Source organism: Chionomys nivalis, chromosome X (genome assembly GCF_950005125.1).
Source record: "Chionomys nivalis chromosome X, mChiNiv1.1, whole genome shotgun sequence".
Lineage (NCBI taxonomy): Eukaryota > Metazoa > Chordata > Mammalia > Rodentia > Cricetidae > Chionomys > Chionomys nivalis.
Genome location: NC_080112.1, coordinates 123,112,202 through 123,256,380, shown reverse-complemented (window position 1 = coordinate 123,256,380; position 144,179 = coordinate 123,112,202). Strand labels below are relative to the sequence as shown.

General features: G+C 39.9%; 1 protein-coding gene and 1 pseudogene across 1 annotated transcript; one reads left to right on the top strand and one right to left on the bottom strand.

The window, feature by feature from the left end:
* Positions 1 to 54,039: 54,039 nt before the first annotated feature.
* On the bottom strand, positions 54,040 to 54,525 carry LOC130868629 (peptidyl-prolyl cis-trans isomerase A-like). The gene is made up of 2 exons (XM_057760781.1): positions 54,455 to 54,525; positions 54,040 to 54,361 (listed from the first exon to the last, which is right to left on the bottom strand). The coding sequence occupies exons 1-2, from the start codon at positions 54,523 to 54,525 to the stop codon at positions 54,040 to 54,042; spliced, it is 393 nt and encodes a 130-aa protein (XP_057616764.1).
* On the top strand, positions 54,524 to 128,994 carry LOC130868628 (peptidyl-prolyl cis-trans isomerase D-like; annotated as a pseudogene).
* Positions 128,995 to 144,179: the final 15,185 nt, after the last annotated feature.

Below are 144,179 nucleotides of genomic sequence, written 5' to 3'. Positions count from 1 at the left end.
AATGATATACAAAATTTTTGAATAATTAAATAAAAATATTTGAAGAAAAAGAAATATGTTAAGATGCTATCTTGAAAATACTGCAAAAAAAATCACAATGATTAATAACTAAGATGTGACTGGATGTCTTGAAGCCTTCTCCAAAAGAGTAGTATTGCTTGTCCCACTTTCCATGACTGGCCCACTCCTGGTTCTTAGAGCAGATTATGAGGTTCACCCCAAACCAAGGCTTGATCTCAATGGATTTCAGCATGTTCCATGGTACCTGCTTTAGCGCTATTTGTGTAACTAGGAAGACAATAATGCCTCCTCGGTTCCTTCCTATTGGTCATTATTATTTAATGATTAATGCAGTCTGGGGCCACTGAGATGGTTTAGTGGGTGACTCATCTTGTCACCAAGACTGATGACCTGAGTTCAATCCCCAGGGTATACATGGTAGAAGAAGACAGCTGTTCTCTGACCTCCATACCCTCACAGTAGTATGCATGCATGCATGCACACGATAAATAGATAGATAGATAGATAGATAGATAGATAGATAGATAGATAGATAGATAGATGCAACAATGCAACAACTTAAAAAAATTGAGAACCTTTACAGTTTGAGTCCCCAGGCTGGAATTTCTGTTCTGCCAATGAACTATATAACCAAAGCCAAGTATAATTAACTTTGCCTAAGTTCTTACATCTGCACTATAGAGATACCAAGACTATCTGCCTCATAAAGTTAGATGGAGATTAAATGAGATAATTGATATGAAACATTGAAAGTAAGGTTTGAGCGGATATGTTGTCCACAGTCCAGGGGATGTAACTACAATCGTGAATGTACTGACGGCACCAGTTGGATTCAGTGTCTAAAAATAGAATACTTTAAGTTGGAAGGTAGATATAATTGGGGGGTTGACTTGATCCAAACACTTATACACATCTATGAAATTCTCAAAAAATGTTTTAATAGTTGGGACCTTCCAGGGTTATCATAAGCACTAGCTAGCATCACTATGATTTTTGTTAGAGACTTTTGTGGGGATGTATCTAGTTATATATTAACTAGTCTACATCTTGTTTTAGAAAGTTAAATTTAAAAAAAGCACTGCAATTTTTAATGGCAATGATTTTTTTTTTAAACAATGAAGTAGTAACTTCCCTCCTAAAGACGTGTTCATGATAAGATGATGTTTGTGGTAGATCTTCAACTGTCTGGACTACCATCCCTGCCTCTCCATCCCATATACATGTCATGAACACTGTGTTAGTTAGTTTTCCTGTTTCTATGGCCAAGAACCTGCCCCAAAGCAACTTTGGGAGGAAGGGTTCACTTTAGTTTAGTGTTTGAGTGGATACAGTCCATCATCGAGAGAAAACATAGTAGGTGCTTTTCATTGCCAGTAGTTTGTAGCTAGGACCCTTCACCTCCTCATGTCTTAGTTCACTGGGGGTGCTGAGAGCAAACTGAAAGTGAGGCTTACCTATAACCCCTCAAATCCTGACTTTAATGACTAATTTTCTCAAGCAAGTCTAAACCTCCTAAATGTGGCACACTTATGAGAAGCATTATGACCAGTTGGGAACCAAACACTCAAACACATCAGCCTGTGGATTGGATTTTGGGTTGGCTTTTAGTTTTCTATTTTATCATATACAGCCTCATGTTTTGGGTCTATTATTTATTACCTTAATTTAGCAGCCTACCACCTTTTAATTGTGTTGTTATTTTGCATTCTACCCGCAGTTTCCCCTCCCATATCTCCTCCCAGTCCCTCCCTCACTCTTTCTCTGTTTCTATTTAGAAAAGGGCAACCTCCCATGGATAACAATCAAGCATGACACCCCAAGTTGCAGTAAGACTTTGCACCTCCCCTGGTATTAAGGCAGGAAAAGGCAACCAAGTATGAGGAATGGGTCCCAAAATCTGGTAAAAGACTCATAGACAGCCCCTGCTCCCACTGTTAGGGGGGAGTCTCATAAGAGGACCAAGTTCCTCAACTGTAACATATATGCAGAGTGCCTAGGTCAGGCCCACATAGGCTCCCTGGTTGTCAGTTCAGTCTCTGTGAGCTCTTAGGAGCCCAGGTTAGTTGATTCTCTGAGCCATTTTCTTCAGTGTCCTTGACCCCTCTGGCTCCTACAATCCTTCCTCCCCGTCTTCCACAGGATTCCCCGAGTTCCACCTAATGTTTGGCTGTGGGTCTTTGTATCTGCTTCCATTAGTTGCTGGGGGAAGCCTCCCTGATGACAATTGGGCTAGACAACAGTCTATGAGTATATCAGAATATCATTAGAGATCATTTCATTGATTTTTTGCCACTTGTATTTGATTCTGTCATAGATCTTTGGGTTACCTAGCCTCTGGGTCCTGGCCCTCCAGACAGTGTCAGGGGTGGGAATGGGTCTCAAGCTGGATCGGTCATTTGTTGGCCATTCTCACAAGTTCTACTCCACCTTTACCCCAGCCCATCTTGTAGGTAGGACAAATTATAGGTTGAAGGCTTTGAGGCTGGGCTGTTTTCCCAATCCTTCCGCTTGCCTGGTTACAGAAGATGGCCGGTTCAGGCTGCATATCCCCTATTGCTTGGTCTTCTGTAGGGTCACCCTCGTAGATTCCTGGGAGTTTCCATTGCACTAGTAACCTGTCATTTTATGTAGTCTATAAACTTGTGTGAGAGTCTGAGGTGATTAACAACTAATACTTCTTACCTAAGGTTAGAGCCAGTCAAAAGAAAGACCCAAAGATCAGGTCAAATAGAAATCTGATTAATCTTCTTTAGTATTCAAAGCCATCAGCACAACTAGGTCCTGGCTTGAGAGGCAAACAACTGGTACCTCACCCTGCTATCTACATCGCCAAAACTTCAAGTGTCCTCTATTGGAAGACATTCTATCCCATCACATTCAAGGACATGTGTAGTGAGAAGACATCTGCCACCTAAGCAATCATAACCCAAAGAGATGGGAGCAAGTGGCCAAGGCCAAGATGCTATGATTATTCATCCACCATCAATTAAGTCATTTACCCAGTAGACACTTTTATGGCTTGATGGGAAATAGTCCTCCAGATATTCATTTGTTTGAACACTTAGTTCTCAGCTTGTAGCACTGTTTTGAGAGATGGTTGAGTCTCTGGAAAGTCGAAACTGGAAAAAGTTCCCTCCTGGGGGATGGAGACAGGAGTGGATATTCGTGTTTTTTTGTTTTTTGTTTTTTTTTTTCCTAGCTCAGTCTCATTTCCTGTTTACTTCCTGATCCAGCCAGGTGTAAGTAAGTGTCTATTGCCTTGCTTCTCCACCATGATGGACTCTATCCTGTCAGGCCATGGACCAAAATTTATTCTTTCCTTGATTAAGCTGCTATTTTCAGGTGTTGTTTCAAAATAACAAGAAAATTAACTAGTGAAGGAATCAGTGAGTACAAGGTGGAGAAACAGGCCAGGGCTGATTAAAAAATTGATTAGCATGGAGTTCTGAAGGGGAGGGAATTATGTACCATAACTTTTCTTGAATGTTTTTTTCCTCTTATCCACTGAGAATATGGCTGACCAGGGATACGGCTCAGAAATGATGACCTACAGAGGTTCATTTGTTCATGAAACTACTTTGCCAATATTGCTTCTTGTTGAAGATGATCTCTTGATATAATTAGTGGGCAATGTAAGTTTTATTTCCATACATTTTTATGAACTATACATTAATATTATGCAGCCCTAACTTGGATTGCATGGCTACAGAAAAATCTACAATTTTGAGGGAGTATCTTACTATGTATTGATGCAGCGAAGCATAAAAGGATCCTTACTGCTGCCTGCTGCCTCTCCAGTACCTTCCCCCAAAACACGCATTCTGCCATCCCAAACAATAGCTTCTCATCTGGGCTCTACAGCAAAGACCAATGAACCCATCCTTTTCATGGACACTCTCACTTCTTTGTCTTGACGACCATTTCACTGAGAGAATAGGAGCTGCCAGAGAGCTTTTTATTTTCCCCAGAAGCTCATAATATGGGCTCATCTGAGAGCCCATTATATTAAGCCTGCTTTTCTGTTACTATGGATACACTGTCCTGACCCTTCTTAGCAGATGTCCTCTGTTTGTACACGGCAGCCAGTGCCCTCTCCCTTGTTCAGGGATATCAGCTTAAACGTTTCTTTGATCTTTCCCTTATATTAGCAATTCTCTTTACTTTGCCTGAGTTCTCTTGCACTCAAGTTACTTGAAAACCATGACCCAGCAAAATGCCTTTCTTTTTGTGCCGTCTCCTTCTATGCATCACCCCAGCCTTTCTGTTTACAGCAGGACTCCTTGGAAGTGATGTATTCCCTGCCCTACGCTCCACTCTTCCAGTTCTCTCATGAACAATTGTCGATCATTCTTTGAGTCTGTCCCCCAGCCAACACCACAGTTATCAAAGTCATCGATGACCTCCCAGTGCATGCAATTCATTCTTCGTAATCTTAGTTACCCTATCAGCAGCCCTCGACAAAACGTACTGCTTTGTCCTCTTTAAACTTGTCTTGCAGGGACACCCTGTTCCACCTCTCTAACTGTTCTTCTGCAAATGCCTATGCCAATCTCTTCTTTACCCCCCTGGCTTCTGCATATTAGAATTTCACAGAGTTCAACCTTGGAGGCTCTTCTTTTTTGCAAGTACTATCACTCACACTGATAGCTCCAAATAATGTTATTTGTGCGCAGCACAGACCTCTCCAAAGAACCCACATTTTTACATAACCACACATCACCATTCGGCTATGTAGTCAGCAGTAAACCTCACATGTCCAAAGCTGATTGTCCTAGGTGTTTTTTCTATCTATGTCAGGAATAATAATTATGCACTTTCAGTTGCTCTTGGACCTTATACCCAGTTACTCTAGGTCATATCTTTCCTAGAATAGTAACAGAGGTGATTCAGGATTCACGGGGCTGGAAAATGGCTCCATATTTAAGAGCACTGGCTGCTCTTCCAAAGGACCCAAATTTGATACCCATCACCAACATGGTGGCTCACAAGCACCTATAAGCAAATCCAGGTCCCAGAATCCAACACCCTTTGGCCTCTGAGGGCACCAGGCACACACATGATACAAAGACATACATGCAGCCAAGCACGAATACATATAGCATAATAAAAAAATTGAAAGTGGACTCACCAGTAAGCCCCATTGCTTGTTCATTCCAACGATGTTCACGATCCAATCACTTCTTACCAGCTTTCCTATGACTAAGCCTCCTAACAGGTTGGCATAGTTCACCCTTTGCCCTTTCCAGACTACCAATTCATTTTCTCAGTAGTACTCAAAGTTATCTCTGGAAAGCTTTAGCATTATCATGTCACTCCTCTGTTTAAGACTTTCAACAATGTCCTGGGTCTGCCTGAATAAAAACACAAAGCCCCCTGTCCATTTCATGGGTGGCATATTCTAGTCCCATTATCTGCCCTCGGTACCAGCTGACCCTCCCTTTCTGTACTGTCTTGAGACACAGAGCCACTTTTCTGTTTGTAGCTGTCTAGGCTTCAGCTTTGCCCCTTTCACATACATGGTCTCTCTGCCTGGGCTGCTCTTCCCCACACAATACATGCTTGGTTCACCGTTCCATTTTCTTCATATCTTTGCTCAAGCGTCATCTACTAGATGAGACCTTCCTTGGCCACCCAGTCTAAAATCACAACTTCTCTGCATTGTTACATTACCTGGACTTAGAGCCTGCTATGATTGAGCTTGTGTGTTTTGTCACTTGTTCATTTGTTCACTCTTTTTGCCTACTACTCATTCGGAGGTAGAGGCTGCTTGAAACACGAGAAAACATATTTTTGACAAGTTCCTTCATGCTTGTCTTAGTTTGGGTTTCTATTCTGGAAATAAATCATCATGAACCAAAGCAACTTGAGGAGGGAAGAGTTCATTTCAGCTTACAGTTTCACAGCATAGCCCATGACTGAGAGAATTCAAATCAACACAGCAGAAACCTGGAGGCAGGAGCTGATGAAGAGACTATGGAGGGGTGCTGCTTACTGGCTTTACCAGCCTACTTTCTTATAGCACTGACGACCACCAGCCAGCCAGAGGTGTTATTGCCATAGTGAGCTGGCCCTCCCACACCAATTATCAATTAAGAAAATATACCACTTGCTAGTCCACAGGCCAGTCTGGTGGGGGCATTTTCTCAACTGGTGTTCCCACTTCCAAAATGACTCGAGCTTATGCCATGTTGACCTAAAACTAGCCAGAATAATGTTTTATCTTGATTTGTGGCATATGGCTAATATATGAGTAGACCTGAGGCTTAAATTCAAAGTGAGTTACAGATTCAGTACACTCCCCATCTAAAGCCCAATGACCTCCTTGACTGAAATAAATAAATAAAAAACAAGTTCATGTGGAAGCACAAAGGATCCCAAATAACCAAGAAATTCCAAGGTTGGGAACCCAAAACCAAAAACAAACAACACAAAACAGCATCAAAAGCAACCGTGGGGGCAAAACACTTGGGGATTAAAATCTTAAAATAGGTCCTATTTTCCCAGAAAGAAAATATCTACAAGTACTATTAAGCAATGCTGCTTTTCAATGTTTTTGCAATAAAATTAAACATAAAAATGAAGATTCACATAGAGAAGCTCTGAACTTGAGTGGAAATCTTTTATTTTTTTTTTAAGATGTCTGTCTTTTAATTGATTCTTTGTGGATCCTGATGGCATTCCTCTCCCATCCCCATGTATTTGCCCTCTGCCCTTGTAATCTCTTCTCCCAAATAAAATTTTTAAAAAATCATATAGAAAAATACAACAAAAAGTCTTGGCATAGAAGCTATAGTGTGGCCCAGTGAGACACACAGTCTAAGTGCCCCTTGGTCCATACACCTTGTCCATACACCTTTACTTATAAGTGTTCATTGCAATGAGTCATTGCTGTGCTCTGAGGCCTCTGCTTCTGCTATACCCGAAATACTGGGCCCTCCCTGGGACTCCTCTTGGATATCCTGTTATTGTCCTGTGTCATGGAGAACTTGCAGTTTTTGGATCTGCAGGTCTGGCCTCTTTGTGTGCTCCAGCAGTTCATAGATGAGGTGGATGCCGGGGTGGGCTAACATATAGCCCTGGTCCTGGGACTGAGTAGTAGCTGGATTGGTCAGCCTGCCATTTTTCCTTCAACACCACCAGAATGAGCTCTCCAGCACTGCCCTGGTTGGTTCGCCCACTGCAGCAAGCAGCAAGGAGCAGAACCAGTTCTCCTGCTCCCATGCCCTCAGGGCTGGCTCACGGGGTACATACCACCAGGGCCAGCTCTACTGTTTTCCCCTGGTTAGGGGCAGGGCCTGCTCTCCTGAGTACTGCAGTTAGTCAGATGCAGGGCCAGCTATCCTGCTCTCATTCTCCAAAGTCCAGCTCTCCCGCCTGCTACAGGTACAAGGGGTGGGAGTGGAGGACAGTTCTTCACCCAGGCCACCACATGACAGACAAAGGGGTGGGGTGTAGCAGGGACAGCTTTTCTGCTCTCATGCACTCAGGATTGGCTTACCCTCTCCCCTCCCCACCCATCTTTATCTCCCCCACCCCATCCCTGCCAAGAGGGTCAGCTCCACTGTACTGCTCAGGTGAAAAACAGAGTCCATGTAACAAGATGAAGGCATAAGTCACAAACGATTCCACACCAGTTTGGAATTATGATTAATAGAACGGTTATTTATTTAAAGGGGAAAAACTTACAGATCACCATCCCAGACAACAGCCCTCTGCGCGATCAGGAAAGGAATCTAGGAGCCGGAAGCAGAGCCAGAAGCAAGAGAGCAAGCAGAGGGCAGTCACTGCTTTTTTAAAGAGTATCTCAGTGACTATTGGCTAAAGGAGCAGAAGGAGCTCCCGCAACTGGTCCACACACCCGTATGCTGCAGTCAATGAGGTGAGAGGAAGTGGAAATCTTTTTGATTTTATATTTCTATGAAAATATAAAGTCTAAAAAGTACAAGGAAGAAGTCTCTAAGTAATGGGTATTAGAATTCCTCACAGCTGTTTGTCAAAGTCCAAAAACGTTAGACTTATGTGATTTATGAAATTCAACTCAACTGGGAATTTTACTGCTGGTCAAGATAGAGCCATGGGTTTTCAATCCATCCTCCTGGTAGAAACGATAAGACCCAACAAGAATCTATGAACCGTTGGTTTCTACAATACTGGAAAGCAAACAACAAAGTTCAAGGCTCACTAGCTAGTGTCATGTAAGTGAGAATGACTGTAAAATTTGCCTGACTGTGTAACTTGAGAGAGCTTCTCAATGGTGCCAGGAGAGAGAATGTGGCCAGAGCCCAGCATACTCCCTGAGTTGAAGACACAGAAGCTAGGATTCCAGAAGAACAATGTAACAGGGAAGTGAAGACAAGAGCAGAGAGAACCTTGAAGGTGTGCGGAGGGGGCTCCTTAAGCATCTAGTAAAATGCTAACTAGCGTATGGGGATAATAACCAAGGCAAGGGAAAGGAGGACCCAAAAAGACGAGAAGTGGCAGTGCTTAGTGCTCACACAGGGAAAGAATGGTGCTTGTTTCTTTCTCATCAGCTAGACTGGATGGCTTTCTAAATCCTACAGCACTGGGTAAAATGCTTAGAAGGGTCCTGCTTCAATAGGGAGGTAGAATTAGCCCTAGACTAAACACTTCTGGATCTGCCCAACAAATCACAAAAGCAAGACCCAAAAAAATGAAACTGTTTCCAAACAACTTAACAGTGTCCCAGAAAGAGTTCAAGAATATTTATAGGAATATAAGAATCTCCAGTATCCAACAAGGTAGTGTTCATAGCGTTTGGCGCCCAATCAAAAATTTCCAGGTGTGCAAAGAAGCAAGGAAATGCAACCCATAATGAGGGAAAAAGAAAGCCCCTCAATCAACGAACTGACACTACAAGACATGTTTCAGGATTTCCTTCAGGCAGAAGGGAAAAGGATACCAGATGAACGTGTGAATGAAGAGCACCAGAAAAAAGTGACTAAATGAGGAAATATGTAATAGGCCCTTTTGCTTCCTTATTATTATAACTCTAAAATAGTTTTGGACATTTAAGTGCAATAATGCTATACAACAAGGTAGAATGTTCAGGTACAGAAACAGAGATCCGACAGGTTGATAATTAAAATTAATTGAAAAAAAACTTTCTTTTTCTAAATTGTATTTATTTAGCTATATATTTTTCTCTGCTCCCCTCTCTTCCTCCCCACTTCTACCTTCTCCCATGATCCCTGTGCTCCCAATTTACTTAGGAAATCTTGTCTTTTTCTACTTCCCATTCTGTAGACTGTTGTTTTGTCTTGTTGACCATGTCCTTTGCTTTACAGAAGCTTTTCAGTTTCAGGAGGTCCCATTTATTACTTGATTCTCTCAGTGTCTGTGCTACTGAAGTTATATTTAGGAAGTGGTCTCCTGTGCCAATGCATTCAGTGTACTTCCCACTTTCTCTTCTATGAGGTTCCATGTGGTTGGTTTTATGATAAGGTCTTTGATCCATTTGGACCTGAGTTCATACATGGCGATAGATATGGATCTGTTTTTATTCTTCTACATGTTGATATCCATTTATGCCAGCACCATTTTTTGAATATGCTTTCTTTTTCTCATTTTATATTTTTTGCTTCTTTGTCAAAAATTAGGTGTTGTAGGTGCTTGGATTAGTATCCGGGTCTTTGATTTGATTCCACTGGACAACCTCTCTGTTTTTATGCCAATACCAGACTGTTTTCAATACTATAGCTCTATAATAGAGCTTGATGTCAGGGATGGTGATGCTTCTAGAAGTTCTTTTATTATACAGGATTGTTTTGGCTATCCTGTTTTTTTTTGTTTTTTTTTTTTTTTGTTTTGTTTTTCTTTTTGTTTTGCAAAAGAAGCCTTTCTTACAGCTCTCGTAGTTGAGAGTTAACAATTCCAAGGTATCACCGTCTCCATGCTCTTCTGTGGTATGGTGCTTCAGTGCCTCCTTCCACAACTCTTCTGGAAAGGTCACCCAAGTTTCTACCAATTGAGTCTTCTGAAGTTTTCCTTTCTTTGTGTTCTTCTGGACTGAGTCTGATGTATTTTCTTCCCATTTTTCACTCTCTTTGCTTACAGAGGCATTTTGAAAATCAACACCCTCCAAAATTCTGTAATGTAGGGTCTTCTCTAAAGAAAGACTGTTCATATTTGGTTCTCCCCAAAGTGACCATGTGCAGACAGCTCTTGTCTATCACCATCCACCTAAACCGCATGAACCCACTCATTAGGGTGTTTTCCTATGAATGCTGTATTTAACCCAGAATCTCTCGAGAGATCCCTGGCTGGGTGATATAGAATGTGACTCTTTCGTCCTGGAATTCAGGCTGATTGTACTAGTTTTCTCAACTCAGTCCGAAGTTTCTGAAATCACTTTCTGTATTGGTGTATCTGTCTATATGTTACTTTCATTGGTTAATAAAGAAACTGCCTTGGCCTTTTGATAGGCCAGCCCTTAGGTGGGTGGAGTAGACAGAACAGAATTCTGGGAGGAAGAAAGCAGAGTCAGGCAGACGCCATGATTCTCTGACCAAAGCCGGATGTAGGTTAGGATCTTTCCTGGTAAGCCACCACCTTGTGGTGCTACAGACATTAAGAGAAATGGGTTAACCAAGATGTGATAATTAGTCAGTAAGAGGCTAGAGCTAATGGGCCAGGCAGTGTTTAAATGAATACAGTTTCTGTGTAATTATTTCAGGGATTAGCCAGGTGGCATGGAACTGGGTGGGAAGTGGCCCGCTGCTCCTTCTACACTGTATTTCCCTTCAACAGTGGTTACCATTTTTTTTTTATTATTTTCAATTTGGGTGGTGACCTACAGCACCAGAAATACACGCTGCAGCTATGACGTGGGCTGTAAAGAATAGCTTCTGTTGCTGTCAGCTGAGGAGTGGAGTTTGCACACCCGCTCTGACCTCAGAACTACAGATACTAATTTGATTCAAGGACATACTTTGGCACTTAGCAGCTAGAAGATAAGAGGGCATGGGATTTTGCTTTTGTTTAAAACAGACTTGTACAGGCTTATAAAAGGGAGTTGTTTTCAGTGTAACAACACGGCTTACAAGGTCAGGGCATAATTTAAAGGATCCTATGAGATTCTGCTGGGGCATCTGCATAGCATTCCCAGAAAGGTTTGTGCCATGTGGCATGTGTCTCCATTAGAACCAATTCACTTTCCCAACTAAAGGAGTTACCAAGTCATTGAAGAATAAAAGTCTGCTGTACCTTAGCTATGGATTCATGTAGACCAGCTTGAATATGTCTTTTCTGTAAAAAAAAAAAAACAAACCTCATTTTCCCACATATATTTATTTTATATTATATATAATTATATATGTATCATGTGATATATAATTATATTCATTATATAAACAAACAAATTTTATCACGTCTTGGCCTTTCTTTTAGAGGTAATTTTGTTTCCATCTATACTTTTTTATGTGGTGTCTATTCTGATTTTAAAGAGCATGCTAGCTGGGCGGTGGTGGCGCACGCCTTTAATCCCAGCACTAGGGAGGCAGAGGCAGGCGGATCCCTGTGAGTTCGAGACCAGCCTGGTCTACAGAGCTAGTTCCAGGACAGGCTCCAAAGCCACAGAGAAACCCTGTCTCGAAAAACCAAAAAAAAAAAAAAGAGCATGCTAATTCCTTTTTTCTTTTCCTGAATGAAATTATTACAAACACGATATTCCAGAGCCAGAGCTTTCTTTTCTTTGGGTTTAAATTTATTTAAATTTCTGTTTGAATTTTCAGAAAGTAACTTTGACTTTTCTGAATGTATACTATAGAGTTCCATGAGTTTTTAACCCAGGTAGAGATTCATGGAGCCATTGCACTATGAGGCTGCAGATCATTTCCATCATTATAAAGAATTCCCTGGGCTACACTTTTATAATTACATTCTGTCTTCACCTTTAGCCACTTGATGGTATTGGTCTGTTCTCTATCCCTACAGTTTTGCCTTTTTAGAATGTTACGGAAATGGAAACACGGTAGACATAATCTTTTAAGATTGCCTTATTTCACTCAGTGTAATACTTTTGAGACTCACTCAAACTTGTTTGTGTGTGTGTGTATGTATGTGTGTTAATTGCTTGCTTCTTTCTTTTTTTTTCAAGACAGAATTTTTCTGTTGCTTTAGAGCCTGTCCTGAAACTCACTCTGTAGACTAGGCTGGCCTCAAACTCACAGAGATCCACCTGCATCTGCCTCCTGAGTACTGGGGTTAAAGGCATGCGCCACCACCGCCTAGCACTTGTTTCTTTCTTAAAAATTCTTCTTTCATACATTGCATCCTCAGTACAGTTTTCCCCAATTCACTCAACCACCCCTCCCCTCTCCCACAGATCCACTGCTCCTCTGTTTCCCTTCAGAAAATAGCAGGCCTGCCACGGATATCAACGAAACACAGCATAGCAAGTTACGACAAGACTAGGCACAAAACTTCATATCAGGACTGGGCTAGGCAACTGTGGTGGTTTGAAAGAAGACTACCCCCAAAGGAAGTGGCACCCTTAGAAGATGTGGCCATGTTGGAGTAGGTATCGTCTTGTTGGAAAGAGTGTGTCACTGCAGAGACAAGCTTTGTGGTCTCTTATATGCTTAAGATACTACCAGTGTCTCAGACCACTTCCTATAGCCTGCAAGATGTAGGACTCTCAGCTACTACTACAGCACCATGTCTACCTGCACCCTGCCATGTCCTACCATGGTGATAACAGACTGAATCTATGAAATGTAAATGAGCCACTGCAATTGAATGCTTTCTTTTTATAAGGGTTATCATGCAGCTGACCTGAGCTTGTGGGAGACCACAGACACTAGATTGACAGCTAGGGAGTGAGCATGGGACTGACCTAGGCCCTCTGTATCTGGCTGACAGTTGTGCAGCTTGATCTTTTGTGGGGCCTCTAGCAGTGGGACCAGGACCTGTCCCTAATGCGTGAGCTGGCTATTTGGAACCTGTTGTAGGAGAGGGGTCCCTTGTTCTGTCTGGGTTGCCGGGCTAGTTAACACCTGAAATACACCCGAAATAATCACAAAGAAACTATATTCATTTAAACACTGCCTGACCCATTAGTTCTAGCCTCTTATTGGCTAACTCTCACATTTTGATTAATCCCATTTATAATAATCTGTATGTCACCAAGAGGTCATGGCTTGCCGGGAAAGATTCAGCATGTCTGACCTGGCGGCTCCATGGCGGCTCTCAGTCTGCCCTTCTTCCCAGCATTCAGTTCTGTCTACTCCACCTACCTAAGTGCTGCCCTATCAAAAGGCCAAGGTAGTTTCTTTATTCAACCAATGAAAGCAACACATAGACAGAAGGACCTCCTTCACCAGGAACCCATTCCCTATGGTGGAATGCTTTGTGTAGCCTTGAGGCAGGGGGCAGGAGCTTGATATGCCATGCTTTGTTGATTCCCATTGGAGGCTTACCCCATCTGAATGGAGACTGGGGAGGAGAGGATGAGAGGGTATTAGGGAGGTGTGTGCCGGGGAACCAGAGAAGAGAAGGGAGGAGAAACTATGGTTGGTATGTAAAATAAAAAAATGAATTGTAATGTTCATGATGTCTCTTCATAGCAACAGAAATCCTAAGACAGAAATTGGTGCCAGAGACTGGGGTATTCTCGTGATGGGCCTGACCATGTTTTTGATCAGAGGAATTTGGAATTTAGTACTTTGGGTTATGAAAGCAGTAAAATACTTAAAGTGTTACTTAGTATTAGCAGGAGCATGGAAGACAATGGTGCTGATAATGATTTGAATTGTAGGGGCCTGGCTGAAGAAGTTTCAGAGGAAAATATTAATATATTCCCTAGAGATCATTCTTGTGATATTTTGGTGAAGACTGTGATATTTTTACCCTTGTCCAAAGAGTCTGTCTGAGGCTAAAGTGAAGAATTATGGATTAATTCCATTGGCAGAGGAAATTTCAAAACAACCTAGTATGGACTCTGTTATATGTTTATTAGTGCTAACTGTAATAAAGATTAATAATGAAAAAGAGCAAGCTGAGCAAGAAAAATAAAAAAAAAATGTAAAGTTTTAGGAGAAAAAGATCACTAGGAAATAGAATGAAACTAAGTCCCGTGTTTGGGGAGAAAAACTGATTAAGAAATGAAATAAAGTGACTGGTGACCGTAGGGCAAGAGCCCATACAGCTAGGTTTCCAACTTGTGAAAAGGAATTAAAGAAAATCTTTCAGCAAGGTGAGGTGACGCACTCCTTTAATCCCAGTACTTGGAAGGTAGAGGCTGGCAGATCTCTGAGTTTAAGGGCAGCCTGGTCTAAAATGCAAGTTCCAGAACAGCCAAGCTTAGGCAGTGAAGGAAACCATGGAAAACAGAAAGAAGGTAAAGATGTGATTGAACAAGGCGGCCATGTTCCAGCCCCAGAAAGAAACAGAATTTGGCAGCTTTGGGCACGTGATTTTGGCTTTAGAGTCAAGGATAAAAGAAGAGGCTTATGTGATTTCCCTCTGCACCTAAGGAAAGCCACTGAGGCCAGGGATGTTTCAGGAGTGTCCCTGAGTGGAAGCCTAGAAAGGTCGCTGTGTAAAGCTGTGAAGTTGAAGTCTGAATTGCCTTGGAGACTCCAAGATGTTGGAGATGCCAGAGCCATGGAACACCTGCAGAGGAGAGTTGCTAACAGGCAGTGGAACTAACCCAAGAGAAAGACTATGTTGGAGTCAACAGAGTTGAAGGAGTTGGAGATCTGAAAGCATTTTGAAATCAGATGTGGAGATGCAGAGTTTGGTGATTGTCCAGTGGGGTTTTGGTCTTGCTTTGGTCCAGTATATCATCACTATGCTCCCTTCCCTGTATTTTAGAATGGTAATGTGTATCCTGTGCCACTATATGTTGGAAATATGTTATCTTCTTTTTTATTTAGATTTTTATAAAGAATTACAGCTAAGAGATTGCATGAATCTCAGAAGAGACTTTGAACATTAGACTTTTTAAATATATTTAAGTCTGTTATAGACTATGGGTACTTTTGAAATTGGAATGAATTCATTTTTGCAATATGACATGGCTACAAGCCTATGGGGGCCAGTGAGAGGAATGCAGTAGTTTGTAAGAAAATGGCCCCTAAAAGGAGCAACACTATTAGAAGGTGTGGCCTTGTTGGAGTAGGTGTGGTTTTATTGGAGGAAGTGTGTCACTACAGAGGCAAGCATTGAGGTCTCATATAAGCTCAAGAAACACTCAGTGTTGGAGTCATTTCCTTTTGCCTGTCTGCAAGATATAAAAATCTCAGCTCCTTCTTCAGCACCATGTCTGTCTATACCCTGCCATATACAACCATGATGATAATGGACTGAAACTCTGAACTATAAGCAAGTCAGACCATTAAATGTTTTTCTTTATAAGAGTTGTCATGGTTATGATTTCTCTTCACAACAATAGAAATCCTAATTAAGACAGTAACTCATGGCATAAGAACAGACAGGAGGACCAATAGAACTGAATAGAAGACCTGGATATCAATCGACACATCTTTGAACACCTGATCGTTGATAAGGAAGCAAAAAAAATATGAAATGGAAAAAAGAAAGCATATTTAACAAGTGGTGATGGCATAACTAAAGATCAACATGTAGAAGAATGAAAATAGAGCTAAATATATCACCGTGCACAAAATTCAAGTCCAAATGGAGCAAAGATCTCAACATAAAGCCAGCCACACTGAACCTTATAGAGGAGAAAGTGGGAAGTACACTCGAACACATTGGCACAGGGAACCATTTCCTAAATAGAACCCTAGCAGCACAGACACTGAGAGAAACAATTAATAAATGGGACCTCCTGAAACTGAAAAGCTTCTGTAAAGCAAAGGACACAGTCAACAAGAAAAAACGACAGCCTACAGAATGGGAAAAGATCTTCACTAACCCCACATCAGACAAAGGTCTGATCTCCAAAGTATACAAAGAACTCAATAAATTGGACACCAGAAGAACACATAATCCAATAAAAAAATGGAGTACAGACATAAACAGAGAACTCTCAACAGAGGAATCTAAAATGGCTGAAAGACACTTAAGGAAATGTTCAACATCCTTAGTCATCAGAGAAATGCAACTCAAAACAACTCTGAGATTCCATCTTACACCTGTAAGAATGGCCAAGATCAAAAACACTGATGACGACTTATGCTGGAAAGGTTGTTGGGTAAAGGGAACACTCCTGCATTGCTGGTGGGAATGCAAGCTGGTACAGCCCCTTTCGATGTTAGTGTGGCGATTTCTCAGAAAATTAGAAAACAACCTTCCTCAAGACCCTATAATACCACTTTTGTGTATATATCCAAAGGATGCTTGTTGTAGGGAGCTGCGGACTGTGTTCCTGCCACCCCAGCTCCTGGTCGCCTGGCTAGCTCAGTCGGTAGAGCATGGGACTCTTAATCTCAGGGTCGTGGGTTTGAGCCCCACGTTGGGCGCCAGATGAAGGTGAAGGCGTAAGTCACAAACACCAGTTTGGAATTATGATTAATAAAATGGTTATTTATTTAAAAGGGAAAAAACTTACAGATCACCATCACAGACAACAGCCCTCTGTGCAATCAGGAAGGGAGTCTAGTTGCCGAAAGCAGAGCAGGAAGTAAGAGAGCGCGAGGAGGGAAGTGGCCACTTTTTTAAAGGGAGAGACCACGCCCCAATGGGCTGGTATCTCAGCGGCTATTGGCTGGAGGAGCGGAAGGACCTCCCACAACAGATGCTCAATTGTTTCACATGGACATGTGCTCAACTATGTTCATAGCAGCATTGTTTGTCATAGCCAGAACCTGGAAACAACGTAAATGCCCCTTGACTGAACAATGGATAAGGAAAATGTGGTACATTTACACAATGGAACGTGTGGTACATTTACACAATGGAGTACTACACAGCAGGAAAAAATAATGACATCTTGAATTTTTCGGGAAAATGGATGGAACTAGAAAACATTATTTTGAGTGAGGTAACCCAGACACAGAAAGACAATTATCACATGTACTCACTCATAAGTGGTTTTTAAACATAAAGCAAAGAAAGCCATCCTACAAACCACAATCCCACATTGCCACGAAGATAATGGACTAAATCTATGAAACTGTAAGTCAGCCCTAATAAAATGTTTTCCTTTATAAGACTTGCCATGGTTATGGTATTTCTTCACAGCAATAGAAATCCTAACTAAACACCCTAACATCTAGTGTAATTGTGTTTGGAGAGAGAGTTTTTAGGGAAGCAACTGAGATTAAATTTGTGGTCCTACTGTGGTAGAATTTTGAGAAAGAGGGCACATTTCAGAGCTCTAGGTATTCCTCTATGTACCAAGAAAAAAAAAACACAAGGAGATCTTGCCTTTTTTTTCTACTTCCCATGTAAATTAGATCCATGTAGGTCTCTCTTAGGGTCCTCATTGTTGTCTAGGTTCTCTGGATACAGCAAGTAATTGGTAACCTTCAAGACAAGAATTGAGGCCTTGCCAGAAACCAAAGCCACCACCACCTTGTTCTTGGACTTCCATCCTCCTGAATTTTGAGAAAGGAAGTGTCTACAATTTAAGCCTCCAAGTATGTTATTTTAGCAGACTGTTATAGGCAGCAATGGCCAAAATAAACAATATTCTGGGCTTTTTAAAAATAGAAATGAAACATTTAAAGGCAAAGCATTTAGGCATATTCCATTTCTTTTGCTATTGTAAAGAGAGAAGCAACAAACATGGATGTGCAAATTATCTGTGTGATAGGCTATCGTGTCCTTTGGGTGCATGCCCAGAAATGATAGAGCTTGGTCAAATGGTAATTCTATTTTTAGTTTTCTGAGAAACCTCCACAATGATTTTCACAGTGGATACATTAGTTTCAGTCACACCAAGAGACCATGAGGGCTCACCATTCTCCATATCCTCACCAGTGTTTCTCATTGTTTGTGTTCCTGATGATAGTCATTTTAACTAAGGTGAAATGGAATTCCAAAGAAGATTTTATTTGTATTATGTGATGGCCAAGGATGTTATCACTTGAAAACATTTATTGGCTATTTGACACTGTTCAGTTGCTTAGCCCATTTTTTATTCAGTTGTATGTTTTCTTATGTTTATTTATTTAGTGAGATAGGGCTTTACTATACAACACTGGATGGCCTGGAACTGTCTATGTAGATCAGGTTGATTTCAAACTCACAAGAAGCCTCCTGCCTCTGCCACCCTCACACCTTCTTTATCTCTCTCTCTTTCTCTCTCCCCCCCTCTCTCTTTCTCTCTCCTATGTTTACAGTTCAAGATGCGAGCTTACAGCATCCTGCTTCAGCTGCCATGCCTGTCTGATGCCTCTGCCCTAGTGTTGTAGACCCTACCCTTCTAAAACTGTGATTCTCCAACGGTCTGAGCTCTTAAGGTCCAAATGAGGAGCAGAAGGAGGGAGAAGATGAGCAAGGAAATCAGGACCACGAGGGATGCACCCACCCACTGTGACAGTGGAACTGATCTATTGGGAGCCCACCAAGGCCAGCTGGTCTGGGACTGAATAAGCATGGGTTGATTCTGGACTCTCTGAGCATGGCGGACAATGAAGGCAAATGAGAAGCCAAGGACAATGGCACTAGGCTTCGATCCTAATACATGAACTGGCTTTGTGGGAGCTTAGCCTGTTTAGACGCTCACCTTCCTGGACGTAGATAGAAGACCTTCGTCTTCCCGCAGGGCAGAGAATTTGGACTGCTCTTCAGTATCGAGAGGGAGGGGGAATGGTGTGGGGGGAGGAGAAGAGGAGTGGGGATAGGGGGAGGGGAGTGGGGGGAGGGGGCAATATTTGGGAGGAGGGGAGGGAGATGGGAAACGGGGAGCAGGTGGAAATTTTAATTAAAAAAGAATAAAAAATAAATAAAAAGGAAAAAAAAATAAATAAAACTGTGCTTCTCAACCATCCTAATGTTGTGACCCTTTAATATAGTTTTTCATGGAGTGCTGACCTCCAAACAAAATGGTTTTGTTGATACTTCATAATTGCAATTTTGGTACTGTTATGAATCATAGTGTAAATATCTGATATTCTGGATATCTGATATGTGAATCACATGAGAGGATCGGTTGAGCCCCTGAGGGTTCACATTCTAGAGTTTAAGAACCACTGCTCTAGAACCGTAAGCCAAAATAAACTCTTGTTTTCTATAAATTGTCTTAGTATCATTGTTGTTTATGGGTCTGTCATACCTAGCCTTTATCACATTGAGATATAATTACCTCTATTTCTAATATTTGGAGTACTTTTTATCATGAAGGAATGTTGGATTTTGACGAAGGAGTGTTTCTGCATGTACTAAGATAATAATGTAATTTCTGTCCTTGAGTCCATTTAAAAGATATGTTTCTGCTGTTTTTCTGTCAGCACAGGGGCTGTGTTTTAATCTGCTGCTCTTTTAGCCAGCAAATGTGGTTCCACAATTACTGGCTTGCTTTTCTGGCAGTGGCCTAGCCACTCAGGCCATGGTCTGGCATGAATTCTGTTCTGGCAGGCACTGACTATGTCACTGCCACTGAATATAGCTTTTAATTAAATCTCTATTGTTCTATTTATCAATAAGACTCTAGAGTCAAAGGCTGGGGTGAGCTGGGTAGCAACTAGCTGACCTCTTTTTGATGGAGTCTCCAAACATGAGTATCTTTCCACTTCACCAAAAGAAAAACCCCACACTGTGCTAAGTCCTTCCCTATTACTTCCTGTGTATTTCTCTATCATTTTACAGACACCTTATAACCCCCTATTATTACTTTCTGTCAACTAGTTGCTAATTCAGCCTCCTAAACCAAGGTTTATTTTATTTAATTAATGCAAATGCAAACTCATGGTTCACAGTGTGATTGAATATCCCACAACATATTACATTTAATGATTGCATATAATGAACTATTTATGTGTTATTCAAATGAAGTTAATTTGATTATGATGACTGATCGTCTTTTTTGTTTTGTTTTTTAGTTAACATTTATTTGTTGCTGAAATAACGATAGAACATTTAATATTTTTCTTTCTGTTCACAACAATAAGCAAACTGTAATATTAAGCCCTGTTATACTTTGACAATTTTCAAGAACAACTACAATGAAAACAGCAAACACGAAAATGTTTACTGATCCAGGTCATAACAGGGAGTGGTCACAGGACTTTGCAACAATACTCAGCAGAAGCCACTTTGTAATTGCTGGCACTAAATAGAGAAGTGGAATTCTCAGCTAGGTATTTAAGGAAGTAGTGCAGATATCTAGACACTCGCATAACACTGTGCCTACTGAGGAAACGGGACAATACTCTCCCAATTTGAACAAATAATTGTAGGAGGTGTGGAGCCCCATAAACCTGAGACATTGGAATATGAGAATAAGCCAGGTGGATTTAAGCATACTGGGGTTTTTCAAACTGGCAGAGCAGCTGGGTGCCCAGCATCCTGTGGAAGTACTTTCTTATTCCATATTCAAGCTCATTAACAGAATATTGCCTAATATCAGCCTTTCCCTGTGATTTCACAAAAGTGACATACTCCGTGAGAATAGTGTCTACATTCTTCTTAGCAGGGATTTGGAATAACTGCTTATGCTTGTTTATCAGTTCCCAGTCCTCAACAAGACATGACTTAAGTTCTTGAGGCAACTTCAATTCAAATATCAATCTCATCTTCCGTGCCTGCAGAGACTGACCAGTGGTGACAATCCCAGGCACATTCTGGTGAGGAATCTGTGATACTGTGCTGGTGGTACCACTGTTAACTCTGTTTTCTGGTGTATTCTGTATGCTCTTTGGCACTGGCATGTTAGGCCCAGATCCTGAAGAGTAGTGATGACGTTTCGCCACAGGATACTGGTTCTCTGATCTGTTACTTTTCTCAACAGTGTAGCTGCTTTGGGAAGACTGACCTCTCTCCTCAGAATAAACTTTCTCAAAACAGCCGCCTTTGTTTTCAGTCTGACCTTTCTCAGCAGAGAGCTGTCTCTTTGCAGGGTATCTTTTCTTAACAAAGTGTCCCCTCTCCCCAGAGTGCACTTTCTCTGCAAAACAGAATCTCCTGGAAGATAGACTTTTCTCTGCAGGACGGCTTTTTTTGGGAGGGCAGCTTTCCTCGTCAGATAGATGTTTCTCTGCATGTCGGCTTTTCTTTGGAGGCCTATGTCTTCCTGTTGGGTCATCTGTCCATGTAGAGGGTCCTCTCTCCACATAATTACCCCTTTCCACTGAGAGACCCTCCTGTGCAGGACAGCTTTTCTTCTGAGGCTAACCTCTCCCTGTAGGATGATGTTCACCTGAAGAATGTCCTATCTCCTCAGATTTACCCCTCTCAAATGTGTAACTCTCCTCTCCATGGTATCTTTTTCTGAGGCAAAGCCTCCCTGTGTGGTGATCTTCCCCAGGAAAGGGTCCTCTCTTTGCAGAATTACCATTCCTAGATGAATGACCCTACTCTGAAGGGGGAATTTTGATGAGATGACCTCTCCCTGCAGGGTGATCTTCACCTGCAGAGGGTCCTCTCTCCTCAGAGTTACCGCACTGGAATGAGTAACCCTCCTCTGCAGGGTGACTTTTTCTGATGCGATGCTTCTCTGTGCGCAATATTTCCCGGGAGAAGGTCCGTTGTTTGCTGAGTTACCCTTCTCAGATGAATTAATCTGCTCTGCAGGGGGAATTTTGATGGGATGACCTCTCCCTGCAAGGCCATCTTCACCTGCAGAGGTTCCTCTCGCTGTCAAGTTACCCATTTCCACTGAGTGACTTTTGATGGATTGACCGCCCCATGCAGGATGATCTTTACTTGCAGAGAGTCCTCTCTCCTCAGAGTTAACCCTGTTGAATGAGTAACCCTCTTTTTCAGGGTACCTTTTTCTGAGGTGACAGCTCCTTGTGCAGTGCTCTTTTCCAAGAGAGAGTCCTCTCTTTGCAGAGTTACCTTTCTTAAACGAATGACCCTCCTCTGCAGGGTAGCTTTTTCTGAGACGCCATCTTCCTGTGTGGTCATCTTTCACAGGAGAGCGCCCTCTCTTTGCAGAGTTACCTTTGTCAGATAAGTGACCCTCTTCTGCAGGGCGGCTTTTGATGGATTGACCTCTCCCTGCAGGGAGATCTTCGCCTGCAAAGGGTCCTCTCTCCTCAGAGTTACCCCACTGGAATGAGTAACCCTCCTTTTCAGGGTACCTTTTTCTGAGGTGACGCCTCCCTGTGCGGCGATCTTTGTCCAGAGAAGGTCCGCTGTTTGTTGAGTTACCATTCTCAGATGAATGACCTTTCTCTGCGGAGGGGATTTTGATGAGATGATCTTTCCCTTCAGGACGATCTTCACCTACAGAGGGTCCTCTTGCTGTCAAGTTACCTCTTTCCACGGAGTGACTCTCAACAGGGTGGCTTTTGATGGACTGACCTCTCCCTGCAGGGAGATCTTCACCTGCAGAGGTTCTTTTCCCAGCCGAGTTGCCCAACTCAAATGAGTAATCCTCCTCTTCATGGTACCTTCTTCTGAGGTGACGCCTCCCTGTGCGGCGATCTTTCCTAGGAGAGGGTTCTCTCCTTGCAGAGTTGCCATTCTTAGATAAATGACCCTCCTCTATGGGGTAGCTTTTGATGAGGCGACCTCCCACTGCAGAGCTAGTCTTCTCTGGTGAACGACCCTTCCCTGCCAGGTGAGTTCTTTTCAGCTGACCAAACTGTCCCTACGGGGTGATTTTTCTCTGTAGAGAGTCCTCCCTTCACAGAGGGGCCCCTCTCTACCTGGTGATCTCTTTGTGCAGAAATAAATTTCTTGACTGGGAGGTCTTTCTCTTCAGGGTGATGGTTCTCAGTAGAAGGACCTCTCCCACCCAAGTAACTTTTCTCAATAGGTAGACTCTTCTTAGTAGAAAGTCCTTTCTTTGCAGGTTGACCTCTCATGATAGGGTGGCCTCTCTCACCGTAGGGGCCTCTCTCAGCCAAACCATGTTCCTCTATAGAGTGATGTTTTTCTATGAGACGACTTTTCTTGATAAGGCGACCTCTCTCTGTAGGAAGATCTTGCTTAACAGAGAGACTCTTCTCAGATGAATGATTTGTCTCAGAAAAGTAACACCCTTTCCCAGAGAGGTGCCTATCAGAGGGGTACTTTCCGGCAGAGGAAAATTTCCCTATAGTATGGCCTTTTTCAAGAGAATGGTGTTTCTTGGCAGAGGAACTCTTCTCTGTAGCACGATGTTTTTCAGCTAACAAAAGCTTCTCAGCCAAGGCACTCTTAACTGTAGAGCAGTGCTTCTCAGCTGTGGGTCTTTTATCTGTAACATGATACTTCTCAGGGGAAGGATTTTTCTCTCTTCTACAGGTTTTATCATAGGAACGACCTCTTTCCACCGAGCGACTTTTTGTGGCAGGACAATTCTGTGATCTTCCTGGAAGAGCTGGTTGAAGATTCCTTAGCTCATCTGATTTTTTGTTCTGAGGACTGATTTCTCACCTTTCTGACCTGCCTGAAGCTTGGTGTCTGCTTCACAAAGTCATCTCCTTCCCCAAAATGTTGGTCACGAACATGAGGTCCTTTCTTTCTGGAACTCATTTAAGTAATACTAATGAATTCCCAGATTTTCTAGTATTATATGGGAAAATGAACTGGGAGCACATCCCAGAAGTCTGTTGTCTGAATTAGTTCTACAACCAGGATCAAATCTCCTGATTGCTTACCAAATTTAGCTCTTTTTTTTTTTTTTTAGGATGATAGAGGAGCAGCACTCTCCTTGTCCAACCACCGACACAAAGTGAGGTTTCTCTGGAAACTATCTGTACACAAACGTCATCTTGGGGGCAGACTTACGCCCTTCAGCCAATCCGTAGTCCTATGTAAATTATACTGTGTTCCGTAGCCAAATGATTGGACCACCACCACTCTGATGTCATAATGAGGGCATGTGGGGAGGTGGGAGGGGCATGGAGGGAGTTTTCAATTACTATTTTTTCTCTTTTCTTCTTCTTCTTCTTCTTCTTCTTCTTCTTCTTCTTCTTCTTCTTCTTCTTCTTCTTCTTCTTCTTCTTCTTCTTCTTCTTTTCTTCTTCTTTCTTCTTCTTCTTCCAAATTTACCACCTCCCCTCCTCCCATTTCCCTCCCCATCGCCCATTCCCTCCCCCTCCCTCTCCAGTCCTAAGAGCAGTCAGGGTTCCCTGCCCTATGGGAAGTCCAAGGTCCTCCTCCCTCCATCCAGGTCTAGGAAGGTGAGGATCCAAACAGACTAGGCTCCCACAAAGCCAGTACATGGAGTAGAATCAAAACCCAGTGTCTTTGTCTTTGTCTTCTCAGTCAGCCCTCCATGTTGGTTCAGAGAGTCCGGTTTGATCACATGCACCATCAGTCCCAGTCCAGCTGGCTTGGTGAGTTCCCATTAGATCGGCTCCACCATCAAAGTGGATGGGCGCACCCCTCCCGGCCCTGACTTCCTTGCTCATGTTCTCTCTCCTTATGCTCCTCATTTGGACCTTGGGAGCTCAGTCCAGTGCTCCAGTGTGGGTCTCTGTCTCTATCTCCATCCATCGCCAGATGAAGGTTCTATGGTGATATGCAAGATATTCATCAGAGTGGCTATAGTATAGGGCCAGTTCAGGCGCCCTCTCCTCAGCTGCTCAAGGAACAAGCTAGGGACATCTCCTTGGACACCTGGGAACCCCTCTAGAGTCCAGTCTCTTGCCAACCCTCAAATGGCTCCCTTAATTAAGATATATACTTCCCTGCTCCCATATCCACTCCTCCTCCATCCCAACTGTCCCATTCCCCCAAGCTCTCCCCATCCTCCCCTTCTCGCTGTTGGCTTGCTGTATATTGTTTTATTATATTTAGGTATGATCCTTGTATCCCTAACCTCTCCAAAACCTTTATCATAAAGGGGTGTGGAATTTTGTCAAATGCTTTTTCAACATCTAATGAAATGATCATATGATTTTTTTTCTTTCAGTTTATTTATATGATGGATAACATTGATAGATTTTTGTATGGTGAACCAGCCCTGCATCTCAGGGATGAAGCCTACTTGATCATAATGGATAATTTTTTTAATGTGTTCTTGGAGTCTGTTTGCCAGAGTTTTATTGAGAATTTCTGCATCGATGTTCATGAGTGAGATTGGTCTGTAATTCTCATTCTTGGTTGGGTCTTTGTGTGGTTTTAGAATCAGGGTGACTGTAGCTTCATAAAAAGAGTTTGGCAATGACTCTTCTATTTCTATTCTGTGAAACAATTAAGGAGTATAGGTATCAGCTCTTCTTGGAAGTTCTGATAAAATTCTGCATTAAAACCATCAGGTCCTGGGCTTTTTTTTTGGGGGGGGGAGGTTTTTATGACAGCTTCTATTTCCTCATGACTTATAGGTCTATTTAAACTGTTCACCTGGTCTTGAATTAATTTTGGTAAATGGTACTTATCTAAAAAAATGTCCTTTACTTTTACATTTTCCAACTTTGTAGCATATAAGCTTTTGTAGTAAGACCTAATGATTCTCTGAATTTCCTCAGTGTCTGTTATGTCCCCCTTTTCATTTATGATCATGTTAATTTGCATGTTCTCTTTCTGCCTTTTACTTAGTTTAGATAAAGGTTTGTCAATCTTGTTGACTTTCTCAAAGAATCAGCACTTTGTTTCAATGATTCTTTGGATTGTTTTCTGTGTTTCTCTTTTGTTGATTTCAGCCCTCAGTTTGATTATTTCCAATCTTCTACTCCTCTTGAGTGAGTCTGCTTCTTTTTTTTCTAGAACTTTCAGGTGTGCTGTTAAGTCTCTATTAATGTGAGCTTTCTCCATTTTTTAAAATGCGGTTATTTAGAGCTATGAATTTTCCCTTTAGCACTGCTTTCATAGTGTCCCATACGTTTGGTTATGTTGTGTATTTTCACTGAATTCAAGGAAGACTTTAATTTCTTTCTTTATTTCTTCCCTGACCCAGGGGTGGTTCAGTAGTTAACTGTTCAGCTTCCAAGAGTTTGTAGGTTTTCTGGGGGTAGAATTATTGTTAAATTCTGAATTTATTCCATGGTGATCCAATAAGACACAGGTGGTTACTAATATTTTTTTGTATCTGTGGAAGTTTGCTTTGTTACTGAGTATGTGGTCAATTTTCGAGAAGGTTCCATGAGCTGCAGAGAAGAAGGTATATTCCTTCCTATTTGGGTAGAATGTTCTACAGATATCTGTTAAATCCATTTGATTCATTGCCTCCATTAATTCTCTTATTTCTCTGTTAGGTTTCTGTCTGATTGACCTGTCCATTGGTGAGGGAGGAATATTGAAGTCTCCTACTATTAATGTGTGTGGTTTGATGGCTGCCTTGAGTTCTAGTAATGTTTCTTTTACATAAGTGGGTGCTTTTATATTAGGGGCATAGATATTCAGAATTGAGACTTCATCTTGATGAATTGGTCCTGTTATGAGTATAAAATGTCTCTATCTCTTCTGATTGATTTTAGTTTGAAGTCAACTTTATTAGAAAATAGTATGGCCATACCCGCTTGTTTCTTAGGTCCATTTGCTTGATAAACCTTTTCCCAACCCTTTACTCTGAGTAGATGTCTGTCTTTGTGGTTGAGGTGTGTTTCTTGTAAACAGCAGAATGCTGGATCCTGTTTTCATATCTAATCTCTTAGCCTATGCCTTTTTATATGTGAATTGAGTCCATTGATATTAAGTGATATCAATGACCAGTGGTTGTTAATTACGGTTAATTTTTTTAGTAGTATAGTTTGTGTGTTTCCCTTCTTTGAGTTGTGCTGCTGAAGGGTCGCTAGATGTCTGAGTTATTGTGGGCATTGTTGGACTTCATGGTTTGTGATTTTCCTTCTATTACTTTCTGTAAGACTGGATTTTTGGCTACATATTTAAATTTGTTTTTATCCTGGAAAATGTTGTTTTCTCCATTGATAGTGAATGAAAGCTTGGCTGGGTATAGTAGTCTGGGTTTGTATCCATGGTCTCTTAGTTTCTGCAGTACATCTATCCAGGACCTTCTGGCTTTCATGATTTCCATAGAGAAGTCAGGTATAAGTCTGATAGGTTTACCTTTATAAGTTACTTGACCTTTTTCCTTTGCAGCTCTTAGTATTCTTTTTTTATTCTGTGTGTTTTGTGTTTTGATTATTATATGGCAAGGGGATTTTTTTTTTGATCCAGTCTATTTGGTGTTCTGTGTGCTTCTTGAACCTTCATAGGAATATTTTTCTTTAGGTTGGGAATATATTTTCTGGGCCTTTGAGCTGTAATTCTTCTCCTTCATCTACCCCTATTATTTTTAGGTTTGGTCTTTTTTTTTTTTTTTTTATTATATATTTTTTTTATTCTTTTTTAATTAAAATTTCCAACTGCTCCCCGTTTCCCATTTCCCTCCCCTCCTCCCACACATTGCCCCCTCCCCCCTCTCCCCTCCCCTATCCCCACTCCTCTTCTCCTCCCCCCAGTCCATTCCCCCTCCCTCTCGCTACTGAAGAGCAGTCCAAATTCCCTGCCCTACAGGAAGACCAAGGTCCTCCCACTTCCATCCAGGCCCAGGAAGGTGAGCATCAAAACAGGCTAAGCTCCCACAAAGCCAGTTCATGTATTAGGATCGAAACCTAGTGCCATTGTCCTTGGCTTCTCATCAGCCTTCATTGTCCGCCATGTTCAGAGAGTCCAGTTTCAACCCATGCTTATTCAGTCCCAGTCCAGCTGGCCTTGGAGAGCTCCCAATAGATCAGTTCCACTGTCACTGTGGGTGGGTGCACGCCTCGTGGTCCTGATTTCCTTGCTCATGTTCTCCCTCCTTCTGCTCTTCATTTGGACCTTAAGAGCTCAGACGGTTGATCCAAATTGGGTCTCTGTCTCTCTCTCGATCCATCGCCAGATGAAAGTTCCTGTGCCATTCTCCTTGGCCTCTCGTCAGCTCTCATTGTCCGCCACATTCCGAGAGTCCGGTTTTATCCCATGTTTTTTTCAGTAGCAGTCCAGCTGACCTTGGTGAGCTCCCAATAGATCGGCCCCACTGTCTCAGTGGTTGGGTGCACCCCTCATGGTCCTGACTTCCTTGTTCATGTTCTCTCTCCTTCTGCTCCTCATTATAACCTTGGGAGCTCAGGTCAAGTAGACAGAAACCTAACAGAGAAATAAGAGAATTAATGGAGGTAATGGATCAAATGGACTTAACAGACATCTATAGAATATTCCACCCAAATAGGAAAGAATATACCTTCTTCTCTGCAGCTCATGGAACCTTCTCAAAAATCGACCACATACTCGGTAACAAAGCAAACATCCACAGTTACAAAAAAATATTAATAACCACCTGTATCTTATCAGATCACCATGGATTAAAGCTAGAATTCTGCAACAATGCTACCCCCAGAAAGCCTACAAACTCATGGAAACTGAATAGTCAACTACTGAACCATTCCTGGATTAAGGAAGAAATAAAGAAAGAAATTAAACTCTTCCTTGAAGACAATGAAAATAAAGAAACAACATACTCAAACCTATGGGACACTATGAAAGCAGTTCTGAGAGGAAAGTTCATAGCACTAACTGCCCACTTAAAGAAAACAGAGAAAGCACACATTGGAGACTTAACAGCCCACCTGAAAGCTCTAGAAAAAAAAGAAGCAGACTCACCTAGAAGGGGTAGAAGACTGGAAATAATCAAACTGAGGGCTGAAATCAACAAAATAGAGACACAGAAAACAATTGAAAGAATCAATGAATCAAAAAGCTGGTTCCTGGAGAAAATCAACAAGATTGATAAACCCCTATCCAAACTAATCAAACGGCAGAGAGAGAATTTGCAAATTAATAAGATAGGTTTGGTCTTTTTATTGTGTCCCAGATTTCCTGAATGTTTTGTGATGAGAATTTGTTGAATTTGCTGTTTTCTTTGATCAGTGCGTTTATTTTCTCTATGGTATCTTTAGAATCTGAGATTCTTTCTTCTATCTCTTGTATTCTGCTGGTTATGCTTGTTTCTGTCGTCTCTGTTCGTTTACCTAGATTTTCCATATCCAGCCGTCCCTCGGTTTGTGTTTTCTTCCTTTCCTCCATTTCAGTTTTCAGTCTTGAACTGTTTCCATTATCTGTTTGAATTTATTTCCTTGGTTTCCTAGGATATCATTTACGGATTCACTCATTTCCTCAAACTTTTTGTTATTCTTCTCATCCATTTATTTAAGAGAGTTTTTCATCTCCTGTTTAAGAGACTCTATCACTTTCATAAAGTCAATTTTTTCTACTTCTTCTTGATTAGGGTGTTTAAGTCCTCCTGTTGTAAGTTCGCTGGGTTCTGGTGTTTTCATGTTGTTTTTCAGATTGTTGGAGGAATTCTTGCATTGGCACCTGCCCATCTCTTCCTCTGAATGCTCCCCTATGGGTCTTCTGGAACAGGATCAGATCCTCTTGCTGGCTAGGGACCTCATAGACAAAAGGCCTACCTTGCTGCAGGCAGGGTATTGAAACAAAGGAACTTTCACCAGCCCAGTTGTGCTCACCAACCCATCCCAGCACCCAAACAGGCTGAGCTGGGGGATTTTATGGCCCCTAAGAGGGGAGGAAGAAGGGAGGGGTTTCCTGGGTGCAGGCTGGGGTGGTATAGTAAAAGAGAGGCAGTAGCTGGGGAGAAGATCCCCTGCAGGAAGACCAGGAAGTATAGGGGGTTGAGGAATGTCTGTGCTCCATCTCCCGGGCTGCTGCCATGGGTCAGGAACTCACTCATCCCTCTGATGGCTCTTCTGGTACAGAATCAGGTCCCCTTGCTGGCCAGGGACCTCACAGACAAAAGGCCTACCTTGCTACAGGCAGGCTATTGAAACAAAGGAACTCCCGCCCACCTGGTTGCACTCACCACCTGGTCTCAGCTGACTGATTGACTTGATATGTTGTTAAGGTCAGATTTTAGAGTATTTTATTGGGAAATTTTATGTTTATGTTTTTGTGAAGGAGATTGGGTCTGGAATTCTAAGTTTTGGTGTATTTTATATGGTTTGATACAAATCAGACACTGGATCCATAAACAGAGTTGAGAAATATTCTTTTCTTTTTATATTTTATGGACTAGTTTGGGAGTTATTAGTTTTAGAACTCTTTAAAGGTTTGATAGTTTAGGCAGAGAAGTCATCTGGGCCTGGACATTTTGTTGGGAGATTTTTTTTTTTGCCATTTTAATCACATGCTGGTTATGGATCTTTTTATGGTATGGGGTTGTGGTGCTTGAGAGATGACTCCAGTTCAGACTACTTACCACTCTTACAGAGGACCCAGGTTTGGTTTCCAGTACCTATGTCAGGTGGCTCACAACGGCCTGTAACTTAGGCTACAGGGAATTTCCTCTTATGACTTTTGTGTACACACACACATTAACATTATACAAGAGTTAAAGAAAAACAAATAGCATATTTGTCTCTTTTGCATAAAAGAATTGGATGATTTCCAGCATATTCATTTGGAAATTCATTCAATTCTTTTAGACTTTCCCTATTAGTGGTATATAAGGTTTTGTTTTTTGATTTGTTATTGAGACATGGTTTCATTGTATGTTCCTGACTAGCCTGGAACTCACTATATGAACCAGGAAGGCCTTGAACTCAGAAAACCATTTATCCCTGATTCCCCAGTCCTGGTATCAAAAGGGTATTCCTAAGTGCCTAAGCTTTTACAGTATGTCTTTATAATTTTCTGAATTGCATTGTTATCTTCTTTCATCTTGTTTGGGTCTTTTGTCTTTCTCTTTTGATTGTTTAATTTGGCTAATGGTGCCAGATATGGTGGTACATGCCTTTTGCCCCAGCGCTCAAGAAGCAGAGACATGTGGATTTCTATGAGTTTGAGGCCAGCTTGGTCTATATAGTGAATTCCTGGCAAGCCAAGACTACTGAACAAGTCCTTATCTGAAAACAATCAAACAAACAAATTGTAAATTTATTTTATTTTTTCAGAAAATCAACTTTTCATTTCATTCATTCTTTGTATTTTTATTAGTATTTCCACTTATCTTCTTAATTGGAGTTGTTTTAATTTATATTGTGACAATTTCATATGATAAACAAGGTATCTTAAATATTTCTAGCCCCAAAGCCTATACAACTCTCCCTAAGCACTCACAGGACATTCTCCTTCCCTGCTCCATGTCCTTTTCATTTGTTGTATAACCCACAAGATCCAATTAGTGCTGCCTGCTGCCTGATCTTGTTGGCCTTGTCCTGGTCACAATAGTAGCAATGAGTTCTAAAGTGCAAATAGTTATGTCCAGAACACAGCTCATTACCACCTTCTTCCCCATTTTTTTGCTCTTACATTGTTTTGGTCCCCTCTTCAGTGATGCCATGTTCCTTGAGTGTTTCTGATGTAGATGTCTTATTTATCTCTCCTTACTTTAATTATTTCTTAGTTATTTCTTCCCAAATACTACTTTTGAGTTTGGCTTATTCTTGTTTTTACAAGACTCTAAGGTACATCATTACTTTATTTAATATCACTCTGATTATTTAATGTAGAGGATAACTCTTAACTTCCTGTTAAGACTGCTTTCATTGTATCCTGTAGGTTAAGGTATGTTGTGCCTCCATTTTCTTTCAACTCCATGAATATTTATTTCATTCTTGATTTCTTCAATGACTCATTCATCATTCAAAATTATGTTCTTTAGTCTTCACGACTATGTGTACTTTCTGTAGTTTTTAATCTGCTGTCAATTTCTAACTTTGTTACTTTGTGGTTACACAATATACAAGAAGTTATGATGAAGGAAGGTCATTGGTTAAAAAATAAAGAAACTGCTTGGCCCTCATAGGTTAGAACATAGGTGGGTGGAGTAAACAGAACAGAATGCTGGGAGGAAGAGGAAGTAAGCTCAGATGCAGGGCAGCTCCTCTCAGCCAGACGCGATGAAGCAAGCTGCCAGGTCAGACATGCTGAATCTTTCCTGGTAAGACTGGTACTACACAGATTATTAGAGATGGGTTGATCGGGATATGAGAATTAGCCAGTAAGGACCAGAGCTAATGGGCCAAGCAGTGTTTAAAAGAATACAGTTTGTGTGTTGTTATTTTGGGGCATAAGCTAGCCAGGCAACCAGGAGCTGGGGCGGCAGGAACACAGCCCGCAGCCCCTACTACAAAGTTATTTCAATGTTCAAATATTTCTTAAAACTTTGTCTTTTAAACACAATCTATTTTTTGCACAAAGTTCCATCCATGGGTTGTTGAAATGTATATATATTTCTGTATATATATACAGTATATATATATATATATATTGCAGTATTTGAGTGGAACATGATGTCATTTAACTCTGTTATTTGTTTATTTTTATCATGATGATCTGTCTATTAGTAAGACTGGGATATTTAAATCACATAATATTAATGTGTTAGGGTTACTCTATAACTTTTTATCCAAAAGTTTATGAAATTGAATGACACAAAATTTGGTATGCATACATTTAGAATCCATAGTGTCTTCTTTTTGTTTTTGTTTGAATATGTGTGTGTGTATGTATGTGTGTGTGTGTGTGTGTGTGTGTGAGAGAGAGAGAGAGAGAGAGAGAGAGAGAGAGAGAGAGGGAGAGAGAGAGCATGTGGTGAATCATGAGTGTGGGTAGGTATGATTGCCATGCATGTGAGTGCAGAAGCCAGCTTTTGACATCAGGATGTTTTTCTTACACACGTTATCACCTTATTTTTTGGAGACAAAGCACTCCTCACTGAACGTGGAGCTTGCGGGTTCAGGTAGGCCAAATCTGTGTCTGCTTCCCAGTGCTGGGTTACAAATGCACATTGAAGTGCCTGGCTTTTAGGTGGATTCTGGGGATCCAAACTCACGTCTTCCTGTTTTCATACCAAGCAATTTAGCAACTGAAGCATCTGCCCAACGCCACTGCAAGGTACTCTTAATAGACAATTCTGTGAATCGGTTTGAAATGTGCTTCATTCTCTCTCCTGATTTGGTTGGCCTTGAGGTCTGTTTTATCAGAAAGGACTAACTGACAACTGCTTGTCTCTTAATTACATTTACTGGAATACCATTTACCATTCTTTCCACAAATATTGTATCTCTCATTGTGAATTACATTCTTGGAGGCAACAAATACATGGATACTTTCCAAAATCAAATCTGCTGGCCTGTGTTTTATTAAGAGGAACTTGAGTTTATTTAAAATACAGAGTTATTACTTAAAGGTATATATTCTGTCATTTTGTTGATTTTGTGATGTTTGGTGGTTTCCTAAACCATATTGTTCTAATACAATATCACCCCATACCTCTTGAATGTGCTTATCATTTTGTTCAGCCCAACGAACTCCTTCTGGTACCCCTTGTAGAACTGGCTTTGTGGTCATAAATTCCTCAATCCTTTATAATTAAAAGGTTTCCCCCTCATAAATTATAGTAGATAATTTTGCTGGGTATAGAAGTCTAGTACAACTGTCGTCATCCTGAACTTGAAATACGTCATTCCCAGTCTTTCTTGTTTTTAAAGCTTTTGTAAAGAAACCAACTGTTATAACTATAGACCTGTCTTTATATTGTGACTTTGTGTTTTTCTCAGATCTCAATGCATTTTCTTTGTTCTATATAGTTATTGTTTGAATTATAATATCATACAGAAATTTTTTTTATGATCCACCCTATTTATGCTTGATGTGCCTCTTGCACATTAAAGGGCCTATCTTTCCCTAGATTTGGTTAATTTTCTGCTATTTGTATTAAAAATCTCTTTTATTCTTTTGGCATGAAATTCTTCAAAGCTCATAATTGATACATTTATTAATTTGTAATACTCCCTGAGGTCAGGAAATTACTAAGGGGCCGTGAAGTGGGACATCCAAAGGAGTAGCGATATCATGTACTGGTTGATATAAAGGGACGAAAGAAAATAACAGAACAGGAAGGGTTAAACTAGGCAGGGGAAGTGGAGGATAAGATAGACGATGGAGTTTGAGGAGGGATAAATAACACTAAGACATTTTGGAAAATACATATGGCAACCTGCTACTATAGAAGCTTCACACATATATATATTCACATATGTATTCACACACATATATGTATATATTTATGTATATGTGTGTGTATATATATATATCACAAAAAGTTAAAATTGAATTACCCTATAACAGAGAACGTTTCTACTAAACACCAAAGATTAACGAATCAAAAGCCCAGTGTTGGTAATGGAATATAGCTTATGGAATTGTTGGCCAATGAGGTTCCACTAATCCCCAAACATTAAAAACTATTCCTATTGCTTTGCTTACCTTCCAAAACTTAACAGTAACAACATATTGCTAAAGCTATCACATGCCTGACTCATAGTAGAAGATGCCATAATCAAGCTAGTACAAACCTAGAAGCTTCGTCCCTACTGGCTATATTTTATCATGCTGGAAAATGTTATGCCAGCCTCTAAAGGACAGTAGTACTCACTAATCATATTAAGCTATAAGTTCTCTGAGCTATGACAATGACTGACCTGGAAAAATTTCAATAGTCTCATGAACATCATGGGATCAAACAATCACTTTCTGATTAGATTTAAGTCCCACTCCACAGGATGAAACTTATCCATTATTGGATCAAGAAACTATGACTAGATAGATCATAGACCATAGGGGGGAATCTTCTGCTATTATGCTGTAAAGAGGACATAGTATTGAACTGAATCATAAATACTTATCATTATAACTGTAGATCTAGTCATCTTTCATCCCTGACCTTGGTAACTTCTATTTTTAATAGATGATGATTAACACAGTGATGCATAACTGGCCAAAAGTCCAGAGAATAAGGGACTGTGGAATGCTCAGTCCAAAAAGGCACCAATACCTGGTATGAATTCTACTTTTTACATCCTATATTGACTTTCATAGTTTGTTCAACTATTCCTATGCTCTTGAAGTTAATCCAGTTAATTTATATTCTCTTTGAACATATTTACAAACTTGTAAGAGTTTTCAATTCCTTATATGGACTTCGACTGAAGCCCCTCTCACTGAGAGTCATTGCTCTGGGATTGACAGTGTTCAGAAGAATTACGTTGTCTTGATTTTTCATGCAACTTGTGTTTCTGTGTTGGAATTTGCATATCAGGAATTAGATCATTGCTGAAATTTTACTTAGGTCACCTTTATTCCCTGAGTTGAAGTGTTTGCAATGTCTGGGAAGGACTAGGTTGTAGAAGAATTGTGGGGTGCTCTCCTCTCTTAGACTGCTCCTCAAAACACCAGGTTCTGTCTCTGATCCTATCCTGAAAACAGAACATCTTGTCCAACAACAATCACCATCCAAAGTTAAACTCTCAATGAAAACAGCAAGAGTTTGCTACAATAAAATTACTCCATTTTTATTTTTACTGGCTATAAAATTGGGAATTGGCAATTCTTTTTACCCCAAATGCTTAAAAACTGTTGTGCTCTTTCTTTCTAGCTTCCATGTTTTTTCTCTCTTATTATTTATTTACTTATTGAATGAGTGTACAGAATAGTTGGTAAGGGAACATGTTGACAGAGATGGGGGATGGTGTGCAGAAAAAGACAGAGGCAGAGGTCCTCCTTCTCTGGCTTTTTCTCATGATTCAAGAACAGGAAGGAGACCTAACAAAGAATCTCAGAAAAAAAGTAACTCTCTAAAGTCAAAACTCCAGGACTAAAGTCAAGAAAGCCAAAGCAAAAACCGAACCTTGATTTTATTGTATGCAGAAAAAGATGGAAAGAATTAATTGTTGAATGAATTTCCACATAGCTTTGAGATAATGCTTCAAAAATGTGAGAAGACTGTGGGTCCACCTTGGGCTTTAGATGCATACACATTACTGCTGAAGAAGTCAGGAGGTTATAGGTTAACATTCTTTCAGATATAAGTAATAGAAAAGAAAACAGAAATGGACTTATGGAGGAAAACATTCCATATGTTGGCTTAAAATTAGAAAATCTTGAGGGTGCTCTGTTTCCAGCGAATGCAGAATTTTGGTACAGCAATGGAATGATGGAGTGTTTTTTTTTTTTTTCTGCCCTTCGTTCACTTTGTTGACTAGACTCTCAGACTCTCACTTAAAGTTCAACAATTTAATTCTACCAGTCCATGTTGAAATTTCTGTGGGAGACAGATCATTTGGGGGTAACATCCTTAAAATATTATAGAAAAAGCATACCCTGAAGGACTGCTTGGGCCACAGCTTCACCTTTGAGGACATGAAGAAACGGCGTACTGGAAGCATATGGACCGCACCTGAGTGTTCTGATCACTTGTTGTAGTAAACTGCTGTGTGATTATCAGTGGAACGAAGGCTATGAGGGGAGAAATAGCCAAAAATGGTGGGACATGGAGATAGTACTTTCCTTTCCTCGTGCCTTTGAGAACTTTGAGAAGAACATTTCAATGTGACTTGAAATTTAAATGATGCAGAGCAGAGTCACCTGGCACTCAAGCATATGAAACACAAGATCATTAGAACTTGATTAATTAATCTTTTATGTGTTAAAAATAGAGCAATAGGAAAACCACTACCTGCTCACCTCTGAGATTTGAGATTGTACCTCAAAGCACACACTGTGGTGGCATTAAAAGGAAGAAGATCAGCAATAGAGACTTTTCAGTTAAAAGAAAGGGACAGCCAGGGCTGGACTGTGAAAAATTATCACCAACCTTCACACTTCTTATCATCCTTAAGGCTACAAGGGAGCCTTTGTCTCCTGTCTCCCTAGAAAAGTGATGCCAAGACGCTGACTGTTTCTTAGAACAGACTATGACCAAAAATATCTTGGAGTGTTTACATACATAACCCAGATTTTCAAGGCAACCCTAGCCTTGGGGTGAGACTAATGTTGTGCCAAGGCCACAGAGAACCTTCGGCAGCACTCTTGTAATCAGTCTAAAGAAATGCAGTATTATTTAAATTTCTGGAGTGCCATGTTTTCAGAGATCCCTTGGGGATGTCTCCGTTAAGCTCTGAGAATTCGATAACCTGGGCGTTACATTGGTATAGCACAGCATTTTCTTTCTTTCTTTCTTTCTTTCTTTCTTTCTTTCTTTCTTTCTTTCTTTCTTTCTTTCTTCCTTCCTTCCTTCCTTCCTTCCTTCCTTCCTTCCCTCCCTCCCTCCCTCCCTCCCTCCCTCCCTCCCTCCCTCCCTCCCTCCCTCCTTCCTTCCTTCCTTCCTTCCTTTCCTTCTTTCTTTTTCTTTCTTTCATTTTTTTCGAGGCAGGGTTTATCAGTAGCTATGGAGCCAGTTCTGGAATTTGCTCTGTAGATCAGGATGACCTAGAACTCACAGAATTCTGCCTGCCTCTACCTCCTGAGTGCTGGGATTAAAGGCACGTGCCACTATCACCACCCAGCTACATAGCATTTTAATATCAATGACATTGAGTCTATAAATTGTTTGGAGGCAAAATGACAGTTTAACAACTGAATGGACTTGGAAGATCTCATCTTTTTTTGTCTTCTGAAACTTCTTTCATCAGCGTTCACATCCTTCAGCAACCTTACTCCTCTGTATGCTCATTTCATACCTATTGGGAATGGGGTTGCTCTCAACAAATTCTTGCTCAGGTATTTCACTGTTAATCTCTAAAATCGATGCAGAATTTGTACACTGATATTTTATTCATTCATTCATTTATTATTTGAGCCATGATGTCATTCTGTAGCCCAGGTTAGACATAAACTCACAATTTTGGCCTCAAATTCATAGTAATGTTCTTACTTCCATTTCCTGAGTCATGATACTACAGAAATGAGCCACCACACCAGACTCAAGCACTGATATATTTGTACTTGTGTTTTGAAATAGGGTCTCACTGTATTGACCAGGTTGGCCTCAAACTCACAAAAATCTACCTCCCGAGTACTGAAATCAAAGGTGTGCCTCATGACTACGCCAAAGTGATAACTGACTTTAAATCTTTCATCCCGTACTGAATTTATCAGTTCTGACACTGGACACAATCTTTAGGGTTTTAAAATCATGTATATAAAATCATGGCATATTTCTTATATGGATGCCTTTTATAGCTTACTCTTGCCTTCTTGCTCTGGCTAAGACTTCCAATGGTATATTTATTAGGGATGGTGAAAGTAAGCATCCTTGTCTTCTCCCCGAATGTGGGGCCAGGGCAGTGAATCAGTTTTTCTCTGATAAGTACTATGCAGGATCTAAGCTTCTATATAATCCTCATCATGTGGTAGACATTCCTCTATGTCTAATTTTTGTAAAATTTTATAAAGATGAATTTTATTGTAAGTTTTCCTTCATTGAGGTGAAATGAATTCATGATATTTATTTTTCCTGCCACTGACCCAGCTTATTCTTCATCTGTTAAACAAAAATGCCATTCATGAGACAAATTCAGCTTGGTCAACACATATATTTTCCGCTATTGGATTTGATTTGTTGGTGTTTGAGGATTTGTCATCTGTACTCACCACAAATACTGATCTGTAGTTTCCAGGTGTTTTATTTTTATTTTGTTTTGTGTGTCTGTGTTCTTTTCTTTCTAAATCAGAATAATCCTAACATCATAGAATGAGTTTATAAAGTTTCCCTCTTTTTTAATCCTAGGCAACAATGTCTGAGTATGTGTTAGATATTGAGGGGCTTAGTAAAATCCAGTTCTGAAATCATAAAGCCTTAGGCTGTTCTTTAAATATACAAACATACACATAATCAAAAATGATTTTATTTATTTACTTATTTATTTATTTCTTAAAGATTTCTGCCTCTTCCCCACCACCGCCTCCCATTTCCCTCCCCCTCCCCCAATCAAGTCTTCCTCCCTCATCAGCCCAAAGAGCAATCAGGGTTCCCTGCCCTGTGGGTGGTCCAAGGACCACCCACCTCCATCCAGGTCTAGTAAGGTGAGCATCCAAACTACCTAGGCTCCCACAAAGCCAGAACGTGCAATAGGATCAAATACCATTGCCATTGTTCTTGAGTTCTCAGTAGTCCTCATTGTCCATTTTGTTCAGTGAGTCCGGTTTTGTCCCATGCTTTTTCAGACCCGGGCCAGCTGGCCTTGGTGAGTTCCCGATAGAACATCCCCATTGTCTCAGTGTGTGGGTGCACCCCTCGCGGTCCTGAGTTTCTTGCTCGTGCTCTCTCTCCTTCTGCTCCTGATTTGGACCTTGAGATTTCTGTCCGGTGCTCCAATGTGGGTCTCTGCCTCTGTCTCCTTTCATCACCTGATGATGGTTAATATTCAGGAGGATGCCTATATGTTTTTCTTTGGGTTCATCTTCTTATTTAGTTTCTCTAGGATCACGAATTATAGGCTCACTGTCCTTTATTTATGGCTAGAAACCAAATATGAGTGAGTACATCCCATATTCCTCTTTTTGGGTCTGGCTTACCTCACTGAGGATAGTGTTTTCTATTTCCATCCATTTGCATGCAAAATTCAAGAAGTCATTGTTTTTTACTGCTGAGTAGTTCTCTAATATGTATATATTCCATACTTTCTTCATCCATTCTTCCATTGAATGGCATCTAGGTTGTTTCCAGGTTCTGGCTATTACAAACAATGCTGCTATGCAGCACAGACATTAAGGGCCTCATTGAATAAATGGGACCTCCTGAGACCGAGAAGCTTCTGTAAAGCAAAGGACACTGTCACTAAGACAAAAAGGCAACCCACTGACTGGGAGAAGATCTTCACCAACCCCGCAACTGACAAAGGTCTGATCTCCAAAATATGTAAAGAACTCAAGAAACTAGACCGTAAAAGGCTAATCAACCCAATTATAAAATGGGGCACTGAGATGAACAGAGAATTCTCAACAGAAGAAGTTCAAATGGCCAAAAGACACTTAAGGTCATGCTCAACCTCCTTAGCGATCAGGGAAATGCAAATCAAAACAACTTTAAGATACCATCTTACACCTGTCAGAATGGCTAAAATCAAAAATACCAATGATAGCCTTTGCTGGAGAGGTTGTGGAGAATGCAAACTTGTGCAACCACTTTGGAAAGCAGTGTGGCTGTTTCTCAGGAAATTTTGGATCAACCTACCCCTGGACCCAGCAATACCACTCTTGGGAATATACCCAAGAGCTGCCCTATCATACAACAAAAGTATATGTTCAACTATGTTCATAGCAGCATTGTTTGTAATAGCCAGAACCTGGAAACAACCTAGATGCCCTTCAATGGAAGAATGGATGAAGAAAGTATGGAATATATACATATTAGAGTACTATTCAGCAGTAAAAAACAATGACTTCTTGAATTTTGCATGCAAATTGACAGAAATAGAAAACACTATCCTGCGTGAGGTAAGCCAGACCCAAAAAGAGGAACATGGGATGTACTCATTCATATTTGGTTTCTAGCTATAAATAAAGGACATTGAGACTATAATTCGTGATCCTAGAGAAACTAAATAAGAAGGTGAACCCAAAGAAAAACTTATAAGCATCCTCAAAAATAATTTTTAAAAATTCTTATTGGATAGAAGACCCTATGGTGGTTTGAATGAGCCCCCATATTTTCATATGCTTGAATACTTGGTCCTTAGTTGATGGAGCTATTTGGGAAGGATTGTGATGTGTGACCTTGTTAGAGGAGGGGTGTCACAGGGCAGGCTTTGTAGCTTGAAAGCCTTCAATCAACCCTAGAGTCCTCTTTGTATCCTCCTTAGGTTTTGAACTGTAAGCTCCCAGCTGCTGCTCCCGCTTCCTGCTGCCTGCTGCCTGCTACCTCTGCTTTGCCATCATGAACTTTAACTCTCTGAAAGTCTCAGCTCGAAAATAACCACTTTCCGCTAGAAGTTGCTTTGGTCATTGTATCTTATCACAGCAATATAAAAGTAAGTAATACAGACCGAATCTATGAGATGAAATACAAACTTGGCACTTTAGCAGAGTTAAAAAATAACCTGGGATTAGGTAGGTCATGGGTCCTAAGAGAAAACCTAATACTATTGTTCTGCTAAGTGGACATAGCATGAAAACAATTCCTAATGACTTACTGCTGTACCCATAGATCAGTGTGTCATTTAACCTTCAATGAAGAAGCTCTCCTTCTAGTAGATGACAATTAATACAAAATCTCCCAAATGGTCAATGTGAAGACAGTAAAAGACTGGAATATTCAGTCCTAAATGAGATATCTATATTATACCCCTTTGACCAAGACTCAGAGAACTTCTCACAAGAGAGGGAAAACATTGTGAGATTCAAAGTTGTTGGATAACCTAAAAGAAACAATATTTGAGGCAAACAATAAGGCATGGGGATGAAGACAGCATTTCTAAGAGCTGCACAAGCTCAAGATAGACAAAAATCCCAGAGTAGAGGGGGAAAGGTGGGCATGAGGACATACTGGCATTTGATGGATGCCGGGACAGAGATGGTCAGTTTTCTTTAAGGATGAGTTCCAGGTTAGGTGGACCACACTCTGGGACTGAACCTACAGCCATGAATAGTTGCTCAAAACAAACTGGACTCATTTGAAAAAGAAGAAGAAATATTAAAGTTAGCATGAGTGGGGAGGTAAGGGTGTGGAAGATGGATGTGGGAGAAGGTGGGGGAAGGCTGATATATATGACCCAAACACATCATATGGGATTCTCAACGAAGGCCTGGTGAGGATTTCCAAAATACGTTGTACGAAATTGTCAAAGAATTAATAAAATATTACTTTGAAGAGAATATTCTTAAGTGAAACTGACTGTCTCTTTCACTATAATGGCATTTGATAAAGAATATAATGACTAGTTGCTAGAGTTTATTGTACCCACCTTGATTCTTCCTTAGGCACCTGCAATTTTAATAGCATTTAAAATGAAAATGATTTTTTACTCTTATTGTGAAAAAGTTTTAATCTCATGAATCTCCTTAAAGAGTCTCATAAACTGTGAGAGGCCTGTTGACCATACCTACTCTAGGATAACTATGAAAAGAATTATCAAAGAATGACTAAATAACCAGATGACAGATGGATAAAACTATATACATTGGATTATAGGGTAAGAACAAAACAAAACATGCATATGTAAAAGATTATAATCATATATTTAAGCCCTTTGAGATACATCTTCTACAGGAAGTCCCTGACATGTACACTTCTTATTTGTCCTCTGAGAGACTGGAAAGCAAGGTTGATCACAGGTAATATTCAATCTGAGACTCATACTTGAAATGAAAGATGGGAAGTAACTAATTTCATCTTTTAAAAGCCCTGTGAACATAAACTTCAAAAATGAATGATATGGAAAAAGAACAATCTCTAATTTGCTAAATGAAGGCAGCAACTCAACATCAACTTATCTAAAAATGGTGACTGAATCCTTTGGGTAAAGAACTAAGGTTCATAGCATCCCAAGTGTCAAGAGAATGCCATGATTGGCATATTAATTTGCTTTCTATTTTTAAGGGAAACCCAAGGACAAACAGGAAGAGATCAGGAAGCATCTTCTAAATTCCCTTTCAATAAAGACGAACTGTCTAAATCACTGGACTCAACAGGGTTGGGATTCAGCACTCATGTGTTCACCGTCCTTCTCCACTATGAAGGTGTATCTATTTCATTGATTGTTTGTCCATCAGATCAGAATCTAATCTATCTCATTGACAGACTGTGTCTCTCACAATATGCCTGATTAGTTTGCTGAGAGATGTTTGTCAGTTTAGAGTTGATCTACAGATTATAACAGTAAGTTGAAAGTGACCTTTGTTATCTTCTCCACTTGCCTACTTAGTAGAGGAATTTCCTCAGCAGCATGTGTTATGGTTTGAATATGGAGTGACCCTAAAGGCATATTGTTAAAAGTTTTGTTCTTAATACAGCATATTCATAGTTGAGGATTTAAAGTAGGTGGACCATGAGACTCTTGACACCATTAGTGAATGAGCACATTTAATGGGTTCATAATTAGTTGGCATTATTGAGAGGTGATGGGAAATTTTCTAGGCGAAGTCATGTTGAAGGAAGTTGACCAATTGGATCATGTTATTGAGGACTTTATTTTATCCTGAAGTGCTTTTCTGTCCCTTTTTTGTGCTTCATGGTGCTCTGAAGTAAGAAGCCTCCTCTGCCACACACTCCAGCTACCATAATATTCTGTTTCACTATAGGCACACACCAATGGACTAAACCTGATGTGGGAGTCCCCTCCGTGTGCTGTGATTACCATTAATTAATAAAGAAAGTGTCTTGACCTGTCGATAGTACAGAACTTAGATAGACGGGGAAAACTGGACTGAATGCTGGGAGAAAGAAGGGCAGAAAGGGAGATGCCATAAAGTCGCTGCCAAAGATAAATGTGCTGAAACATTGCTGGTAGGCCATGGCCTCGTGGTGATATACAAATTAATAGAAATGGGTTAAATTAATATAAGAGTTAGTCAATAAGATGCTAGAGCTAATGGGCCAAACAACGATTTAACTAAGATAGTTTCTGTGTGGTTATTTTTGGTTCTGGGCAGCCAGGACAAACAAGCAGCCTCCTCCAACATAAACATCTGAAACCATGATCCAAACCCAATAGTTCCTCTGTTGAGTTTTTTTGTCAGTGGTAGCATGTTAACCAATACAATCTCCATATCTTTATGCCTCAGGGTCATTTGACAGGCATTCTAATCTCATTTCTGTTGCTGTGATAAAATACCCTAACAGTCCATCATTGTGGGGAACTCAAGGCAGGAATGCCAAACGGCTAATCACATGATATCACAGTCAAGAGCAAAAGTATATTCTTGAATGTTCAAGTTCAGCATGATTTCTCCATCCTTAAACAGTTCAGGGCCTCCAGTGGTGGGTCTCCCTCATCAAGTTAACTTATTAAGATAAACACACACACACACACAGCCATGCTCTAAGATCAATCCAATGAGGACAGTCCCTTGCTGAGACTATGGTCCTTGGTGATTTTAGGTTGTGTCACAAGTTAACAATGACAGATAACCTTCACAGATATGCCTGGTAGCAGATGACTCACTAACTTAAGAAAGAGGTCAGTTTTATTACACTCTGCTTTATTTCTTTAGTATGCTATCTTTCTTCTTTTCTTAACTCTCATCCTTCTTTTCTTTACTTCTAAGACTCAAAAACTTATCCTCACTCTTGGCTCCAATTGTGATACTCTAAATCTTCACCAAACAAGCCTACTTTTGTTTGTTCTTGAAAGTTTATTTTAATTACAATATTTCCCCCTTCCTTTTCCTCTTTCCAAACCCTCTCATACACCCCTCCCAACTCTCCTTCAAATTCATGCTCTTTTTCCATCAATTGTCATTGCATGCATACATTTTTATAGACAGATATTGCCAAATATAACCTGTGTAATGTAATGTAATGTAATATATATATATATGTGTGTGTGTGTGTGTGTGTGTGTGTTTACTTGTATATATGTTTCCAGGTACTGAACAATCAATTGTTATGCTATTTCCCGGCATGAGCCATGTCTCCACTCCCAGCTTTACTCAGTTGTATAGGGTTGAGGCCTGGTGGGCAGAATGGCGTGTTTGTAGATGTCCTAATGACTGCTCATGCTTGGTCGGTCTTGATGATGAGACTTTACATGTATAGCTTCTAATGTTACTATACGATGCATTCTCACACCAAAGTCCCAGATCCTCTGGCTCGTACAATCTTTCCATCCCTTCTTCTGTAACATTTCCTTAGCCTTAGGCATGGGAAGGTTTTGTAGAGTTGTGGATCCCAGTCAAAATGAATACATCTACAAAGCAAGCCTACTTTTTATTTTATTTGTGTACATTATTGTGTTTTATACATATACAATTTCTTTCAAGTATATCAGGTATATTGCTTTCTACTACAGACAGCCAGTAACATTGGGATTTGTGTAATTATTCTTTTCTCATCCCTCATCCCACAGTCAAATTTTTCACTGGAAAACTGGGCACTGATTCCTCTAGTAATTTCTCTAGCAGATTATCTTGAAGAGTTGGTGGTAGATGGGAACTGAAGATAAAAGAAACACCTGCACATAAGTGAATGACTACTTAACAGCCATGATCCCTGTGGTGGTTTACATGAGATGTTCCCCACAGTCTTGACATTTGAATACTTTATCCTCAGTTGGTGGAACTGTTTGGTCAGTTTGGAAGGTATGGCCTTGCTGGAGGAAGCATGTCACTGGGGATGGGCTTTGATGTTTCAAAGCCTCATGACATTCCCAGTCCACTCTCCTTCCTGCTAGTGGCTTAAGATTAGAGCATTCTGCATGCTGCACCATTTGTCATGCCTGCTGACTGCCATGCTTCCCCACTACAATTGTGATGGACTCTTATTTATTAAATCCAAATAAATCCTTCTTTCTATTTATTTTTTGGGGGTGGGAGGGTTCAAATAAGGTATAGTGCTGGCTGTCCTTGAACTCACAGAGATGCTCCTGCCTCTACCTCCAGAGTGCTGGTGGGATTAATGGCGTGCCCCACCACTCCTGGGAAACCCTTCCTTCCATAAATTGCCTTTCTCACAGTGTTTCTATCACAGGGACAGTAAAGTACCTGAGACAACCACACTTCCTATTTTATACCGGAGTCATTCTATTCGGCTATACGTTACCTACTTCTTAGTCACACAAAGTGATTAGGGAACGTGGACTTGTTATCAACATTATGAGTGGGCCTTGGTTATCCTAGTCAATCAAAGCAGTCAAAAGCAAACCAGTGGCTGGTTGAAACATGATAATTAAGCTAATAAATACATGTTATATACCTAGTAACCATTAATTATACTATGCTGGGCCTAGAACTTTGACCTAATAAGATAAAGTGAAAGTGGTTTTAATTTTATGATTAAGAAGAAGATATTCCTTTATTTATGGCTAGAAACCCATTATGAGTGAGTACATCCCATGTTCCTCTTTTTGGGTCTAGGATACCTCACTCAGAATAGTGTTTTCTATTTCCATCCATTTGCATGCAAAATTCGAGAAGTCATTGTTTTTTACCGCTGAGTAGTACTCTAATATGTATATATTCCACACTTTCTTCATCCATTCCTCCATTGAAGGGCATCTAGGTTGTTTCCAGGTTCTGGCTATTACAAACAATGCTGCTATAAACATAGTTGAACAAATGCTTTTGTCATATGATAGGGTATCTCTTGGGTATATTCCCCAAAGTGGTACTACTCTAGAGGGGCTCGCAGGTGTCCAGGGAGATGTCCCCAGCTGGTACCTTGGGCAGCTGAGGATAGAGAACCTGAAATGACCCTATCTTATAGCCATACTGATGAATATCTTGCATATCACCCTAGAACCTTCATCTGGCGATGGATTGAGATAGAGACAGAGACCCAATTTGGAGCAACGGACTGAGCTCTTAAGGTCCAAATGAGGAGCAGAAGGAGGGAGAACATGAGCAAGGAAGTCAGGACCACGAGGGTTGCACCCACCCACTGTGACAGTGGAACTGATCTATTGGGAGCCCACCAAGGCCAGCTGGACTGGGACTGAATAAGCATGGGTTGAAACTGGACTCTCTGAACATGGCAGACAATGAAGGCTGATGAGAAACCAAGGACAGTGGCACTAGGTTTCGATCCTAATACATGAACTGGCTTTGTGGGAGCTTAGCCTGTTTGGATGCTCACCTTCCTGGACTTAGATAGAAGTGGGAGGACCTTGGTCTTCCCGCAGGGCAGGGAATTTGTACTGCTCTTCAGTATCGAGAGGGAGGGGGAATGGAGTGGGGGGAGGAGAAGAGGAGTGGGGATAGAGGGAGGGGAGTGGGGGGAGGGCAATATGTGGGAGGAGGGGGAGGGAAATGGGAAATGGGGAGCAGGTGGAAATTTTAATTAAAAAAGAATAAAAAAATACAATAAAAAGAAGATATTCCTATTGTTGGATATAAACAAGGAAGAATAAATTCTCTGTGTTTTGGGGCACACACCTTCCATAAGGTGAGCCAACCCAATAATACCATGGTACATGCATATAAGAGAACTGAGATAAGAGAAATGCAGAGAAGCAGAATTGGAGACTTGTGTATACCATATCTGGAGTCCACACTATATTTCAAACTTCTAGGCATGCTTATTTAAAACTCCAATTTAAATTTGCTTTCTAGCATTAATTTTTTCCTTGAAATCGAAAATATATGAATACAGTCATGTAGCCCCTCCAAGCAAAATCTCTGACATTCATGCAGCATTGTAGGGTATTTTACTTTACTAGATTGAGGCAAGTGGACTTGGAATTAAGATAAGAGTGATGGGGCCTTTGTTTATAGTGCTGTACAACCATTTATACAGTTGGAATTTCTATAGCTCTAGTTTGCTCAGATACAATATTATGTAAGAAATGAGTCTTTCTTGACAATAATATTATCCCAAGTCAGTGAAGCTTGTGAGAAGTCAGCAGGTAGGCACTTGTGTTAATTTTGGAAGTGAGGTTCACTGGGGTTAAGCAAATTGCTTAGGACCATGCAGCTCTTAGGTGGCAGAGGCAAGATGCAATCCTTAAAGTTCTTTTAGTTCTTTGATCTTGTCATATACTGTACTTCGTTCTTATTCACCCTAACTTTTCCTTATGTGGCTCATAATTCAGCATTCTTTCCATGACATTTTTTTGTAGATAATTCTGTTCCAGACAGTTCCTAGTTACTCTTATTTTACAACAATGATGCTTTATAGTTATTTAAAGCATGTACTATGGAATACACACACATATTTATACACACATGTTTATACATGTATATCTATATGCATACATATTGACATATATGTATATGTGTATACTGTTAAACTCCCTGGAACATGGTGAGTGCAGTGTGAATCAAGCATAAGGTTAACAGTGGTCTGTTATAGAATGCTTGACTATTTTATCATTGGTTTTGTTTAGCCAGTTCAGGATATGGGGATAATGAAAGGCATTCCGAACTCAGTCAGGACAATTTACTTTGAATTCCATACACACATTTTCATTCTTTTATTGTCATCAGTGGAAGCAGACTTCTCTTTAAATTTTCTTCGGGCTGGTCTCTCAGTACCTATATGCCATGTATCATTAATTTTAAGACCAAAGGAAAAAGGATATTACAGTAAGAACAGGAATCTTAAACAAACTTAGTCTTTGCCATTAAGATGAAAGGACACAGCCATGAGTTGGATTTCCCCCTGACAAAGCAGTAAATGCTAAGTGTTAGATGATGTTTTCCCTCCAAGTCATGAGATTATGGAGGGAAAATTTGTTCAATATTAACACTGAAGGGCATACCTTTTAAAAAATAAATCTTTGTTTTTAGTAGAAATTATTAGTAGCAAACATTTGCGTGAGTGAGTGTGGGTATGCCCACGACACAGGACGTGTATACGAGCCAGAAGACAGCATCAATTCTCTTCTCTATTTTTCTATAGCTTCTAGGGGGTCAAACTCAGGTCATCAGATTTGCCAGACAGGCACCTTTATTGGCTGAGCCATCTCACCTACGCTTGCAAAAGAAAAAAATAATTCTTTTTTTTCTCATGTTTCTAGTGGCAGTCCCATTAGGTGGAGTACAAAACCAGATTTAAGTTGAGGGGGGTGACTATGGATATTGTTTCTGAGATGAAAATGAAAGCAAAGAATTTGTTATCTGGGTTAGCACTAGATTCTAAAAATCAAAAGGAAAAGTGAACAAAATCCCTCTGAGAAAGCAGCAGCCCAAAAGCAAGTTATGGGTCAAGCTGTTACCTCCAGACTTTTCAATGCTACCTTAGATATACAAGCATTAACTACATCACTTTTGACCACAGTTTCTACAAAAAGTGTTTATACACAAGTATTTTGCTCAGGAATTTGCATGATTCAGATGGCTCATTGAATTCTGTAGAAAGAATCCATCTCTATACTCAGTAAGGGCAATTCGTGTTGCTGAGAGACCAAAACAGCATGTAGATATACAGAAATGCATTTGGTGGCTTGGAAGGGAAACTATGACTATGTCTTTGTGCTTATACAGTAGGTCATTAATCCGGAATTTTAGCTTAATAAAATAATAATTACTGTTGTAATTACTAATGTCCATGTGGCAGGCACTGGATAAGTGTATACACCAAATCATTTAAATTTCATAGCAATCCTATAAAGTAGTTTTGATAAGAATCAAGAGGAGTCCCACTGAGAACCATTATCAGTGACGAAGCAGAATCCAGAGGCCTTGAGCCAGACCAATGACTCCTGGCAATGAACATTTGCAAGTAAAGATACGTGGCCTAATGGGCAACCTGTGTGACTCAACTGGTCACGCTACACCTTCCATGAGGAAATTCTTCTCTCTCTCTGTCTCTGTCTGTCTGTCTGTCTCTCTCATTTGCTTGTTTCTTTATTTGGTTTTGTTTTTTTCTTTTGAATTTGGTATTTTTGGGGAGGAAGAGGGAGGCTGCAAGGACAGAGGGAGGATACGAGGGGACAGGGAGATGAGATGTGAAATCCACAAAGAATCAGTAAAATATTTTTGGAAAAAGAATCAAAGATGGAACAAAATTAAGGGAGAATCATGATGACTCAAAGCATGGAATCCAAGGTTATAAAGATAAGGCCACTATTTAAGAGGATCCAAAGAATGGAAAACATCCACAGCAGATCCCGTTGGGCATCAAAACTTGTTGGAGTTATTCCTACTGTATTAAAATTTTCTTTTAGCTCTTAATTTCATAAGCTTCTTTTCATTCATGACACTATCTAATTATCTTAAGTGTTTGTGTGTGTGTGTGTATGTGTGTGTGTGCATGGATATGTCATGGTGTAAGTGTGGAGTCATTTATATCCTTCAACCATAAAGACCCAGAGAAGCAAAGTCAGGTCATCAGGTTTGATGGCAAGCTCCTTTACTGGCTGAGCGGTCCCACTGACCCTTGGGATCCATTTTTGCTTGAGAAACTTTTATGTAACTCTAGGTATATAGATAAATATATAGAACTCAAACATTTATAGATAATAAATCATTGAAATTAATGCAAACTATAGCATGGTTACATAAAAACTTACCTTTTATAAAAGATTAAAACAAATTTGCTCACTAATGAGATGAATATGCTTGCTTATGTTTACATAAAGAAGGCAATCCTGGGTGAATATTTGATACTACAGAATGTAGAGCATCTTTACAATATTTTTAGAGTTGGTTAACATTTTGATTTTATAATCAACAATATTGAGAATGTCGTGTCACATAAATATGATATGGGATTCCCTTCTGTATGCTATGAATATGTTTCATTACCATTGATTAATAAAGAAGCTGCTTTGGACTATGGCAGGGCAGAATATAGCTAGGCAGAAAAAACTAAACTGAATATAGAGAGAAAGAAGGCATAGTCATATGTCATGTACTTGCCCAAGAAGCAAGATATGAAGTAACAAATGTGTAGTACAATTTAAAAAAAAACATGTGAGGTAACAAACCATGAGCCTTGTGGTAAAATATAAAATAACAGAAATGGGTTGATTTAAGATGTAAGAGCTAGCTAGGAATATGCCTGAGCTGTTTGCCAGTATTGTAATTAATATAGTTTTGTGTGACTATAATTAACATAGTTTTGTGTGATTATTCAGGTCTGGGTGACTGAGAAATGAAAATGCGGTATTTATTTACATAAATATAAAGTACAAAATGGCCAAAATATGTTAAGGTAGAACTATTTGAAAAACATGGACTTCTGCCCTAATGTAAAGTAAAAATTCACTTAATTCTTTTTATAAAACTGGTTCATTTATTTCCTTAACTCTTTGATTTTTGAGTTTTCATATATTCTGAATATTAATCCTCTCTTCACATATATACCTGGCAATGATTCTTTGCCATCTGGTGCATTTCTTCTTTACTAGATTTCTTCATTGTGTGAGCTTTTAAATTGTATAAGGCCAAGGTCTGAGTTGTCAGTTGTTGGCCTTAAATCCTTGGTTAATGGAGACCTGTTCAGAAAGTCATTTTCTATACCTATGTCTTGTAAGGTACATCCTTTTATCTACAATTTTACTGTTTCAGGTTTCAAATTGAGGTCTTCGATCCACTTGAATTTAATTTTTGTGTAGGGCAATAGAAAGGGGTCTACTTTGATTCTACATGTGGGCACCTAGGTTTGACAGTACCATTTGTTAAAGATGATGTCTTACCTCCAGTGTGTTTTCTATCTCTTTGTCGAATATTAGGTGGTGACTGTATTTATAAGTATATATGTTTGGGTCTTCTGTTTTATTTCACTGGTCAGTCTATTTGTCTGTTTTTGACAGAAAGTCCTTGACAAAAGAAATAGAAATGGATAAGAAATGACTCAAAAAGTGTTCATTATTAATAAAAATTATGAAAATTTAAATTAAAATAACTTTGAGATTTCATCTCACCAAGACAGAATGACTAAGATAAAAAAAATCAACTGACAATAAATGCTGGCAAAGTTGTGGGGATCAGGAATTTTCTGCCACTACTATGAGTATCCAAATTGGTGCAGCCAGATTGGAAATCTCCATAGAGAATCTTAGAAAAGCTTAAAATCAATCTAACATATGACCCAGCTATGCTACTAACCATTTCTTAGCATATGCCAAAAAGATTCAACATCTGACTCCACAGATATCTGCTTAGTAACCTTCATTGTCATCATATCCACAACAGCTATGCAATAGAAACAGCCCAATTGTTCAACAGATGAATGGATAATGAAAATATGGTACATATACACAGTGGAGTACTATTCAGCTGTAAAGAGAAAACAAAGTCATGAAATTTATAGGTAAATGTGTGGAACTAGAAAATATTATATTGAATGGGGTAGCCTAGAGTGTGAAAGACAAATGTCACCTGTTCTCTCTCACTTGTGGTTCCTGACTCCCAACATTAAGATGTGAGTATACAACAAGGAATAACTGCAGAAATCTGGAATAGATAATAGGACTATGGAAGGTATGGGTGAGAATAGAAGGGCATAGTGATATGAAGCAAAAAAAGGGAAAATGGGATGGAGTCATGAACTAGGGAAGGGAGGGAGGTCAATACAGAAGGATAATCAGGAAGGAGGAACAAGAAACATCAAGGTTGTTTGATAATACCTCAAGGAATCATTTTATATTTACCTAAAATTATGCACAGTAAGTGTAAATATATAAATAATATATGTTAAGACACCTGGACTAACAATATTCTCCACAAGAACCACAGGTTAACAAAAACTCCAGTACCAGGCATGAGAAATCTTTCAAATAGTTGGTCAGGGTAGCCAAGTGATTTCAGGAACAATATGTGTTACCAATGTTGTCATTGGTTGTATCTCAGAAATTGAGGGTGAGCCACTATTACTGAAAAGTAATACTACACTCTTAGGGCACCAAACTTAGATATTTTGTACTGGATATAACCTGAAAGCCCCTTTTCTGCAGTCTAGTTTCCATGATTCTAGAGAATACTATGCAAGCTGTCAAGGTAAGATAGCAAATAAATAGTCCTATCCAGCTGCAACACCTATGATCTACAATTACCAACATAGCAAGACATGTATTGATGTGGGATTCCTCTCTGTCAACCGTGAATATGTTTTATTGTCATATGGTAATAAAGAAGTTACTTGGCCTATGACAGGCCAGAATATAGCTAGGCAGAAAGTCCAAACAAAGATACAGAGAGAAAGAAGGTGGAGTCAGAGAGAAGCCATGTAGCTGTTGAAGGAGAAAGATGCTGGGAACTTACCAGTAAGCCATAGTCCTGTGATGATACATAAATGAATAAAAATTGATTAATTTAAGATGTAAGAGCTAGCTTGGAGTATGCCTAAGCCACTGGTCAAATAGTGTTGTAACAGTTGGTGGTAACCAACAGCTGTCTAATTGGGCTTAAAGCACAGTCAACAGGATTGAAATCATGTCTGTAGGGTAGTGAGACCTATCTATCTTCCTGAAGTTAGTGAGGTCATGGACATTAGAAAACAATCTACTACCATCTCTGTGTTAGACCAGCATAATTCCTTACTACAGTCTATGTCTTGTTATGGGGAAGCTGCTTGTTTGTTTCCAGCTGCTCAGACCCAAAATAATCACACAGAAACTATATTAATTAAATCACTGCTTGGCCCATTAGCTCTATCTTCTTATTGGCTAACTCTTACATACTAATTTAATCCATTTCTATTAATCTGTGTATTGCCACATGGCTGGGGCTTACTGGCTAAATTGCCATCCAGCTCTGTCAGGGCTACATGGCATCTCTCCAATTCTGCCCTTCTTTCTCCTAGCATTCAGTTTAGTTTTTTCTGCCTAACTAAGTTTTGCCCTGCGATAGATTCAAAGCAGTTTCTTTATTCATTAATGGTAATCACAGCATACAGAGGGAAATCCCACATCACCTCTCCTTTTCTGTTTAAATAAAAGACTTTAAATTTAACATAGGAAAAATTACATATAACAAAACAGGTATCAAGTAAAAATTATAAGTACAATATTTATATTTACTTCATCTTTTATCATTTTTATAAGGAAATTTTATAAGGAAAACTATAATTATAACTATCTATTTATTCTTCAACTCCATCAAAGACTCCCAGAAGGATATAATATTACCAAAGTAAACAGGATGTGCATTGTAAGCAACTCTCAAAACTCTAAATTGACAGAGACATCTTGCTGCCAGGACAGTCACCCAAAGTTCTTCTGTACCATTGAGACATCCATCTTCAGCCTACAGGGTCTTAGTATCCAGCAGACTTTTCCATGAAGCAGGAAATTTCAAACTATATATTGGCCTATATTGGCAGTTTGTCAGTCACTTTCATCTGTGTCCTGCAAAATGTCTAGCAGACTCTTTCATGTAATAGGCACTCAGAAGGATTGTCTCACCTCTAGGCAAGTTCAGCAGTCATTTTTCTGTGGATTCTGCATGTCCATTTCATCAAGCAGTCCTGGCAAGAGCAGTTTCTTGCCCAAATGGCTAACCAACGCCATAAGGAGCCTCTTCAGTGTCCATCTTCCTTTTGAAAAAATTGGTGCTGCCAGGAGCAGATGTGTCTCACTGTCATGAAAAGTCCTAATTTCTTTTTTTTTTAACAGTTCTTACTTAGTTTTTATTCATAATAAAATAAATGTCAGGGCCCACAAGTCAAAAGAATTAGAGTTGTCCGCAGTCGGAAATGGTGATCTTCTTGCTGGTCTTGCCATTCCTGGACCCAAAACGTTCCATGGCTTCCACAATGTTCATGCCTTCTTTCACCTTCCCAAAGACCACATGTTTGCCATCCAGCCACTCAGTCTTGGTGGTGCAGATAAAAAACTGGGAACCATTTGTGTTTGGTCCAGCATTTGCCATGGACAAGATGCCAGGACCTATATGCTTCAGGATGAAGTTCTCATCCTCAAATTTTTCTCCATAGATGGATCTGCATCCAGTGCCATTGAAGTAACCACCCTGGAACATGAATCCTGGAATAATCCTGTGAAAGGAAGAACCCTTATATCCAAATCCTTTCTCTCCAGTGCTCAGACCACGAAAGTTTTCTGCTGTCTTTGGAACTTTGTCTGCAAACAGCTCGAAGGAGACACGGTCCAAGGGCTCACCATAGGTTGCGATGTCAAAGAACACGGTGGGGTTGACCATGGCTGCAGCAAGTGGTAAGAGGGGACAGTGGCATCTGCAAAGCAGGGAAGTCCTAATGTCTTAAAACATTTAAATGCCATATTCTGGAGGTCTCTGAAAGATCTGAAGAATACCTAACTGAAACATGTCTCTCTCTAGAAAACCTAACTAACATGACCACAAACTTGACTATTATAGATGACTATTAACCTATATTTCTTAATTATACATTACATTTTTAGATGAACTACACAATCACAATACCTTAATCAAGAGAAGAAATATACATATAACAAGATTGACCTTAAATTTGTATCAATAAACCAAGATCCATACCAATGTAAATCTCTATAGCATATCTCCCTTTAAATGTAAAAGGACATTTATAAACAGTATTTGGGAATATGGGCATAATTATTGTCCAATATGCTTCCTGCTCTTTATTGGGTGAAGTAATTTTTGAGGGGTATTCAAAGCAACCTTTTGGGGGTCTTGGTCCGTCAAATCATATTAGTCTGGAAGCAATGCACAGGTTTCCATCCTCTGTGGAAACAAAAGAAGAATGTCTTTTCCAAAGCAACATAGCCTTAGATTCAAATTTTGAATTCAAGATACCTTTGAAATATGCACTTTGGCTTAGTTTAGCAGTCCCCAGAATCAAATGTCTCTCTGCAGTCAAAAAAAAAAATCAAAGATAACACAATAAGATACATAATCCAGACTCTGTGAATTTTCCATCGTTATGTGGCTTGTTTAGTTTTACACTATTACTTTTTGATATTTATTTTATTTTTTTATCTATTTATTATGTATATAATGTTCTGTCCGTGTGTGAACCTGCAGGTCAGAAGAGGGCACCAGACCTCATTACAGATGGTTGTGAGCCACCATGTGGTTGCTGGGAATTGAACTCAGGACCTTTGGAAGAGCAGCAACACTCTTAACTGCTGATCCATCTCTCCAGCCCTGACATTTATTTTATTATATTTACTCCTTTAATCTATGGCTGTCTGTACTCTATCTCTTTAAAGACTTCACCTTTTTAAAAACCATTTGCTTCCTTTTATAACTGTCTATATTCTTTTTCTTCTCTCTCCCAAGTCAATGTACATTTATCCAACACTGTGACCCATTTAGAGGTCTTTTATGTCTGAATCTGTCCTATTCTGTATCTTTAATTATTTACTGTCCAGAAGTGCTTCTTAAAATGCTAAACACTTCTTAAAAACTTAAGTGGTGCCATTGCTAGGGGAAATATGGTACTGCCTGCTATAGGTCCAAAGCAGTTTCTTTATTCATTAATGGTAATCACAACTTACAGAGGGAAATCCCACATCAATCTCTTATCCATATATCTACAAATACTTGATGCTACCAAAGAAATCTCTCTTTATAACAAAGAGACCATGAAATAAAACCACAACTGGGCTCAATAAAGAGATCAATGGAAGCCGGGCGGTGGTGGCGCACGCCTTTAATCCCAGCACTCGGGAGGCAGAGGCAGGCAGAGCTCTGTGAGTTCGAGACCAGCCTGGTCTACAAGAGCTAGTTCCAGGACAGGCTCCAAACCACAGAGAAACCCTGTCTCGAAAAACCAAAAAAAAAAAAAAAAAAAAAAAAAAAAAAAAAAAAAAAAAAAAAAAAAAAAGAGAGATCAATGGATTGTGGGGAGCTGAGTCACAATAAATATATCTACATCTGATCTCCTGAATCTATGACCTAGGGAATATTATGGAAGGGGAACCAGAAAGATTGTAAAAGCCAGAAGTACCAGGAAGTCTTCTGTGAAACAGTATTTCCTGAAAATATCTGCATAAACAAGACCAGAGCAATGACAATATCAGTGGAAATGCTAACATGGAAAGAGGGAGAAAAAGAACTACAAGCACTTCAGTGCTGAGAGAAGGAGAATAAGTCTCCCCAGGAATGAACTCTTATGAAGAGTGAACAGCCTTGAAACAATATACTCACCACCAACAAAATGGACTCAGCAGGTGGTATGTATGTATATATATATACATATATATATATATACACATTGTGTATGCACATAAACATCTTTCTATGTGTCTGCAAAACGAATAAAGAAAGGGAGACTATTAACTTGATAGTAGAAAGACATGTAAGGATTTGATGGACAGCAGTTGGAGAGGCTAGAGGTAGGAAAGGAAGGGGAAAATGATGTCATTCTATTTCAATTAAAACCACATTTAAAAATTTAAAAGCATTAACTACAAGAGAAAGTTTGAAAATTAAACATTGCAACATACACCAAAGATTAACTTTTTGATACTACATGCTGAGAAAAAATGGTAGGAAAATACTGTCTTTATTTTTAGTAAATGAACCATTATGTTTATTTAAGAGCCCAAACTCCCATGTTCAATGAACCTGCAGTCCAAATTAAAGGGCCATATTGGATCTGAGTCAAGGTGTTTCAGGTGGCATTCACAACATTGCATGATATGTTAACACTTCCAGTTAAAGTGAATGCTTTGTGTTTAGAACCAAGGTTGCCTTAAATTGCCCAACACAGCAAGGACAAGAATTTCTGGAGACACCTCAGATTCATTTCACATTTGATTTTGAATTAATTTTTAGCTGTTGCACATTCACAAACTGTTAGAAGTTTGGAGGAAGACCCCACATTTAGGTATGTAATCACATATGGAGCCAGGGCCTAGACTATGCTTTAGACTAGTAACCCTTGTACTGCTTCCATTTTCTCCCTTTCAGAGTGACAGTGTCTGATGCAGCATGCCATTAGCATTTGGAAGAATGCCTCCAATTTTATGCATATGAGCAGAAAGGATTGGAAGCAATTGATAAGGACACAGTAAACATAGCAGCTCATGAAGGCTCTTGCTTTGGTGTTCAGTTACCTTGAGCTGTTTGACATAATCTGCTTTGTAAGAACCTTGAATATTCCCCAAATTCTTGAGAAGTCATTATTTTATTTATTTATTTGACTTTGACAATTTCATACATATGCATAATACATTGTTATTATTACCCCCATCCTGTTCTCAACCTGCTCTTGCTGAAATACTCTGAGAATTCCTGCTCATCTGCATCTATTCAATGGGACTGCTGTGCACACATCAATTTTATGAGATGTCTAGGTAAGATAACTTCAAGGTCAAAGGAATAAAGATAAAGTCTGTAAATATTCACAGTCATATTGTACAGTTAGAGGAAGATCTTGCACAAACTAAGATGTTTTTCCCCAAAATGACAGAGTTTTCAGTTTAAAAATTGTATCAACCAGAAAGCTAAACTCAGTTAATTTAATCTCAATAAGAATAATAGTGCAAACCTCTAGGGCTTTGCATCAAGACCATACCATCTGTCTAAGTTAGGGTTTCTATCTCTGTGAAGACATACTATGACCACAGCAACTCTTACAAGAAAAGCATTTAATTGGGGTGGCTCACTCTCAGTTTCAGAGGATCAGTCTATTATCATTATGGTGGAGGACATGGCACTGTGCAGGCTGATATGGTGCTGGCTACATCTTGATCAGAAAGCAACAGTTGTCTGTGACACTGAGTAAAGTATAAGCAAAAGGGACTTCAAAACCTAACCCCACAATGACACATTTCCTTCAACAAGGCCACACCTACTTCAACAAGGCTACACCTCCTAATAGTGTCACTGCATATTAGCTTATGGGGGCCAATTACATTCAAACTACCACACCATCTATATAAGGAAAAGTGGTCTTTGAAAAGCTTTCAAGTTATGCTACTTGGTCCTAGTTGAGATTGGGCACAAGACATAAAGGTCTTCTGATCTGTGTGTTATTGGAGTCACCACATCATACATGTGTGTGGACATAGTAACTACTTCACTTTCTGTACAAAGAATATTTAATATACTAACTTCCTATGAATAGAGAGGGTATCAGGCACTTACATGAATGGATGACCCAGATGACCAGAGCAACTGTTTGTTGCATTATTATCTGTCATCTCATCAAGCAATGATAAACATGGAATTTAGGCTTACAAATTCAAAGCTGTCAATCAGAAGCAAATGTGGTTGTTGTCTGTGCAGTGAGAATGAACCCAGGACCTAATACACTAACCACTCAAGTACTCGACTACTGATCTAAACCTCCAGCCTCCAGAAGCAACTTCCTTTCCTGATTAATGACATCACACCTTTAAAGAAGGATTCAGACCATAAATGAATCACTCTTTTAAATTGTTCTTACCTTCATTATAAAGTTGGTTCCAGATAGCAATACTTTGTATAGTTAGTCACATGAAATATGTTCTTATTCCAACAAAATAGTATCTATAGAAGTATTTTTCTACATTGGAAAAGAAATGCCTTGTTCAGTTATACTAAGAACATATTTTTGTTTCATATAGTTACAAGCAAGATTCAGGTTTCATGATTGAAAGATGGTGCTGCTCTTTAATAAATTCTAAAATATCCTTTAACTGTAAACTACAAAATTGCAAATAAGATATAAAACTCTTGAAAATATTTCAAACACATAACTTCAAATGATATCTACTCAAATTATTTTCTCAGTAATAAAGTATTATAATATTAAAGATGACAAAAGAACCAACATTTTATACACATAGCTTCCTTGAAAGCATCAAAAAAAGAAATGATTTTCATGAAATAAAGAAATATGTTCATGAAATTGTGTTATTGTTGCCAAGCAAGTAATAGCTTCTTTTGACATTGGTGCCAAATACTCCAATAGAAAAAAAAACAACTAAAAGGAAAGAGTTTCATATTTACCAAAATTCTACCTCTAGTAAATTTGTAATAGAAAAAAGATGTAAAAAGTCAATTTCTCTTTTGTAGGTTAGACAAAAAGCTCAAACATACAAAGTGGACTGATATCATGACTCACAGTGTTTTAAATTGTTTGATTTGACAATAATGAAACTGAAGTAACAAAATTATGTAAAAATTATCACTAAAATTGACCAGTGCATATTGTGAGGAACATTACTAGATGATCACCATGTAAAAAACTAACTCTCTGACATTGTTTTCCAACATATAGTGCAATTGCCCTAAACATTTTAAGAATTTGTGTGACTAATAAATACATTTAGTTTTTCAATAATATCCACCAGTGAAGTATGTGACATGTCAAAATTAAAATTTATTAAAACTTTGGAAGGACTTGGGGGAGGCAAGAATATGATGAAAATATATTCAAATTTAAAAATTGTTTTAAATAATAAAATATTTTAAAAAATAAAGGCTGGAGAAGTGGATCAGTGATAATATGCTTAAGGTCTTGAGTTATCATTAGCATGGCCGAAAAGGGAGAAAGAAAACAAGGAAAGGAGAAGGAAGGAATAAAGAAGAAAAGGAGATAAGGAAAAGGAAGGGGGAGGAAGCTGGAACTGCAAAAGGAAGGAGGTAGGAAGGAAAGAAGGGAAGATGGAATAAAGGAAGGAAAGAAGGAAGGAAGGAGGAAGGAAATGTTATTACAGACCAAGTAATATGATGCTATATCAAATATCATATAATCTGGTGACCATGTCTATTAAAAGCAAGATGGTGGAGCAAATGAACATTCAGATTTTAACATGACACTCAGTTTGATGAAGACAAATGTTTGCAACTGTTTATCTACCATGGAGAACTTATTTTCTAATAGCTGAAATTTAAAATTCAAATAATTTGTTTTTATTGTATTAAATGATTCATAAGCATTTATTAATATAATTTGTCTTGAATGACTAAGCTTTTGTAAATAAATAATATACAAATGAATTTTTTTACCTGACAAATGAGCATCCCTTTCAAATTTATATAAAACCTATACTATTTGTGCAAAATGTGGTCTTAAGTGCTTCCCTTTTGTAAAGTAGATGAGGGAACTGAATACAACAGAACACAGGTAAATGGTGCTAATAACATTATTGTACTTGTTTGTGTTTGAGTTTATCAGTGATAGATAGAAGATAGATGATAGATAGATAGATGATAGATGGATAGATAGATAGATAGATAGATAGATAGATAGATAGGAAGTAGATGGCAGAAAAATACATGTATGGACTGGTGATAATAAAGTATTATGAACAAAAATTTAACTAATTCATTTTTATTTGCTGGTGGTCCATCAAAAAATGTGACATTGAGGAAAAATAAAAAGAGCATAGTGGGTTGTCTAGATGGTTCAGTGGGTAAAGGCACTTGCCACCAAGCCTCACAACCTTAGTTTGATCCCTAAATCCAAAGGGATAGAAAGAGAAAATCAACTCCGTAAATTGTCCTGTGGCTTCCCCATATGTGCCAGAGAACACACATCCCCTCAAATAAACAAATTAATGTAAAGTTTGATTTTTTTAAAAAGGAAAAAAGAAAATAAAAAAAGAACTTGACACTGGGAGTATGGCATATGGTAGAGCAATTGCCCATCATGCTTGAGGCAATGGGTACCAGCCCCAATAAGGCAGAAACAAAAAATCGTGCTGTAGATCAGTTGGTAAAAGTGCTTGACTATCATGTATGAAGCCCTGGGCTCAATAACTACCACCTCATGAAACCAGGCATGTTGGCACATCCCCACAACCTCAGGAAAGTATAAACAGAAGAATAAAAAGTTCAAGATGGTCATCAATTACATAGTGGTTTCCAAGTCAGTCTGGGATACATGAAACATTGTCTAAAAAAATGTAACATAGGTTTACATGGCAACACAGTCTTATAAGCCAACTGAAGTCAAGACAATTGGGTGACTGAGGCCTAAGCAAAACACTCAGGTGACTGAGGCAGGCCAATGGCCAGTTTGAGGCCAGTCCATGTTATACAATGAGTCCAAGGCTACTTTGAACAATAAGCTAAGACCATGTCTCATGAAATCAAGCAATAGAAACATAGCTCAGTGGTACAGCATTTACCTAACATATACAAGACCCTGAGTTCAATCATCATCACTATAAATGGAGGAGGAAGAAGAGAAGAGAAGAGAAGAGAAGAGAAGAGAAGAGAAGAGAAGAGAAGAGAAGAGAAGAGAAGGAGGAAGAGGTGAAAAAGACTGTTAGATTATAGAGAAATGATGAATCAATATACAGGAGGCTAAAACGCTAAGATGAAGTAAAGTTACACAGAGACTCAGACTGGAATAGTGTAGAATGAGTTGGAGATGAGGGAAGGATAGCTTTCAAGTTGGCTAGAGAGAAGGAATTGCAAAAAAGTTTGTTAGTTAGGTTCCTATTGCTGTGATACATGACCAAAAGGTTCGCTGGGATTATATACCTTGAGTCACAGTCCACTGAGGGAAGTCAAGGCAGGAACTCAAGGCAGAAGCCTGGAGGCAGGAACCAAATGGAACCAAACAAAAATGATGACAACCAACCAGGACAAATTAAGATATGAATTTGAACAGTTTTAAAATTTTTCCTTAAAGATTATAATTACAGCATTTCTCCCTTCCTTTTCTTCCTTCTAGATTTCCCCATATACCCCTCCTTCCTCTCTTTCATATTCATGGCCTCTTCTTTTTTTGTTTTTAGAGACAGGGTTTCTCTGTGTAATAGTCCTGACTGTCTTGAAACTCACTTTTTTAGACCAGGTTGGCCTCAAACTCCCTGAGATCTGCCTGCCCGTCTGGGGATTAAAGGCATGTGTGAACACCGCCTGACTCATACCCTCTCTTTTCATTAGTTTTTATTGCATGCATATATTTATATATGCATAAGCATATATAATCCTAGATATAACCTTCTCTGTCTGTATAATGTTACCTGTATGTATGTCTTTAAGGCTGACCATTTGATATTGGATCGATATACTCTTCCCTGGGGAAGACTGTTTCTCCTGCTTTCTGGATTCTTTAATTACATTTAGTTCTCTGTGTAGCACTGAGTCCTCATGGTTTTTTTTTTTTTTGAATTTGGAATTTGGACAGCTTTTAATATCAAGACTTTGAAGAGATCTAACACTACTATTTAGGCCAAGGTTAGTAGAGCTATTTATTGGTATAGGAAGTTTTGAAATGAAGTGTGGATGTACTTCAGTGGGAAGAGACCCAAAGGTGGTATGCTTCTTTTCAACATGCTGACATTGGAAATGCTGAATTAGGCCTAGAGATCGCCATTTAAGCAGTATCCTTTCTTAGGGGGAGTAGAGGTTTCATATATTCAATGGCCACACTGAAAGATTAGCATGACTCCAGCATCAATACATTTTCTTCCTCTATCAGAAGAAGACAAGCATCAGTTGCTCCTGCTATCTTAGTTCACCAAGGATTTTGCACAGCTATGTTACTATGCAATTGTAGTCACAGAGATTCTCTAGAAGATTGACGTATAGGAAGTTATATTAGACACGTGAGAGTCAAGATGATAAATGGGACTTCTCTGAATGAAAGTACACAAGTGTGTAGAGACTAGGCAGAAAAGTGTTAAGGAATAGAGAAATGATTGATAGAACAGACAGACAGACAAACGATAGACTGAAAGTCTACAAGTGTTAGTTAGCTAATGTAACTTTTGAAGGTGGTGAAACAATTCAGTATCTGTTGTCTAACAGGGCTCACACTAATGGTAACTATTATGCACTTGGATTGTGAGTAATGTGACTGAAAAACTGAAATTCAAATCTGACTTTTCATTAATTCGAATCTAATCACTTGTGGCTGATGGCAAACATATTAGAGAATATACTTACCTAGAGTGATGTATCTAGCATCTTATGTCACACCTGATTTACTCTCCTTTATCCCCTTCTTTAAGAGGGCATTCATTAAAACTCTGGGGTCACTGGAATTCTGGCAAGTGAGTTAGAAAACCATGCATGTTTAAAGCCACATAGTACTGGACTGTACAAACTGGTTTCCATACAGTACTTGACAGTCCTGAGGAGCAGCACTGAATCACTAGAACTCACATAGAAACAGGCATGGTGGTGTCTGCTTGTAATAACAGTGCTAGGGAATGGACACAGGAGACTCTTTGGGGCTTGCCTGCCGGCCACTTTATCTGAACAAACAAATGCCAGGTTCAGTGACAGATATTGTTTCAAAAAAGAAAAAAAAAGTAGAGAGTGAAAGACACCTGACCTCTGGACTCAGCGCCCACACATGAGCACACATATCCACAGAAAGAGATACAAATGATCACGTACTCATCTTGATGATTTAGTTTGCCCTTCATGCTTTCAATGTATTCACCACCTTCCAAATCGCTACCAACATCAAGAGCCTCCATACATTTTAAAGATGTATTTTTTACATATATGACGGTTCCGTCTGCATGTATGTAAGTGTACTACATGTGTGATTGGTACCCATGGAGGCCAATAATACCCCTGGGACTAGAATTACCGAGGGTTGTGAGTCACTATGTGGGTGCTGGGAATTGAACCTAGGCCCTACTGAAGAACAGCAATGCTGTTAACCTCTGAGCCATGTCTCCATCCCCAGGCATTCGCAAATTGATATTTAATTTATCTAAACTGACTTTTCATTAATTACACTTCTCGGATAATGGAACAATTTTTCCCACGGCCAAGGTATTCAAACAACTGGAAACTGCTTACTTTCAGTTCTAACCTGGCTCTCCAGGACCTGTCCTGTCTGTAGAAACAGATGTCTCCACCAGAGAAGCTTTAGCAATCTTTTTGTAAGAGTGTCTCTAGAGACTTTGGCTTCTGTGTATATCTTTAAGCTCCTTACAGCTGTAATCAACCACCTGGTTACCCTGGGTGTCAGAGAGAATTGTTGGTTCTGAAGATTGGAGGAACCATGTCTAGGGGCCTCACCACTGGGGACCATGAAATTAGAAGACAGCATCTTGGAAAACGTCCAGATAACTTGCAAGTCCTGCAAATGCCAGATGTGATAGTCTCCATGTTTGGGAACCTCACAGCTGCTTTTATTCTGTTCAGGGTATTTTCCTTTCGGTAGACCACCAGCTGTCCTACGTATTCCAACTCAGGTTACAACAGCACAGTTCACTTTAGCCCAGGGAAACTGATCCTCCTTTGCAACTCCATAACAAATTCCTGAAGAGGTGACCTCAATCATAAACCATCTCTGTTAAAGTAGACTCACAGGGGCTACTCGGAACAAAGCTGTAAACATCTTCCATCGTGTCTGTAAACGGGGTAACCTGAGGAGAGACTTTGCATAGCCGATATCTGGGATTTGGGTTCCCAGTGTGTAACTAGAGGCTTAGACATCTACCTAGGGTTATTTGGAGGGCAGTCAGTTACTTCAGGCAGCTAAGCAGCAGATGTGATCTCCGTGACAGCTGCCTGTAAAGTGCACAGTGTGCACAACACAAAGTCAATACGTGTGCTGAATGCTTCTCTTTGTTCTCCGTAAGTCTTAAAATTTTCCCATGCTATCTTGGACTTCCTGTGCACTAATAACTGGGAGTTCTTACAACAGTCCTTCAGAGATGGTCGTAGTTCTGTAAAGATTTTCAGTTCAGCACTGCACACATAGAGACACTGTGTATCCTTTCTGGGCATAGCAAAGTTTGGATGTGGTTTGACTGGTAAGGTTTTCTTTATGGGTAAGTCACTTAAACAGAGGAACTTGTGAGGCATTGCTACTAGTCTGTGAGGCATACAGAGAGTTGGTATGATTTGAGAATAGATTCACCTTTTGGGCTGACAGGATGGTTCAGTGGGCAAATCCACTTGCTACCAAGCCCAATGTCCTAAGTTTTCAATCCCCCAGACACATATGGTAAAGGAGAGAGCTGAGTCTCGGAAGTTGTCCTCATACCTCTAAATGTACACTGTGAAATATAAACGTATGTGTATGCATGAGTGCACACACACAGTAAATGAATGGAAGAAATGTTATGAAAAATTTAGATTTCTCTCTTCATATATCGAAAATAGCTGTTCTCTTGAGCATTGTGGTACTCAGCCTCAAAGCACCTGTTTTAAAATTGAAGACACAGAGATGATAGTGCCTGCTGTATATGAGATCCATTGTTATTTGGGGTGCAACTGCTGCCATAGTCTGGCACATAGAACACATTCCCTATATATGAGAACATGATTACTGGCATATGACCTGAAGCACATTTGTGAACATAACTCGGCGATGATTATACATGTGATCTGATGAGCAATCTCTGCTTATTGTGGGATCATTGACTTGAAAAGAGCATGGCTTGAGATAGTCTTTGCCATTGGCAGAAATCTTGAGACAGGTGGCTCAATAGTAAGAGTCTAGAAAGAAGTGGTCCCCATTATCATATTACTTCAGTGTTTTTAGGTGAGGAAAATGGAAATGAGGCATGATTCCTACATTTGGGGGGACAAAATAAATTATGTATATAATGTAGTTGTTAATATCTTTAGACAATATTAAGTGGGAATAAGTAAGGATTTGGAAGCATTCAGAAAACAGTAGTCCCCCACTTGATTTAAGACAAGCAATGTTTTGGGGTTGTTTGTTTGTCGAAACAGCATCTTATTGTAGAGCCTGCACTAGCTTACACTGCTCAATACTCCTGCCTCATTCTCCTGAGTACTGCTTCTATAGGACCGAGTCTCCAAATCTGGACAATATGAAAATATCTATATACTGGTGGGGTGACGTGAAACTTAGTATTTGGTAACATTTGGAGCATCTTGTGCCTATAGTGACAATAGAGGAACTGCTTGCTATGACTTCAGTGAAACCAAGGTAGAAATAGGCTACATGACCATGAAGCCAATCATGGAGAGGACACTTCACAGGCATAGGTAGACAGCTAAGTTTCATGGAACAATTCTCATGACGACATTTTGCTTCATCTGCTTCTAATTGGAATTTCCTTCAATTTGTTAGTCTGTTATCTTTGCAGGTTAACAAAATCCTGATAACATAACTAGCTACCTCTTCTGATGTTCTATGCCTAGGCTACTGAAAGCTTCGTGAGAGAAGTAGCAAAAACCTTTTCATCAGTGAACATTCTTTTTTTTTTCCTTTTGGTTTTTCGAGACAGGCTTCTCTATAGCTTTGGAGCCTATCCTAGAACTCACTCTGTAGACCAGGCTGGCCTCAAACTCACAGATCTGCCTGCCTCTGCCTCCAGAGGGCTAGGATTAAAAGTGTGCACCAGTGAATATTCCTTGCAGCAATCCAAACTATTGAGTAACATGCTGGCCAATGAGAAAACGTTGCAATGCCTAGCCCTTGCCTCAGTTTAAACCTTCATGCTCCCCTATGTAATGATTTACATTTCACTGTCACTTGACATAATCTAGATTTCCCTAGCAAGAACAGGTCAATGAAGGATTTTCTAGAATAGGCCAGCCTAATCTAGACAATTAGGATGGTCTTTTTATGTTCATTGATATAAAAAGACCAGCCTAACAGTCAACAGCAAAATTCCTTGGGCATGGCTCTCAGACTGTATTAAAGAGGTGAAAGTGAGTTTAACATGTGCATGCATGTGTTCCTTCTCTCTCCTCTTGCCCATGGCTGAGATGTGACTATCTACTTTTTAAAAAATATTTATTTATTTATTATGTATACAATATTCTGTCTGTGTGTATGCCTGCAGGCCAGAAGAGGGCACCAGACCTCATTACAGATGGTTGTGAGCCACCATGTGGTTGCTGGGAATTGAACTCAGGACCTTTGGAAGAGCAGGCAATGCTCTTAACCTCTGAGCCATCTCTCCAACCCTGTGACTATCTACTTTAAATCCCTACCACATGGACTTCCCTGTAAGATGCTATAGGAAGCTGAAAGAAAACCCTTGTCTCTTAAGTTGCTTTGCTCAGGCCGTTATATCACAGCAACAGATAATAAACTAATACACTCCACAGTACCCAAAATCCACCGAAGTGGATAATTTCTTTACCACACAGTTAGAAAAGGCACAAAAATCCTGATGAAGACAAATAAGAGGGACTGAAAAGGGTTGATCAAGAAAGACAACATCCATTTATGAAAAGAACAGATTTGAGAGACTAGTTGGTGCTTCCCATACAAGCTTGAGGACCTGTGGTCAATCCCTAGAACCAACATTGGCGTTTTGTTTGTTTGTTTAAGTTGAGCATGCAGGGGTGCTCCTGTAATTCCAGCACTGGATGGGTAAAGACAAAGAGGTCCCTGGACAGCCACAATAACCTAGTAAGGAAGCTCCAGGTGTACAGAAGGAGAGGATATGGAGGAGAGGAAAAGAGAGATGGGGAGGAAGAGAAAGACTGAATGATTACTTTTAGAGAAAGAGGGTTTGACAGAGCAGGCAGGAAGACTCGTTTTCAGCTTGTTAAGGAGTGTGCTCTCAGAAGGCTTTGGGGGCTACTTAGCCAAGACAACAATGGAAGGAAATTACACAATGTATATGGGACCTTACAGAGATAAATAGTCACAGTACTGACCACAGCCCTGAACAAGAGCAGAAACTGTAAGTTCATAAATGTGGATGAGGAGCAGGAGCCAAAATGACCAGAAGAGTTGTTGAAGGACAGCAAGGAAGAGAAAGAAGGCAAGGACCCAGAAGGGAAGGAATAATATCAGTTATCTTTTCCATGAAACTTAATGTGGTAGAAATTTAATATATTTGCAGAAACAATGTTGAAGAAACATTTATTAATATGTATGATATGTAAAATACTTCAAAACAAGAAATTATAAGGATAGAGTATAATGTATAGAATAATAATTCTAAAATGATGAAGTATTTTTCAAAAAAACTCTTTCTCATGAAATAGAATTACCTTAACATGGTATTTGAAGATGTACTTTACAATGGTTCACAGAGGGTCACGTGTCTGTGAAACAAGATCTGAGGAGGAATTCCTAGATTGTGATCACATAAACTCCATCAGATATACTAATTCCATTCTTTATTATGTGACGAGTACAAAAAAGGTTTAATTCACATGCAGATAAATGTGCCACTTATACCATGTGTGCTTTATATGGTGGCCATGTACAATAATACTTTCTCTGTGTGTTCTTGTGGTTTTAAGTAGTGAATTGTTCCAATGTGTTTATATTCTGCCATTAGTCAAAATAAACACTACCATACACTGGTCCCCACAAAGGGTTTATATCACTATTTTAGGCTCAATTGTACATTTGCACAAATGCTTACAGCAGGGCTTATCTTGCCATTTTAATATCAAAGCAAAAGAAGGCTGCTGCACTAACATGGTTTGATCCTGAAGACAAGCATTTAACCAAATTATATGATGCCAATATTTGATTATTTTTGGTAAGTTGTCAAGCCTGCAGTTAGTCTTAGTACTCATAATGAACAAATTAGTGGTTGAAACTTTGACAAAATGAGGTATTAGTTTATTTTTGCATATATGGTATATCACATTGAAATGATTTTTGCCAGGTTTTAAGCAAAGTGGCTAACCCATACATACTTCTGTGAAAATGTAAGCTCAACAAGGTATGATGCCATAAAAATACATCTTTAACTTTTTGCCTGGGTTTTCTTGCTGCCATTTCATTTTATTATTTATTTTTATTTATGTGTGTGTGTGTGTGTGTGTGTGTGTGTGTGTGTAGGTGCCTGTGGAGGCCAGAAGAAGGTTTCGAATTTCCTGAAGCTGGAGTTATAGATGGTTTGAGCTGCCTTGTGTAGATGTTAGGAACCAAATTAAAACTTTGAACCTGTTCAATAATATTAAGTATTCCTAACCCCTGAGACATCTCTTTAGTCCTGCCATTATAGAAACCATCTACCAGCCAGATGGTGGTACATGCCTGCCTTTAGCACTCAGAAGGCAGAGGCAGGTAGATCTCTAAATTCAAGGCCAGCCTCGTGTAAAGAGTGAATTCCAGGACAGCCAATACTGCAGAGAGAAACCCTGTCTCAAAAAAATTGAAAAAAGAAAAATAAAGAAACAATCTACTATGATAAACTAAGTCTATATTTCTTAATCAGTGAGTCAATTAGATGAAAATAGAAATAGTGAAAATGGTAGAGAATAAATTACACATCTGATGGACTGGATGAAAACGCAATCCTCACTGTTCTGAAAGCTGTCTTCAACTGACAATCATGCCTGTACATCATCCATCCCCATATAGAGGGAAACAAAATCTGTTTAATCAAAATGAGTACATAAAGACACTATTTATTTAAAAGTTCTGAGGTAATTCTTCAATAAATTTGGATATATATGATTCTAGGCACCTCTACCAATAAAACAAACAAAAACAAAAAAGCAGAGCTAAGTCATTCAAGCTTGCTTGATTTCACAATAGATGATTCAGGGAGCTTTGAGAGTTCTATTTATGTATAGAAAATTTTTATGAATTGCAATAAATAAATGATGCATGCTTATAATGGTATACTACTGTTTAGTCACAGAAAATAATAAAATTACTGCTATGTACTATAAACAATGAACCTTGAAAGCCCTATGGTAAGGATAGATGCAGGCTGCCAAGGGTCACATTTTATAGGAATATTCATGTGAAGTGTGCACAAAATAAGCAAATGCACAGAGACAGAAATGAGATTAGTGCTGGATTGGAGCTGAGGAGTAACAGGATCATATACAGGTGTTTATTAAATTGCACAGTGTTTCTTTCTGATATGATGATAATGTATCCAAACTGACTGTAGAAGCTGCAGGGCTCTGAAAATGCAAAAGAAACAAACAAAAAAACCACAACTACTGAATTTGTACAGATTTAAAGGGTGAGTCATATAGGGTATGAATTGCTTCTCTGTTGTTAACCTCTTTAATTTGCCTAGTTGTAGCAATGTTGCCCAGATCATGGACTAGGACACTGGAGAGTATACTTTGAAATGGAGGAAAAGATCCTAAGAGCTACAGAATCCTTTGTTTCTGGGTTCACATGTCTTCTTAGTGACTAATTCATAGTGCAGTCTTAGAAAATTGATTTTCTCCCATGTGAAATAAGAATGTCACATAGGCTCCTGAAGCTTGTTCTAAGAATATGATCATTTCAATGTAGAGCCTAACCTAACAGTGTGCTTGCCACACACACAGTTACCTAGACAATGCTTGCTCCCTTCCCCGCTTCACATCTCCTGCAGAATTTCTCTTCTGCTCACATTTCATTCTTGTGAGCAGGGGTCAAAATGTCATTTCATCCAATCCCTCCTTGGGAGATGACTGCGTTAGCATCAAGCAAAGCACACCGAAGCTTTAGGTTGGAATAACAACTACAGAAAACTTTGCTGTGAAAGTCATAAAAACTTGTCTGTGAGCAGGAAAGACACAAAAAGAGATGAAAAATTAGGGCTGGAGGACAGCAGTAGAGGAATACACCTCATTCATAACAGAAGCACTTTGCAGTTGGCAACACCCCCATAAATGACTAATCTCCAAAAAGAAATTTGATTCCTTCAACTAGAAGGAGAAGAAGTTGAACGCTGGCAGCTGTGGTGATAAATCTTCCTATCAGTTGTGGTTATGAAGCTGGAAAATCTCGAGCTAACTGTACTAGTGAATCATGCACATCTATTTCTATGTGTTTAAATATCTTTTTCCTTTATTTATACCGAGTTGGTTTGTAATAAAGCTGCCATTAAACTCTAATGTCAGAAAGCCACTGATGAGAACTCATTTTTTAACATCCATAATAAGTTTGCCTTTCTCTGCACAAATATTAAAATAATATTTCTACTTGAAGTGCTTAAGATATTATTGCCTTCATCCCAGCCACATAAAACTAAATTAAGGAGAGTACTTTTTGATTATATGTAGAAAATTTTAAAAATTGTTATTTGTCCAAAATGTGTGGTTTATAGATAGACTTCACATATATAATTAAGTTCAAGAGAATCCACAGCTCAAGCCCAGTGATGGAAAATCTTGTGGTGATTTAAAAATGCATAACCTTAGTCTCTAGATATGTTTCTACTTTCACACATGAAAGTACATGTCCCTGCTCTATAACTGAGGTGTTTAATACAAAGAGGGATTGGAGTTGGGGCAAGAGTGTGGGGAAGAATCACAGTGGCAGGAGAGGAGAAAGTTGCTATATTTAGTTAACAAAAGGAATGCTCACTTTCATCTTGGGTGCTCAGTGAGAATTTCCAAGAATTCTTACACTAGCCGTGGCTGCAGAACTTAGATCTGATCTAGAAGAAACTTTTTGCTTCTGGAAAGTTGTTCATTCATCCATTCTTGATAAGTATGTAGCTAAATCTTTCAATAGTACCATGATGAATTGAATTAAGAACTGTATTCAAGCTTGGCATGGTGGCACAGTCTTTGTGTCCCAGACCTTGGGAGGCAGTGGCAGGTAGATGTCTGTGAGCTTGAGGTTGGAATGGTTTACATAACAAGTTCCAGGCCAGCTAGCGCTACATGGTTAGGCACTGTCTAACAAAAATAATTGTTTTCAAACTATCAGTAGTTGAGTATAATTGACAAAAAATATATCTGAAGTATTATGGTCCAATGGTTTTGTGTTCATTCTGAAATAATTACAATAGCAAAGCTAATTGATAGATGCATGCACTTTTCACTGTAGTAATACTATTTAGGTATATTTTCTTGACATACAAAATATAATACAGTATTTTTATTTTTAGAAAAAGCTTTTTATAACCCAAGCCTGTTTCAAATTTGCTATATAGCTGAGATGACCTTGAAATCTTGACTCTTGGATCTCCAACTTCCAAGTGCTAAAATGCTAGGTGGAAGTCATCTCACCCAGCAACCACCATACCATACTCTAGACTTCTAGGACTTACTCATCCCACAAAGCCGCAACTGCAGACTTTGGACTATCTCCTCATTTTCTTCATCCCCCAGCCCTTAGACACTACAGTTCCACTCAATCCTATGAATTCAGATTCTGTAGATTCCATATATAATGAAATAGAATGTCATGAGTTAGTTCAGTTAGTATAATGCCCCCCCCAGGGTAATCCATATTGTCACAGATAGCAGGTTTTTCTTCTTCCTAAATATGGTGGCATTCTACTGTGTGTGTGTGTATGTACAATTTTTAGAACTAATTTATGGGCTTATGGACACTTTGGTTTAATTTTGTATGTCTTCATTTTTAAATGGTATATGTATGTCCGCTTTGCCTGAATGTGTGTATGTGCACAATGTACATGTTTGGTGCCAGCAGAGATCAGAAGAGGGGATTAGTTTCCCTCAACTGGAGATACAGATGATTGTGAACCTCCACGTGAGCTCGCGAAACTGAAGCCAGGTCCACTCATCCAACAAGAACTCTTAACCATTAGGCCTCTCTCCAGCTTCCTGATTTCACATATTGACTATTGTGAATAATGTTGAAATGAATATTGAGTATAGTTACCTCTTTGATATACCTTGCATTTGGATACATACCCAGAAGTGGCATTGTTGGGTCATATAGGCGTTGGCTGTTTTGTTTTTAATTTATGTGTGTATATGTGTAGCTTCCATACTATTTTCCATAATGGTCATTCCAATTTACATTCCTATCAATAGATGAATTGAGCACAAGGATTTTCCTATTTCTCTGCATGCATGTCAGCAATTTATAGACTTTGTCCTTCTGTAGTTGCTATTAAAACTGTAGTGAGGCAACATTTTATTGCGGCATTCAGTCTTCCTGGTGATTTGTGACATTCAGTATTTTTTTCATATACTGCTTACCCTTTCTGAGACTTCTGACAAATGTCTATGCAGGTTATTTGCCTAATTTTAAAATGAAATCATTTGTTTATTCGTTGGTGAATTGTGCTGCTCGTATATTTTGATGTTATGTTTTTAAAAGGTATATGATTTACACATATTTTCTTCCTTTTTTGCATTTTTTTTCTTGTAAAGCCAAGAACAGTGTGGCTCAGGTTAGCAATCTAGGGTTCCTCTAGGGTAAAATTGGAGGTGAAAACAGGAAACAGCCCCCAGAATCTCACCGGTCATCTAGCCTGGAATATGCAGCTTAAATAACACAGAGATATGATCTCAGACAATTTGAAAGGCAAGAAACCAACAGTTCATATACATGCTATACCATAAATGACTAGACTTACAAAATCGAACACATAAACAATACATACACACGCACATATGATGTGTTGAATTTGTATATGCACACACACACACATTCATTGCCAATACTAATTGAGCTTGTCTGTACATTTACTTCTACGGTTTTTACCATCATAGATCTTATGTTTACATCATTAATTCACTTTGAGTTGATTATTTTGTTTCATTTATTTTCTTAAGATTTTTTATGTATATGAGTGTTTTGTTACATGTATGCATGTATAGCCCTGGTGCCTAAAAAGTCCAGAAAAAGGTGTCTGATTCCCTGCAACTGGAGTTACAGAATGTTGTGAACTGCCATGTGATTGCTGGGAATAGGACCTAGCTCCTTTACAGAAGCACCAAGTGCTCTTAATGACTGATCTATCTCTTCAACATCTTGAGTTGTGTTTTTATAGGTGCAGACCCTCCACAAGCAAAAAAATAATGATACTTTAGTATAATTTGAAGTATAAATAGTATCACCACAGCTACATGGTAAGTATATGGTGCAATGATCTATCAATTTCACTCTACTGTGAGTTTAAACTCATTTTCTTCCAACACCATTGATATTTAAGAGGCTGTCATTTTTTTCACTGTGTGTTCTTGGCACTGTTGTGAAAAATCAGTTGACTACAAATGTGTGAGTAGTTTCTAGAGCTTTTCTGTGTTAGTAATCTGTCTGTTTGCAGTTATGTGTGTACCATGATGCTATAACTCCTATAGTATCGCAGTACACGTGGAATCAGGTGTATGATGGCATCAGCTTTGTTCTTTTGGCTCAGAATTAGTTCGACTATTCAAGGTCTTTTATAGTTTCTTTCAAATTTTAGGGATTCCTTCTACATTTCTGTAAAAATGAGAGTTGAAATTGTGGCAGGGATTGCATTGAATCTATAGAGTGCTTTGGGCAGTATGGTATTTAAGCACTATAATTGTAATACACGAGCAGTTGACTTGGCTTAGATTTCTTTCAACAGCGTTTACATATTTCAGCATGTACTTAGTATGACTTCTCAGAGGAATTCTGCTTCCATTCACTCCAAGCAGAGAAGGAGAGAAGGCAGTGACACACCAAAGACAATAATTCATTTACTCGGGGAGTCAGTGAGAGTAATTTGGGCTATATACAGAAGCATGAGTGAGGAGTTCCTTCCAGGATCTGGGGTAGTTCATGGCAGCCACCACTGAAGAAGTTTCTATCCTCCAGAAATTGTTGACTGCTTATGATATCCCAAAGCAGCTAGAGGAGGGAAGGATTTATTTCATCTAACACTTTGTACCCACAAAGGATGTCAAGACAGGAACTTAAGGTAGGAACTGAAGGACAAGGTAGGAACTCTTGGAGAAGCCATTAAGGGTGCTGATTTTTGCCTTTGCTCAGTTTGCTTTTTTAGACGCTCCAGAATCACTTGCCTAGGGTAGCACTACCCCCCAAGTGATCTGGACCCTTACAAATCAATCATCAATCAAGACAACACATCAAAGACTTACCTTCTTTTAAAATTACTTTAGCTTGTGTAAAATTGATATAAACCTAGACAGAACAGTTGATCCCATGTCTACTTAAACATCACTGATCAACCACAGCATTTCTTTTTTGTTGTTCCCAACAAGCCAAGTTAATAGCAATATCACAATATAAAACACTCTAAACTTTAAAAGTCCTATGATATTTAAAAATTAAAACATTTTTAAAAAAGCTCAGTCTCTTAAAAAATCTAAAGCCTCTTTCATAATTCAAAGTTTCTCAACTGTGGGGTCCTGTAAAATCAAAAGTAAGGTAAATACTTTTATAGTTCAACAAGGAAGGACCAGGTCACAGTCATAATCTGAACAAAACAAAATCAAACTATAACAGTGCAAATAACTCAGGTTTAATATCTGGGATTCACTCATGATCTTCTGAGTTACTCCAAAGAGCCTGAACTACTTCTCCAGCTTCACCCTCTGTAACATACAGCTTCTATTCTAGCCTAAGGCCAATGCCCCAGCTGTGGCTGTCATTGACTGTTGTCTCGTGGTATTGGCATCTCCAAAATGTTGGCATTTTCTGCTGCAACTGTGTTGTATGAAGGCCACTCATTTGTTCCTGGCTGCCCAGAACCTAAATAATCACACAGAAGCTATATTAATTACAACACTGCTTGGCCTATTAGTTTATTCATATTTCTAGCTCACTCTTATCTTGTTTTTATTGATCTCTACATTTTTCTCTGCTCCCCACCCTGCCTCTTCCTTCCCCTTCAACCCTCTCCCAAAGTCCTCATGCTACCAATTTACTCAGGAGATCTTGTCTTTTCCTACTTCCTATGTAGATTAGATCTGTGTATGTCTCTCTTAGGGTCCTCATTGTTGTCTAGGTTTTCTGGGATTGTGATTTGTGGACTGGTTTTCTTTGCTTTATGTTTAGAAACCACTTATGAGTGAGTACATGTGACAATTGTCTTTCTGGGTCTGTTACAGCCCCTTTGGATGTCAGTGTGGTTATTTCTTAGAAAATTAGGAAACAACCTTCCTCAAGATTCAGTAATACCACTTTTGAGTATATATCCAAAGGATGGATGCTCAATCATGCCACAAGGACATGTGCTCAACTATGTTCATAGCAGCATTGTTTGTCATAGTCAGAACCTGGAAACAACCTAAATGCTCCTCGACTGAAGAATGGATAAGGAAAATGTGGTATATTTACACAATGGAGTACTACACAGCAGAAAAAAATATGACATCTTGAATTTTGCAGGCAAATGGATGGAGCTAGAAAACACCATTTTGAGGGAGGTAACCCGAACTCAGAAAAACAATTATCACATGTACTCTTATCTCTTAAATTAGCCCATTTCTGTTATTTTTTTTTGGAATCAAATAATTATGTTTATTGTTCAAATTTTTTTCAAAGAAAGCTGCCTTTAATAATACAGAAAACTATGGGGGCGGGGTACATGGAAGAGACTTGAATTTATAAAGCCAGGATCACTGGACAATAATGTTCAGGTTAAAAGACTTTTCTTACACAAGTATGAGGTTAAAATATTAATATCCTGGCTCTAAAATCAGTAAGAAAGATTCAAACCTGTCTCCCTGCAGCCTTCTCATCTCCATTCTTTGCTTTTCAGATCACCCAAGGATTCTATCCTCTTACGTGGTTGAGATGACCTTAGCCAATTTCTCATGATGTCATGGCTTTCCCTTTGCCACTCAACCTCACCTGGTCTTTCTCGTTTGTTTTGTTATTTTATATTTCACCAGGAGGTTTATGGCCTACCGGCAAGGTTCCAGCTAGTGGCTTTCATCTTTCCCCTCTGGAGACTACATGGCATCTCCATGATTCCGCTTTCTTTCTTCCAGCATTCAGTTTAGTTTTCCCCACCTACCTCTGTTCTGTCCTGCTAGAGGCTCAAAGCAGTTTCTTTATTAATTAACCAATAAAAACAACACATATACAGAAGGACTTCCCACACCACAACTGGGCTTCAGCCTTTTACCATTCATCTTTTTTGGGCTCTCTTCAGGGACTATGACTCTGCCACATGGTACCATGACTCAAATTCTATCCATGACCCCTTCAGTCTTAGGACCTCAACTGGAACTGAGGCTGAAACTTCACCAATGGCCTCTGCTTGCCTCTCTTTAGAAATTCCAGTCCTGCCATGCAGTACCAAGTCTGAACTGTTCTCTGTGACTTTGTGTGCTTTCAAATCATGTACCAACTAGAAAACTCCTACACATTCCTAAATTCTGCTCTTGCCGTGACATTCTTGACCACTTCTTAACCACAGGTTTTGTATGATAACATTGAGACTTTACTAAAGATTTCCCCTCAATTATGCTGCTCTCTTCTTGATCACAACTAATTTTTCAGCTCCAGCTAACCAGCATCAATTGTCCCAGAAAACAAAAGCAAGTTGCAACAGTATGTCCACAGACAACACTTTTGTGGGTTTTAATTTAAATTATTAAAAGACACTGATAGAGTCTTTAAAGGACTCAAACTTGCCTCTGAAGCTTCCAAGCCAGGCCTCCATCATCTGTGCTTCTCTTAGCAGCATCATTTGAGTTCTCACAGCAACAGCTCACTTATCTCTGAGCACTTAGTGACTTTTCCAGCCCAACATCCCAAAATCTTTCCACAATCCTCCCCAAACCAAATGGTCAGGTCTGTCACAGCAACATCCTATGAACCCGGTACCAATTTCGGTTTTATTCCTGTGATGAAGACCAAAGAAATCTAGGGAAGAAAGGGTTTATTTTACTTTCCACTCTCAGGTCCAGGACTGAATGAAGTCAAAGTAGAAACTCAAGGCAGAACCTGGAACCAGGAGCTGATGCAGAGGCCATGGAGGGTGCTGCTTACTGACTTGCTCCCCATGGCTTCCTCAGCCTGCTTTCTTTTTTTTTTTTTTTTTTTTTTTTTTTTGGTTTTTCGAGACAGGGTTTCTCTGTGGTTTTGGAGCCTGTCCTGGAACTAGCTCTTGTAGACCAGGCTGGTCTCGAACTCCCAGAGATCCGCCTGCCTCTGCCTCCCAAGTGCTGGGATTAAAGGCGTGCGCCACCACCGCCCTGCTCCTGCTTTCTTATAGACCCCAGGGGCCACCAGCCCAAGGAAAGCATCACTCACAATGATCAGGGCCCTCCCATACTAATCCTGCCAATCCTAGTAAGGGATTTGAACATGCCATTCTCTGTAACCAGGCAAGTTCTCAAGTGTATTAATTGGGACACCAACCCAGTTATAAAACCTTCAACCTTCAGTGTGTCCTATCCGCAGAATGTTCTGGGACAGGACCCTAGCAAAATACTCATCAAAGAGACCAGGGAGACCTCATCCAGCAACTGATGGGAGCAGATGCGGAGTTCCACAGCCAAACACTAGGTGGAGTTCAGAGAGTCCTGCAGAGGAGGAGAAGTAAGGACAGAAGGAAGCAGAAGGATCAGGGACACCATAAGAACATGACCCACAGAATCAACTGACCAGGACTCATGGGGGCTCACAGAATCAACTGGCCAGGACTTATGAGGGTTTGCAGAGATCAGGGTACTTGTAGGGGTCTGACCTAGATGTATGCTATGGCTGAGAAGCTTGGTGTTCTTGTGGGATTACTAACAGTGGGAACAGGGGCTATCTCTGGCTCTTTTGCTTACTTGTGTGACCCTTCTCCTTTTACTGGGTTGCCTCATCCAGTCTTAATGTGGTGCTATGTACCTGGTGTTACTGTAACTTGTTATGCCGTGTTTGATGGATGTCCCTAGGAGGTCTGCTCTTTTCTGACAGAAGGCAGAAGAGGGTAGATCTGGAGGAAAGGGGAAGTGGGGGTAGAGACTGGTAGAAGGAGAGGGAGGCAAAACTGAAGTCAGGATGTAATATATGAGAGAAGAATAAAAGATAAATGGATAGAGATAGATAGATAGATAGATAGATAGATAGATAGATAGATAGATAGATAGATGAGTTGGAACAAAATGGGATATATCCCACTAAGCTTCTTCCTTTTCTAAGTGGGACATGGAAGAAGTGATTAGATAGGTCATGAGTGCCCTTTCCTCAGCAAATGGATTAGTCTATTAAAGATATACTGAATTAATGAGCTATCTTGAGAGTGTTCCTATTATTAAACCCGTTTTAACTCTGTGTCTTCAATGCACTGCACTTTGCTATCTGATGTCCTTGCAACCTCGAGACTCTTCAGAATCTCCACAACCAAGAAGACACTTACCATATGCACCCCCTTACACCTTGGACTTTCCGACCTCCAGGGACATAATACATAAATTTATTTCATTTACAATTTACTCAGATCGGGTGTTCCATTATGTCAACAGAAAATAGAGTAAGTTTTAAAACCTTTGGGATCTTAAGCTATTATCCTGGATTGACCACTAAGGTTTTATCTCTGCTGTGTTCATGAGGTCACTAGTAGAATATATGCCCTTTTCAATATGGACTGCTTTAGACTCTGTATTTGGGAATTAATTTTGAATCCATACTTCTAGAACTTTCTGTAACTTAAATTTGGACACAAAAACTGTTTGGTTTCTGTTCTGTGTGTAGCAAATTCAAGTTTATCATCTATTTCATATAGAAGAATAAAATCCTGATGATTTTTAAGAAGGCAGGCAGCTCCCAGGCACAGTCTGTTAGAATCTCCAGGGGATAGAATCAGAGAAAATGGATAACAGCTATCACAAGAGCTGCATGATGTCATAAAATTTCTACTCTGAATAAGAAGGAAAATAGAGAACTTTAAAAAGCAGAGAAGGAGAGCAAGTCCAAAGCCCATCCTGGGGGATTGATGTGGTTAGGGGAGCTTTGGCCTCCTAAAGAGGGGAGTGAAACAGCAGATGTTCAGAAGGGCTCAGAGTTTAAGACCAAAGTCTCAGAAAATCTTCACTGTGCTTTCAATCACACACATCTTAAGGAGCAGAAAAGGAGAGGAGGGGAGGAGATGGGAAAAACACTCCCTTCCAGGTTTGTCTGGAACAGGGTTGAGAAGCCATTTTTGTAAAAGACCCCCGTTGAGTCCGCACATAGCCAGCCTCGATCGTCCCTGAATCACATAGGGTAGGAGCAGAGAGCAAGTGTGACAGGACTATCACACTGAAACCCGGCCAGCAGAGAATGTCTAGACAGTGGGGAAGAAACTTTGAGTCAGAACCAGGCACTAGTCAGTGAGGTGGAAACCGGGTCAGAGCCAGAGTCTGCAATGGAACACAGGCATGGGTTCCAAGGGCACTGGACATGAGAAGGGGCTGCCCAGGCGCATGACCAGCATGTGCAATCCAAACCGTGAAGGAACTCCCACTGAGGGGCCCAACATCTGTGATTCAAATTTGGACACAGTCTCCCAGGAACATGGCCAGTATTCTTAACCTCATAGGTAGGAATAGCATCTACCCATAGCCTTCAAAAGAACTGAACCTGAGGGACTTAGAAGCAGCTCTGACCATGACCATGTTAAGACCCTGTATCGAATCCCCATGCAGCGCTCTCCTCTTCCCTTTTATTCCCCTTTCACTTAAAAATGGCCAAGTTAGCAAACCACCCATGTCCTGTTCTGTTATACTTCCCACTCTCCCATTTCTGTATTTGTTCCTCTCCCTATTCTGTCCTTTTCATATATATATAAATTTTATATATATAAAATTTTTTATCCTTATTCTTTTATTTTAATTTTACATTCCAACCACAGTTCTCCCTCCTACCATCCTCTGGCCTCCCCTTTGCTCCCCCTAGTCCACCCCCATCCACTCCTCCCAAAGGGTAAGGGCTCCCATAGGTAGGATCAATATAATAAAAATGGCAATCTTACCAAAAGCAATCTACAGATTCAATGCAATCTCCATCCAAATCTCAACACAATTCTTCACAGACCTGGAAAGAACAATAATCAACTTCATGTAGAAAAACAAAAAAACAAAAAACAAAACAAAACAAAAAAACCAGAATAGCTAAAACAATCCTGTATAATAAAGGAACTTCTAGAGGCATTGCCATCCCGGACTACAAGCTCTATTATAGAGCTCTAGTAATAAAAACAGCTTGGTATTGGCATAAAAACAGACACATGGACCAATGGAATTAAATTGAAGACTTTGACATTAATCCACACACCTATGAACACCTGATTTTTGTGTTTATATATTTTATTACATTTGTATTTAAAACTCTTTTTAAAATTAAATACACTTTGATCATATTCTTCCACTCCCCAAGTCTTTCCGGGTCCTCTCCCCATCCCAACCTACCTAAATTTAAAAATTTTTTCTCGAAAAAACCCCAAAAAATCTAGTAAAGCAACAAAAACAAAAACATGAAGCCAAAAATGCAAAAACAAACCCAAGAGAGGAAATAATAATAGTAATAATAATAATAATAATAATAATAATAATAATAAGAAGAAGAAGAAGAAGAAGAAGAAGAAGAAGAAGAAGAAGAAACCACCAAATCATAACCAAATAAAAATCACAAACACACACCAAAAAACTGTGGACTCCATTGTATGTTGTTTAACTAATCCTGAACATGAGGGCCTGTCCTGGAATGGTTGAAATACCATTGGAGAAAACTTATTTCCCCTCTCACAATAGGTATAAGTGATAGTACAGCTGTTAACCTTTACCCCAGTGACTAGGTTTTCATTCTTTCATTCAATTTTTAAAATAAAACAAGATAAAATGTGATAAGTTAAAAAAAAACTATCACTTTCAAGTTGGACAAGACAAACCAACAGAAAGAAAAGAGCCTAAAAGAAGACACAAGAATCAGAGATTCATTGGTTCATTCACTTGGGAATCCTATTGAAACACTAAACGGAAATCCATAATATATACAAAGAGGACCTGATCCAGACCCATGCAGTCTTTGTGTATTCTGCCTCTATCTCTGAGTTCATATATGTGTCAATCTAGCTAGTTTAGTCTTGAGAACAGATAGCCCTGGTACCTAAGGAAAACTTGATAATACTGTTCTAAAAAGAGAAAACACCTGTAGTGATAAAATGACTCCTGGTAGTATTCCGCTATAATCCTAGATCAGTGCCTTATTCAACCATCATTAGAGAAAATTCCTCCTGCAGCAGATGGGAACAAATATGCATACCCACAGTCAGACATTATGCAGAGAGTGAAAGACCTTGGAATACTAAGCCCTAAATGGGATGCCTCAAACAAATCCTTCCCCCTCAGAGCTTAGGGAATCCTGAAAGGAAAGGGCCTGAAAGAATGTAAGAGCCAGGGGTGAAAAAAGACACCAAGGAAACAAGACCAGCTATTCTTTCCTTTCCATTTTCTTCCTAATAGACTTTCCCAAGAAACTAGACTGGTATGGTTTCCTGGTATCACTTCTTCAACTCTTGGGAGCTGGTACTGATTTAGATAATCCATTTTCATTCTACCCTTAGGAAAAACTGCCTTATCTTCCCATTGAGCTCCAATGGTCCCCCCCCCCCGTTTAGTTTTTCGCCCTCTATGCCCTTCTTTATTTTCAAACTCCATCATTATTGTATAACTTTAAGTGTGTGCATGATGTGTACCTGTATGATATGGGGCACATGTGGAAGTCAGAAGACAACTTTGTAGAGTTGGCTCTCTCCTACCACCTTGGCATGAGTTCTAGGATTTGAAAGGTTGCTGTGAACACCCTCAAAAATTTCTTCGCCCAATTGCCAACTGAGAGGAACCTAGCACACACGATACACCAAGAAGACCTGATTAACAGCGCCCCCAAACATCAGGAAATAGTATGAACAGAACTTTGACTATATTCCCAAGTATTGTTTATAAATGTTCTTTTACATTTAAAGGGGAATATGCTATAAAGATTTGAATTGCTATGGATCTTGGTTTACTAATACAAATTTAAGGTCAATTTTGTTATATATATATATATATATATATATATATATATCTGCTCTTGATTAAGGTATTGTGATTGTGTATCCCATTTAAAAATATAATGGATAATTTAGAAATATAATCATCAAGCTTGTAACCATGTTAGATTTTCTAGATACATAGAGATATATTTCAGTTAGACAGGTATCCTTCAAATCTTTCAGGACCTTCAGAATATGACATTTAAAATGTTTAAAAACTTAAGACTTTTCATGACAATGAGACACATCTTCTTCTGGCAGCACCAAGCTACTTTAAGAGGAAGATGGGCATAGAAGAGGCTACTTACAAAGTTGGTTAGCCATTTGGGCAAGAAACTGCTCTTGCCTGGACTGTTCCATAACCTGGACATGTAGGACCAACAGAGAAATGACTGCTAAACTTGCCTAAAGGTGAGATGATCCTTCAGGGTTCCTGCTTCATAAAAGTGTCTGCCAGATATTCTTCAGGACACAAAAGAAAGTGACTGAAAAATGCCAGCATAGACAAAACTGCTACATGAAAGTGTCTGCCAGACATTCTACAGGAAACAGAAGTGACTGACAAACTGCCAATATAGGCTGAACTGTCTTTGAAGTTTCCTGTTTCATGGAAAAATCTGCTGGATACTATGGGCCTGTAGGCTGAATGCCCCAATGATACAAAGGAACTTTGGGTGACTATCCAGGCAACAAGATGTTTCTATCAATTTTGGAGTTTTGGAAGTTGCTTACAGTGTACCCCCTGTTTACTTAGGTAATATTATATCCTTCTGGAGTCTTTGATAGGGTTGAAGAATATATTATAGTTATAGTTTTCCTTAGTTTTGATAAAAGATAAAGTAAATATAAATATTGTAACTGTAGCTCTTGTTTGATACCTGTTTTGTTATATGTAGTTTTGCTTTGTTAAAGTTAAAGTCTTTCTTTTTATTCAAACAGGAAAGAGGATATGGTGTAGGAGGTCCTTCTGTCTATGTGTTGCTTTCTTTAATTAATAAAGAAACTGCCTTGGCCTGTTGATAGGGCAGAACTTAGGTAGGTGAAGAAAATGGAACTGAATTCTGGGAGGAAGAAAGCAGAGTCAGAGAGAAGCCATGGATCCTCCTCCTAAGACGGAAGCCAGTTAGAATCTTGCCGGTAATCCATAGCCACATGGCAATACACAGATTAATGGAGATGGGTTAAATTAAGATGTAAGAGTTAGCCAATAAGAAGTTAGAGCTAATGGGCCAAGTAGTGATTTAATCAATACAGTTTCTGTGTAGTTATTCCGGGCCTAAGCTAGCCTGGCAGCTGGGACAAACAAGCTGGCCCTCCTCCTACATCACTAGGCTTCATGACAATTACTCTTACCCACTCTTTGTACAATCATCTTGCAGCCCCCTCTACATTTTTCTCAATCATTCAAATATTAATCATATCATACTCTGCTTTTTTCTCTTTCTGCCATACCCTTCAGTAACTGATATAATAGTGGCCCTTATTCTTTTTACTTCCTAAACCTAATGGAATTGAAAGTCACTTGTTTTTAATTAACTCTTGCTCTACTCTCATAGTGAGCATCCAAATTGATAGTGATTATAGTGATTATGTTCATGTATAGTATTCTACTCTTAAAGTCACAGGTCAAGATTGGGCATGGCATCCCATGCCTGTGGTCTACTGATATAGACCCTAGTCCAGCAGAAAAAATAAATGGTACCTCAGCCTTATAACAACCCAGTCCCTCTTTCACATTGCAAACAGATCTACTGAAAGAATAATAATGAACCCGAACAACAAATCTCAATGCACAACCATAAGAAACAAGAAAATCAAAGGCAACATGACTCTTGAAGACCTTAATGTAAAACCTGCATTTCCAGAAACAGTTGGAGGAAACACTAGAGAAAATATTTCAACATATAGCCAGTGGCAAGGACTTTCAGAAAAGCTCCACAGTCATTCAAGAAATAACACCAACATCTGACAAATGAGATCACATAAAATTTAAAGGCTTCTGAACATCAAATTAAAAAATCATATAATGAAAAAGTCATCTACATACTGGAAGAAAATTTTTTGGGAGCTACACAATCAACAGAGGAATAAAGTCAGCAATACACAAAGAACTCAAAAACTAAATCAGAAGATATTAGAGAACTAGTCTTGAAATAATCTAATGAAATGAACAGGTGACTACAAAATTCATTAAATGAAAAAATAAAAAAAAAACAAATATCCATTAAATGTATGAACCAAATGCTCCAGATCACTAGCCATCAGAGAAGTGTAACATAAAACTATATTGAAATTCCATCTTACCCCAGCCAGCATGGCAGTCTTTCAAAAAAGAAATAACACATGCTGACAAAGATGCAAGCAAATGCAAACCCACTACCACACTGTGAGTTAAGCATGCAAACTGGCCCAGTCACCAGAATGCCTTGTCATCTTTCTCAAAATTCAGTGTGCTGAATGTGTGTGAGTAGAGGGCCCATGCTTGGCCATCTCACTGGCCCATATTTGTTTTGTTTTGTTTAGAACAACTGAAACAGTGTGTATTTTATTTCTACTATGTGCTCCTGTCCTCTGCCAGTTCAGATTGGTTTGGTTCTGCTGACCTGTGTGGCTTTCCTTTAGCCTCTATACAACAGTCTTTACTGTAGTTATAAAATATATGTGAACCAGCCAGTTCTCCTTTTCCTCCCCTTTGTTAAAACTTACTCAAACTAACCCAAACCCATCCATCTCCTGTGACCTCAGAGGAACTCTGAAGCACTATCTGTAACTGCACAGAGCCATCCAAGAGAGTGGGTCAAGAAAGGCCCCAGTAGCTCCCTGAGACACAGAGAGGGAATGCATGGAGTAGACTAAGAGCAGCTCCCTAAGACACAGACAGTAACTGCAAATATTGGACCAAGAGGCAAAGACACTGTCAGCACCAATTGGAGGAAGAGATGGGTAGGCACCAATGCACAGATTCATTCAACAACCTAAAAAGCAACATGTTAATGCCAGAACCCAGTGCTTATACAACAGGAAAATCTAATCATGCTACCCCAGAAGAAGCAAAAGAAAACTATCTTAAATATAACTTTATGAAGATGATAGAGACCCTTAAAGAGGAAATAAAACATTCCTTAAAGAATTGGAGGAAAAGACAAACAAATAATTGGAAGAAATCAATAAATCTCTTAAAGAAACTCAAAAAAGCCTCCCAACAAAAGCAATAAAACATGTGGAGGAAAAAAGTTCAAGACTTTAAAACTGAAATAAAGACAATAAAAAACAGCACAAGCTAAGGGAATTCTGGAAATGGAAAACCTGTGGAAATGAACAGGAACTACAGATGCAAGCATAACCAACAAAATACAAGAGATTGAAGAGAGAATCTCAAATGTTGAAGATACTACAGAGGAAATAGATTCATCTGTCAAAGAAGATGTTAAATCCAACAAATCCTAAACACAAAATATCCAGGAAATCTATGAAAAGACCAAACCTAAGAATAATAGGGATAGAAGAAGGAGAACTCCAGCTCAAAGGTATAGAAAATATATTCAACAAAATCACAGAAGAAAACATTCCCAACCTAAAGAAGGATATTCCTATGAAGGTATATGAACCTTACAGAACATCAAATAGATTGTACCAAAAATGTCCCCTCATCATATAATAATCAAAACACAAAACATTCAAATAAGAAAGAATATTAGGAGCTGCAAAGGAAAAAGGACAAGTAACATATAAAGACCTATCAGAATTATACCTGTCTTCTTAATGGAAACCATGAAAGCCAGAAGGTCCTGGACAGCTGTGCTGCAGACACTAAGAGACCATGGATGCCAGCCCAGACTCCTATATCCAGTAAAGCTTTCAACCACCATAGATGGAGAAAACAAGATACTTCATGAAAAAAAAAACAAATTTAAACAATACCTATTTGCAAACCAAGCATTACAAAAAGTACTAGACGTAAAACTCCAACCCAAGAAAGCTAACTGCACCCACAAAAATGCAAGCAAACCCCAAAGAAGGAAAACACAAAAACACTACCATCAAAACTAAACAAGAATTAACAATCACTGGTCATTAATATCACTTAATATCAATGGACTCAATTCACCTATAAAAAGACACAGGCTAATAGAATGGATATGAAAGCAGGATCCATCCTTCTGCTGTATACAAGAAACACACCTCAACCTCAAAGACAGATATTACCTCAGAGTAAAGGGTTGGGGAAAGATTGTCAAATCAAATGGACTCAAGAAACAAGCAGGTGTAGCTATCCTAATATCTAACAAAATAGACTTCAAACTAAAATCAATCAGAAGAGATAGAAAAGGAAACATCATACTTATCACAGGAAAAATTCATCAAAATGAAAGCTCAATCCTGAACATTTATGCCCCAAATACTAGAGCACCCACATATATAAAAGAAATATTACTAAAGCTTAAATCGCACATCAAACTCCACACACTAATAGTAGGAGAATTCAACACCCCACTCTCACCAATGGACAGGTCAGCCAGACTGAAACTTGATAAAGAAATAAGAGAACTAAGAGATGTCATGACTCAAATGTACTTAACAGGCATCTATAGAACATTGTGTGCAAACACAAAAGAAATTGATCACATTCTCGGTAACAAAGCAAGCCTCAACAGATACAAAAAAATAATTGGAATAACCTCATGTATCTTATTAGATCACCATGGTTAAAGTTAGAACTCAACAACACCACTAATTGCACAAAACCAAGTAACTCATGGAAGTTGAACAGTGCTCAATTAAATCACCCCTGGGTCAAAGAAGAAATAAAAAAAAAAAGACTTCCTAGAATTCCATGAAAATGAAGTCACAATGTACCCAAACCTGTAGGACACTATGAAAGCAGTGCTAAGAGGAAAGTTAATAACACTAAGTGCCTACATAAAGAAAGTGGAGAAATCTCACACTAGCAACTTAACAGCATACCTGAAAGCTCTAGAACAAAAAGAAGCAGACTCACCTGTAATAGGAGGAGCAGGCCATGTTCCCGGCACCCAGCTAGCTTAACCCCCGAAATAACCATATGGAAATTGTATTAATTAAATTGCTGCCTGGCCTATTATATCTAGCCTCATCTTGGCCAACTTTCACATCCTGATATAACCCATTTCTACCAATTTATATTCACCACGAGGTCGTGGCTTACTCGGAGACAGGAGTTTCATGGCATCTGCTTGACTCTGCTCTTCTTCCCAGCATCCAGTTCTGTCTTTCCTGCCTACCTAAGTTTCTGCCCTACCAAAAGGCCAAGGCAGTTTCTTTAATAACCAATGAAAGCAACACAAATACAGAAGGACCTCCTACAGCACTCACCGAGGGAAATAATAAAATTGAGGACTGAAATCATAAAATAAAAGCAAAGAAAACAATACAAAGAATCAATGAAACAAAGAGCTAGTTCTTTAAGAAAATCAACAAGATAGAAAAATCCTTATCCAAACTAATCAAAAGGCAGAAAAAGAGAACATCCTAATTAACAAAATCAGAAATGAAAAGGGGGACATAACAGACACTGAGGAAATCCAGAGAATCATTAAGTCATACTTCGAAAATGTGTACTCCAGGAAATTGAAAAATGTCAAAGAAATGGACAATTTTCTGGATAGGTACCACATACCAAAAATTAAATCAAGACAAGGTGAACAATTTAAATAGACGTATAACCCACAAAAAATAGAAGCTGTCATCAAAAACTCTCAACCAAAAAAAGCCCAGGGTTCAATGGTTTTAACACAGAATTCTATCAGAACTTCTAAGAAGAGTTAATACCTATACTCATCAAAGTGTTACACATAATAGAAACAGAAGGAACATTGTCAAACTCTTTCTATGAGGCTACAGTTATGTTGATACTGAAACCACATAAAGACTCAACCAAAACAGAGTATTACAGACCAATCTTCTTCATGAACATTGATGCAAAAATATTCAATAAAATACTGGCAAGTCTCCCTGGACACCTGCGAGCCCCCCTAGAGTCAAGTCTCTTGCCAACCCTAAGCTGGCTCCCTTAATTAGGATATATATTTCTCTGCTCACGTATCCACCCTTCCTATATCCCAACCATCCCATTCCCCCAAGCTTCCCCCAACCTCCCCTTCTCACGTTTCTCACCCCATTTCCCCGTAGCCCCATGCCACCTCACCCGCAAGTTCCCAGTTTTTGCCCGGCAATCTTGTCTACTTCCCCTATCCAGGCGGATGACTATACATTTTTCTTTGGGTTCACCTTCTTGTTTAGCTTCTCTAGGATCACAAATTATAAGCTCAATGTCCTTTATTTATGGCTAGAAACCAATTATGAGTGAGTACATCCCATGTTCCTCTTTTTGGGTCTGGGATACCTCACTCAGGATAGTGTTTTCTATTTCCATCCATTTGCATGCAAAATTCACGATGTCATTGTTTTTTTACCACTGAGTAGTACTCTAATATGTATATATTCCACACTTTCTTCATCCATTCTTCCGTTGAAGGGCATCTAGGTTGTTTCCAGGTTCTGGCTATTACAAACAATGCTGCTATGAACATAGTTGAACAGATACTTTTGTCATATGATAGGGCATCTCTTGGGTATATTCCCAAGAGTGGTATTACAGGGAGAGGTCCCCACCTAGTGCCTTGGGCAACTGAGAACCTGAAATGACCCTATCCTATACTGATGAATATCTTGCATATCACCTTAGAACCTTCATCTGGCGAGGGATCGAGACAGAGACAGAGACCCAATTTGGAGCAACGGACTGAGCTCTTAAGGTCCAAATGAGGAGCAGAAGGAGGGAGAACATGAGCAAGGAAGTCAGGACCATGAGGGGTGCACACACCCACTGTGACAGTGGAACTGACCTATTGGGAGCTCACCAAGGCCAGCTGGACTAGGACTGAATAAGTGTGGGATGAAACCAGACTCTCTGAACATGGCGGACAATGAAGACTGATGAGAAGCCAAGGACAATGGCACTAGGTTTCGATCCTAATACATGAACTGGCTTTGTGGGAGCCTAGCCTGTTTGGATGCTCACCTTCCTGGACCTAGATAGAAGTGGGAGGACCTTGGACTTCCCACAGGGCAGGGAATTTGGACTGCTCTTCAGACTTGAGAGGGAGGGTGAATGGAGTGGGAGGAGGGGAGAGGAGTGGGGGAGGGGGAGGGGAGTGGGGGAGGGGCAATGTGTGGGAGGAGGGGGAGGGAAATGGGAAACAGGGAGGAGGCAGAAATTTTATTTTATTTTTTTTTCAGAGAAGAAAAGAAAATTTATTTTATTTTTTTATTCTTTTATTTTATTTATTTATTTATTTATTCTTTTTTAATTAAAATTTCCACCTGCTCCCCGTTTCCCATTTCCCTCCCCTCCTCCCAAATATTGCCCCCTCCCCCCACTTCCCTCCCCCTATCCCCACTCCTCTTCTCCTCCCCCAACACCATTCCCCCTCCCTCTCGATACTGAAGAGCAGTACAAATTCCCTGCCCTGCGGGAAGACGAAGGTCTTCTATCTACGTCCAGGAAGGTGAGTGTCTAAACAAGCTAAGCTCCCACAAAGCCAGTTCATGTATTAGGATCGAAACCTAGTGCCATTGTCCTTGGCTTCTCATCAGCCTTCATTGTCCGCCATGCTCAGAGAGTCCAGTTTCAACCCATGCTTGGTATTTTCCTGATTTCAGTGGAATCACTTTGAATTTCTCTCTAAGTTGATGTTGACTGTCACCTTGCTGTACATTGCTTTTATTATGTTTAGGTAAAGGTCTCTCCAAGACCTTTATCATGAAGGGATTTTGAATTTTGTCAAAGGGTTTTTCAGGATCTTATGAAATTATCATATGTTTTTTTTTCTTTTAGTTTATTTATGTGGTGGTTTATATTGACAGATTTTTGTATGTTGAACCAGCCCTGCATCTCTGGGATGAAGCCAACTTGATCATGGTAGGGTTTTTGTGTGTTCTTGTATTCAGGAGATTGGTCTGTAATTCTCTTTCTTGGTTGAGTCATTATGTGGTTTTGGTTTCAAGGTACCTGTAGCACCATCTAAACAGTTTGGCAATGTCCCTTCTGTTTCTATTGTATGGAACACTTTGAGGAGTATAGGTTTTAGTTCTTCTTGGAAGTTCTGGTAGAATTCTGCACTGCAACCATTAGACCCTGAACTTATTTTGACTGAGAGTCTTTTGATGACTGTTTCTGTTTCCTTACAGGTGATAGATCTATTTAAATTGTTCACCTGATCTTTATTTATGTTTGGTATGTGGTACCTATCCAGAAAATTGTCCATTTCTTTTATTTACATTTTCCAATTTTGTGGCATACAGGTTTTTGTAGTATGACCTAATGATTCTCTGGATTTTCTCAGTGTTTGTTGTTATGTCCCCTTTTTCATTTCTGATTTTGTTAATTTGGAAATTCTCTGCCTTTTTCATTAGTTTAGATAAGAATTTTTCTATCTTGTTGATTTTCACAAAGAACCAGCTCTTTCATGGATTCTTTGTATTGCTTTGTTTATTGCTATTGTATTGATTTCAGCCCTCAATTTGATTATTTCTTGTCATCTACTCCTCCTAGGTGACTCTGCTTCTTTTTGTTCCAGAGCTTTCGGGTGTACTGTTAAGTTGCTATTGTGAGATTTCTCCACTGTACATTCATTTTTGATAAATTCTAGGAAGTCACTAATATCTTTCTTAATTTTTTCTTTGACCCAGGGTGATTGAATTGAGCACTATCCTTTTTTCCATGAGTTTGGAGGCTTTCTGCAATTAGTGTTGTTGTTGAATACTAACCTTAAGCCTTGGTGATCTGATAAGATACAGGGGGGTTATTCCATTTTTTTGTATCTGTTGAGGTTTGCTTTGTTACCGAGTATGTGATCAAATTTAGAAAAGGTTCCATGAGGTGCTGAGAAGGTATATCCTTTTGGTGTTTGGGTGAAATGTTCTATAGATGTCTCTTAAGTCCATTTGAGTCATCTGTTAGTTCTCTTATCTCTTTGTTAAGTTTCTTTCTGGTTGACCTGCCCATTGGGGAGAGTGGGGTGTTGAAGTTGTCTACTATTGGTGTGTGGGGTTTGATGTGTGACTTAAGCTTTAGTAATGTTTCTTTTACATATGTGGGTGCTCTTGTATTTGGGGCATAGACGTTCAGGATTGAGACTTCATCTTGATGGATTTTTCCTGTGATGATTGTGAAGTGTCCTTCTCCATCTTTTCTGGTTAATTTTAGTTTGAAGTCTATTTTGTTAGGTATTAGGATAGCTATACCTGCCTGTTTCTTAGGTCCATTTGATTGGAAAATCTTTCCCCAACCCTTTACTTAGAGTCTTTGAGCTTGAGATATGTTTCCTGTATGCAGCAAAAAGATGGAACCTATTTTTGTAGCTATTTTATTAGCCTGTATCTTTTATAGGTGAATTGAGTTCATTGCTATTAAGAGATGTTAATGACCAGTTGTTGTTTATTCCTGTTATTCTTCATTGGTAATGTTTGCGTGTTTCCCTTCTTTGGGGTTAACTGGTGGGAGGTTATTTGTTGCCTTGTTTTTGTGGATGCAGTTAGCTTTCTTGAGTTGGAGTTTTACTTCTAGTACTTTCTGTAGGGCTGGATTTGTGGTTAGGTATTGTTTAAATCTGTTTTTGTCCTGGAATATCTTCTTTTCTCCATCGATGGTGATTGAAAGCTTTGCTGGGTATAGTAGCCTGGGCTTGCATCCATGGTCTCTTAGTGTCTGCAGCACATCTGTCCAGGACCTACTGGCTTTCAGGTTTACATTGAGATTCAGGGTATACATTGAGATTGTAATTCTGATAGGTCTGACTTTTTATGCTACTTGGTATTTTTCATTTGCAGCTCTTCATATTCTTTCTTTGTTCTGTATGTTTAGTGTTTTGATTATTAAATGGCAAGGGAACTTTTGGTACAAGGTAAGCTTTTTGTATACATAGGTATATCCTTCTTAAGGTTAGGAAAGTTTTCTTCTATGATTTTTGATAAATATATTTTCTGTGTTTTTGAGCTGGAGTTCTTTTCCTTCTTCTAGCCCTCTTATTCTTAGGTTTGGTCTTTTTATGGTGTCCCAGATTTCCTGGATGTTTTGTGTTGAATTTAACATTTTGTTGAATTTAACATTTTCCTTGAATGATGAATCTGTTTTCTCTATTTCAACTATTCAACTCCTGATATTCTCTCTTCCATCTCTTATAATGTGTTGGTCATGCTTGCATCTGCAGTTCCTGTTTTCAAGTCTTGAACTGTTTTCTTCACCTCTTTGATTGTTTTTTACTTGACTTTCTTTTAGAGATTTATTGCTTTCTTCCATTTTTTTTTGTTTCTTTCCCCCCATTTCTTTAAGGGAATTTTTTAAAATTTCCTCTTTAAGGGTCTCTATCATCTTCAGAAAGTTATGTTTAAGATTGGTTTCTTCTGCTTCTTGTGGGTTAGAATGTTCAGGTGTTGCCATAGTGTTCTTTAAGTTGTTGAATATATTCTTGCATGGCACCTACCCATCTCTTCCTCCAAGGGGCACAGGTGGGGCCTGTGCTTGGGGGGAGGGGGCTCTCTTCTTCCAATTGGTGCAGATGGGGCCTGTGGCCTAGGTGGTCACTCTTCCTCCTGGTGCAGGCGGACTGTGCCTCTGGTAGTCTGAGTGGCTTTGGGGGCTCCTCTCCAGGTGCAGTCAGCGCTAAGGCTCCAGTAGTCGTAGGTGCTGTGTGTGTGTGTGGGGGGGTGGTTGCAGGTGTGGGGAGACTGCTCTGGGGTCTCTGGGGTTTGGTGGTTGGGGTTCGGGCTTTGGATGCTCCTCCATGGGCTAGAGCCTGGATAGCCGAGCAGTACAGTCGGAAACCCAGAAACTCATCTTTCCAGGGGCTGCCAATGCCCAGACTCTAGTGGTCAGAGATGCAGTGGCGGATGACTGCAGGTATGGGCAGACTGCTCCCGGATTTAGCCTGAGTCCCACATCCAGTGCCCTAGTCTCTCCACCTCTGCCTGTGTCCCCAGAACCTCGAGGATTCTACTAGAACCCACCATGCCTGCCACTACCCACAGACACTTCTCTCACAACTCACCCAGCCATATGTCGCCCATTCTTCACCAGGGGTTCATTGAGTTTGCTTGGTCTCTTCCTCCACAAATCCTCTCCAACCCCCAGGATCTACTTTCACACTCCAGGCTTGGACCAGAAAACACATCCTGCACATCAACCCAATCCTCTGTGTCCCAACCTCATTCTATCTATGCAGTTTACAACCTCTAGGCCCAGCTTGACCCATACATCCCCTCTTCTAGCCCAACCATCTCTGTTCATATCAGACACTAAAGTAACAAAGGAGTCTACATGTCCAGATCCCATTGCAAAAATGCCAGCAATATGGTAGATCAAGCCAGGGTCTCCCCTCTAAAACCTACCAGTTCTGTAGAAATACTTACTAATTAGAATTACCTAAATGAACTCTAAGACATGGACTTTTAAAAAACAATCAAAAGCCAGGCGGTGGTGGTGCACGTCTTTAATCCCAGCACTCAGGAGGGAGAGGCAGGTGAATCCCTGTGAGTTCGAGGCCAGCCTGGTCTACAAGAACTAGTTCCAGGATAGCTAGGACTGTTACACAGGAAAACCCTGTCTTGACAAAACCAAAAAATAAATAAATAAATAAATAAATAAATAAATAAATAAATAGAAACAATCAAAAATTCATCAAAGAGTTCAAAGAATTTAAAGAAAACATAAGGAAATGGCACAGTGAAATTAAGAAGAATAAATGCATGAGTGATGTCCAAGAAAACACAATCATACGACTGATGAAAATTACAAACATAATCCAGTACTTGAGAACAGAATTCAGTAAACAGAAACACTGAAGAGGATTTAATCTACTAAAAATTCAAAGCAGAAAACAGACTACCAGGACTTGAATATAAAGTAAATGATCCAGACCAAGAAACAAAGAATATAAAAAATCAAACCACAGAAAAAGAACATACAAGAAATTTGGGATGTCACTTTTTTAAAAAAAAATCTTCAAATTACAGGCATAGAGGAGAGAGAAAAATCTCAAGTCTATGTCAGAGACCAAATCTTCAACAAAACCATAGAAGAAAACTACCCCAAACTAAGGAAAGATGTAACTATACAGATATAATAGTCACAGAAAACCCCAAATAGACAAAATCAGATGATAAGTCTCCATGGCATATCATAGCTAAAATACTAAGAATACTGAATAAATAAAAGGTATTAAAAGCTTCTAGAGAAAAGACAGAAGTCACTTTCATGAAGGAAAACCTTAACAGCTGACTTCCCAATGGAAACTATGAAGGCCAGAAGAACCTGGAGCAGTGCATTTCAAGTCCTAAAAGACCACGAGGGTTAATGTGACTAAAATATCTAGAAAATTATTTGCCATAGTTTAATGAGAAAGAAAAACTTTATATAACATAAATAGCCTTTAAAAAATTTCACTCAGCTAACCAAACTTAAAGAAAATCCAGGAAGCATTGTTTCTGGCTAAAGAGGTGAATAAACATAACAGAGTGACTGTGGAAATGAATGCAAAGCCATTATTATTAAAATACAAAGGACAACAACAACAACAGATGTGCCAAAGAGGACAAGGGATAGCTCAGCAGGCTGCAACCCTACCTAAAGGACTACTGGCAACAGAGGATGCTGAGCGTGAGAGAAGTAGTCTTCCTCAGGGAAAAGCACATTAATTGGTCATCCAATAACAAATTGCCAACCCTGAAAATACACATACAAGTAACATTATATAAACTACGTAGGCTGTATTTAGGAATACATATCTATAGACATTTATGCAATGCAATAACAACTAATGAAAATAGAAGCCATGAATTTGAAAGAGCAAGAAGGATATAAAGGAGGGTTTGGAAGAAAAAAGGGGATAGGGATAATGTTAAATACTTGTAATTATAAGCTAGCACAGTTTCAATGCTGTATTTATGTGTTTAGGAAAACACACAACAAAGAACAAAGAGGCAGTGCACTTGAAAGAGAGCAAGGAGGAAGTGGCACATAGGAGGTTTTGGAAGGAGGGGAGGTGAAGGAGAAATGACATAATTATATTATAATCTTCAAAATAAAAGAAAAATGTCCAACCCCCCACAAAGTACCACTGAGAACACAACTCCAAAAATCAGCAACACAACAACAAAAATTAACCCACACGTTTAAATAATAACTTTAAATATTAACAGCCTCAATTTACCAGTCATAAAACACAGGCTGATTGAATGGATCAAGAAACCAAATCCATTGTTGTCTACAAGAAATATATCTTGGCTTTAATGATCAGCACCATCTTAGAGTAAAAGGATGGACAAAATTGCTCCAAACAAATGAGATCAGGAAGCAAGGAAGTGTCACTATCCCAGTATCAGACAAAATAGACATCAAACTAAAACTAATCGGAAGAGATAAAGAGGGACACTTCATTCCAACAAGGAACAACTAACCAAGAAGACATTACTATCCTAAAGATATATACTCAAGCTCTGGGGCACTCAATTTTATAAAAAAAAAAAAAGTTCTACTACTGAATTATAAGACACATAATGACATCAATCCATTAATAGTAGGTGATTTCAACACTCTACTTTCTCTAATAGACAGGTCATATGAACAAAATATAAACAGAGAAACAGCAGAATTAGTTAACGTATCAAAAAGACTTAACAGATACCTACAGAATACTCCACCAAAACACCAAAGAATACATACATACACATGCTACTCAGCAACACATGGAAGCCATTCCAAAATACACCACATCCTGGAACACAAAACAAATCAATACAAATTTAAAAAGATTAAAATCACTCCTTGTATCCTATCTCACCACAATGCAATAAAACTTAAAATTGACAGCAAACAAATCTCTAGTAAATACAAAAACTCCCCGTGGTAGTCTGAATGTGACTGACCCCCATAAACTCATAGAGAGTGGTACTATAAGGAGGTGCAGCTTTGCTAGAGTAGGTATGATCTTGGAGGAAGTGTGTCACTGCAGGAGTGGGCTCAGAGGTCTCCTAAACTCAAGCTACACCCAGTGCCACAGACCACTTCTTGTTGCCTATGGATCAAGATATAAGAACTCTCAGCTTCTTCTCCAGCAACATGCCTGCCTGCATGTTGCCATGTCCCACCATGATGATAAGGGACTAAACCTCTGAACTGTAAGCCACCTCAATTAAATGTTTTCCTTTATAAGAGTTGTCATTGCCATGGTGTCTCTTCACAGGAATAGAAACAATAACTGGGATATTCTTGGACATTAAACAACTCATTACTGAATGGTAAATGGGGTAAATGGGTCAAAAAAAAAACCCACAAGGATGAAATTTAAGCTTTTAATTGAAAGAGACTAACTTCACTTTTCCTCCTCCTTTCCCTTTGAGCTACCCTTCCTGACATCCCTCAGTCTCAAGTTAGTAGCCTCCTTTTCTTTGATTACTATTGTTTTACACATGTACACACACACACACACAATTTAATGAGTCTATTTTTGCTGTTTTCGTATATTTGCTTTCAGGGCTGTCACTCTACATTGAACAACCAATAAGGGGACTCATCCCTGGGAGAGGCTAATTGTCCTTCTCCCAAAAGTCATTAGTTGTCTGCAGTTCTTTGTCTAGGGGTGGAACCCTATAAAAAATTTCCCCTTTCCACGACAACATATCCATTGATGCTGCCATTGACCCGATCTTATTTATATAATCATTTCTAACACAGACTATTTCACGACAGACTGCCAGGTATTCTGCCTCTGACAATCTTTCTGGCCCCTCTTCCTTGAGAAGTTCCCTGAGTCATTTATGCAGAAGCTGGGTATAGATGTATCTGTTGCAGCTAGGCTCCACATACTCTGTTGATCTCTATATTGTGTTCAGGTGTGGTTCTCTGTGGCCACCTCTATCTGCTATAAAGCGAACTTTCTTTGATAAATACTAGTAGCTACGTTTATCTTACTCGTCCTCAGAAACTGGCTCCATTTCGAGTACCAGGAATTGTTTCCCTCTTGTTGAGGGGGGTCTTAAGCCCAATTAGACAGATGTTGATTGCTGCTGAAGCATGAGGGCCATGGATATCTTATCATCTTAGTAATTGTTGTGGTTCATAGGATTGCACTTTCCCGTGCATCTTGCATAGTATTTTCTGGAACCCTGGAAGCTGGACCACAAAAGAAAGTGATGGAGGAAGGTCATTGGTTAAAAAATAAAGAAACTGCTTGGCTCTCATAGGTTAGAACATAGGTGGGTGGAGTAAACAGAACAGAATGCTGGGAAGAAGAGAAAGTGAGCTCAGACGCCATGCTCCCCTCTCCCGGGCAGATGCAGGGCAGCTCCTCTGAGAGACAGACGCCATGCTCTCCTCTCCAGAGCAGATGCGATGAAGCTCCGACCCAGGATGGATGTAGGCTAGAATCTTCCTGGTAAGCGCACCTTGGGGTGCTACACACATGAATAGAAATGGGCCAAGCAGTGTTTAAATGAATACAGTTTGTGTGTTGTTATTTTGGGGCATAAGCTAGCTAGGCGACCAGGAGCTGGGGCAGCAGGAACACAGCCTGCAGCTCCCCCCAACAAGAAAGGCTTTCAGTCCAGTCCAGCTAGAATTATCTGAGTCCTGTGCCCTAAGTGTGCAGTGTCTTCAGCAACATGGGTTCCCCTTAAGCCATGAAGGGCAACCAGTGGCAACATTGGCACATTGGCAATCTTGCTTTTGGGGTTTTGTTGTTGTTGTTATTTTGAGAGGTACCATTTGAAGGGTGTTTCTCAATACAGCCATATCTTAAAAACGGAAAAGCTCTGGTGCATCAGACAGAAGACTCAGCAAGTGTAGAGGGGACTGACTACTCAGACCGATCTCATCCCTCAGGTGGCCAGTTCGAAACTCCGTTCTGCATCTGTGTGGGTTTGCTGTAAAGAAACCCTCCTCTCAGCTCACGCTGAACTTCCCCCAAGGAAACACAGCCCTGTAAAACACACACTCTCCAATTTTCCCGGAGAAATGAATGAAAGAACGTTGGGGGAAGAGAGGGATTTCTCTTTAGCTCCACTTGTTTACTTTTCCATAAACTCCCAGGATGGCTTACATGTTAGCTGCTAATCACACCATCTGCTCAAACAGCGCTTCAGTAAATGGCTCGATTCATGCTGTTCCTCCAAAAGAATCTTTCTAAGGACAATGTTTATGTCTCTGTTAGCCTTCATTTGGCAATGTAGCGTGAGATGAGCTATTTTAACTTTGCTGTCATTGTAAACACATATTGAATTTCCCATTTCTTCACTGTGCAGAAAACAGGACAACTTCTCTGCATTCATTCCACTCGACTCTGGGCATTGGGTGTGGGGTGGGGTGGGAGCGTAGCTAGGCAGAGATTCTATTTTAAAAACGCAAAGAAAAAAGATGAAGTCAAGGAGTTCCAGACAATATTTCCCCTGAATTCTTTAATTTGCGAGGAGTAGGTTCCAGCTGCGCAGAATTACTCAGGCCAGGCAAAGAGAATAGAGTGTCCTCGGTGTTTGAAAAGGAGCAGCTATGCTGAGGGGCCTGGCTCCTCTAACCCATCTTGTCGCTTTGGATGCAGTGCTGTGGCTGTAAAGTCATGTGTGGTAATGAGAGCCTAGGTCTCTCAGAAAGTCAGGTCTGGGGCTTGGGGGACTCCACGCCTGCAGTGGAAGCAAATGGGGCTTTCAGGTGACAGGGAGTAGGAGGTAGATGAGTGGAGGTCCTGGCTTCATGGCAGAATCTGGGTACGTTCAGCCACTACGACTGGTATATGCAAACGCCGGTCCAGGTTTATGTCATTTCCCCTCTCTTTGCCAAGTCTCCTAGCTCCATGAAAGGTGCTGCATTCTACAGTCATGTAGAAAAGAGCCACAGAGGAACTTGACGTGGAAGACAGGATGGCGGGATGGAAGGAGGAACTCATTCTTTATGGCCTCTCTTTTCTGGTTTAATTTTAAATTGTATTTCATTCTTTGAGAAATACACACACACACACACACACACATACACACAGAGTGAATTCTGGTTATATCTATTCTGCTTCTCTCCAACTCCTCCCAGATCCCTTCCCAAGTTCATGGCCTCTTTTTCTATGACTCAATCAGTGGTGTCTATATGTGCATGGATTTCTGGCCTCCCGCTGGAGCACACATAGGAAATCTACCCAGGGTCCCTTCATTAAGGTAACCGAGTCTTCTTACTCCAGCATCTTTCAACAGCCAAAGCTCCACAGCTAGGAGTGGGGCTTCGGGAGCTCCTCCCCATCTCTACTGAGGTTTTGACTGGCTGGATCTTGTGCACTTCTCCCGCAAGCAATCAGAGCTGCAGTGAGTTCCTGGGGGCAAGGACCCTGACATATCCAGAAGATACTGTTTTACAACCAAAAGTCTTCAGCTTACAACTTTCATGATCTTTCTTCCTACCGCTTCTTCCATGACGGTCCCTGAGCCATTTGTGGAGAACTGTGATAGAAATGTCCCGTTTAGGATAAGCATGCAAAAGTTCCTCATTCTCTGGACCAGGTGTGAGTCTTGTTGTAGTAGATGGTGGTTAACACAGAGCACAACAATGTGTCTCTGTGTCCAGAATAAGAGACCGTGGGATATTTATCCCTAAGTGGGCTTCTGTATCCTAAGCCTCCCACCAAGATTCAAGGATCATCATGAAAGGGGGAAGGTGAAGCACTGGAAGAGCCAAAAGAAATGCATGACTACAACGAAAAGAGTGTTTTCCAGATTCAGTGGGGCAGTTGCAGAAAAATCTCAGCATGTGGTGGGGGAGGTGGGCATAAAGTCCCACCCCTAACCAAGGAGCTATGGGCACAGCTTCCAGGAGAGAGAGTCAGTTTTGATTAAGGATGTGATTTCTAGTAGTTACCATGCTTCAGTTGGAAGGCCACATGGGCATCACAAATTGCACTCCGTGAGCTTTAAAAAAGTACCAGAAGTTTGGTAGATAAGGAGGTGGGATGGATCTGGGAGGAGTTGGGAGAGAGGTTTGTCAACATGATCAAAATATATTGTATTACATTCTCAAAGAATAAATAAGTAATAATGTTGTTATTATTACTGAAAAATGAAGTCCTTCTAGTGATGGTCGAGAGCTGTAGTAATCTGTGTTTACAATGCAATTTGATATTGTATCTGTTTATCAAAATCATAGTAGTAGGTTCTTTCCTGGCCTTACGACTTCCCCATCTACATGATTATTTTATTTCATTTTTTTCTGCTTAGTTTTTTTTTTATTTTATGGGTACGCATGTTTTACCTGCAAGTATATCTGAACACAATGTGCACTCACCTGGTGTCTGAAAGAAGTCGGCAGAGGGCATTGGATCTCCTGGAAGTGAAGTTATCAGTGGTTGAGAAGCACACTGAGAGTGCTGGGAACTCAACTCAGCCCTCTTCATCAGCAGTTAGTGCTCTGAACCTCAGAGCCATCTCTGCAGTACCCCGCCAGGTGATTTTGCCAGGGACAAGGTCTAACTATGTCACTATGTAACTCAGGTTAGCCTGAAACTTGGAATACCAGCCAGGGGGGCCTTCACGCTCTCCCCTCATGATTGGGATCACGAACGTGCACCTCCATGCCTGGCTTCTGCAGACCTCCCAAAATATTGACTCAACTGATGTTCTTGCCCTAATTCTTGCAGACCCATGGAAACAAGGTCAGTACTTTTCCCATAAACACCCCATTCCTATCAACTCTGTGTGTAGGATTGGTAGAGTGTTTATACACTACATATATGTAGTGTTCAACTAGAAGTGTGTGTCTCCAGTGCTGGGAACCCAGGAAGAATGAGTTTCATTTAAGTGTGAGCCTTCTTCATCCTTTTTCTCTAGTCCTGGAGTCAGTGCTTTTTCTGTCAGTGTGTAGATCCTGACTTCACAATGCATTTCTTTTCATCTTCAGCAACTCGTTCTGACTCTGAAAGAGCCAGAGAACCGCTTTACTTTCTTCTCTTTTTGTTATCAGTGTAAACTCTCCTGTTTCTGTTACAAAATAGTCTAGAGGTGTCCCAGATATTTTAGAGGGGTCATAATCTCATTGATGGCACCAAAATCATACCATAATGTTGCTGATAACACACTGCAGTAGCCTTACTGTGATGATGCTAAATAGAATTCATGATCAGAAAGTTGAACACACTATGGACACCTTCACAAAAATAAATAAATAAATAGATAAATAAATAAAACATTCATATCAGAGCCTGGAAAATGAACCCCAGCAAATTGCTTGGCCTGCCTCATTTATAATAGCATTCACAATTAAGAAATGGCATGGTATTTGGTGGGCTTCTTTGGATTTTAGAAAGAGCAAAACAGGCACTCTGGTGTCCCTGAACCAACCCATTTACCATTTAATTAATGTACAACATCACCTTTCTTGAGTAGGACCAAAACTCTTGCTTTCTAATGATCATGTGTGTGTGTATAGTCATATTAGAAAAACACTGTTTTTCTTCTCTTATTTCCTTATTGTATAAATAAGGTATATTAACTTTGTATCAGTATTTAAATATCATGGATCTTTATATTATAATACTCAGCTTAGGTTTCATTAGAAGAAGAATAAGCATCAGTTGGATCTTTATCTTCTCTTCTAGGAAAAAGATAGTGCATTTTCTGTCATTCATAGGATAGTAGTATCGTTTTAGGTCAAATCACAGCCTTGTTGTTATTATTTGGACATTTGGAGTTCAGTCAGACTTCTGCTTTGCTGAGAAAAGAGATCTGACAGAAACAACTTAAGGGGAATGGCTTGCTGCTTCATGACTTCTGGTGGGTTAGTGCAGCACAGGTTGGATTTGTGTTTCTGAACCTGTGGGGAGGCAGCACAGTGAGGCAGAAATGTATAGCAGAAGAAGACCACTCACCTCATGGCAGCCAAGAAGGCCAGAGGGACAAAACAAGAAGGAGCCATGACAAGATGTAGCACTCAAGGACATGCCTCTGGTGACCCATTTCCTATAACCAGACCATGCTTCTTAATTTTAATGCCCTCCCAATGATGCTATCATATTATGAGGCTATTCATTAGTTCACAGTCCTCATTATGAAATTATATCCAGAAATAATATCACAAACAGTGCCAGAGTTTCCTAAGCTCCTAGATGCCTCACTATCCTATCAGGTCGGTGATTAAGATTAACCATACATGAAGCATGACTTAAGAAGCTATTTATGCTCACCTGGTTGACAAGAGGCAGCCTTAGGGCTGTTAATTTTCTGTGTCAAGTTGGCTGGACTAAGGGTTACTTCAAGAGCTGGTAAATTGGGTAAAACATCATTTGGGGGCATACCTGTGAGGGTGTTTCCAGAAGGAGATGACATTCAAATTCGCTACTATGGGCAGGTATGGTCAAATCATTTCAGGTTCTAAATAGATTAAAAATGTAGAAGAAATGTTGTGTTTTTCCTTCTGGTTTTTGACCTAAGACATTCATTTCCTTCTTCCTTCAAACAATGGAGATCCTGGTCATTGGGCCTTTGTATTCCCAAACCTTGGACTAGGAGTTAGTTACACCATAGGCTGTCTTATTTCTCAAGACTCTGAACTTGAACTGAAATGAACCACCACCTCTTCTGTTGTCATCCATAATCCCATAAATCACTTACTTCTTACATATCTACGTACATAGATGCATGTAATAAATATATAAGTAGATCTCAACGTAAGTCTTTCCAGATAAACCTGCATATACTCTATTAGTTCTCTTCTCTGGAGCCCTGCCTAAGAAGAGCTGGAATGAAGAAAAAGGCCCTACAGCTGCTTGAGCCATGCTGTCTTTTCTGCCCCCTGACTCTTACAAAGCAACAAATTCAAGTACATTAGAAGAGTCAAAGCATCTAAGAAGAATCAAAACGCTCTATGTAGTGGCTGGAAAATTCTAATTGAAGAATTACTGCACAAAATACCAGGGTTTTTCATTAAGGCGTGTCCTTCTTTGTCGACAACTATTGATTAGCAAAGAAACTTCTATGCCCTATTCAAGACTGAATGTAAGAATGGAAAAATAGAGCTGAAGAGATGAGTGATGGAAGGTCATTGGTTAAATAATAAAGAAATTGCTTGGCCCTCATAGGTTAGAACATAGGTGGGTGGAATAAACAGAACAGAATGCGGGGAGGAAGAGGAAGTGAGCTCAGATGCCATTTCCTTTCCTCTCTGGGGCAGATGCAGGGCAGCTCCTCTCAGAGGCAGACACGATGAAGCAAGCCGACAGGTCAGACATGCTGAATCTTTCCCGGTAAGACTGGTGCTACACAGATTATTAGAGATGGGTTGATCGGGATATGAGAATTAGCCAGTAAGGGCTAGAGCTAATGGGCCAAGTAGTGTTTAAAAGAATACAGTTTGTGTGTTGTTATTTTGGGGCATAAGCTAGCCAGGCTACCAGGAGCTGGAGTGGCAGGAACACAGCCCACAGCTCCCACTACAGATGACTCAGCAGTTAAGAGCACTAACTGACCTTCCAGAGGTCCTGAGTTCAATTCCTAACAACCACATGGTGGCTCACAGCCACTTGTAATGAGATCTGGTGCCCTCTTCTGGTCTGTGCAGACAGAATGTTGTATACATAAATACATACATCTTGAAACAGAAGAAGAATGTGAAATTACTGAGCTGGGTGTGGTAACACTCACATATAATCTCAATATGGAAGAATCATTATTTCAAAGTCATCCCCAGCTATATAGCAAATTCAAGGCCAGTCTGAGCTGAATGAGATTCTGTCTCAAGAAACAAAAGAAATACTAAGTAACTGATTACTCCAAAGTTTTCATCAGGAAATAGTTATTGTTAATCCACCAAATCTTCCAATTGGATCTATGTAGCAATATTCTATTGCAAAATGTAAAGGATCCATAAGAACAGAACTGATCAAGTGTAGAAGACATTAATAAATTATGTAAGATGACTCACAGTCCCATTGTGTAACTCCTTTGGCAGATAATCTTTTTATAATTGTTTTTTAGTTTATTACCATATCTCTTATTTATATAGCAATATGTTTTATTATGATATTCTCACACATGTATAGGACATTTTGACAAAATTTACATATATATACACACACACACACCCATTACCTTCTTTTGTCCCTTCCTATGTAAAGAGACATTCTAGAGGGACCCTTCCACTCCCTTTAGTTATCAGACTATTGGAACAACAGATGCCAAAGAGTTAAAATTTCCCAGGAGTCTCATGCTGGGAGAGGGAAAGGCTGAAGTCCTAATGTCAGAGAATGAATTTGCCTTCCCAGAAAGAGACTACATATAGTTTCAATAACAAATTAACATATTCATATTTTTTGGCTTTTGTTTCATTTTTTAAATACATTTTATGAATATGAGCTTTACCTGCAAGTATGTTTGTGTACCACATGCATGAAGTACACACAGAGCCAGAAGAGGGGGTCAGATCCCCTGGGACTGACATTACAAACTTGTGCGCTGCCATGTATATGTTATTAATTGAACCCAAGTCCTCTGGAAGAGCAAGTGTTCTTAGCCACTGAGTCATCTCTCAAGCCCTGTTTCATCCTTTCTATAACGTGACACTGCCACAGAAAAAACGGGAGAAAAGTAGAAGGCTTTCTTTCCTTAATTTCATCAAACTGCACATAAACCCATTTTCCTTTACTGCTTCGTCTCCTTCTTTCTTTTAGGAAATAGTGCATCTATGAGTCTAAGGACTCTCAAACACAATCATACATGTCCTACGGCTTACTCCTTGCTCCTCAAGATGAATTTCGTGTATAACCAGTTTGCAAAGTAAGCAGAGACTGGAACCTGTTCACATGTAGATATGTACCATATGCTGGTTTAGGCACATGTGGAAGGGTGATGCACTGTATTCTTACTTAACAGGATTATCCCAGAGAGGCAGTAACCACCTGATACCTGGTCAGAATTCCAAGTATCCATTTGATGGAGGAAAAGATATAAAATATTTGATACCACTAGGAGCCATCAATTCATGGACACTAGCTAGTGATTTGGTTAACTGAATAGGAAATCAGAACTGTCGGTTATTGGGAAAGTCATGAGTAGTATGTCCGAGAGCTACAGGTGTGCCTCTAATATGAGCAGATTATGTTTCTTTGACTGTGTGTGTGGCTTAACCTAACGGTGCGTGAAGAAACACGGTAGGTACATTGCAGATGTTTGTGTGCTGGTTATTTTGTTCTTGTTGTGTTTGGACTCTGGAGACCATTTTCATGTGGTGATGCAGGTAACCTATGGCAAGAGGTCATATGGAGGAGAATTGAGGTCATGTGGAGAACTGAGGTGTTTCACTCCAAAGCCTGCCAGGCAATAGAGCATGAGTGGGGCTTTTCAGAGACCAGCTGAGATAGTCCAAACTAGAAGAACTACTCAGACAGCTTACAATTCTTTTAAAAATAATAGTATTTTAAGACAGAAAAGGGAAACTATTTTGTACAACACTGAATTGTTTAATTAATTTTAGGTCAATTAAACTTGCCCTGTGCCCCTGAGTAGAGACCAAAAGTCTAGTAGGTCAATTGCAAAGGGAAATTTCAAAGTTTAGATAAAAATATCCCTCAGTGAAATGGTACCATACTGGATTTTATGGAGAATGTCTGTAAGCCTTGTTTTATGGAAGGCTGAGGCAGGAGGATTTCTTTTGTTCTAGAATTTGATGCCAGTCTAGGCAGCCTCATGAGATTTCACTTGTAAAAGAAAGCAAATGACACCAGACTAAAGATATTTGCACAAAACTGTTAACAATACTATTATGACACAAGTTGACCAATTTCATAACGTGAGAAAATAAATGAAGCCCAAGATCATTTCACCAGAAATGTTTAGGAATAGCTGAGCTCACTCATTTAGTTCTGACAGCTTTTTCCCTTTAATTTGAAATGCTTCCTCAGTCTTACTTTTTCACGACCCTCAGGTTTTCCAGGATCGCCTTTCCCCACTGGAGTTCATATATTGTTATCTCATGATTACATGTGGCTGTCTTTTTTCCTTTGGCCGCTTTTCCTCTCGCTTGTTTCATAACATTAGAATGCACATGACTCAGTTTTGTCCCAGTAGTAACAATGTCAACATTGAAGGCTTGGTTAAGGTAGCACGGGCCCAGTTATCCACCATTCCTTCTTCCCTGGTATAATTTCTCCTTTGTATGCTATGTATTAATATTTTATGGAGGCATGTTGGGTCTACATACATATTTTATATTTTTTTCTTAGGGAAGTCTCCATTGAATAATCCAAACATAATAATTTCATTTTACTAAGCATGATAAACTTTTTTTTCTTTTCCTTTTTTTCTTTTCTTTTCTTTTTTCTTTCTTTTTTTTTTTTTTTTTTTTTTTTTTGGTTTTTGAAACAAGGTTTCTTTTTGTGAAGCCCTGGTTGTCCTGGAACTCACTCTGTAGACCAGGCTTGCCTCTAACTCAGAGATCTACTTGTCTCTGTCTCCCAAATGCTGGGATTAAAGGCGTGCGACACCACTACTCAGCTGCATGATGAATGTTTAAAGACTTTTTGAGCATAAGTTCAAGCCTACAGGAAAAATGACTTCAAGAGTGTTTTCCAGACCCAACAGGGCTAATGCACATGTGAACTCAAAAACCATGACAGCAAGCAGAAGAAAGACCTGCACAAACTCAAGCCAGACAGAAATCCCAGGATGGACAAGGAGTTGTAGACACAAAGTCCTAGCCGTAGCCAGGTAGGTACTTGCCACTGATAGCTTCTGGGAAGAGGAAAATCAGTTTTCTTCAATGAGTGACGCTAGATACAGCAAGCACTCCAGGGAAAGAGGAGTGAACCAACAGAACTAGAGTCAATGGGTTTTTGTTTGATTGGTTTTTAATTCGTTTTGTTTTTGTTCTTATTGCTGCTGTTGCTGCTCCTGCTGGTGATGGTATATGGATGTGGGGGGCTGAGTGTACAGATGAACCGTTTTTCTTCGGGGTTCTGTTTTGTTTTCTTAAAGACAGAACACATAAAGTTGGGTGGGTAGAGAAGTAGGGGAGGATCTGGGAAGAGATAGAGAAAGGGAAAGAATATGATTCAAACATATTGTATAAAATTCCAAAATAATCATAAAAGCATTTTTAAAAAGAAAAGAAAAAATGAACATATAGCATAAATATTTTCCTTACACCCTTTGCTAAGACTACCAAAGGGCTGTTTATTATATTTTGTTATTATTCTCTTTGTGTGTACTTATATATCAATACGCATGCACGTATTTCATGTGAAACCTTTCTGACTCCCGGACAGTAAGTTGCAGAGACAATACTTCGGTTTCTACTTTTTAAAAGGCAAGTTAATTTTGTTTCATAACCAAAACATAGTTATGAAGTCCAAGAAATTATCATTAACACAGCATAGCTTATCTACAGATCTTACTCAAACACTAAAATTATATCAACAATGTCTTTAATCAAAAATCCAGGTGTATGGGTTATCTTTATTGGCCATACCCTTTTATTTAGTCTCCTTTAATTTAAAGTACTTCACTCATTTCTTTTTCTTTCATGATTTCCTTTTTTGAGACAAGGTTTCACTGTGGAACACTGGCTGGTCTTGAACTCACAATGTAGCCCAGGCTGGCTCCTGAGTACTAGAACTAAAGGCCTGTGCCACCACGCCTGGTTCTTTTATGATCTTGATGATTCTGAGTACATAGTAGCTGTTTTGAACAACGTTCCACAATTTGAGTTTGTCTGACATTTTCTCATCATTTTATCTCCCCATGATTTTTTTGGGGAGATATTACAGAAATCATTAATTCCCAGAACATCATATCAAGAGGCAAAAAATGACAGTCTGTCCCACTGCTGTTAATTTATGATTATTTTTGGTATTACTGAGCTGCTGGTTTTTTTCTACTATAAAGTAAGATTTTTCCTTTTTATATAGAGTGGGTATCTTTTGAAAGGTAACTCTGCAAGTATGTAATTAATTGCCTAATTATGAAAGTTATTCTTAGCTTTGGCATCCATTGTTCATTTTCCTTCCTGTTTAGTTTGGTTGTTGCTATGAGGGTCACCAAACAGTTATTTTCTAACTCCATTCTTCTTCTATGTCCTTTCTTCCTAAGCCACAGGAAGGAACAAATTTTTCTCTTCTCTAATAATTTATTTCATTATATGGATTCTTGTTTTTGAGTGTGCTATGGTCCATTACAACCATAAATTTATACTGATACTCAAATTGTACCTGATTTAGCCAATTGTGCACCCTCTGTCCCTTACCTTGTCCCTTGCTCAGTTCATATTTTCCACAGAACATGATGTTCTGAGTTCATTGTGTACTTTCCCAGCTGGGGCTCCAAGGTCAGTCATTTCTCTGAAGAATTAATTCTATTTAGTAGAAAAATGGCCTTTCGAGATGACAGCTGAGTAGTCAGTGTGTTCAGCCTGACTGCAGTTGAACTGCTTCGGGTTGCTCTGAGTGACCAGGACCAGTAAGCACAAATGCACACATGCCATTCTCAGGTAGACCCTACACACACAAACACCCAACTCGCTTGCCATCACGCCCATCACTTGTTCATAGTAATGCCTTCAGCTTTACTCTTCCAAACGGTTCTTCACAGTAACTTACCCCTTTTCCATTTGAAGATCCTTCAAAGATCGAAGAGACCACACTGCTTTTAGCCTCTGAAATACAAAAACAAGTAAGGAGTGGATGTTTGATCAATGCCTCCAGAAGCAATAGTCTCTTTGATTTTACCCATTTCACATTGCTCTCCCCCATAAATCTATGATAATCCACTTGTGTTACTCTTCTCGCTGTACAGACTTAAATATCAGCATGTATGTATATTTTTGTGTGCTGTTTTTCTGTCACACATTTGAGTTGCTAGGTAATGGTAGCTTATGTCTGTCACCCTAGAACTGGAAAAGCTTAGGCAAGGGAATTTCTAGGCATTCAAGTCCTCTGTGGACACTAGATAGTAAGTTTGAGACCAGCCTGGGCTGCAGAGTAAGAAGAGCTTGGTTTTTTTTTTGTTTTTTGTTTTTTGGTGTTTTTTGTTTTGTTTTGTTTTGTTTTTCGAGACAGGGTTTCTCTGTAGCTTTGGTGCCTGTCCTGGAACTAGCTCTTGTAGACCAGGCTGGCCTCGAACTCCCAGAGATCCGCCTGCCTCTGCCTCCCAAGTGCTGGGATTAAAGGCGTGCGCCACCACCGCCCGGCCAGAAGAGCTTGTTTTGAAAATACAAAATTACTTTGTGTTATTCCAAGCTGGTGGTGCTTTGTTACCTTAACAAAAAGCAAGCCTACGTAGGAGTGTTCTTTTAGTCTCTTTACCATCATAAGTTTTGTTAGGGGTGAGAATTTCATCAACAGAGGAGCTTAGCTTTCCTTCTCTCTTAGAATCACTAACTGTGTTTTTGCAGAGCCCTTATGCTGATTTAGACCATTCATAGATCAAGGGCGCCCTCTGCTGTTTCCTTAGCAGTAGAATTCTTTTTTAAAAAAATATTTGGGGAAGTGGTCATATTATGGATTGTATTTCCTGCTTTATTTACCGTTGCTTTGATCTTTTAAAGACTTACTCCCCCCCCTTTGTCTGCTATCTTTTTTCTTTTGTTCTTTTTTTTCCCTTTTGTTTTTCAAGACAGGGTTTCTCTGTGTAGCTTTGGAGTCTGTCCTAAAACTCCCTCTGTAGACCAGGCTGGCCTTGAACACACAGTCTATCTGCCTCTGCCTCCCGACTGTTGGGATTAAAGAAGTGTGCTACCACCGTCTGGCACCTGATACCTTCTTTACAATCCAGTCTTCAGAGGGTATTCACCTTTTTTTTTCTCAACCAGAAGACATGACCTTCGAAGTCTTACCCTAAATCACTGGTTCATTTTAATTTCTTCCTTGTAGTAAATAGTAAATGTTTGCTTTTCTAGAACATTTCAGTGTTGTCACACTTCTGTAGTCCTTCTGTTTGTCCATAGCTTTTTTTAATTTTTTTTTTTGTTTTTTGGTTTTTCAAGACAGGGTTTCTTGGTGTACCTCTGGAGCCTGTCCTGGAACTCACTCTGTAGACCAAGATGACCTTGAACTCACAGAGATCGGCCTGACTCTACCTCGTGAGTGCTGGGACTATAAGTGTGCACCACCACATGGCCTTGTCCATAACTTTGGAAACACTTTGTAATTACATGCTTATATAGAATATAATGTGAACCTATTCACCGTGAGGTTCTCTTATTCTTCTCCCACTTCTGCTGGATCCCTCCTTCCCAATAATTTAATTATCCCTCCGACTTTCATGTTGCACGTGTGTGTGTGTGTGTATGTGTGTGTGTGTGTGTGTGTGTAAGAGAGAGAGAGAGAGAGAGAGAGAGAGAGAGAGAGAGAGAGAGAGAGAGAGGGGGTCTTAAGGCTTAGTCTTAGGCTGGCTGACAAATATTTCATATTTATTTATTTCTTCAGTTAGGCTCTATCTTTTATCGCCATGCTATTTTTTCTAGATATTCCTTTGTCTCTGTGAGGAGGCAACAGGAGTCTTCGAGATACTTGAGAGAGCTCATTGGAATTTGTCAAAATTTCTACTTACAGGTAAGTTACATAACATGACGTTTAGACATCGTGTTCCTTCTGGCTCCGCTGTTGCTGTCGATTTTTGTCATCTTAGCTTCTCACGCTAGTTCCTTGGAATAAGAATTGCACCAATGAGGTCTCTTCCGCTAGATCTGCACAGGGGATGAGTTTCTCTAGCTGCTGATCTACTCCAGTATTCCTTCCAACCAGTCTCTTGGTGCTCTGTAATGAAGAAAAGTGGGAGAAGCCTTTGCAAAAGATGTTCGCTTTTGCAAACCCTAAAATGGCTCCCTTAGTTAAGATATCTTCTTCCCTGCTCCCATATCCACCCTTCCTCCATCTCAACCATCCCATTCCCCCAAGCTCTCCCCAATCCTCCCCTTCTCCCTTCTCTCTCCCCATCTCCCCTTCCCCCCACCCCACCTACCCTCATGCTCCCAACTTTTGCCCGGCGATCTTGTCTACTTCCAGTATCCAGGAGGATAAATGTGTTTTTCTTTGGGTTCATCTTCTTATTTAGCTTCTCTAGGATCACAAATTATAGGTTCAATGTCCTTTGTTTATGGCTAGAATCCACTTATGAGTAAGTACATACCATATTCATCTTTTTGGGTCTGGGTTATCTCACTCAGTAAAGTGTTTTCTATTTCCATCCATTTGCATGTAAAATTCAAGATATCATTGTTTTTTACCGCTGAGCAGGTGTCAAGGAGATGTCCCCAGCTAGGTCCTTGGGCAGCAAAAGAGAGGGTGCCTGAACTGGCCTTATCCCATAGTCACACTCATGAATATCTTGCACATCACCATAGAACCTTCATCTGGCAATTAATGGAGATAGAGACAGAGACCCACATTGGAGCACTGGTCTGAGCTTCCAAGGCCCAGATGAAGAGCAGAAGGAGGGAGAACATGAGCAAGAAAGACCCGCGAGGGGTGCGTCCACCCACGAAGATGGTGGGACTAATCTAATGGGAGCTCACCAAGGCCAACTGGACTAGGAATAAACGAGCATGTGATCAAACCAGACTCTCTGAATGCGGCTGACAATGAAGGCTGACTGAGAAGCCAATGATAATAGCACTGGGTTTTGATTCTACTGCATGTACTGGCTTTTGGGGTGCCTAGTCTGTTTGGATGCTCACCTTCCTAGACCTGGATGGAGGCGGGAGGGCCTTGGACTTCCCACAGGGCAGGGAACCCTGACTGCTCTTAAGACTGGAGAGGGAGGGGGAGGGGGGAGGGAGGGAAATAGGAGGAGGGGAGGAGGTGGAAATTTTTAATAAATAAATAAAATTTTTAAAAAAAGATGTTCGCTTTTCCAATTACGGATTTTAAAGTTTATGCATTTCCTATTTTCTAGTTATGCTGTGAATGTGGATTTCTGTATGTTTGTTTGCTTCCCTTCTGTTTGGATTTGGAGGGGGATAATGAGAGATTCAATTTCTGGCACTTTCCAGATTCTGTGGATACCTACACACAACTCATTTTGCAAAAGTCTATAGCACTGATCCAAAGGAGAGAACCAAGCAAAAAGTAAGTCCAATCACAAGGCAACAAATTCAATTCAATCCAACTAAATCAAATCAAATTGAAACCTGGGAGGGTGAAAAACATCTGTAATAGCTAAATTCCAGAGGGAGAAAGAGGAGGACCAAGAGTTTAAGATCATCCTCACCTATATAGTGAGTTCCAGGACAGCATGAAACACATGAGATCTTGTCTCAAAATTAAAAAAAAAATAACCAGATCAAATTCAATATGGACACAAAGAGTTAAATAAATGTTGCTTCTTTTAGGAAAAAAACAAGAGCACAATAAAATTATATAAAGATTACATCACTAACTGCTGAAGGAATGTAAAGGGCTTCACATTAAAATGAATGTTTCGTATTAATAGAGCTTAATAGACATTTGTAATCCTCCTCATATATGAAGAACAAAAATAGCTTGATATACACCATAGCTATTTATGTTAAAGCATTCAGTTAAATAAATGATGCTCTTTAACATATTATATAATTCCTGTTAATATCTGAATGTTAAGCTTAGCAGCTAACTTGATGCCTTCCTCAATGTCCCTAATGTTGTCACTCTATAATAGTCACTCATGTTGTAGTGACCCCCAACCAAGAAATTATTTTTATTGATACTTCATAACTAATTTTGTTACCATTATGAATTGTAACATAATAATTTTTGGAGGTTTGCCAAAGGTGTTGCAACCCACATATTGAGATCCACCGCTTTAGAGCCTTAAGATAATACATAAAGATGAAGTAGAGCTTATCCTTTGGATGAAAGAATGATTTAGCATTTTCTTGACTTTATTGAGGCATAATTGGGGAACAAGAATTATATATTTTTAAGACACACAAATTGTTGCCTTAGTGTATATATACAGTGTGGAATAATTGACGTGATTCAGCTAATTATTATATTTTTCCACTCATATACTTAGCATGTTCTTTCGTATTTTGTGGGAACAGCACTATGTACCTCTGTGCTTAACAGATACATTATATAGTTATATAATATATATTATTGTACACTAATTTTATCTGGGATTCCACTCTGTATGCTGTGAATATGTTTTATTGCCATTGGTTAATAAAGAAGCCACTTTTGGCCAATGGCTTAAGAGAGTAAAGCCAGGCAGAAATTCTGAACAAAGATGTAGAGAGAGAGAGAGTAGACAGAGTCATAGAGACGCCATGTAGCTGCTGAAGGAGTCAGACGTGGAAACTTTACCTGGTAAGCCACAACCTTGTGGGGATACACAAAATAATAGAAATGGGTTAATTTAAGATTTAGGAGCTAGCTAGAAATACTCTAGAGTCATCCTCCAAGTAGTGTTGCAATTAATATAGTTTCTGTGTGATTATTTTGGGATAAATGAGCAGCCTCCACCTACATTAGGTTGCACTGTAACTTGTGTATATTATATATTATCATAGTATAACTATAATACATGATTGTTAGCTGTAGTGATAATGTTGAATACTGGATATCCAGAATTAGTCATCTCAAATACCTGAAACTTGATTTAACATTGGAAAAATATAATTGATGACATTAATGGAATAAACTAGACAAACAGTTTTGTTTTTCTCAATAAACACAGGAAAAGCATTTGCCAAAAGTTGCCATCTACCACCCAAATCAAAACTCTCAGTAAATTCATAAATGACACTCTGGACTCCCTCCCCCAAACCATCATACTTAATTGTGAAAGACTGAAGGTTTGTTTGGGGTTTTGTCTATGTGGTGGAGGAAGAAAAGCCAGGGCCTTTTGATTCTTGGCCAAGTGTTCTAAAGTGACCTACATCTCAGCCCCACAGACTTTTTCATGAAGATAGCACAGTGTCCATTGGTGTCACTCTTCAAGGTTTCTGAGAAGTTCGTACTTTTCAGGGCTTGCACAGCTTTGACTGACTTCACACATAAGTATTTTGTGCATTTTGCAATTACTATAACTGAAAGTCTTCTTTTCAAGTTTCAGTTGTTGCTAGAACTTATGAATAAAATAGGTTAAGTATGTTGGTTTTATTTGATGTGAACTCACTAAATGGATGTATATTAACTTGACTTTTGAATATATTCTATCAGTATTTCTATGCCATAATTTCCTCTATGAATAATATTAGGTTTATTTCTTCCTTTTCTATTGGAATAATAGTCTAAAAAAATCAATTTTATTTTGGGAGAAGTTTTGCATCTTAATTGTTTTGACTTGTGATCTACTAATATGGTTTTAATATCAAGGCAATGCTACCAACATGCAACAAATGGGAAGTTTCTTTTCTTAACTTTTCTAATGGAATTGAAATAGTCTATTCCTTTAGCATTTTTCTTGGCCATGATTCAGTAGTAAAGTTAAAGGCTTAGGGTCATATTTGGGGTACATTTAAACTATAAAGTCAAAGATTCTGTGGGTTCAAATTCTTGAGAGAATTTCCTTGTTTGTATCTTTCAAGGAATTTATTCACTTATTAAATTTTCACTATATTGGTGTATAATAGAGTTGTCCTTGGTAAGCTCATAGTGTGCAGAAAATCTGTTTTCATGACTCCCATTTCATTGCAAATGTATTTGCTTTTTCTCTGGTTTCCCCTAATTTTCTCACTAGAGGGTTAACAAGATGTTTGTAAAGAATAGGTTTTGTTTTTATTGCCTTCCCGTTGTTCGTTCTGCTCTTTTCTCACTGTTTTATGCCAATTTTACTAATATTCCCTCCTACCTGCTTCCTTTGACTTTAAGTTGTGGTTTTATTCTGAACCCACTGAGAATGCTTTCCTTTCAGTTTCTACTTTGGCCTCTGTGCTGTTTCAGGACACAAGTGAATTCTTTCTCAAAGTACATTTCTTGTTTTAATTGTTTTCCTGTCGCTGGATGCTGGAGATGTCTCACTAGTGGAATTCCATTGTGATCAAAGAACTTTCTTTGTACAACAAGAACACGACAAACTACTTGTGAGTTATCTGAAGGGCTCAGATATGGACTATCGTGGCTGCTGTCTGGGTACTTGAGAAGAATAAGTGTTCTTGCTATGTTAGACAGCGTGTTCTATAAATGTCGGTTACTTCAACTGCATTGTGCTGTTCAAATCCTAAAAGTCTATACTAATTTGGAGGCTTTTTGAGACAGTATGGTACTGAAATTCCTAGTGATAATCACGAATTTCTCCTCTTTGAGGGCTTTGGTTTGTAACTTTCAGTAAATATATTTTGAAGATCTGCTAAGAAAACACTTTGGATTCTATGCTCTTGAATTAACCATTTCAATACCACAAAATTGTGAATCCAAGATAAATTTAATTTGGGACTAATGAAAAATTTCAAATTTTGTTTTGATTGGTGTTTAAATATCATTTACATCCTTATATTCTTAAGCAGGTTCTGCTTTTAATACATGAAGTTGGTTTTGCTTTGTTATCTTACATGACAATCCTATATTCTATATAGGATACTGAATGCCTTTAATTTTTTCCTTTCTTTTTTATTGTTTTCATTGAGCTGTACATTTTTGCTGTTCCCTTCCCTTCCTCCTGTCTCCCCTTTTTTAGTTGGGAGACTTTTGATGACTGTTTCTATTTCTTCAGCAGGTATAGGCCTGTTTAATTTGCTTATCTGGTCTTGATTTAATTTTGGCAAGTGATATTTATCCAGAAAATTGTCCATTTCCTTTAAGTTTTCCAATTTTGTGAAGTACAGATTTTTGAAGTATGACCTGGCAATTCTCTGGATTTCCTCTGTGTCTGTTTTTATGTCCCCCTTTTCATTTCTGATTTTGTTAATTTGAATATTCTCTCTCTCTCTGCCTTTTGGTGAGTTTGGATAAAGGTTTGTCTATTTTTTTTTTATTTTCTCAAAGAACCAACATTTTGTCTCACTGATTCTTTGTATTATTTTCTTTGTTTCTATTTTGTTGATTTCAGCTCTCAATTTGATTATTTCCTGTCATCTAGCACTCCTGGGTGAGTTTGCTTCTTTTTGTTCTAGAGCTTTCAGGTAGCCTGTTAACTTGCTAGTGTGGGGTTTTCCCACATTATTTATGTAGGCATTTAGTACTATAAACTTTCCTCCTAACACTGCTTTCATTTTGTCCCATAAATTTGAGTATGTTGTGCAGTACTTTTCATTGAATTTTAGGAAGTCTTTATTTTCTTTCTTTCTTTCTTCCTGACCCATTGGTGATTCAAATGAGCATTGTTCAATTTCCATGTGTTTATGGGCTTTCTGAAATTAGTGTTGCTGTTGAATTCTAACTTTAAGCTATGGTGATCCGATAAGATACAGTCATTCTAGAGATCTGTCTAGAGACTTTCCCAAAAACTAGCACTAGATCTACCATAGGGTCCATATTTGATGTTATGATCTCTCTGGTTAGGTCTAATTCTATCTACTTTCTTTTTATTTTTTATTCATCTAGTTGGTTTTTGGTTTTGTGATCTTTTATTCTGCTTTCTCTTGGGTTGTGGGATCTATTAGTGATTTAAGTCTTTGTATATTTATTCATTCTTAGCTATCTAATAGACATTGTTTTGTTATTTTAACAGTTGCTTTAAAGAGTATCACATATACCTTTATCTTAACCAAAGATAATTTCACAATTGTACATGTTCTGGGTATGGTGGTCTACACAAAGAGTTTCATGAGAGCCATAGAGAGACCCTGTCTCAAAAAAATTGAAAATATAAAATATCAGGCAGGAGCTAAGACTCTTACACATTCACATATCTGTCCCAGCTTTCATAATTCTATTGTCAGACATGCTATTTCTTTTTTAATATTATTGAAAAGAGATTCTCCTATAATACAATGTATCCCGCCCACAGTATCCCCTCCCCTCACTCCTCCCAGCTCCCCCTCCACACCTTCCTTCTTTCCCAGATCCACTCCTCCTCTGCTTCCCTTCAGAAAAGGGCAGCTGTCCCAGGGCTATCAACCAAACATGACATAGCGAGTTACAATAGGACTAGGCACAAACCCTCCTATCAAGGCTGGTCAAGGCAACCCAATAGGAGGAGAAGCATCTCAAGAGCAGGTGAGTCAGATACACACCCCATCCCACTTTTAGAAGTCCTAGAAAAACACCAAGCTAACAGGTACAATATTTACGCAGAGGACCTGGTGCAGACTCATGCAGACCCAGACTTGCTACTTTAGTCTCTGTGAACCCATATGAGTGCTGCTTAGTTGATTTGGTGGACCGTGTTCTCCTGTTTTCTTCCATCCTCCCTGACTCATGCCATCTTTTCTTTCCCTCTTCTGCCATGTTCCCCAGTCTCTGAGGGGAGGGACCCGACAGAGACCTCCAATTTAGTCTCTCTCTCTCTCTCTCTCTCTTTCTCTCTCTCTCTCTCTCTCTCTCTCTCTCTCTCTCTGCATAATGTCTGGTTGTAGGTCTCTGTACCCATTCCCATCTGCTGCCAAAGGAAGCCTCTTCTATGATGACTGGACAAGGCACCGATCCATGAGTATAGCAGAATATATCATTAGGAATCATCTCGTTGATTGTTGTTTTGTTTTCAAACAGCTGTGTTTGGTTCTACCCTGGATCTCTGGTCTATCCTGCTTCCATATCTGAAGCTGTCATCAAGGCAGTGCAGGGCATGGGCTCCCTCTCATGGCCTGGGCCTCAAGTTGGACTTACTTGGCCACCCCAACATGTTCTGTGCCAACATTGCTTCAGCGCACATTGCCACCATTGCCACCATTGCCCTAGTGCACATTGCTAGCAGGACAGATTATAGGTGGAAGATTTGCGGCTGGATTGATGTCCATGTTTCTCTTTCCATACCCTGCAGAGTACCTACCTTTCCACACCAAAAAGACCAGAACATAGGGGTGAATTCTCCATGCCACACAAGCTTGAGCTTTCTACAGTCAGTAAACATAGTAGATGTTGTCCTCAGAAATGGGGCTCCACTTTCAGTTTTCAGAGAGTGTCCTTATGGCCTAACACCAGCCTGGTTGTTTAGGGATCTTCACAGGGCCATTTTGGCCAGCAGCTCAAAGGAATGTAACCCAGTCCCAACACTGAAGCCTTGCCTAGTTACCAAAGAAGGCCAGTTCAGACTCCATATCCTCCATTACTAGGAGTCCTCACTAGGGTCACACTCATAAATTCCAGGAAGTTTCCACTGTACTATGCTTCCACACATGCCCAATGCTCCCCCAATCCCAGTAGTTTTTACACACATTCTCCTCCTTCATCCTTTCTTCCTACCTGATCCTTCCCTCTTTATCCCTATTCTCCTCCAGTCCACCTGCAAAATTTATTCTATTTCCCCTTCCTCTGGAGCCCTCCTCTTTACCTGACCTCTCAGGGTCTGTGGATTGTAGCTTGATTTTCATTCACTTAACTGTTAATACTCACTTGTAAGTAAATACATAATGCCATATTTGTCTTTTTAGGTCTGTGTTAACTCACTCAGTGTGATATTTTTTCTAGTTGCATCCAATTGCCTGCAAAATTCATAATGTCATGACCCTTCCCCGGCCCATGCCAACCTATCTCATCTCTGGACCTTCCCAACCCCAGAAGACTTCTGCCAAACAGGCCCAGACCACACCAGCAAGACCAGGTGAGTAAGCTATACCCTTCCCTGAACTCTTTACCTTGCTACCTTTCCCCAGGCCCACATCATCACAACTTATCCAGGGCCCCACTGTTACTGAACCCTGCCCCCAATCCCAGAAAACTTCTGCCAATGAAAAATAGACCATACCAGCCAGAACCCAGAACTCAGAGTGACCTTCCTGTCCTGTGGACTGTCCCTCCCATCTCAGCACCAGCATCACTGATGGCCCCTACACCCAACCCCACTGCTCTGGTTCAGCCCTCACCAGTTGATCAGTAGGTGAGGAACCACCTGCCAACTACTGCCACCCCACCCTAGATTATGCATCACAAGAACCACAGCATAGCCCAATCCCTCCCATCTCATCATCTTCCCCTTGGCCAGTAATTCCCCACAATTCCAGCAGACTCCATAGGTACAGATATGGTCCACACCAGTTAGAACAGGTGAGTGAGCTGCCTCCAAAATGAGCTGCTCCAATCATCAGATTCTCTATTACCAGGATGCATCCTAGGCCCGCCTCCTCCCATCTCTGCACCAGTATCACTGCTGAGCTCTGCCCCCAACTCCAGTGAACACTGCACTGTTATAGTCCTCACTAGTTGAGGAATAAGTGAGTGATCCACCTGCCAGCTAGACTATCACTACCACCCCTGGATTTTGCTCCCTCAAGAACCATACTACTGTCAAACCCTTCCCACCTCATCATCCTCCCCACAACTAGCACTTCCACACAACTCCAGCAGACTCCTTAGGCTCAGGAACAGTCTACACAAGTCTGAAGAACTTTTCCAGCAGCCAGGTTGATCATAGGCACTACAGAAGATACTGCGCCAGCACTGTCTGGATGCTGAGACTGGCGGGGGTGCTGGGATTGAGACACAGAGGCTTCTTCTTAGGTAAAAGAACAACAACCTTTATTTTTCCCCGAGCTAAAGTCTTTTATACCTCTACTGCTTCTGTGGAAAACCACCGGCCAGAAAGAACACAAACATCCTTGTCAATTACAGACCACAAGGAAGTTCCCCTGTCAGTCAAGGGGAGTGAGGGCAGCTAGATCACAACAAGAAGAAAACTCAAGCCAGGCCAGATCTAGAAACCCAAGAAGACTTTGGCTTTACTGAAGGCCAGACCAGATCAAGGAACCCAAGGCCCCCAAAACCCCACCAGACATACCCTCCTGGACCTGAAGACTCATCACTCACCAGAAACCTTGGCCACTTGGACCAGAAAACCAGAGAGAAAACAGAAACCAAGAGAAAAAATACCCATTCAACAAAAACAAACACAGGAATAAACATAATAAACTTATAATCCTCCCAAATCCAGATGTCTAAATGCCAGTATAAGAACACAATCAATAACAGAAAGAACAATTATGTCACCACCAGAATTCAGCTAAACTATGACAGTAAGACCTGAACATTCCAGTGTACCTGAAGCACAAGAAAAAAAACTTAAAAATAACTATCAAGAGGATAGAGACCCTTAAAGAGGAAAAGAAAAACACCCTTGATGAAATAAAAAAAAGACAAACAAAAAATGGAGGGAATCAATAAATCCCTTAAAGAATGCCAACAAAGTGAAGAAAAAACAAACAGGTGAATGAAACAGTCCAAGACTTGAAAATTGAAATAGAAGGAATAAACAAAACACAAACTAAGGGAATTCTGGAAATGGAAAATCTGGGTTATTGAACAGGAATTGCAGATACCAGCATCATCAACAGAATATAAGAGATGGAAGAGAGAATTTCAGGCATTGAGAATACCACAGAAGAAATAGATTCATCAGTCAAAGAAAATGTTAAATTCATTAAATTCCTAAAACAAAACATCCAGGAAGTCTGGGTCATCATGAAAAGACCAAACCTAAGAATAATAGGGTTAAAAAAAGAATAACTCCAATTCAAAGGCATAGAAAACATATTCAATAAAATCATAGTAGAAACAGAACTTTGTCCCAAAACAAACAAAACAAAACAAAAAGAGTGTAATTTCTTCTCAGCATCTCATGGATTCTTCTCCAAAATTGAATGCATACTTGGTCAAAAATCACCCTGTATCTTACCAGATCACTAGGAATTAAAGCTGTAGTTTAACAACACAAACTACAGAAAGACAAAAAATGCAGGGAAATTGAACAACTCTCAATTGAATTACCACTATGCCAAGGAAGAAATAAAGAAATCAAAGACTTCCAAGAATTAAATGAAAAGGAATGCATGATATCCTATAACTTATGGGACACAATGAAAGTGCTACTAAGAGGAAAGGTCATGGAACTAAGTGCCTGCATAAAGAATTTGAAGAAATATTACACTAGTGAGTTAACAGTACACCTGAAAGCTCTAGAACAAAAAGAAGCAGACTCACCCAGGAGGAGTAGATGCCAAAAATAATCAAACTAAGGGCTGAAATCAATAAACTAGAAACAGAGAACAATACAAAGAATCAATAAAATATAGAGTTGGTTCTTCGAAAAAAACCAACAAGATAGACAAACCCTTATCCAAACTAACCAAAAGGCAGAGAGATAATATCCAAAGAAAAAGATCAGAAATCAAATGGGGGGACATAATAGACATTGAGGAAATCCAGAGAATCATTAGGTCATACTTCAAAAACCTGTATTCCACAAAATTGGAAAACCTAAAAGAAATGGAAAATTTTCTTGATATATACCACATACTAAAATTAAATCAAGATCAGACAAACAATTTAATTAGACCTATAACCCTTAGGGAAATAGAAATGGTCATTAAAAGTATCCCCACCCCCAAAAAAAGCCCAGGTAAATATGGTTTCAATGCAGAATTCTATCAAAATTTCAAAGAAGGGTTAATACCAATACTTCTCAAACTGTTCCACACAATAGAAACAGAAAGAATATTATCAGATTCAATTTATGATGCCACAGTCACCTTGATATCCAAAACACACAGACTCAACAAAGATAACACAGACCAATTCCCTTCATGAATATTGATGCAAAAATGCTGAATAAATTACTTGCAAACAGAATCCAAGAACACATCAAAAAGATCACCCACCATGATCAAGTGAGCTTCGTCCCAGAGAAGCAGGGATGGCGCAACAAATGAAAAGGTGTTAATGTAATCCACCATATCAGTTGACTAAAAGAAAAAAAATACATGATCATCTCATTAGATGATGAAAAACCCTTTGACAAAATCCAACACTGCTTCATGATAAAAGTCTTGGAGAGATCAGGGATGCAAGAAACATACCTAAAATAAATCAAAACAATATATAATGATAATAAATATAATAATATAATATAAGCAATATACAGCAAGCTGACAGCCAACATCAAATTAAATGGAGAGAAACTCAAAGCAATTCCACTAAAATCAGGAACAAGACAAGGCTGTCCATTCTCCATATCTACTCAATATAGTAATGGAAGTTCTATCTAGAGTTATTAAGACAACAAAAGAAGATCAAAGGGATACAAATTGGAATGGAAGAATACAAAGTATTGCTATTTGCAAATGACATACTAATATGTATGAAATATTACCAGGGAACTCCTACAGCTGATAAACACCTTTAGCAAAGTAGCTGGATATAAGATTAACAAAAAAAAAAATCAGTAGCTCTCTTATATACAAAAGATAAAAGGGCTGAGGAAGAAATCAGTGAAATGGTACCCTTCACTATTACCACAAACAATGTAAAATAGTTTTGGGTAACTTTAACCAAGCAAGTCAAAGGCCTTCTAGTCTTTGAAGAAAGAAATTAGAGAAGATATCAGCAGATGGAAAGATCACCCACACTCATGTATTGGTAGAATTAATATAGTATACATAGTAATAATCTTACCAAAAGCAATATACAGATTCAATGCAATCTGCATCAAAATCACAATACAATTCTTCATAGAGCTCAAAAGAACAATACTCAACTTCATATGGAAAAACAAACAGCCCAGGATAGCTAAAACAATCATGTACAATAAAGGAACTTTCTTTTTTTTGGTTTGTTTTTGTTTTTTCAAGACAGGGTTTCTCTGTGTAACAGTCCTAGCTCTTGTAGACCAGGTTGGCCTTGAGCTCACAGAGTTCACCTGTCTCTGCCTCCCGAGTGCTGGGATTAAAGGTGTGTACCGCCACTGCCTGGCAATAAAGAAACTTCTGTAGGTATCGCCATCCCTGACTTCAATCTCTACTATAGAGTTACAATAATGAAAACAGCTTGATATTGGCAAAAAAAAAAAAAAAAAACTGACACAGGGATTAATGGAATCAAATCGAAGACCCTGACATAAATTCACACACCTATGAACACATGATTTCTGACAAAGAAGCCAAAAATATACAATGGAAAAAAGTAGGCATCTTTAAAAAATGGTGCTGGCATAACTGGATGCTGGCATGTAGAAGAATACAAATTGATCCATATCTATCACCCTGCACAAAACTAAGTACAAGTGGATCAAAGACCTCAACATAAATCCAGTTACACTGAAGCTGGTAGAAGAGAAATTTGGAAATAGCCTTGAACTCACTGGCACAGGAGAAAACTTCCTGAATAGTAGCACAAACACTAAAATCGATAATTAATAAATGGGACCTCATGAAACTGAAAAGCTACTGTAAGTCAAAGGACACTGTCAATAAGACAAAGCACCAGTCTAAAGAATGGGGAAAGATATTCACTAACCCCACATTGGACAGACAACTGATCTCCAAAATATATAAAGAACTCAAGAAACTAGACACCAAAAAAAAAAACAAATAATATGATTAAAAATTGGGGTATAGATCTAAACAGAATTCTCAACAGAAGCATCTCAAATGGTAGAGAAACACTTAACAAATTGTTCAACATCCTTAGTCATCAGGGAAATAAAAATCAAAATGACTCTGAGATTCCATCTTACACCTGTCAGAATGACCAAAATCAAAACACCAATGACAGCCTATTCTGGAGAGGATATGGAGCAAGGGGAACACTCCTCCATTGCTGGTGGGAGTGTAAATTTATACAGCCCTTTTGGAAAACACTATGTCAATTTCTCAGAACATTGGGAATCAGTCTACCTCAGGACCTAGCAATACCACTCTTGGGCATAAACCCAAAGGATGCTTAGTCATACTACAAGGACACTTGTTCACTATGTTCAAATTCATAGCAGATTTATTGGTAATAGCCAGATCTCCCTGGGAAGGAGAAAGAGAAGAGATCTCCTGGGTGGACTGGAAGTGGGTGGGGGAATAGGTACATGAAAAAATAGGTTGGGGTTGGATAGAGGGGGAGAGTAAGTGAAAGGGATGACTGGATGGGGGAGCAAGATATTTCACTCTTAGATAGAAACCTAATAAAAGGGAAAGTCCCAGGAATCTACAAGGATGACCCCAGCTAAGCCTCCTAAGCAATAGTGACGAACTGGCATATCCTGTGTTCTAGTGAAAGGATTGGGACACTACACTACAGCCAAATATTAGGCTAAGCTTGGGGGATCCTGCTAAAGAGAGGGAGAAAGGATTGTAGGAGCCAGAGGGGTCAATGACATCACAAGAAAACCCAAAGAAACAACTAACCTGGGTTCATAGGGGCTCACAGAGACTGAATCAACAGCCAAGGAGCCTGCGTGGAACTGACCAAGGCCCTCTGCCTATTATGACAGTTGTGTAGCTTAGTCTACTTGTGGGACTCCTGAAGGGATTGGGGGGGCTGTCCCCATGGCTATGGCAGGCTCTTGCGAACCTGTTCTTCTTACTGGGTTGCCTTGCCCAGCCTTAATACAAGTGGAGGAGCTTAGTCTTACCTCAACTTGTTATGCCATGTTTTGTTGACTCCCATGGGAAGCTTGCCCCTTTCTGAATAGAGGACAGGATGGGGGCGGGAGACAGGAATGGAGGGAGATAATGGGAGGAGAGGAGGGAGGGGAAAGTGTGGTTGGGATATAAAATAAATAAATAAATTACCTTAAAAAGGGAACAGGAAAAAATAGTTTGGTTGTACCCAAACCACTCAATAAAATCTTGGAAGACAAGAAGGAGGGAGAACATGAGCAAGGAAATCAGGACCACGAGGCGTGCACCCACCCACAGTGACAGTGGAACTGATCTATTGGGAGCTCTCCAAGGCCAGCTGGACTGGGACTGAATAAGCATGGGTTGAAACTGAACTCTCTGAACAAGGAGGACAATGAAGGCTGATGAGAAGCCAAGGACAATGGCACTAGGTTTCGATCCTAATACATGAACTGGCTTTGTGGGAGCGTAGCCTGTTTGGATGCTCACCTTCCTGGACCTAGATAGAAGTGGGAGGACCTTGGTCTTCCTGTAGAGCAGGGAATTTGGACTGCTCTTCAGTATCGAGAGGGAGGGGGAGTGGACTAGGGGGAGGAGAAGTGGAGTAGGGATAGGGGGAGGGGAGCGGGGGGAGGGGGCAATATGTGGGAGGAGGGGGAGGGAAATGGGAAACGGGGAGCAGTTGGAAATTTTAATTAAAAAAGAATAAAAAAAGAAAAAAAAGAAAAAAGAAAAAAAACATCACTAGAAAAAAAAATCTTGGAAGACAAAAATTATGTAAATATATTTTAAGTAAATATAATCCGCCAGAAGACACATAAAAGGTCCCTGACAGAATTCAGTACCCCTTCATGATAAAAGTCCTGGAGACATTAGGAATACAAGAAACATACCTCAACATAATAAAGGTAATTTATAGCAAACCTATAGCCAACATCAAATTAAATGGAAAGAAACTTGAAGCATTTCCACTAAAATCAAGAACAAGACAAGGTTGTCCACTCTCTCCATATCTATTCAATATGGTACTTGAAGTTCTAGCTAGAGCAATAAGACAACTGAATATTGACTGGGGTTTCTATCCCGCCAGGTCCCACAGCTGTTTAGTCCCAAATAAACACACAGAGGCCTACAATAAATATAAACTGATTGACCTATTAGTTCAGGCTTCTTCTTATTAACTCCTTCTTACAACTAAAATTGGCCCATTATCCTTGTCTATGGTACCTTTTTTGGTGAGGCACCCACATCTTGCTCTGTGTCTGGCTTCCTCTCTGTCTGGGTGATGACTGCAGACTGAAACTTTCCTCTTCCCAGAATTCTCGTTGCCCCACCTCTACTTCCTGCCTGGTTACTGGCCAATCAGCGTTTTTTTAAAATACAAGTGACAGGGTACAGACCATTGTCCTACAGCAACTGAAGGAGATCAAGAGGATACAAATTGGAAAGGAAGAAGTCAAACTTTTACTATTTGCAGATTATATGATAGTATATATAAGTGACCCCCAAAATGCCTCTAGATAATTCCTACAGCTAATAAACACTTTCAGCAAAGTAGCTGAATACAAGATTAAAAAAAAAAAAATAAGTAGCCCTCCTACATACAAATGACAAACAGACTGAGAAAGAAATCAGGGAAATCACTCTTCACAATAGCATCAAATAATATAGACTATTGTGGGGTAACTCTAACCAAGCAAGTGAAAGACCTGCATTATAAAAACAAGTCTATTGGGACTGGAGAGATGGTTCAGTGGTTAATAGCACTGACTGCTCTTCCAGAGGACTCTGGTTCAATTCCCACCCCTCACATGGCAGTTTACAATTCTGGTTCCAGGGGACCTAACACCTTCATACAAATGCACATAAAATTAAGTAATAATTATTGAAAAAAAACCTTCAATTCTCAGTCCTGCTTCCTGGTACCTGGACTGAAGATTTGACCCCACCCTGACCTGCCAAGCCCTCCCAACTCTAAAAACCCTCCGGTCTTCTTTGATTTGAACATGGACAGGGAACAAGTTGGATGAATTGTTTTAGAATTGTTGGCAGATATAAAATTTTCTTGCATTGTGTACAGGAGAAAAAGGCAGTGGATCCACATTTGAGAAACTCTGCATTTTAAAGGATGCCATTTCCGTCAAATTACTAAGAGACTTATGGTTCAAGGCAGAAACTCCTCAAGTCAGAATGGGATAGGTGAAGAAATTACTTATGGTGAAAAATTTGAAAATGAAAATTCTTTACAAGCATGGTCAGGAGGGTTTGCTGAGCATGGCAAATGCAGGCCCCCAATACAATTGGGTCTCAGTTCAGGATCACATCATTTCCGACTCCATAACGATGGGAAATGTAGTATTTGGTCAAGTAATTGAAGGAGTAGGTGTGGCAAGGATGCTTGATAATGTAGAAGTGAGTGGCAAAAACAAAAAAAAACAAAAAAAAAACAAAAACCCTGCCAAACTCTGTGTTGTTACTGAATACGGAGACCTAAAAAGAGAAGATGATGGGGGAATATTCCCCAAAGATGGCTCTGGTGACTTCTGTCCTGATTTCACCAAGGATATAGGTATAGATTTAAAAGATGTAGGTAAGATTTTGTTAATAGCTAAAGACTTAAAAAATGGAAATAATTTTTTCAAATCTCAAAACTGGAAGATAACTTCTAAAACATAAATTTTTTAGGGTGTGTGGGTAATTCAAAGACTTTTATTGAGACAGCAGATACATCCAGACTGCAACCTATATCCTTAAGCTGTTTACCGAGTATTGGTGCTTGTAAAATGAAGATGTCAAGTTGGCAGGGAGCAACTGGTAGTTGTTTGGAGGCTTTTGAAATGGGCCCATCAAATACCAAAGCACTATATATAAACTGCAAGGATGGCAAGGATTAAAAGAATATGATCCAGCATTGGCCAATCTTTTTTTTTTCTTTTTTTAAATTGATTTTTATTGAGCTCTACATTTTTCTCTGGTCCCCTCCCTGCCTCTATTCTTTCCTATTCAACCATCCCCCAAGGTCCCCATGCTCCCAATTTATTCAGGAGATCTTGCCTTTTTCTACTTTCTACTTCCCATGTAGATTAGTTCTATGTAAGTCTCTCTTAGTGTCCACGTTGTTGTCTAAGTTCTCTGGGATTGTGGTTTTGTAGGCTGGTTTCCTTTGCTTTATGTTTAAAAACCACTTATGAGTGAGTACATATGATATTTGTCTTTCTGTGTCTGGGTTACCTCACTCAAAATAATGTTTTCTAGCTCCATCCATTTCCCTGCAAAATTCAAGATGTCATTATTCTTTTTCTGTTGGGTAGTACTCCATTACCACATTTTCCTTATCCATTCTTTGGTTGAGGGGCATTTATACTCAAAACAATCCTCTACAATAAAAAAACTTCTGGAGGCATCACAATCCCTGACTTCAAACTCTACTACAGAGCTACAGTACTGAAAACAGCCTGGCATTGGCATAAGAACAGACAGGAGGACCAATGGAACTGAATTAAAGACCTGGATATTAATCCACACTCCTCCGAACACCTGATTTTGACAAAGAAACAAAAAACATCAAATGAAAAGAAGAAAGCATATTTAACAAATGATGCTGTCATTGGTCAATCTTAGGGAGACACACGAGGTAGTCCCAGGAGATAGAGTTGCTATCCAGGAAGAAAATTGCTTAAAGTCAAACAAATGATAAAGGCACAGAAAGGTAAAGAGAAGGAAATACATGCAAAAATGTTTGCTTAATGTATTACGTTTTGCTTAACTATTACACATCAATTATATAAAGGATAATGTAAGTTACTATAATACACATGATCCCTGATGGGTTTGCCTTGATTCATTGTCACTATTGTTTACGTATGAGTACTGACATATAAGTTCCTTCTTAATAAAGTACTATGTAATGCAAAAAGAAAATCTTCTGGTCTTTGAAGAGAGATAGATCTTCCATGCCCTTGGATCAACAGGATTAACATAGTAAAACTGACCATTTTACCGAAAGCAATCTACAGACTCAATACAATACCCAGCAAAATTCCAACACAATTCTTTCCAGACCTTGAAAGGGCAATACTCGGCATCATACAGAGATGTTATTTCTATATATATGACATACACTCAATAATATATACATTTATTTAAGCCAACTATTTTAAAGAGTAAATGAGCAACAGAAAAACCTAAAGTAGTTACACCACATGGTTTATTTAATTTGGCCACTACCCGGTCCTTTATTTCTTTTATTAAATTTTTTCATTTATTTTATATACCAACCATAATTTCCCCTCCCTCCTCTCTTCACATTCCCTCCCCCCACCTCCTGTCTACCGCCCCCATACTTTCTTCCTCCTTCAGAAAGGGGCAGGCCTCTCATGGGAGTCAACAAAGTATGACAAATCAAGTTGAGGCAGGACCAAGTCCCCACCCCCCACCCCCAGCATCATGGCTGAGTGAGGCATCCCAGCTCTGGCAATAATACCTGGCCCTTCCTGTGGATCGGTTTCCCTCTAGATCCATTTGCCTTCCCCCTGCAGTGCTTCCTTAGCCATTCTGGGTTGACAGAGTTGCTTCCCTTTGCCAGTTAAAGATCTTGCCATGCTGTCCACTTGTTCACCATGTCCCCACTGAGAAATAGCCCATCACCATCCTCACCTCTATTTCTCTGGACTTACCATGTTTTCCTGCCCCCTCCCCCGGGTACTTTTGTTTTGTTTTTCACATCGAGTTATCATGTGCTTCAGTCAGCTTTCCTTAGTGTTCCCTGTGCTTAAAGTTCGTGGAACTTAAATCTGTCACTTTGTAATTCATCAGACATGGATCTTAAAAGATATTTTTATTCAGGTATCTCCCCTTGAAAGAGAAGCTAATTGTCTGTGTCTTAAAGCTCACAGGTATTTTAATTGTTGATTTTGTCTCCCCCTCACCCATATATTTCATTTTGTAGTTTCTACTGCCGGGTCTTTGGGTTCATGAATCCATTGTGATGTGTGAGCTTACCCAGTACAGTTTTTATTTTCCATATTATAATTTTCATCAATATACCAGGAAGTTTATTCAGGCTGGCTTTAAATCTTCCATGTCTCTACCTCTTTGAAGATACATTTGTGGTTGTAGTTAGTAGTTGCTTTATTTTCCTCTTTTTTTTTGTTTTGTTTGTTTTTGAGACAGGGTGTCTCTGTGTCACTTTGGAGACTGTTCTGGAACTTGCTCTATCGACCAGGCTGGCCTGGAACTCACAGAGATCCTTGTGTGTTTGCCTCCTGAGTGCTGGGCCTCCTGAGTGCTGGGATTAAAGGCGTGCACCACCACCGCCTGGCTTCCCTTTCTTCTAAAACACATATTTCTGCTTTTTTTTCTAACTGAGCTAGAGACACATCAGTATCAGTGAATTCCCCCCTCACTCTGGTTGTATTTCAACTGTGTCTTTGTACATGTGAAAGCATTTCATTGGATGTCAGATATTTCAACTTTTATCTTATTGGATATGGGATTTTTTTATTTCTCAAAATACTTTTGATCTTTTCTCATTCTTTACTGTCATGTTCTCTAGGTACTTGGAAGAGATCAATTCCTCAGAGTGTTAGGTGGCACCAGAACCACATTGAGCCTGTGGGGAATTTATTCTCCACTCCTGAAGCAGGAGTATTTGGGATGCTCTACCCAACATACCTGCTCGTTTAGTAAGTGCTGGTTGCTGGGAACAGCTGTTGCCCTCAGTTCAGTTTAGTCTACTTAGATTGTTGGTGGGGTTTGCAAGTTTGCTGTTTGAGCATTAGCCCCCCGCAGGTGGCACTGTTGGAGGAGTGTGGGGAGCATGCCAGGCCTGTAGCATGAGGGCAGGGCCTTTGAAGGCTGTTACCCTTACCACTCACTGAATCTGATCTGTAAGCTTTGCATCCTGTCCATTGCCACATGAGGAGTCTCCACCATGTGCCGAGGTCACCATTAACAGCACCGTGATGGCATTGTGTGACACTTTTCCTGTTTAGGGAACCCATGACACACCAAAGTGTGGGTGATGAGTTTACACAAACGGATGATTCTAAAGCAGTGGCATCATTAAAAGCCCACTCCGTCACGGGTGATGACACACCGAGTATCCATCTACGTGAATCTCCAGAGGTGGTGAATGACTACAAAGCAACATCGTTCTCCAGACCCAACAGAGTTGATGCACATACGATCTCACAGAGACTGTGACATCATTCACGAGATCTGCAGGAGCTCAAGCCAGATAAAATCCCAGCATGGAGGAGGGAAAGTGGTCACAAAGCCCTACATCTAGCCAAGTAGCTGTTTGTGATTGATAGCTGCTTGGAGAGGGAAAACAATTTTCTCAATGGAGTGACACTGGGTATGACAAACACACCCCAGAACAGGCCCCAATGCCCAGCAGTTTCCAGCATAAATAGGACTCCATGGTTTTGATGTTGACTTATAAAAAGACTGTTTTATTTGTTTTAAGCAAGAGAAAGAACATGATGTTGAGTTGGGAGGGAAGGGGGGAAATATGATAAAAATATATGTAAAATTTAAAAATAAGGAAAGATTAAAAGTAAAACATATATGTTGAGGCAGGGCTGAAGGGAAGGCTCTTGAATAGGACCTGACTTCAATCCCCAGACCCCAAATGGTGGCTCACAACTGCCTGTTATTCTAGTTCCAAGGGATCTGACGCCATCTTATGGGCTCCTTGGGAAAATCCACAGACACACATGCAGTAAAATACCCATACACATAAAATTAAAACAAACAGAACATGAAATAATAATAAGATATATCTGTTGGTCTGGATAGTGCTCTTAGCCAGAAGATCTGAGTTCAGTGTGCAGTACCTACTAACAGCCATCTGTAACTGTGAGGCCACCCTGGGCTATTTAGCCCATGTTTATTTAGACCATGTTACATAGCAACACATACACACACACACACACACACACGTTCTCCACATAGTCTATACATTTATATATTTCCTTCACCATTACAGTGATTCCATATCACAAGTATTGTTGCCATCCACATTGTACACAAGAAACGAAAGGCCCAGAGAGGCTGAATAAGTAGCTCGCAAGTCACAGAGCAACTAAGATGTTACCCATGATTAAGTCATGCCTCCTAGTCATCTTGATCATTGTGAGGTCAGGAGGAACCTGGGCCCTCAGTTTGTAACCATATGAAGGAGGCAGTAGATACAGGAACCTGAGAAACACCAAGTATGGCACGTTCATGGCTCATTTCCTAGACTCGGGCAACTGCTCGCTCTCCTCTCTATGATTTGGAAAAAGATCAGAAAGTCAAGGCAGGGGATCCCAAGTGGGCCAGATACTGGTTCTCAGACTTTATTCACTGGAAGGGGTATATGAAAGAAAGAGATATGAGTGTGTGAGGGGAAAGAGTGAGGACGCTAGTTTGCAGCCTTAACTTACTGCAGTGATCCAGTACAATTCTACCTGTGCTTGGAATGTTGGCCCAGCCTGAAAAGAACAGAAAAGCTTCTCGCCAGCATGTCTGTCGACATCTAGTGGTCGAAGATGTGAATGACACCTAATAGGGAATGTGCCTGTGGGGTCCTGCAGTGAGGACAGTAAGGACTATGACCAGAAGGGGAAAAGAGCCAGGGCTGTGAGAACAAGACACCAAGTCACTGTGAGGAGCTGCTCTGATGCGTTTCCTGGCAATTGTTGTCACGGTATCCACAGTGGGCGCTATGATGCATAAAACTGATGTCACAAAGCTCCTGAAACCAGAGCTGGAGCCATGAATTCATGTGTTCAGGGTTGAGGCCAAGTCTCTACCCATCTAGCCGTGGTCTTGTGGAGATAGGAACCACAGGCAGGGCCTTAGCCTTGTGCTTCCTGCTTCCTATTCTGGAGGGCTTCCTGGCGCGAGATGGGCACCCCTGGGAGTCAGAGAACCTGACAGGACGTGCTCTATTGGGACCATCTTCTTTCCTTGGCCAAAAGGGACTGGCGGTACACCCTGCCACTCTCCCCTCTGTTCAGCATCCCTGGGGCCCTTCTCAGGCCTGACTAACCCCTCATTCTTACCCTTCCTGGTTTAAGGTCTGAGGATTCTGCCTTCTCCCCGGGGCTAAAGCCATCCATCTACTACTGTAGTCGACTTCAGTGACCTTCCCGACCATGGCCAGACCAACTCGTTCTGTGTCCAAGGTCCCAGGTAGGGTGAGTTGCCCATTCTTGCTTTAAAGGCTTTATTGTTGGTCATGCCTGAAACATGAGCAAGAAAGAAACTTCCAGATGGCTAGACTCACCCTGACTGGTGGACAGTTTCATCATCTTCACTTTGCACTCAGCATGATTCTGGGAAGGCTGTGCTGGCTGTCGCTGGCTGTTTTCTTCTCTGAGAGGTGGTACACTCCCCCAAATGAGCTGAGGAATAACCAAGATTTGAGCCAGATGTCCGGACACCAGTCTGTCTCCATTGTGCTGAAGGAAAGAGAATAAAAAAAGACCTAGGATTTGGAGTATGATGGCAATTGCCAGTGAAGCTATTAGGCATAAGGTGAGTTCTGGAAGGGACCAACAGACCACAAAGAACAGGCCATAAAACAATGGGTAGGCAGCCTAAGGTCCTGAAGTGGCATAAAGATAATTTGGTGGCCTACCTGAGGTCAAGAGAGAAGGAGAATGGCAGTGGGAGCCTCTGGAAGAACCAGCTCAGGACCTTCCAAACAGGATGTGCCCAACAATGGGGGATGGTGGTCCATAATAGCTGGATCAGATTAAAACAGCCTCAAGACTTCCTCTGCAGGGGGGCATGCAGAGTGCTCTAACCCTTTCCCCTAGTAAACTTTCAACTTAGCTCTGTCTTTTCTTTTTCTCTCTCTCTCTCTCTCTCTCTCTCTCTCTCTCTTCTTCCTTCCTTCCCTTTATTTCCTTCCTTCATTCTTTCTTTCTTTCCTTCCTTCTTGTTTATCTGAGTTTCTCTTTGTAGCCCTGGCTTTCGTGGAACTTTCTCTATAAAACAGACTGGCCAAGAACTCAGAGATTCATCTATCTCTGCCCCAAGTACTAGTATTAATGGCGTGAACCACCATGCCCGGCAAACTTCAGCTGTTTCTTAAACTTCTTTATATATTCTTGCATCTTATACACCTAGTTACTTGTATCAGATTGAATTCTAGGTAAACTGGGCTTCTGAGTAAAGCACACCCTATTCCTAGAAGTATACATCCTAGGGGGAGCACAAAGGAGACATGGACAGGGAGAAGAGTCATTTAAGCCCTAGGTCTACCAGGATCTAGGTTGCTGTATCTCGACTTGGCCAGTTTGCTTTGCCTCCTTGATTGCTCTGCTTATACTCTTGACTACTTGACCAACTACTGCATCCTATTGGACTTCTTCTCCTTTGAGAACAAGAAGGATCAAATGAAGAAATGAATGAAAGAAAAACAGACAGAAAGATGAAAGGAAGGTAGCAAGGAAGGAAACCGCTGGTAAGGTCAAGACGAGAGAAAAAGAGAGATCCTCTCCACTTGAAAGAAAAACCAGTGAGGTAACTAGAAGTAGGACTTAGGAAGCCTGAATTAGGTTGGGTAGTATCACCTGATTTCTTAGCATTGATACCTGGACCTCCTATCAGGCTAATCAAATTAGCCTTTGGGCATAAGGTCCATAATTCACTCACTCTCTCTCCCTGCCTCTGTTTGTGTGGATGGCAGGGTGTTGTGAGGTTGTAGTGGTGTGTGTGTGTGGTATGTAAGCTCCTAGTATGATTTCACAGGGTATTCAGGGAAGAGAACCTCTGCACCAGGTGATCAAATGTAGAGGTGTGTGTGTATGCTGGGCACACTTGTGGTGGATGCCTAAGGACAGCTTTGGGTGTGTTTTCTCAGGTGCTGGCCACATTTTTTCTGAGACAGAGTCTTTCATTTGCCTGAAGCTCACAAAATAGGGTAAGCTGTCTGACCAGTAAACCCCAGAAACATTATGTCTGCACAGTTTTGTGCTGGGATTTTAATACAGGCTACCAGAACTGGAGTTTTTATGTAGATTCTGGGGGTTGAATATGTGTCCTCATGCTTGCAAAGCAATCACCTTGCTAACTGAGCTATCCCATCAGATTCTAGGATGAAGTATTTGGTTGGGATACAAGATAATCAGAAATGTGGTATTAAAAAAATGAATGTACATTAAAAAGTGGGTATATTCTGAAAACATTGACTTAGACCCTGTAGTATGGAGCTGTGGGGTGCTACCCGCCACCCGGCTCCCAAATGGCTAGCTTTACAGCTGAAATAATTACATGGAAACTAAATTCTTTTAAACACTGCCTGGCTCATTAGTTTCAGCCTTTTATTGGCTAATTCTCACATCTTGCTTTAACCCATTTTTAATAATCTACATAGCACCACGAGGTGGTGGCTTACCAGAAAGGATCATAACCTATGTCCATCTTGGAGAGGAGAGCTACAGCGTCTGCCTGACTCTGCTTTCTTTCTCACAGAATTCTGTTCTGTCTTCCCCGCCTACCTATGTTCTGACCTATCAGGCCAAGCAGTTTCCTTTATTAATTAACCAATGAAACAACAGATAGATAGAAGACCCACCTACATCAAGACCTTGGGTGCTAAGTGTTACATAAATCAGCGAGAGCTCAAAAAGACCAAGGTATTATTCCACCAAACCCAACTTGGTGAGCCAAAGAGTTTAAAACTTACAGCTAATGGATGAGGGATTACTTACAAGAGCAAAGCAGCTACTGACTGCGGCATGGAAGGATTCCTTCTCTGTAGCTGGATAGATGGAAGTGCCTGCCCCATCAGTCGACCGTCCACATGCTAGGTACTCTAATGTCTCCAGAGGCTACAGAACCACATATAACTGGGACAAAATCACACACAGCTGAAAAGGAGATGGCTCAAGGAGAGGCTGGAATCTCAGGTGAGAGTCTAATGACACCCACCCACACCAAGCCCAACGGCCTTGTATAAAGAAAGTTCAGCAGGCAGGTGATGGTAGCGTGTATAAAAGGGAAGGTGAGTGAGCCATGGAAAGCAAGCCAGTAAGCAGCATTCCCGCCATGGCCTCTGTATGCTGGTTTATTTGTGTTTAAATGAATGAAGGTCGCCTGATCATCAGCGGGAAAAGCCGCCACACTCATCAGCTATACAGGCCAGGAGTGAGGTGGAATAGAACTTGCATCCTAGGACTCGAGAGACAGAGCCAGGCAAATCTCTGTGAGTTCAAGGCTACCCTGAGCTATAAAGGATCGATCCAGAAAGATATCCAGGTGGTGGTGTTTTATACCTTTAATCTCAGTGTTTGGGAGTCACACACTTATAATCCAAGCACTGGGGAAGGGGAGACAGGAGCAATATGAAGAGCAGAGAGAGGACTATAAAGGGGAAGAGACAGGAACTCAGGAGTGTGGATTCTGAGGATTTGTGGAGACAGGATCTCGCCCTTTGAATCGGAACACTTGGTAGAGGTAAAAGGTCTCTCTAGTGGTTGGCTGCCTTGCTTTTCTGATCTTCTGCTTGAACACCAATACCTGTCTCTGGGTTTTTATTATTCTGCTACACTTCTGCTTTGATTCCTGCTTCGAGATTCCTTCCTTGAGTTCCTTACACGATGAACTACAACTATAAACTTAAATGAACCCTTTCATGGTGCTTTTGACCATAGTGATTACAATTTACAACTAAGACAGCATATTACCAAGTGGGGGATAAACCAGACACTCTTAAACTTCACATTTGAGCCATCCATAATCTTCAATATGAAACATACCCAGCATTCAGAGCCCCTAACCATCATAAGGCCACTTGTTTTTAAGAAAATTTTTTTAATTTTAGAGATTTATATTTTACAGAAATGTTGCAAAATAGGACAGAATATTCCCAAATGCCCTGCAGCAGGTTGATTCTTTTACTACTTTGAGTGGATGTGTCACAATTGTCAAGCCAATCAAGGCTCCTAATTACTAAATTCATGGTTTATTCAGATTTCCTTACCTTTTACCATTACTCTTTTACCATTGTCCATTACAAAATCCCATCTAGAGCCTAATTCATACAGCAGTGGGGCCCATTGCTTTCCTGTAAGACCATGTTTTGTGTGTGTGTGTGTGTGTGTGTGTGTGTGTGTGTAGTTTGTGCTGAGGAATCATTTATTAGACTTCTAGTGTAAAATGAAACGTTAGTGTGTTACATCCTTCCCTCCTGTCTTTATCTCAATGGAGTCACCTTTGGGAAGAGCATGTGCACATTACACCATGAATGAGGCTTCCATAAGAAGTTCTTTTTTGAAGTAGATCACCTCCATCAAGGTTGCAGAGAACATCAAGTTCCTCATGTTGTATATTGTTCATTTTATAAAAGCTCCTTCCAGAAATGGAAGCCTCACAGACATGATGGCTGTCCTTGTTTTATTGTCTACCTAACACAGTGTCAACTGAGAGGGAAGCCTCTACTGAGAAACTGCCTACATCAGATTAGGAGGTTGGTCTTTGGACACATGTGTGTGTGGTTTCCTTGATTATTAACTCATAGAAGAGGTCCCAGTCCGCTGTAGACAATACCATTCCTAGGGAGGAGGCTCTGGGTTAGATAAAAGTACCAGTGAAGCATGAGCCTATGAGCAAGCATGAGAAGGGAAGAGCAAACAGCACTCTTCCTTCCAGTCTTCCTTCCTCCAGGTTCCTGCATTGAGTTCCTGTCCTGATTTCCTCAGGGATGAACTGTGACTTGGAAGCCTGTGCCAAATAAACCCTTTCTTCTCTAAGCTGCTTTTGTATTGGAGTGTTTTAGAACAGAGCCAGAAACTGATACTGTGGCCCACCCTGTTGGCAGGAATAGGCAAGGGAAGGCACATTCCAGACTAGTCTTGGCTACATAATGAAACACTGAATCAAAAACTAAAAACCAAACAGCAGTGATAACCACAAAATGAAATTGTAAATCCAGTCTTAGGAATACAGGTCGCTGACCGTCAGTATTCTGCTGTGTCATGGCATGCCAATGTCTGTCTCTGATGTTCATTCTCTACTCTCAGAGCCATCGAAGTCCTCCCATCACTTGGGCTCTCTCTAATACTAGTGTGGGTATGAGATGAATTGATCTACCTTGACATCCGTTAAAGGGACCATGGAATTGATTTTTCATGTATGTGGAAAGAGTGAGAGAGGAGGAAAGCCACATTTGTATACATGGAAAGCCGGAAATCCCAAGACCACGTATTGAAAAGATGGCCAATCCCCTCCATACATTTGAGTTGCTAGAATATCACACATGACATGTTTTATTTAAAAAGCTGTGACTTTCTCATCAGTGACCTTGGAGGCAAGGAGAGAGCGGTGGCATACTCGACCAGTACGCTAGAATTAACAAGACCAGCTGAAAACAACAGATGTAATTTAATAATTGAAAACGGGGAATGTAGCGGCGTAAGTGTACAGCAGACAAAAATTATAATAAAATATTCAACTTTAATTAGGGAAAGACTTACAGAACCGAAGTTCCAGTGGAGAACAAGAAAGCAGAAGGGGCAGGGGAAGCACACCAGCAATATTTATTAGTAAAAAAATATCCTCAGGGGACCCCGCCCTACAAACAAGGTGATTGGCTGGGGCTTCCCCTACATCTCCCCCTTTTGTCTAAATAAGATAGAGCCAAACCAAATACAACTATATACAATAGGCACAAATAATAAATATACTAAACATTCTATTTCAAGGAGTCTAAATAATGTAGAGAGTAACTACAATTATCTAATCTTCAACTCCGTCAAAGATCTGAGAAGGGAATTAATATTGCTTAACAAATGAGAAATATCCAAAATGTGCAACAAAAGACAGAGACAGCTGACTACCTGGGCAATCACCCAAAGTCTCGTTTGCAATGTTGAGTCAACCAACTTTGGCTAAGGCCTAACATAACTGACATACCATTATTAAAGGCAAGGAACTTTCACAGAACTATCCTACCCTGTCTTGGCAAGATAAGACAATCCTGTTTCATCCACTTCTGGATATTCTGTATCTTTGTCAGTAGTTGAGGTATGGGCTTTTCTTAACCCAAAGGCCAGTTCTGCCAAGAAGACAAGCTCCTAGTGGAGTGTCTTTGGTGCTCAACGTTCTCTCGGGAGTAGAGCAGTGTTGCCAGGAGTGATTGTGTCTCGTTGGCATGGAATACTAGGTTAGATTAAAGGCCATTTTCTACAGCTCTTTGAAGAGGTTGAAGATTATACTATACTAAATATAATCTCTATGTATCTAAAAGACCTGATTATTCTAAAAATAAATATGACAAACATATAATTCTCAATACCTATCTAACTTGAAGACTAAGAGAATAAACAACCATGCAAACTATGAGAACAATGATCTCCAAATGTAAACAATGTCATTACATACCAAATGTTATATAAATAATATCAGAGGTAGAAATGTGCATTGCAATATGGTAAATATATCAATACAATATAGACCGAGGTATAAGCGTACTCTTATACAATAGAGGTAGAAGCACTCACATTCAATATTCAATATATCAATATACAAGAATCAGTACCAATACAATTTTCTAAAAACAATAATTCACAAATACCAATCATCCCATCAAACCAGTTAATCCCCCCCTTTTTTTGAAAGTACCCCTAATTCCATAAAATATCTCCCATATCCCCTCAACCCTATACCAACCACTAAATGATGTCCCTAAGCCTGAGGGCAAACTCTGTTGGGAGAGGGGACATTGTCCTCTAAGATTGTTTCCAGCTGACATGGGGGCAACATTCTTCTTAGGGAGTCCTGTGAAAGCAAATGATGGTAAAATTCCCAAATTAACCTTTGACCTAAGAAAATTGTAACTAGCCTCTGAGCATTTTGAGAAGGTCCGCCAGAGTGTTGTCAAAGATGTGCACCATTCGAAACTGTATCTAGTGCAGTTGGTACTAAAAAACAGGTCTAATTTTAGCGCTAAAAAAAAATTAATGACGTCATAATAACCAGATTGAGTTGATGTTGTGGGGCCCCATCTTCATCCTGGAAATTTCAAAGATTACTGTAGGACAATTTGTTGCTTGTTATGGGGAATTTAAACATTAACAACAAGGACATATACTGACATATAAAGAAAGACACAGATATGAGGAAAGGCAAAGAAAGTTTATCAAGTATATAATTATTCTTATTCTGTCCCATTTCATGGCTCCTGACCAGAGACAGAAACTCTGAGATATCTCTTATCAACAGGCTTGGAATTGAAGAGGTCCAACTCCAAAACCAGCTCTACATATTTATACAGAAATGTTTAATAAGACATATATATATATATATATGTAAAAATTAATACTTACAGCATATGTGTAGTTTTATCGCTGATCCTTAGTGGGTCGTAACTAGTTTCCATCCATCAGTAATTAAATATTCAGAGTCCCTTAAATTCTTTAAAGACGAGTGTTTTCCTGAGAAAGACCCAAGATGGCACGTTCATGCTTCATTTCCTAGACTCTGACAACTACTTGCTCTCAGCTCTATGGTTTGTAAAAGGATCAGAAAGTCAAGGCAGGAAATTCCAGGTGGGCCAGATACTGGTTCTCAGACTTTATTCACTGGAAGAGATACATGAAAGAGAGATATGAGTGTGTGAGGAGAAAGTATGCGAACACTAGATTGTCTGCCTCCCTACTTTCCTGCGGTGGACCAGTACAAAGTCTACCTGTGCTTAGAAATGTTGGCCCAGTCTGAAAAGAACAGAAAAGCTTCTCACCAGGATCTCTGACGTCATCTAGTGGTTGAAGATATGAATGACACCTAACACGGAATGTGCCTGTGGGGTCCTGCAGTGAGGACAGTAAGGACCATGACCAGAAGGGGAGAAGAGCTAGGACTGTGAGAACAAGACACCCAATCACTGTGAGGAGCTGCTCTGATGTGTTTCCTGGCAATTGTTGTCACGGTATCCACAGTGGGAGCTATGATGCATAAAACTGATGTCACAAAGCTCCTAAAACCAGAGCTGGAGCCATGAATTCATGTGTCCAGGTAGAGGCCAAGTCTGCACCCATCTAGCCGTGGTCTTTGGAGATAGGAACCACAGGCAGAGCCTTAGCCTTGAGCTCCTTGCTTTCTATTCTGGAGGGCTTACAGGCGCTAGATGGACACCCCTGAGAATCAGAGAACCTGACAGGACCTCCTATTTTGGGACCATCTCCTTTCCTTGGCCAGAAGAGACTTGCAGTACACCCTGCCTCTTTCCCCTCTGTTCAGCATCCCTGGGGCCCTTCTCAGGCCTGACTAACCCCTCATTCTTACCTTCCAGGTTTAAAGTCTGAGGATTCTGCCTCCTCCCTGGACTGAAGCCGTCCATGTACTACTGCAGTCGGCTTCAGTGACCTTCCCGACCACGGCCAGACCAACTCGTTCTGTGCCCAAGGGCCCAGGTAGGGTGAGTTGCCCATTCTTGCTTTAAAGGCTTTATTGTTGGTCAGGCCTAAAACATGAGCAAGAAAGAAACTTCCAGATGGCTAGACGCACCTGACTGGTGAACAGTTTCATCATCTTCTCTTTGCACTCAGCATGATTCTGAGCCTGTGCTGGCTTTTGCTGGCTGTTTTCTTCTCTGAGTGGTGGTGTACTCCCGCAAATGAGCTGAGGAATAACCAAGATCTGAGCCAGATGTCCGGACACCAGCCTGTCTCCACTGTGCTGAAGGAAAAAGACTAAAAAGACCTAGGATTTGGAATACAATGGCAGTTGCCAGTGAAGCTATTCGGCATAAGGTGAGCTCTCCGTGGGCCAACAGACCACAAAAGATAGGCCATAGAACAATGGGTAGGCACCCTAGGTCCTGAGATGGCACAAAGAAAATGGTGGTGGCCTAGCTGGGGTCAATGGAGAATGGCAGGGGGAGCCTCTGGAAGGGCCAGCTCAAGACCTTCCAAACAGGATGTGACCAACAATGGGGGACGGTGGTCCATATTACCTGGATCAGATTAAAACAGCCTCAAGACTTCCTCTGCAGGGTGGCATGCAGAGTGGTCTAACCCTTTCCCCTAGTAAACTTTCAACTTAGCTCTGTCTTTTTCTTTCTTTCTTTCATTCTTTCTTTCTCTCTTTCTTTTTCTTCTTTCCTTCCCTTTCTTTCTTTCCTTCCTTCATTCTTTCTTTTCTTCCTTCTTTCTTCCTTCTTGTTTATCTGAGTTTCTCTATGTAGCCCTGGCTGTCCTGGAACTTTCTCTATAAACGAGACTGCCTCCAGAGTACTGGGATTAAAGGCATGCATCCCCATGCCCGGCAAACTTCAGCTGTTTCTTAAACTTCTTTATATTCTTGCATCTTATACACCTACTTACTGATAACAGATTGAATTCTAGGTAAGCTGGGCTTCTGAGAAAAGCACACCGTTTTTCTAACAGTATCTATCCTAGCGGGAGCACAAAGGAGTCATGGACAGCGAGAAGAGAAATTTAGGCCCTGTGCCTACCAGGATCTAGGTTGCTGCATCTCAAATTGGCCAGTTTGCTTTGCCTCCTTGATTGCTCTGCTGATACTCTTGACTACTTGACCAACTACTGCATCCTTTCGTGATTCTTCTCTTTTGAGAAAAAGAAGGATCAAATAAACAAATGAATGAAAGAAAGACCGACAGAAGAAAAGAAGGAAGGAAGGAACAAAGGAAGGAAGGAAGGAAGGAAGGAAGGAAGGAAGGAAGGAAGGAAGGAAGGAAGGAAGGAAGGAAGGAAGGAAGGAAGAGACTGCTGGTAAGGTCAAGACCAGAGAAAAACAGAGATCTTCTCCACTTAATAAGACAAACCAGTGAGGTAGCTGGAAGTAGGAGTCAGGAGGCTGGAATTAGATTGGGTAATATCACCTGATTTCTTAGCACTGATAGCTGAACCTCCTTTCAGGCTAATCAAATTAGCTTTTGGGCATAAGATCCAAAATTCACTCACCCTCTCTCACTCCCTCTGTGTGTGTGTCGGGGGGTATGTTGTGAGGTTGTAGTGGTGTGTGGGGTATGTAAGCTCCTAGTATGATTTTGTGAGGTATCCAGGGAGGAGAACCTCCACACCAAATGATCAAATATAGGGGTTTGTGTGTGTATGTGTGTGCACGTGCGTGCATGTGTCTGTGCACACTAGTGGTGGATGCCAAAGGACGCCTTTGGGTGTGTTTTTTCAGTTGCTGTCCACTTTTTTTCTCAGACAGAATCTCATTGGCCTGAAGCTCACAAAATAGGGTAAGTAGTCTGACCGATAAACCCCAGGAACATTACATCTCCACACAACTGGAGTTTTATGTAGATTCTGGGGATGGAAAAGCAAGCACCTCGCTGACTGAGCAAGATCCTACAATGAAGTTTTTAATTGGGATACAAGATAATCAGTTAGAAATGTGGTTTTAAAAATGTGGATGTACTTAAGAAAAACAGTGGGTGTATTCTGAAAACATTGATTTAGATCCAGAGTGGTGTTTCCCAAATAAGCTAGGGCTCCAACAGACCAAGGTATTATTCCACCAAAATCCAGCTTGGTGAGCCAAAGAGTTTAAAACTTACAACTAACGGATGAGGGATTAGTTACAGGAGCAAAGCAGCGACACCACAGAAAAGTCTGACTTCGGCGTGGAAGAAGTGTAGCTGGATAGATGGAAGTTCCTGCCCTGTCAGTCAACCATCCGTCCACACTCTCAGAACTCTAGTTTCTCCAGAGGCTACAGAACCACCTGTAACTGGGACAGAATCACACACAGCTGAAAAGGAGATGCCTCAAGGAGAGGCTGGAATCTCAGGTGAGAGTCTAATGACACCCGCCCAAGGCCAACACCCTTGTATTAAGAAACTTCAGCAGGCAAGTGCTGGTATGGTGTATAAGAAGGAATGAGAGTAAGCCGTGGAAAGCAAGCCAGTAAGTAGCATTTCTGCCATGGCCTCTCTATGCTGGTATATTTGTGTTTAAATAAAT

Coding starts and splice junctions, on each gene's coding strand:
- LOC130868629 (XM_057760781.1), bottom strand. CDS start 54,525: ATGGTCAACCCCACCGTGTTCTTTGACATCGCAACCTATGGTGAGCCC. Junction 54,362..54,454: donor GACCGTGTCTCCTTCGAGCT/GTTTGCAGACAA, acceptor TTCCTTTCACAG/GATTATTCCAGGATTCATGT.